At 40.5% G+C, this 144179-nt stretch overlaps 2 protein-coding genes and 2 long non-coding RNA genes across 9 annotated transcripts in view; 3 read left to right on the forward strand and 1 right to left on the reverse strand.

The window, feature by feature from the left end:
• The first annotated feature begins 15598 nt into the window (after positions 1 to 15598).
• Positions 15599 to 100282, forward strand: LOC122888522 (CXADR-like membrane protein). Of its 5 annotated transcripts, XM_044223087.1 has the most exons (8): positions 15599 to 15991; positions 18316 to 18384; positions 86460 to 86617; positions 87405 to 87603; positions 93419 to 93586; positions 96429 to 96551; positions 97845 to 97986; positions 98442 to 100282. In XM_044223087.1, exons 1-8 carry the CDS (start codon positions 15958 to 15960, stop codon positions 98815 to 98817), a joined length of 1269 nt encoding a protein of 422 aa, XP_044079022.1. In that variant the 5' UTR covers positions 15599 to 15957; the 3' UTR covers positions 98818 to 100282. The 5 variants fall into 5 exon arrangements, with proteins under 5 accessions (XP_044079022.1, XP_044079023.1, XP_044079025.1 ...); XM_044223088.1 differs by lacking the exon at positions 18316 to 18384 and having other exon boundaries at positions 15600 to 15991; XM_044223090.1 differs by lacking the exons at positions 15599 to 15991; positions 18316 to 18384 and adding an exon at positions 30503 to 31666.
• A 19931-nt stretch (positions 100283 to 120213) lies between these two features.
• LOC122888523 lies at positions 120214 to 122174 on the forward strand. 2 transcript variants are annotated; one of them, XR_006380716.1, is made up of 3 exons: positions 120214 to 120309; positions 120408 to 120516; positions 121197 to 122174. It is a non-coding gene; the product is annotated as an uncharacterized LOC122888523 (long non-coding RNA). The 2 variants fall into 2 exon arrangements; XR_006380715.1 differs by having other exon boundaries at positions 120214 to 120516.
• Positions 122175 to 123504: 1330 nt separating this feature from the next.
• On the reverse strand, positions 123505 to 124178 carry LOC122888707. Its single transcript, XR_006380763.1, has 2 exons — positions 123895 to 124178; positions 123505 to 123665 (listed from the first exon to the last, which is right to left on the reverse strand). It is a non-coding gene; the product is annotated as an uncharacterized LOC122888707 (long non-coding RNA).
• Positions 124179 to 138101: 13923 nt separating this feature from the next.
• The window catches only part of LOC122888562 (dapper homolog 3-like), a 21404-nt gene continuing 15326 nt past the window's right edge, over positions 138102 to 144179 (forward strand). The window contains exon 1 of the mRNA XM_044223169.1: positions 138102 to 139148. Coding sequence (XP_044079104.1) covers positions 138864 to 139148 — 285 coding nt within the window. The 5' untranslated portion in view covers positions 138102 to 138863. The remainder of the gene's footprint in view (positions 139149 to 144179) is intronic.

The following is a 144179-nucleotide window of genomic DNA, read 5'->3' on the forward strand; positions in this document are numbered from 1 at the left end:
GGTGTCACACAGGGAAACAGGGAACACAAGGGAATAGGACCCAAACACAGACTTAGAGGCAGAGCAGATGCAGTTCAGTCATTTATTACAAGGGAAAGGCTTACACGGATAGTCAGGTAGGCAGAGGTCCAAATTGGGAAAGCAGTCCAAGACAGGCAAACAAATCAGAAAAGGAGCAGGCAAGGTACAAAATCCAAAATCCCTGCAAGATCAAAAAGGAACAGAAGAAAAGTCCAAGCTGAACATATGGGAATCCACGTGTACTACAAATACCAATGCAAATGAAGAAACTGACACTGAACAAAGGAAAAACTCGGACTAAATACACTTAGGTAGGGGAGACAATGAGACACAGTTGCAATTAATTAGGCAAACAATCAAAAACTGGAGGGAAAAGAAAACAAAGACAGGAAGTAAAAGAACAAGACACACGAGGAGAGGAGAACACTTCAAAATAAAACAGGAAACAGGACAAAACCCCAAACTATGACAGGACTACTTTGATCATGATACTCCATCTAATCCAACTGTTCACAATATTATAGTGGTTATTTACACAAAATTCTTCAGCAAAGATCTAAAAAAACATGTGTATATTATAATTACAATGTACTGTACAGACAGTCTCACTCATGCACTGACATACTTCCCTTGCATTATATTTGATATAATCTGGAAGAAAAGAAGCAAGAGGTTTTTAATTTAAATTACGCAGATGCACAAGCATATGTTCTGGATTGTCTTGGGATTGTATTGCCTTCTACGTATTCTACGTATGACATTCGAGACGTTGCTGCAAATGCTGAACAGAATTGTTTGAGAAACCCGTTTTTCATTGCAACATTAAAACAGGTAATTGCAGTGGATAATAGGCTGAATACTGTAATTAAGGATTCTCTTAACATTTGGAGAGGAAAAAATACTAAAGAATAATGGGAAACATATCTTGTCTGCAAAACTATGTCAAAAATAAATATGTCATGTATAAGATGAGAACTTTGCTGTGTGATGCTGTTAATAATGCAATATCCAACACTGATAGATTACTATGTTATTCTAGATTTGAAAAGCAGACTGAATATGTTAGACAAGTGACAGAAGATTGGCATGCTATGGTACAAATGACTGCAGATATATACACAGATGTGAAATCTACTATAGTCAGTGTTGTTAATTGTTTTCCTTTGAATGATAATGAATGCCACATGGGTCATGTGTTTTGTTTTTGTACTTTTAGTATTGATCTGTATGTGTTGATGTTAAACAGAAAGCAGCATGTGGATGTTGATAATGTTATGCAAAGCATAGTAGAATTTTTGCTCAGTAAAAATATAAATGCCTGTATTGATTTTTTGAAAAGTGTGTACCTGTAAACATCATTGTCTGGCAAGACTGTTGATGATGCCTTGGAAATAAAACTCAGAAATGCAGACAGCGAGGTCATTTTATGGCAACAGCAATGGATGAGGTTATGAAAAAGATATACTATGTGCCAGAAAATGCAGGGGGATATGGGGGGTAAACAAAAATTAAAAAATGTTCTATATGAATACAGGTATTCACTGGGCAGGCTCTGGTATAGAAAACTGGCTCTTAAAACAAGATGCTCATACTCTTCACAGAACGGCTGCTGTACATTTTAAGGGAAATAAAGTGTTAGTGAATACAATAGATTGGCAGTTCCAGTTAGATCTAGTGGTCATGTCAGCTTATTCTTCAGAAAACGATGGGGTACGTTATTTATTAACATGTATAGATGTGTTTTCAAAATACGCATGGGCTTGGTGCTTGAAAAATTAATGTGGTAGATGTGTCTCAGCAGCCTTTAAAGATGTTTTAGATGAAGGTAGAATACCCCATAAAATACAAACAGACAAAGGAAAGGAATTCTTAAACCAAGAGTTTGAAACATTTATCAAAACATTTTTAATAAGACTCGTAGTATTAAAATGAAACCATCTGAGGTAACAAAAGACAACGAGTATGTTGTTTTTAATAACCTATATAAAACAAAAGACAAAAGGAGTAATTCATTTTAAATACAAAGTCGGTGATACAGTGAGAATTTCAAAATTAAGAGAATCTTTTAAAAAAGGTTACGAGCAAAATTATACTGATGAACATTCTGATTAGTTTTTTCAGTTTCAAGTTAATGATAAACGGTGTTGATATTAAGATCAAATTCATGAGCTACAAACGAATTTTGTTTGTAGATGACTTTTGAGTCAATATTCTATCAGCAAGCCTGTTTGTAAAGAAGGTCACAGTATCTCCTGCTGTTAAACTAGCTCAGGCTTGCTAAGGTTCTAATGCACAGTAATATGAAATACCCTATCGACAGAGTATGTCTCAAACATTTTTGCATTGCTACTCGTACTCGGGTTTGTAATCTAGAAAACATATTCTTGGGACAGATACCTAAATTTATTGCCGCAGGATTTGTAGGTCATAAAGTGTTTACAGGTAGTTATGTACATAATCCATTTACATTTAATCATTATGATATAGTTTTGGTAATGTCAGATTAGAGTCTTGTTTTAGAAATCCTCTTCAGCAAACATTAAATGCGATTATTTATGCTACATTTCATTCTATAATTGAGATATTGTCAAGACCTCAAGTTCTCATTGACTTTTTCTAATTTTAAATAACTGTAATATGAATACAATAGAATTGTCAGAAATTCTTGATAAACTGGTGAAACAAAGCATATTTTTTAGGGGTATTTGTCTGTGATCATCTTCCTAAATCACTTATTAAAAAGAGACCTGTCATGCTAGTGATAAATACAGATCCCTTTTAATTGAGAGGCCAGCATTGGGTCGCTAGTTTCATTAATAAGCAGGGTACGGGATTATTCTTTGACAGTTTTGGGAACCCACCTACATATTCACATTTTCCAGAATAATTTTCTGGCTTCCTTAATAGATATTGTGACTCTATGTGACATTCTGTAAAACCGATACGAGATGTGTGTCCTGCTGTTATCTTATCTGGGTTATCTTATCTGATGATCTTATGATTAAATATAGTAATCATTTGTCCAAAAATTATTTTCTGGTTTGTAAATTTGTGAAAAAAATACGTCCCTCGGTTGCATGTATTAAATATTTTTTTAGATGTGTCCAATGTGTCCAATCGGGGGATTCATTTAAACGTGTGTAACATTACATGTATTGTATCATAGTGTATACCACCTCTTATCAAAAAAACATATGTTGAATAAAATGTAAACATATACATCGTTCTTGTGCCGAAGACGTCGCGTCCCAGTGGCTCCAAGGACAACAGACCAGTGGCACTGACCTCCCACATAATGAAGACCCTGGAGAGACTGGTGTGGGAAAAGCTACGGCCCATGGTCAGACCCCTCCCGGACACCCTTCAGTTCGCCTATCAGCCCTGGCTGGGAGTTGAGGATGCCATCATTTTCCTGCTGAACCACATCCACACCCACCTGGACAAGCCGGCAAGCACGGTGAGGATCATGTTCTTTGACTTCTCCAGTGCTTTCAGCACCATCTGGCCAGCCCTGCTGGGTGAGAAGCTGGCAGCAATGCAGGTGGATGCCCCCCTCGTGTCCTGGATTGTTGACTACCTGACTGGCAGACCCATCACAGCCCTGTAGCATGTGCGCCTGCAGCACTGTGTGTCGGACAGCGTGGTCAGCAACACTGGGTCCCCTCAGCGGACTGTCCTCTCTCCCTTCCTCTGCACCATCTACACCACGTACTTCAGCTACCACACATAGTCCTGCCACCTCCAGAAGTTTTCTGATGACTCTGCTGTGGTGGAATGTATCAGCGGTGGTGATGAGACTGAGTACAGGGCTGTGGTGGGGAACTTTGTCTCATGGTGTGAGCAGAACCATCTGCAGCTCAATGCGACAAAGTCTAAGGAACTGGTTGTAGATCTACGAAGGGCCAAGGCACCAGTGACCCCGGTTTCCATTCAGGAGGTCAGTGTGGACATTGTAGAGGATTACAAATACCTGGGAGTACACATGGACAATAAACTGGACTGGGCTAAGAACACTCTTTACAGGAAGGGCCAGAGCCACCTCTATTTTCTGAGGAGGCTGAGGTCCTTCAACATCTGCCGGACAATGCTGAAGATGTTTTATGAGTCTGTGGTGGCCAGTGCTATCCTGTATGCTGTTGCATGCTGGGGCAGCAGGTTGAGGGTAGTGGATGCTAACAGACCCAACAAACTGATCTGTAAGGCCAGTGACATTGTGGGGGTGGAGCTGGACTCCCTGGCGGTGGTGTCAGAGAGGAGGATGCTGGCCAAACTACATGCCATCTTGGACAGTGTCTCCCACCCACTCCATGACGTGCTGGTCAAACAAAGGAGTACCTTCAGCGGAAGACTCATCCCCCCAAAAAGCACCACAGAGCGCCACAGGAACATTCCTGCCTGTGGCCATCAAACTCTTTAACTTCTCCCTCTAAGTGTTAGTCCAAATGACCCTCATCATCAAGTCATTAAACTGGACATTGATTATTAACATCTCTGCAATACTTGACATAATTGTGCAATATTCTGTGTTAATACTGCTGTGCAATATACTCTTTTCAGTTTAAAATTCCCCATTTATTGATATTTATTCATACCTCTATTACTGCTGTGCAATATCCACCGTCTCATTTTAATCTTAATAAGCTACACTTAACTTGACAGTTCATGCACTATTACTTTATACCGTATTATTATCATCAACCAGTAAACCCACTTTGTACTTCACACTTATTTTAATTTTATACTTATACCCACTTGGTACTTAATTTATTTTCTGACCTGTATTATAGTGTATTATATTTTTTGCTTAGTACTTCTATGCCTGTGTGCACTGATGTGATTGTTAGCTACTGTAACAAAGTTTCCCCTTGGGGATCAATAAAGTATTTCTGATTCTGATTCTGATACATGTACAACACGTTTTGTTATTGCCTTGTTGATCTAAATAAACAACTCTGCAATGATAACTGTCTGTTTCTTTGTCTTTATTTAAAAACAATCAATATACATTTACCAATGTATTCAGTCAGTTACATGTGTTTTAGGAGATAGCAAAGGACTTGTTTCAATTTCTGGTAGCTGTTTCCTTCATTCCTTGGATTCCTTCAGATGTCTTTCTCTTAAACTATTCAATTTTTCTCTTGACTTGATGATTTGGTACAAGTGATGAAGGGACGTTCAGCATAGCCAATGAATGCAGGTATTCTTCCCAGCCTGTAGGCCGTTGACTGTCGGGCACATTGTGAGCCGCAGTCACATTTCTTATCAAATCATACACATGCAACCCTTTCATAATATTTTCATTAAATACAAAAATTCTCCTTTTTTAGACAATGAAGTAATGCTTTGAGGTGGACATTTTGTCCAAAATATGTCGTGCCTTGTTCTTGCTGTTTTTTGGAATGTTTTTTAAATTTCCTCAATTACAGTCTTTTTTTTCTTGACCATCCATGTTAGCCTGTTCTGAACCATGAACATCCGCATCGATTGGAATAGAAAAAGTTAACTTATTCTGATCCCGTTCCCCCTATTTTACCATAGTGAGAAATCTGTGCAAGGCGATGGAATATGTTTTAGCCTTTTCATGAATATCTTCAGTCTTCTGCTCCAAAATGCCTTTTTAAAATATTAAGTTGTTGTTGAGGTACTAGATAAATTTTTTTAGCATACTCCATGGTCTTCTGTTTTTGTCTTGTAGCAATAAGACTCGATATAAGGGCACAGCACTACTTAGAAGAGACAAAAGAAATCCTCCAGACTGGTTAATCAACTTCTTCTTTTTCTTTGACACACAAACCTTTTTATTAGCAATTAGTCTAATCCCAGACTTTTTCTTTTTTAATTGTTGATGCTGTGATTTTTTTAAAGGTACCTTTCCTTTTCTCCATTAATTTCATCAGTTAGGTCCCCTAAAAAGGGACCTATCTCTGGGACCCAGTTTCCATCCTTTGCCACAAAACAACACTATCTGTGTCAGAATAGATGCATCTCTCCCCTAGCTTATCCATCAAATCATAAAGCAAAAGTCTTGCATGAGCTGTCGTAAAGGCTCTGACAAATATGTTTATGTTTTTAGTGTATCTCCACTGAACAAGAGCAACATCATCAGATACAAATATAAACTGTCTGACATCATACTGATCGCTAAACATGTAACGGGCAAATTGCTCAGGGTCTGTCACTAATTTTCATGTAGCCTGATTTTTACGCATTAAAAAACGACCCCACAAAGAGTTGAGCAACAGTTTGTTGATACTTCGCACAGCTTTGTTGACAGCTATTTTTTCTGGATTTAGCTGAATCCCCTCTCTATCATAATAGTCCTGTATGTATTTTTCAAAACAAGGGTAACCTGAAGCCTCCTCTTTTTGCTGTAGGAATGTTTTCACATACTCTTTAAACAGACCATCACTCTTCTCTGCAAAATGCCATACCTCATCAATCTTGGTGACAACATAATCTTTCTCAACAGCTTTTTACAATTCAAAACTGACCCAAGTCCCTGTGAGGGCTCTCTCAGGATCATAGTGGTCACAGTCACTGGTCTGGTTTTGAATCTCTGCTGTTCAACACAAAGGAAACATAAGCTTACTGTTACAGCGGTATGGAAGTGTAAGGTGATACAATCCCCTGGGAGGTAGCACAGTACATTTTATCAGCCCAAAGTAATTTTCAATTGACTCAAAGTTGTGGAAGATTACTTTAGAATGTCCAGTTGGGTAACTTTTACATACCTGCACAGTTGGATACAACAATGTGAAGTCTGTGAAGTTTTTGGACACCTTATGGTTTTCAAATCCTGTTGCTTATGACACTCTTCAGACAGACATACATTGCAAACATATTTGCATATATTATTAATAATAATATTTATTATTATTAATTATAATATTTATTATATTTTGTAGAAAGCCTGGCTTTTGTAACCCTGGTAGCTGGATTCACACGCATAGTCACTTCCAAAAACTCCTGTTTTGTTTTGTATAATAGTAATGATCCTCGTACAGAGAAAGCCATAGTGTTTTTTGCCTGGGGTTGCTCTCATGTCTGATACAGATCCATTTTTTTAGTACCATGATTGTGATGAAAAACAAGAATCTTAACACGCATATGCTGTTAAAATTTTTACACATCTGCTAGTGAGTGGATTGAATGAAATCCTGCACCTGTATGGATTTTTTGCGCCTGTTCTTGAATTTCATTATCAGACATGTGGGGGTTCATATACCAAGCTACAGAGAAGGGGGGAAAAAAGAAGAGAATCACAAGTTATTGTCTCTGTCATGGAGACATGCTTGTTTCTTTTGAATTATCTGATCATAAGGCAGGGTCCCTAATTTGTGTCTCACACCTCTGCGTTTATTTAAGGCTGTTTCCATCATCTGTTTCCATTCTGGTATTATTTTGCATTACATTGTCTATTTTGTTCAGAAATGTTTCAGCATTGTGGTTATCACCTGCATTTAATACCATACACACGTCGCTGGACATTGATGGACCTCTCAAAACTATATGTAAAACGTTGTCTGGCACAGCCAGTTTTGATGAAAAATTAACAATTTCTGTTAATTTCCGTTTTAGTTTATCCAAAGCTGTTTTCATATCATTTATTTTGATAGTAGAAAAGGTTTTAGTCGTAGTCATCTGAACACTGTTTTCAGAATCAAGACGTTTCGGCTCCCATCCGGAAATCATTCTCAATTGTGAAAATGGTCTGAGAACTCAGAAATTTAAGTTACCCTGTGTTACTTAAGCCCTGCCCTCAGGGAGGAGTCTTCCTGAGCGTCTGCTGTTTACCCTGCCTAGTTTCACCTGAAACTGACCTTCTTTTGTTTCCATGATGGCCCAGTAATCAGGCCTATTGTTTTCTGGCTGCACCGCCCTCATCACTGTTGTACCTGATTAGCATATGATTTGATATCATATGCTAATATTAATATGTAATCACCTGTTTTTGACCACTTCAAGAAAGAAAAAAAAACTTGGTAGGTATTTTCTCTGTGTCAATTTCATAACACAGAGAAAATAATCTAAGCTTAGGAGGAAAGAAGGTCCCTGTGCAAGTTCAACGAATATGGCTGTCTTCAGTAATAAAACATTGATGGGATTTCTTCTGAAGACAAACTCACTGACTGTAACAAATGTGTTTGTTTCTTTGCCTGTCATTCCAAACTGGAGAAGAAATGACTGAAGAATATCATCTTGTGTCAGTCAGCTGTAAGAAAAACAGCCTATAATGGTTTATGGTTTTTGGTTGTGTGCTTTCATGATGCACTGTATATGGAGATTTGGAAGCAATATGGAGTTATTAAGAGACATACACATAGAGGGACTTCACAGTAAAGAATACTTGTATGTTTCTTGGCTCTAATGAAGAAGCTGTTTTTCATTCTCCTTTCACTTGCAACATAACCACGGTCCTTGCAGCCTAAATTCCATTATGTTTCTCTTTTAAAAAGGACCTAAATCAATAAAAATTCCAATTAATTTCCTTCTATTTCCTACAAGTTGTCGGGGTTCAGGTAGTGCAGGTTTAGTTATTAGCAAAATATCAAAGATATAGATCCAAAATGGCGGGCCCGCCTATGACACTCAAACAAAAGGGGAAGAGCCAAAACTGAAGACACAATCTATTTGTCCTCAAGATGGCGTGGAGCGTAGCTAGTTATGCTACCACGGTATCTGGGTCATTTGAGATGTGTGTGTAGGTGTGTATATGTACATGTAAAGGTGTGTGGGTTAATGGAGAGGAAAGAGAAAGAAAAGCACACAGAGTAAGGTAAAAGAAATCTCAAATATCGTGGTAAGACACAATAGCTATCCCTTTATCACACAGAAACCCAGCAGTGAACTTACATTCAACAGCCGTGTTACTGGACTTTGGTCTGATAAAGCAGTTATTTGCTTCCACAGTGGCTAAAACTAACAAAAATAACTGTCCAACAACGGACCATGACACAAAAATGGAACATGCTAAGCACGAAAAACTATTCTCCACAATAATGTAAAGCACAATTTACAACAATGAAGCTTAGATGAAATAACACGTAGTTATAAACTCTTATCTCTGCCCAGACACAAGCCTCTTACTTGATATCGCTTCTTGATAGCGATTTGATGAGTTCAGTCCATTCAATTTATCCGGCGGATTCTCATCGGGCTCGGATACAGACATTGGCCGGGACAGCGTTCGTTAACAGCTTCAACAGCAAAGCTAAGCTTCCTCTAAGGCAGTGGGGGAGCAGTCAACTTTGGTGGGAAGGAAGTGGCTCAGCAGTTCCTTCTCTTCCGTGAAGAAAATGGTAAATCCGAATCTTCCTTCTGCAGGTAAAGGATTGTTATGAGGAATATAACAATCTCTTTCAGGATCCAAAATGTGTTCAGCAAACATAACAGTCTGTTGCTCGTCCAGCGAGTTAAGACTTCACTTACGGAGTTTAAAGTTCACGTGAAGTGTCCCCTGTAGCAATGGAGTTGCAGTGGCAAGAACATGGGGCGACCGGTGCATTCTGCATTTATAGGCGTGATGACGTCATGACCGGAGCACTGGAATTACCTGCGCTCCTGTAGTTGCTCGTCCTGTAGGAATCCAGGGTTTGGATTCAACTAGAATTTGCACACAGGTGTGAATTAATGAACCTGAGGGATTATGATTGTGAATTAATCATTAAAAAAAATTTGACGGTTCCAAAATTAATGTTTTGTTTATCTCTATGTGAGATGTCTGAGGTTTGGTTCCTGCTTCTAACAAGGCACGTGAGCCAATAGTATAACGACGTTGGTATCACATGGTATAGTTGCCAGTCTGAACAATAATAACCCATAAAATTTCAATTTTGCATGTTTTGACAAAATCAACAACTACCAACAACCTTAACTAATGTGTTGTCACCGGTTAGAATTATGTTAGAATTAGTGACGGTTGCGTCAATTACATAACGTTATAGTTCCCTCAATATAACATATAACAAAGATGCGTATCAGAGGGGATTTAGAAGTGGGCCAGGGTCCAACATAACTGATGGCCTGGGGCAAGTACAAGTCTATGCAGGGCAAGTTGATTGACCAGTCACGGGTCCGTCCGGGCCAGTGGCGGACTGGTCCACTAATGAAAAGATGATCGCTCTTCTTTAAGAAAGGAGCGGACATGGGATCCCAATATATTACCAATGCGTCATGTCGAAGCTAAATTAAAGTTCAGAACTACTGTAAATCTGCTCATTATAGTGTTTAGACCCAAAACATGGATGTTATTGAAGGTGACATCTCATATAGCAGTCTAATGTTAGCTTAGCCCTATTATGAGACACTTTGCTGAGGTACTTGTGGCTAGCTTGCTATGTAGCCAGCTGCATTGAGCTCAACAGCTATGATACTCACGTTAATATAAAAATCTGAAAATACTGACATATTATACCGTCCTTTCTCCCTGTAGCCACTGATGCTGTGTGGGGCTGAGCTGTTTTTTATAACCCGCTACAACATTGGTTTTCAGCAAGAAAACACTCCGACTTTTACTGTGCTATGGGTTTTAATAACGTCCATACAATGTACTGTACTGTACTCTTTGATTGGATTCAAATGTAAATATTTACCTAATGTCTTATAGTGTAAGGGTGATTGAAATGTCCTTTTACGTTAAGTGTTGCTATATAGGGCCCCTATAATTATCAAATGATGAGGAAAAAAAGGGTTATTTTCATTTTTTGACTGCCGGGCCAGTGAAACTCTGATCTACTTTTTGTGCTTATTTTGTATTGTATGCTGATTCTATTTATGTGTGGTACAATGTGATGCATTTGGTTTTCTGACTGACAGGGTTTGCTATGTTTCTGGTATCATAGCAAATTTAAAGGGTGGTGCAATTATGCTGCACACCCAGAGAACAATGAGATGGAGGGCCAAAATCACACACACATAATCACTGTAAGTCTCTATAAAAAGTATAACTTGAATTTGAAGTACCAACCTAATGCTATGTTCCTGGCAAACCAATCTCCTCATTGAAGGGGGGAGGGTTGTGACACTCAGGTGACCCCACTCACTTATTAAGTGGGAAAGTAGTCAAACATAAGGACTAGCTTTCTCTTAAATCCATTACTGATGGACAGAGATTTGCATCTTACTGTAGCATGAAGCAGCTTCACAACTGATTGAACTGACTGGCTCCACACAGGGGGACATAATCACCATCAGATGAGTCATCTTGTAGTTCAGTGGAGAGCTGCGGTTATCCTGCAAGTTGGCTCTATGTAATGAGTGGCTTGCAGCGCTTCAAAGAGGGAGGGGGAAGTGTGGAGTGCTTTGTGTGGTCGGTCTACATGAAAGCAAGAGAAAAGAGGTGAAGTGTTCAGCACAGCAAAATAGTCTGAATTAATTTAACTCAGAGGGTGTAAAAATAACATTACACCAGTTTTCACACCCATCAGAGTAAATGTAACACTTGTAGTTTTGAACAGATGCCCCAGAGCCATATCAACCTTCAGAGTGGACAACCAATCTCAAATCAACACTTGTCAACATAAACTAATCATCACTGACAAATCAATGCTTATTAATACTGAAGAATTTGAGGTGTAGAGTGGGAAAGTCAGAGTCAATATACAGATATCACTCAAAAACATCTCATCAGTCAAGGCCTGTAGCTTAACTGGGAACTATTTCCCCCTCAGGAAGTCAGTGTGCCTCTGTTCTACATGCCTGCAAAGGAAACTAGAACAAGTTCTGTGTACAACTCTTTTATTATACTGAATATGTTGTATCATTTCCTTATGTGCAGTGGGCGAAAGGTCCATTGGAGGAGTCTTCCTGATAAATTAGTCATGGTGGAGGAGAATAACCACCAGGCCAAGCAATTTTTCACAACCTGGCAACTCAAGTTGTCCCTATTAATGCTTATTACAATTTATAAAGCATTAGTCAATGTTTTATAAACCATCAATAAAGCTGTTAGTTACTTAGTTAATTGGTAACTTATGATCCCATTAGACTGAATGATTACATACATACATACATAGATACACATACAATACTTTCTTATATGAAAGTGGTAACAAAGTATTGAATTGAAGTCTTTCATGAGTTTTTCCAGAAAAGTCTCCATTTTGTAATGGATGCAAAAATATCAAAGATTATCTTCATGAAAGATCCCTGCATGTGTTTTTAGATTACTTATTTCACAGTGCCATGTTCATTTCCACTTAAAACATAATAACATTCATATTTATGTAATGCATATCCAATCCAGGTGTCAGCTGCACATTTTCTTGCTTATGATTTTTCAGGTTCTTAATAGTTTACTGAAACGTCTTTTCAGTTTAGTTTTTCTGGCCAAACTAAGACCCTAGGCAGATATGCTTGACCATTGCACATCAGGGGCAGGATGCATCATAGGCAGTGTTGTGCAAGTTACTGAAATATAGTAATTAGTTACAGTTACTAGTTAGTTCTTTCAAAAGTAAATGATTTACTACTTAGTACCTATGAATATAATTAGTTACTAGGGAAAGTAACTTTTGCTCTACTTTTATAAGTCTGCTTCAATTCTCTTATTAATGCACATATAGCTATATTATTTTGTGACAACTGTCAAATGCTATCTATCATTGGACCCATTATGACTTATATATGAGTTATTAATATTCCCAGGAATAAGGTGGAAAATGTTAACAGAGGAGCTGTCTTGAACCACATGGCCTATATAGACCAAGATATAGATCAAGAGTCAAGGTCTTAGGGTGCTTTTGGGAGGATTTCTAGAGCTCGTCTAAAGTACAACATGCACATGCCGCATCGCTGACCTACGCCCATTTGACATGTGTCAACTGATGCCCACAGCACACAGAGCACCAAACAGACAGAGGAAGTTGTCACAGTAGCTGTGATAAAATCGCTATTTTTCCTATCCTGGTGCTTTAACTAACGTCAACCCGCATTCTTAAAGCAGTTAGAAACAATAGTGGAAATTAATTGGAGAGTAAAAGGCATTGTTGGATGTGATGATAATGTCCTTAGCCTCTGTTGAGCCACAAAGAATCCCTGAGCAAGTAGAAACACAGGGGCTGCTATACCCTTGATAAATTTTTAATGAGCCTGTCTTTGCGTCTCTCCCTGCTATTTCAGGAGGATTTTCACAGTCAACACACATTTGATCATGTAGATGCCTTTTGTCTTTGTTATTTGCTGCAAGAAAAGACTCACTTCAAGTATGATATTACATCAGGTACATACAGATCAGTCTGTAGTAGTAGAAAAGTGACACATTTTATGTTGTTTTGGCTCTGTACATATTCAATTCAATTTTATTTATATATTGCTAATTCATAATTCATGAGCAAGCACTTGGCGACAGTGGCAAGGAAAAACTTCCTTTAAGAGGCTGAAACCTCGGGCAGAAACAGACTCAAAGGTGTGCGGCCATCCACCACTGCCATGTTGGGTTGAAAGGGGGAGGCGGGGAGTCACAGGAATAATAGTGACAATAATAGTAACAAGGCCAATAACAACAACTGTAGTAGCAGTTGTCGAGCGGGAACTAGGGTTACAGGTGGCCCACAACCACAGATCCAGTCTCTGCAGCTCCGGAGGTAGAAATACCTGCTGAAAGCGAGAGAAGGAGAGAGGAGAGAGACGAGAAAGCACAAAACTGTGGGAGGGAGAAGATGTTGAGTTAGTAACATACAGTAATGGGATCAAAATACATACAAATGGAGAGGGAGAGGAGGAGAGAGGAAGGAGGTGCATCATGGGAAGTCTCCTGGCAGTCTAGGCCTATAGCAGCATAACTAAGGGATGGTTCAGGACTGACCCAAGCCAGCCCTAACTATAAGCTTTATCAAAGAGGAAATTCATAAGCCTACTCTTAAATGTGGAAATGGTGTCTGCCTCCCGAACCCAAACTGGGACCTGATTCCACAGGAGAGGAGCTTGATAACTGAATGCTCTGGCTCCCATTCTATTTTTGGAGACTCTAGGAACCACAAGTAGCCCTGCATTCTGGGAGCGCAGTGTTCTAATGGGGTAATAAGGTATTATGAGCTCTTTACGATACGATGGTGCCTGACCATTAAGAGCTTTGTAGGTGATGAAAAGGATTTTAAATTGAATTCTGGCTTTTACAGGGAGCCAGTGCAGAGAAGCTAATATTGGAGAAATATGATCTCTTTTCTTAGTTCTTTTCAGTACATGTGCTGCAGCATTCTGGATCAACTGGAGAATCTTAAGGGACTTATTGGGGCAGCCTGATAATAAGGAATTGCAATAGTACAGCCTAGAAGTAACAAATGCACGGAATTGGAATTGGTACATGGTACATATGAATTGGAATAAAACATGACCACAAGGTTAAAGCACTGACTCTCTATTTTAATGAGGCTGCTTACATGTACATCAGATGGACAGTGTAAGAACTATAGGCCCTTCTATGCACAGATGTAGCCCATGCTAGAGAAGCAGTAAAATCTGGTTAGAAATTAGGTTACACAATTCAGAAAAAGCATGTAAAGCTGAAAGTTCTCACAAATGTATTAACATTATAATGTATTAATTATAATTAACTCTGCAGAACTGCACACAGTCCTTTTACTTGCAATAAACTTTATGAGAGATACAGCGTTTCGGTCCTTAGACTTTCATTAGGTAAAACTGAGGAACAAAGAACATTCCAGACAGATATAGAGGTCAACAGTGACCGTGCAATTTTTTAGGGGCTCCGGTTCTAGAAGTCAGTTTCCCATTCATTCACTCCACTGACGTTTCAGAAAATCCTTATATAAAGAGTTTTAAGCCTGGAACCAAGCCAACCAACTACAAGATGAATCGTGACCATAAAACATTTGATTCGGTGAAAAACAAAGATTGGAAGAAAAAAAGGAAACAAAATATGAAATTAAATGAAAGTGAAATAGTATACAGTAATTTACTGTGCACAGTACACAGTAAATTAGCAGGTGTTTTGCATGCTATTTTCATCATTTGACAATGTAACAATCCAGTTATAGAACTCACTAATTTAAAAAAGAGCTTATTTTCCTCATAAATTAGTTTCCTTTTTAGAAAATTGTTTTGGTGGAAAAGCTCACAGTCAGTTCAGTACCTTTTAAAAGGAAAGAAAAGGGGTTATTGGTCATAATCAAAGCCATGTCATCACCCTTTGTGTTTGCAGCAAGTAGTGCTGACTGGGCTCTGCCTCATGCTCCACTCATTCATGAAAACAGACAAGAGACACAATTTCAGTGTTGTGTTTCTCTGGTGGACCTAATGTCAGAGAAAATGTAAAACAAAGGCAGTTTCCACGAGTCTACAACCAGGGAAATGCATACTAAAATATACTTAAACTGGATAAATTGCAGTGCCATTTTTTGTTAAATGACTGTAATCTACTTGTAAGTGGGCTTTTTTATTCTCTATGGCATTAATATAGTATTTTCTAAAATATCCTATTTTAGATAAGGAGGACAATGTCATGTTTGTCCTGTAGCAAGATGCCTGTGTTGGGACGCAGTACTTTATCCTGTATATTTATACGTCCATATCAACTGTAGAGGTCCCCCTTTTAGCGGCTGCTGCACGCATACCTTTGTTGCACTTCCTCATTTGATTTCCATGCAGTGGACCACAGGGCAGTGCGGACGGAGAGAGGCTGCGTGTGGACTCGTGTAGCCTACATCAGGGAAACACTACACATAACACACTAGCTGAGGATGAGAACATGGATAAATTGCGTTGCTGGTGATCAGTATAAAAAAGCAGGAAGATGCTGCGCTTGAATTAATGAGGATGCTGACTCTGTAGGCTGCGCAGCGTGTTGGAGACATGCGGTACTCTTCACTCCTCCGCTAGCTCACACTGTAGTTGCTGTAAAGTCGATCCAGTCAGTCACAGAGACATTCTTGATACTCTCTCCTCTCCTGCTGGGATTTGTTCTTGCTGGATGCCGGAATGCCTGCTTCTCCTCTTATCACACTGTTCCTGGGTAAGTTTAATGCACGTTCCCAGCTCCAGTTGTGATCACTGATTTTATGCTGAAGAAGGGGGGGGGCACAGTTTATGGTAAGCGGTTTCAAAGAGTAATGTGCAAATACCAAAGAAACAGCAAGATACAGGAAAACATATTGCAGTACTGGCATATTCTTGAATCCATACCATTTATTGTTATTGATACTGCTAAATAGAATAAGTTCAGTATGGCAATGTTGAAGAAATATGAAAATAAGATAAAATGTCATGAGCTATTACAAAAGGTCATTATAAGCTGAGCATTGATATATTGCTATAGGAAGATTTTACTGATGTTATCATGACTTTAAAGTTGCAGAAAAAGTACGAGTGGTATTCAAAGGTCACCACTGAGTATGATAGCCACTAAACAAATCACTACAGATATATTATGAATGGTATAATGAAAAGTGTGTCATTATTGAAATGGATATATATTACCAAAAATGCTCACTATTGTCCAGGCACTTTAAGGTCATGAAACCAAATACCAAGCTGGTTGTTGAATATAATGATTGTAGTATTTATTTTCATTGTGACTGTGCTGTACTCATTGTTACAACTGGAGTTACTGCTGACATTCAGCTTTGTGCCTTGTGAACAAATGAATGAAGCATTATGTTCAAGGACATTATTTTCGTCTTCAAGTCAAAGGCTAAAAAAGAAACCTACAGTAGACTTATCTGACAGTATTATTGATCAGATCAGTCCAGTAACAATTTGTTTTAAGGAATCCTATCTCAAACTTGACACCCCCTAGAGCCAGTGTTCCTCATGTAATTAATGTACACTGGTAACTGTCCACTAGCTGGAAACCACAGAACAAAGACTCATGTCTGTCGTGTTACACTGATGCCCAATCTGGAGCTGCACCGCTAGCAAATCATCCCATCCTGGTTGCATGTGTGTCTGAACTTCTGCAACCAACTGAGCCACAATATTGTAGGGCTGTTACCTCGAAACCAGAAAATGCATTTTTTTTCCAAGAAAATCATTCTGGCTGTCAAAGTCACCTTTCTGTATTTAACAATTCATTCTTCCTCGACCTTTACATTTGATGTCACTGTTCTAGGGAAAATCTCCCCGCGTTCTTCTGCCTTTTCTGTCTTAGTCAAGCTGTATGTAAGTCAGTATACATATACATATTTTAGTTTGGTGCAAATGAAATAGAAATCTATTAATATGCAAGGTTATACATTTTTATTCATCAGCTCTACAAATGTTACCACACTTGTTTACTTTGTTGACAAAGTACATCATGAGGAGATCAAATGTGAAATGCACATCTATATATAATTAACAGGCCCCTCCTTGGTTTCCACTGCCTGTTTGTGTGTTAGTAAGCATGCATCAGACACATGTGAGCATATCTCAGTCTCACACTCAGCCGTCGCGACAGCACAGGGCCATGACATCACAATTAGTTCACTCGTCCATGGGGTGATGGGAGCTTTCATTAGTTGCATTATGGGAGCAAGTTCGACAGGCCATGGCAAAAACAGCATGTTCTACCTCATGGCACTGCTTCCTTATCTCTGCAGTTGAAGTCCTTGCTTCTGCCACAAATTTAATGAAGCTGAATAAATCTGATGGAGCCACAATTAGATTTTAGTTTTTAATGAAAACAGTTGCATTTTCTCTGAGAGAGTATAGCCACTAAGCTCTACATATTAATTAACTGACAACATATTTGAGGGTGGTCTGCATTCTGTGCAGTGCTGACTTTGTGTTAATTGACCTCAGGATTGAAGTACAGCTCACACCCTAGGTATGAAGATTTCCAAGGCATGCTATGCTGAAAGCTATTATCATCCAACAACTGCCTGCTCTTGTGACCTTGAAAATGAAGGCAATACAATGCCCAAGGCCTGTATCATACATTTTTTAAAAGAGAATTTTTTATCCATCATTCATGCTGAAAACAGCAAAACTAGCCTGAGGAAAATGAATTGATTTCCTAATTGTCAGAGACTTAATTAATTACTATTGCAGGATTTATGTGCAAAGGGGATGATGAGGAAATTAGGCTCTTGTTTCCTTTGGGCTATACACTCTCCAGCTCTTTCCTTGGATTTATCACCTTCTCCCAGTCACACTATTTTTAGTACACTTTCAATGTGACCTTTATGATACAATTTTTTTGTGTCTCCTGTGCATTACCAAGAAATATCACAGATATCCTCAAAGATCAGCAGGAGCCAGTACGTCCCGTGTCACCTGACATGCACTGTATGTCAGGTGCCTTCACCAAGTTGATCACACTAACAATGAGTTCAGCCATATCTGTCCCCTTGTCTCTAGAGGAGATCACCAGCGGCAGGCCAAAGGATCTGTCAAGTGTGGCGATGACAGAAGTCTCCTGTGCCAGAGGTTAGGATATGACATCTTGCAGCACTCTTGCCTGAAATCTCTGGCAGCTGCCCTCCCTCGTCTCCCCTTCATCCCTCTCTCTTTCCTTCTTGTCACCCCTTTCCGCCTCTGCAGTGTGTCTCATAGGTGACTTTGACAGTCAAGAGACTCAGATAGCTTTAGATTTGTTGTTGTTCTTTGGGATGAGGGACTAGAGTGTCCATGGACTTCACTCCCCCCCCTTCTCTCTCACTGATGCACATGCCATCTCTTCTTTGTATCAGTCCAGGTTCACCTTTGGGCCTTACTGCATGCTTGCAAGCACCTCGCTCTGGTGCCCATCTTGCCAGACACTGTCTTTAACATATTCAAAATCTGAATATGTTAAAGACAGCTTACCACACGTAAGGTTTCAATATAAAGTCTGTAAAGTGTTTCAGTAATTCAGCTTCTGTTTTTTGCAGTCTGTGTTTCTTTTAATACCCAGAAAGTATCAAGTGATCAAATTCATCTTTAACCCAAATTAGCTGTTATTGATAGCAGAAGGTTGTTGAGCTCCTGAATTTGTATGACTTTTTATTTTGGTACTATAAAAGTTCTCAGTTTATATACAATCATGAGTACAGTATTATTATTGTATTGTCTCAGGAGCTGTAACAAAATTACCAGTAGAGAATTCTCTGACAGCACATGCATGATGTGATTCTGTAAAACTCTGAATGCTGTGTGTGCGCGCAGGCATGTGTAAAGGGTGAGTTTTAATTAGCTGAGTGCAGCAGCAGGGGGGAACTTCCCCATGCTGAGCACCTCTTCAGCCAGCTGACAAAAATCACTGTGACAACATCTCTCTCCCCTCTCACCCCCTTCACATCTCCGACCCCCCCTCTCTTACTGCCCACACTCCGTCCATCCAAACAACCAAAACCATCTCTCGTTGTCTCTCAAAGCATAACTGGAGACTTTGGGGAGCAGCTATGCAATCCATACAAGCCAGTAGCTATTTATAAAATCAGCTGTGTTGCAGCCAAAGAGCTTCAGGCGTTGTATTTATTGCGCAGAGGTTAAATGCTTCTACCGTATGCTTACTTACATGACAGGTCCTTGAGGAGTTTGCACTAATTGCTCCTCTTAATGAAGATATTTTGTTTTTGTGTTTATCCATTTCAAACAGATCTCAGAGGACACCTGATGAAAACAACAGGCAGAGAATATGATATGATGTCTGATTTAGATTTATTTTTCTCAAATATTCAATCAGGTGTAGCCATTGTTTTTCCAACCACATTATTCAAATCTGGCATGTATGGCTGCCAGAACAGAATAGTGCTTATTTAGGGTAACACTCTGTGCGCACTGTGCTGTTTTTCTTGCACTGAGGGCTTTAAAACAATGAGAAAGTCTTGTTGGCTGAAATTCATGAGCTAGTTTCCAGGATCCAGAGAATCTTATTAGTCTACCAAATGATTTTGTTGGCAGCAGTCTCAAAACGGTTTTAATATTTCAAAATATTTTTTCTTCCAAATGTCTGAACTCATCCTGTTTTGCACTGTTTAAAGCTGAGTTTACACCTTGAATTGCTTTTGAGAATTTAAATGTCCGACAGGAAGTGTCTCCATCCACCTGTTGAGAGAGGCTTTTGTATGACTCCAATTTCCTATAATGGAGACCATATGTTCTCCATGTTTTCAGTGTAAGAAATTAGGCTGATATTCATTTCCAAAATATTTGTCTTGCAGTATTAATTCCCCCTACCCCGCAGATTTATAGGCTGTACAGTCATGCATGTGGGTGAGTTGCCGCAGTGATTTAGCTCTGTGCTCATGGAGTTTGTGTCATAGTTCTGGGGTTTTGTCCTGTTTCCTGTTTCATTTTGTAGTGTTCCTACAGAGTGCTCCTCTCCTTGTGTGCCTTGTTGTTTTACTTCCTGTCTTTGTTTGCTTTCCCTCCAGTTTAGATTGTTGGCCCCACCTTGATTAATTGCAACTGTGTCTTGTTGTCTCCCCTGTCTAAATGGATTTAGTCCGAGTTTTTTCCTTTGTTCAGTGTCAGTTTGTTGTTTGCATTTGCAATTGGTTTCCCTTCTGTTCAGTTTGGACATTTCTTCTGTTCCTTGTTGACCTTGCATGGATTTTTGGATTTTGAACCTTGCCTGCCCGTTGTCGGATTTGTTTGACTGTCTTGGATTGCCTTCCCGAATTGGACCTCTGCCTGCCTGACTAGCTGTGTAAGCCTTCCCTTGTAATAAATTTGCGGAACTGCCTCTGCTCTGCCTTGAAGTCTGCATTTGGGTCCTATTCCCTTGTGTTCCCTGTTTCCCTGCGTGACGCTCATACGACATTTTGGTTGTCAATGAAACAATGAGAGTTATTTGTGAGAAGTAAACATTCATGAAAGACAGTGATAATGCTGGTGGCTCCCAGTGATTCACTGTCCTGCTCATTAACGCTCATCTGGATCATTGTGGAGCTGTCAGGAACAACTGAGGAATGTAGATGGTGTGTTTGTCCATGTTCAATTTTGACAGTTATGTTTCTCTAGATGAGCTGTTGCATTCATGTCAATCTAGCCTTTTGTAAATGACAGGGAGAAATACTGGGGTAAATGGAATTTATTCCTGTTTCTTTGTGGAGGCTTGACTGAGGTTGTGTGTGTGTTTTTAAATCTGACACTGGAAATCAACAATATCTGATCAATCTGACAACTCTGCTGCAGGGTATGTCTGCTGTCTGAAAAGTTCTCTTCAAAGTAGTGTTCATACAAGCACTGAAGAAACAGCATGAAAGCATAGCTCTAACAAGCTGTATCATGGAATATATTGTGCACACCTACTATATGCTTCTGCAAAGGTTAATGTTGTCTGATGTTACTTTTTAACTGATAACATGAATCTATGTTGTATTAAATCCACTTTAGCTGGCTGATAAAACTGTTAAAACAAGGACTGAGATTGTGAGAGAGAATTGGTCTTTGTGTGTTTTCTGTTAATATGAAAATTGTCAAAGACTGTCACGGTGATCACAGCAACAAAACTCTTCACTTCACCCTTCAAGGAACTGTGAGAGACACTATAAGAAACAATTTGAGTATAAAAGTCTAACACCGTTTTTATATAACCAAATAAATTCTGTATTATGAGGTGTTGATGTAAATTGGTTGGTGTTGTAGATATAATTAATAGGTTTAGTCATGTCTGCATGAACTGCAGTTGCACTGAATGATTTGTGAGTGCTATGAAGGCAGGAGTGTGCCATTAACAACCACTGGCTGTAAAGTATCAGGAATGAAGCACAGATTTTCTCTGGAAATGAAAAGCAAATCTAGTGAATTGATTCCTGTTTGCTAAGGATACAAGTCACCCATTGAGCTAAGGTTAGGGAACTGCTATATTTATAAAGCAATTCTGCAAAATTAAGCTTTTTTTTTCTCTTCCCCCACACTTCCTGACTTTCTTGATCTTGCATTTCCTCTGTTTTCTCCTTTCTTCTCATTTTACTCATAGATGGCACCCAATGTCTTCTGTGAATCATAATACTGAAATAAAGCCTTCCTGCAGTCAGACCTATAGGATACATATCTTTGAGTTTTATCTGAAACACATCTCAAGATCTCATCTAAATAGGTTAAGATTTTAAAGCTATGTCCCAGATCAGGGCCTGCCTCCTTTGCATTTCAAGACTGAATATGTCAGAATGGGTCGATGAAGCCTGTCCCGTTCCAAAGGCTCAGAGAAATGCAGCATTCTTTTGTCTGAATTGAAGAACACAACCTATGTATCCTTTAAAGCCCTCATTATCGCATAATCCATTATGTGCCGGCATGTGATCAGGCATTCTGTGTCAACTTGTAAAGCTGGGACATATTTACATTGAATCAAGCGGCAATTCCGGGGTTCAAGCCAACACAGACCGTTAGAAGTTTGGACCTGGTCAAATGTGGGCCTAGATGTGAAAAAAGCAGTGAAATCTCCCTTTTTTTTGCATTTTCACTTTCACTTTTGCTTTTCAATAGAATGAAGAAAACAAACTATTTCTGATTCATAGTCTGATTCGTTTTATGCCATGCACAGGTACTTATGTGGACATATCCTGTAAGTTTTGTGATGATTGGCCCAACTGGTTGTTGACTTTGGTCTATTTATGTGCTGAGCCACCCCCTTTTTGAAGTTCATTGGTCAATATCTTGAAAACTAACTAAAAAGATATCAACAAGCTTAATACAACTTTTTGATAAGGTCCAATGATGATCCAGGAGGAGATGTCAAAAATTTATTTTTCAAAAAATTATAAATGGCGGAAAATGTAGTTAGGTGGCCTTAGGTGGCCAATAGGCTTTTCTTTGTAGAGCACATTGAGCTGGACTTATGAGAGAAATTTCAAGTCATTCAGACTTACGGTGTGAGGGATGTGGCCTGTAATAAGCCCATCCAATAATTTTAGCTTTACATATCATTTAACTGCTTTACAATATCATCCCACGTAAAAATCTCTTGTTAGTCGTGTGAGGTATTACAGTTTTCTACAACTGGTAACACACATATATTCTGTATACTGAGTTAATTTTTTCTAAACTGTTAAGACAGTTCCCTTTACTTACATACAGCTCAGCAAAACAGTTAATTTAACATCCAAAAAGCACTAATGCAACCAAAACACTTAATGCACATCTCAGGATCAACTTGTGTACCCCAATACTGACATTTTTTTCTGCCAATAGTAACGCTTTGTCACTCATTATATATTAACCATAAAAATCACTAACAACAGGCAGCATTACAATTAGTGTCACTGTTGTCTGTAATCTTATTTATTTATGTAGCATAAACCATGACTCCATTACAACAAAAATAAGGTCACTTCTTTATTGCATGGATTGTGCTACCTTACAGTATGTCACTATGTCACAGAAATTAATCAGAAATGTTGCAATATGCTTCAATAGGCTTTTTTTAAAACCGTTTTTGCGTTTTTGAGTAATTCCAATTGCACAAAGTGAAACTAAAGTAATTTCAGTAATGCAATACAAAACTACACATATTCACTATACATACTTGTATAGGCTATCTACATATATAGAAATATAACAGTGCTAATCAACCTTGCCTTCTGCATTTGGCCACAAGTTCTCATCCCTGACTGTCTTCCCCAGAAAATCATCCATATAGGTTGTTTGTGCAAGCAGCTTATTACAACCCATTTTTATGTTTATTGTAGGATGCGACCTCTAGTGGTTATGGTAATTATGACGGGAGCAAATCAGGAAGTTAGGTCTAGAAATTTCATGTAGGGATGTGGTAGAGTGGATGGATGGCACAATCAAACAAAGGACTTTCACCCAGGAGACCGGGGTTCATGTCCTGCGTTAAACCAAACGTTTAAGGTACGTATGTGACTTGCATAACTTACGTAATGTACTTATTTTAACCCAAACCAAAATCTTTTCCTAAGCCTAACCAAGTAGTTTTTTTTGCCTAATCCTAACCAAACTGCAACCTGCTACCAAACTGTAACTGGGCTAACTAACTGGAAGACAGGAGAGACAGATTAATTGGTAAATTGGTATGCAGCCCAACTTTTTTACCATTTTGCCGGTTTCACAAGCCGCCCAAAACCATTTTTACCCACCAAATTAAATAAAACGTTACCCAATCTGACAACCCTGTACAAGTTACTGAATGACAAATATATAGTAATATAGATAGAATACAAAGAATATAGTAAAAGTGGCAAGGTAAAAAAAATAAAAAATAAAAAGTGATACAAAGCTGCAGAGCTGTTCATTTGGGTTATAGAAAAATGAAATAATATGCATAGTGCACTATTGGTGATTCACAACAACCCTGTCTTCTAGAAATTTTGTTTATAAATAAGCAATATGCAACAGTATACATTTTTCAGGAAATGTAATGTAATATCTTTTTATATCAACATTATGAAAAAACATTAACATATCTGGCAAGTTGCAAAATGTTGATACTGAACGTAACAGTTAAATGTTCACTGACAACAAATTTAATTTATTTTCCTACAATATATGCTTGTAGAAACAGCACTTTTAAAGTTTTTTTTATGGTTCTGTTTAGGCACAGAAAGATGGTGGGCTAAAACACAAAAAGTCCTTAGTGACATGAAGGATTGGGCTGGACGTTTATTAACATTTAACCAAAACCACGATCTTTCCTAACCTTAACCAAAGTGCTTTTGTTGCGTAAGCCCAACTGCAAGCGGGATTCAGGATGTGAACCCCAGTGTCTGGTGTCAAAGTCCTGCACTGATTACCATTAGCCTATTAATGTTTGTTAAAAAGTGTTAGTATGAGGCAGTTATTATAGTTTTGAAATTTTCATTAGTTTTTATTTTTATTTAGTCTTTCATTTTGATTTTTGGTTAAATGGTATTTTTTTTTGCTGTTTTAGTTGTGCTTTTTGTTGATATACGATTGGGAGTCTGCACAGGGTGTTTTATATTGAAAAAACAAAATAAAACACTTTTTAATTAGGTATGACTTGAATAAACATATATAAAAGGATAACTAATGTGTTTGAGCAAAGCAAAGCACATTATGAACTGTACCAGAGAAGGCCTTTTTGCAGTGTGTGTGTGTGTGTGAGATACATTAAACTGATACTAAAAATACATGTAATGGAGATTTTTGTCAGCCCTGCTAATGAAAAAGAGCCTGTGTCTAAATCCAGGGGCTGCATTCTCTAAAGGAAATAGTCTACAAAGGCAGGTCCTCCAGAGGACCTGAAGGCCAGGCTGAACCTAAGCCTCCTCTCCCAATGAGATGGTCAAGCCTTCACATACCCAAACTAATGTTACATTCAAGTGCTCCTCATTAACTTGTTAAGTAAAAAAGGTTTATTACAGGCAGTTCCCCTCAAATGGCCAAGAAAGTGTTGTTTGTGAACCCTCACGTGTTACCCAAAGTTTTTTGTCACTTCACAATACATAGCGGTAATGGAATTATTGTATATGAAATATTTTGAATGAATTTATTCGGCCTCTCTAGGCTCATAAAAGTTGTCTTGTCAACCTCATCTATTCTGTTAAAAAATTAAACCATCATTATTAACTTTTGTTTATGTTCTGTTTACATTCTGCTGTTTTTGTTGCAGACATCTGACCCTGCACCTTAAATCAAAAAGCTTGAATACCCCTGACCTAGCACATCTACAGTATGTGCTGTGCTTTTGACACAGGGGGCAGTGTGGGCTTTCTGTGGGCAAGCCCACAGTAGGTTCCCCACAGAAGACCCTCATGGGGGCCCCAAAGGGCAAAACTGCTGTGGACCTTGTATGGCATAACCCACAGGGGGGCCCGTGTGGGCTTTCAGTTGGCAAGCCCACAGTGGGTTGCCCACATAAAACTCTCAAGGGGGCCCCAAAGCGCAAAACTGCTGTGGGCCCTGCAGGTGCTAACCCACAGGGGGCCCACATGGGATTAGTGTAGGTTTGCCACTGCCCACAGTAAACCCACAACTACCCACAGTGGGCCCGCATGGGAATGTTTGCTGGGCTGCTCACTCAACTCCCTGAACTTTTCGTGTGCTACTCTGAGAGCTTCTCAGGTGAACTTTCAAATTACTCGGATTTTTTTCCTTTTAGCTGTATCCCACAAACATCACCGTCGCTCTTAATCAAGACCCATTTACTTTTGTCTCCTATGGGGTTGTAGTCAAAGTATTTCTATATAGGACTGTCCCACTTTCTGCCTGCAACTTAAGCCATTTTCAGAAAATCTTGTTTGTATATATCAAGCATCTTATTCTTCTTCTTTGGGGTTTTACCGCAACGGACCGCTATGTTGCATTGCTGCCACCTCCTGGAACTAGTCCATTAGGTCATTGTCTGTCAAGAAGTCACAGAACTTGACAAAGTGGTATAGCAACCACAGTGCAAATGAAGGGAGGAAACAAAGCTGACATGTTTCTCGTTTTTGTAAGATTTTGTGTAAAATGATGGGAGATAACAAGGTACTTTGTCACTGCAGCAGTAACAAGCAGAAACATCTCAAAATGTTTTGAGATACTGTATGCCATTTGTGCCTTCTCTACATGCACTCCTGACACTGCATTATACACAAACATGGCTACTGTCTTTGTCTTTCTCATCAACTGTTTGCCAATTACGCCACAGTTCTGCTTAGGCTGTGTGTTCTTGTACACTGGAACTAGGGCTGCTGAGGGCAAATATATTTGATATTTTCAAATATTAATTAATGTGCGATATAGCAGATGACCATATCATCATATCGCTAAGGGGTAGTTACGTTACTTTAGTCAGTCAAAGTGTGTAGATAAGATCAGGTTGCAGTATAATAGTTACTGAAAGGCTGTGTGTTGTTTTTGCTAGCATAGAAAATAAATAAAAAGTCCCTATTTATGTAACATTACTATGGTGTCTTCTGCTCTTCGCAGCAGTTGCTTCAGACTATGAACAGCTAGCTAGTTAACACCTAACTTTACTTTTTGCTGTGGTGGGGAAAAAAAATCACAAGAGAAAACACGATCAACCATCTGAGCCATCGTTTTAGGCTATTTTAAATGACTATAGCAACAAGGAGACGCCTTAGCACCGTTACATAAACAGGGACTTTTTATATATTTTCTGTGGCAGCAAACACCACACAAAGCCATTCAGTAACTATTATACTGCAACCTGAGCTCATCTACACATTATGTGCTCATTATGGCTGAGTAAAGTAACATAAGGGAAAGGTTTGCTTTCACAACAACACCGCTTGTGACCCATAAGGCCACCTTCCTTAAAGGGGAAGGCTCGGCCGGTAACGCAGGTGCAGTTACGCTGTGGGTGTGCTAACCAGAGGTGGAAGAAGTATTCAGGTCCATTACTTAAGCAAAAGTACTAACACCAACCCCACTGGGAAAATACATTACTACAAGTAAAAGTTCTGCAAGTACTCACTGTGCAGTAAAATGATCCCTGTCATTGTTTTACTATTATATATGATGTTTCTGGATTAATATTACTGCTGCATTAATGTGTATGTTGCATTTAACTGCAATAGATCTTTAAGGTTGAGCTAATTTTAACTGCTTTATATGCTGTTGGGTAGTTTCATATACAGTAATGCACCATATTCTACAAGATCATCATATGTTTGCACTATTCGGTTATAGGAAGTGACCGGAGGAGAAGTGCAACTGTAAACGTAATGGATTACAATTCAAAATCAAGGTTCAGTTTAAGTCACACATGAACAAATTAATCTAACCATATTTATCTTTTAAAGAATGAATCCATCTAATCCAAGAATGATATTTTGAAATAGGCTACTCTACAGTTAAGTCATAGGCCTACTGTAGTTGAGAAAACCCCAAAATGCTGAAAAAAGGTCTGGGTCTTTCTTCTTTGATTGAACTATTATTTACAAAAGAAACAAGATGTGTCATATGATAAACTTAACTCATGAACTGTAACTTTAGCATGCTGCACAAACCTTTTAATGTAATTCTAATGTAAAAATGAGTCAGACACATGGAGAAAAACATGTACGAGGAATTAATGTAACGAGTACAGGAAGTGACACAGTGACATACTACAGTCCTACTGTAACTGCCTTAAGACATACATTTAGACTGTAGATTAAAAATGCAAATACGCTCCAAACACATAGTCAATATCTATAAACATAATACAGTGCAGCACTGCAGCAGTGTGAGGCAGTTGCAGGGAGTGTTCAGTTAGTGCAGTAGTTTGGATTCTTGCAGTGAAGAGAAGCAAGATCAAAGACAACAAATTATTACTGACATGCTTTGAAACAGCAATGCTTTTGGAATAAGCTTTGATTCTCTGATAGTTCCATCTGTTGACATATTTGTTTCTCATTGGCGTCGGAGTAAACATCTCTTTAGCATGTTCAACCCGTTCCAAAGGACTTTAGAAAGATTCCTGTTACCTTTTTTCTCCTTAGAAGTAATAGCATTCAAGGAGAAAATAACTGACAGCCATCGCACAACCTTGACCATTTGTGCTTCCTTTGTGCTGATAGCCTTAGTCATGGAGAGGAATGTGTGGATTCAGCGTACAAAGGGCAACAAATATATTGAGAATGGATTACTGTCCCCCAAAACACATGTGGGCTTATCTGGCAGTGGTGCTGGATAAGCGTGTGTCCCAGAAGCACTCTCGAACATGTCAACAGTAATGCTGGTTGCAATGATAGAGGGAGAGAGGGAAAATGGTATTCCCAGGAGTGTCTCTTTGCCAGTCGCTGTTGTTTGTGTGTTACTAGTAGCGTATATTTGCTGCTCTAGCTCATCATAGTTAATTTAGTTCGATTCTTTATTATAGTGACTAACTATCTGCTATACATTGAAACGTACACTAGTACTGCTCAAGCACTCATAGCGCTCTTCTTTTAACAACTTTCTCGCTAAATCCCCTAGTTTACATGCTATTCAGTTTTGCTAGCTACCGTTCTTTAGCTTAGCAGCTAGCAATGGTTTCTCTCTTTCCCTCTCACTCTCCTGCTCTGTCCTGCTCGGTGTATCAAATGTTTTGCTATTCCTTGGCCTCCTTTAGTGATAATGGTACATGTAATAAGTGTAGTTTATTTGTAGCATTGGAGGCAAGGCTTAATGAATTGGAAACGTGGTTCTGAACTCAATCATTAGCTGCTGTAGTTAGCCAGCCTCCAGTAGCTGGTGTGGACTGACAAGAGGTAGCTCCTGTTAGCCGTCTCCGGACAGCTCCCGAGCAGCCAGAAAACCAGGGAGGCTGGGTGAAGCAGGTGTAGCCAGAAAACAATAGGCCATCATGGAAACAAAAGAAGGTCAGTTTCAGGTGAAACTAGGCAGGGTAAACAGCAGACACTCTGGAAGACTCTTCCCTGAGGGCAGGGTTTAAGCAACACAGAGTAGCTTAAATTTCGGAGTTCTCAGACCATTTTCACAATTGAGAATGACTTCCGGATGGGAGCCGAAACGTCTTGATTCTGAAAACAGTGTCCAGATGACCACGACTGAAACCTTTTCTATGAACACTCCTGGACGAATGGGGGACTACACCATCCTAGTCTGATGAAACAAAGATTGAACTCTTTGGCCTGAATGGCAAGCATCATGTCTGGAGGAAACCAGGCACCACTCATCACCTGGCCAATACCATCCCTACAGTGAAGCATGGTGGTGATAGCATCATGCTATAGGGATGTTTTTCAGCGGCAGGAACTCTGAGACTAGTCAGGATCGAGGGAAAGATGAATACAGCAATGTACAGAGACATCCTTGATGAAAACCTGCTCCAGAGCGCTCTGGACCTCAGACTGGGGCGAGGGTTCATCTTCCAACAGGACAATGACCCTAAGCACACAGCCAAGATAACAAAGGAGTGGCTACGGGTCAACTCTGTGAATGTCCTTGAGTGGCCCAGCCAGAGCCCAGACTTGAACCCGATTGAACATCTCTGGAGAGATCTGAAAATGGCTGTGCACCGACGCTCCCCATCCAACCTGATGGAGCTTAAGAAGTCTGCCTGCAAAGTGGTTGGGTTGGAGAGCTGATTTATTGCCCAGCTCCAATTGGAGGAGTTAGTTTATTATCCACGCAGGAGCCTGGCACCGGGGGCACTGGTTTATCATCCAGGTGAGTCTGGCACCAGGTGTGCTGGACTCGCTATTGGAGCCAGGAGTGACTCTTTTGATAATTATTTTGTGAGTGTTTATTTTGTGTTTCTCTAATCATGGCATATTGATCTTGTTTTGTAACGTGGGAGTTTATGACACTTATATCCCAGTTACCTATGCGATCTACATACTCAGGATGTGGTCCTGGTGGTGGAGAGATTAATGTGGGCGTTTAATGGGGGGCAAGAGGGGATAAATACACAGCTGATCTCCCTGCAGACTTTCCTCATCCCAATTAACACAGTCTGAAACCCTAATTTCCTCTAAAGGGGTTACATCCGTATTTATACTCTGACCATCATCACATTCGCCAAGGCTATGTCTTCTTCTACCCGACATTACATGCAGCGCCTGAAATACACGACTTGCCATCGCTTTGGAGTTTAGGGTAACGACTATTTAATCAGTTCTCAGAGCTCTTTAATCACTAGAATATATTTTAATTTAAAAAAAAATAATCATAGAATTTTGGTAACACGTAACGTTTAATGACTTTTTACCTTCCGGTTGAATGACTTTAGTTATGTCATCAAGTGATGACATGCAATCGGGTTTTGCCCTTCGGGTTGGCCTATTTAGTTCTTATTCTGCCTCGTACTACAGTCTTTTTTTCGATTGGGGCCCACACCAGGTTGCTCTTTTAACCATTAGTGGGGTCCATGTTGACTGGCTCTGATGGACTCAAAAATCTAACCTAAGTGTCAATCCGGGCACTGCTTAGGAGCCTAGGCCACGGTCCAATGAAGTCCTGTTCCTATTGGTTTGGTGCTATTTACCGGTTTATAAGTACTGCTGTGAGAACCAGAGGACAGGAGAGGGCATGTTCCCCACACTAACCTTCTCCCCTGCCTTGAGTTTCTGCCCTATACCTTTACCGCTAGTCCCTCTCATGAGAAACATAGATTAGCATTCCTAAAATTTTAGAGAATTGTTAGAAAACAAGAGGCCTTACCAACCCATTGTGAAGGAAGCCTCGGAAGGATGGATCAAAGAATCAGGTCCAGAGAATCATCAATCTTTGATACAAATGTTTTATGGTCATAAAACAAGCAACAAGGGTGTTCATTGATACAGAGTAAACACGCCTAATCTACACAAGCAAAACATAAGTTCCTTTTTCTCAACATCATCACAATAAAATTTGTTTTTAAATGAACAATTTCTCAATCACACAGGCATTATGCTAAGCAGTTATAACTGTTTTCAGACTGAACATCCTGTTCATTTTAAGAAATAGGAAAGGGCCCGTGTCTGCTTCACCTACACATGCAGCCATCTTCCCTTTTTTTGCGGATGCTCAGGTATTTAGCAAGCTCAACTCTTTTGTCTCAGTCCTTAAGTCAAGTCCTTTTTTTCTCTTTTAATGAGCTTTTATATGGTCAGTGTGGGCTGTTAATGATCGGATGTTCAAGGAGATTATTTCGATAATTGAAGTTTGCTGTGGTTTGTTGATGTCACTGTATTCTAATCTAGCCAGTTCACCATCTGTATCTGGCCATGGCTTAATTTGTTTTTTAGGAAGAGTCTCTAGTATGAAGAGTTGTGACAAGCATTGTACTCACGAGAGCATTACATATATCATTGCAGGCTGAAGTCAACAGTCTAAGTCAAGGATCAGGACCAGGATCTGGCTTTTTAACTGCGTGACCTTGAATTTTGTGAGCAGTTGTAGCCCATGCAAGTGTTAGGGGAATATTTATTGCTATGGCAGTTGAGGCACTTCCTTTTCTCAATTCAAATTCAAATTTCAGTGGCATTCATTCCAGGATACTCTATTTCAAACTTTTAAAGTTTATTAAATTTCACCATAACATATTTTACTTTGTTGAGTGAAGTTAGGATGTCTACCACGTCTATATTATATGTTAGCATGACTTTAGCTACAATTCTGAGTTGTAAGCAAAATTTTAATGGCGTGTTATTTACCATTCCTGCAACATCTTGTTTGGGAATATACCTTGCTCTTGTTCTGCTAGTTACTGTAGCATGTGATTCTATCAATTCACCTGGAAGTTGGTTTAATTTTAGTAAATTAGCATATTCTCCATCACCCTGTCTGTGGTTTGTTTTTAAAGATATAACTTCAATCAATTGCATGTACCATAATTCATTTCTCATTTTTGGGTGGATTGAATATCAAAACACCAAGAGGATGTTTTATTTGAAGGGTATCTCCAAATACAATGCATGCATTGCCTCCAAATGGTAAATTGTTTTGAAAAATGTCTTTGGAAAGTCTAAAATGGAGCTGGTATAGCATGTCTGATTTTATCAGGCTGATTTCGTTGATAATGATTAGTCGTAAATTTTGAAGTTGTTTTCTTCTTTTATCTCTAATTTTGTCATACGTTGTTATAAAGGTCATTGTTGAAAGGCAATTGGAAAGCTGCATGAATGGTCTGGCCTTATATAGAGATATAGGGCTGATTTGGATAATCTCCACTGTTTCTGAATATTTTTTCAAACATTTGTGTGAGGACATCAATGACATAGCTTTTACCTGCTCCAAGGCCTCCACGAACAATCAACAGAGCAGGAGTAGGCCAAGGGTTTCCATGTTTTCTTGCTCTTCGAAGGCCTTTGTCAAGAACAGTTCTTTGGTCTATGTCCAAAGTTTGGAGTTTGGAGTAAAGTTCATTGTCATGTTGAAGGTCAATTCTTCTAAATGTTGAATCCAGATGTTGAATCAATGGTCATCATTGAACAGGCCAGAAGGATCTTTTACAGCCTTTGCCTGTATATAGCCTAAACTTCAGAATGTTTTGATTTTTGTTTTGCCCTGGCTTGCTTTTGTAAAGAATCCATGTTGTAATGGATTTGGTTTTAGATTTCTGCAAGTGTATTAGCAAATTTCTAAACCGCTTTTGACAGGTTTTGAACACACTCTGCACATCTTCAGTACAATGATGCAATAGACTATCTGTTGTGTGGTCCTCCTTTCATTTCTTGAGTACACTTAAATTGTGTAATGAAAATTCTTTCCTTTTTACTCCTGCTATAGGCGTAGGTGATTTGGTTTTGAAATTGTTGTCATTTAAGTTGTAGGTGTCCTTCAAATATATAGGAATGTTAGATTGCTTTTGTTCCATTGCTGTACTGAATAGTTAGCAGGGTAGTGTGGAGTTGATTTTACTTTTTCTTCTACCACAGTATTCTACACCATTCTGTAACGTGCTGGTGATTCAGTAACGTTTTCATTGAAGCAATTTTTTGAATTTATGTTATCAATTATAGATTCATATAGGCAGTTACCATCAGCTTTATTGGGATTGCCACTTTTAAGCTGGATATTATGTTTTGCACTTACGAAAATAGCAATATAAATTGTCCTCCCCAGCACCTCCTGTTAATACCTTGGCTCCTGTTATTATACTTGCTACTACTTTGTTATGTTTGTTTATTATTGATGTTGGTAGTACCTCTGTGTGTGTTAGCAGTCTAAAAAAGCATCAAAAACCAAAACAGTAGTCACCTGGAGCTGGAAAAGCAGATGTGGAAGGGTGGCAGATTGGAAGTGGAGGACTATGGTGCATGGTTTTGTGGTGTTGTGTTGGACATTTGTGTGCTTGAACAGGTTGCACTGTGACTGGAACAGGTTTGACTAGGTCTTCTGGGTCAGGTAATGTTGTTAGTGTATCATCACTTTTGGGCAGAAATGCAGGCTCCTCAACTGGCATGACAGATAATGGGTGAACATAGGAATAACTTCATCCTGTGAACAGAATTGAGCAATGGTAGAGTATTAATTGTTGCAAAACAAAGGTACAGAATTTGTGCAAACAAAAAAAAAATCAGAATTAGTGTTTTTGCAAGAAATTTACCTGGCAAATATCAATGAACATCTTTTTAGCCATATGTACTGGTAACCATCGCCGTCGATCCTGACATCTCTATATTTAATCTAGAAACATTAAGAATTGTTAAGAAAATGGAAACACCAAGTTCTTGCTATTTGTATAATAGCAGAGATCAAAGTAAATATGACTGGGTACATGGTAATAACAAATAACCTTAAACAATCACAACAGTGATCACCCAGGAGGAAAAAGACCATACAGTAGCACAATACAAATTCCACATAAAATTTTAAAATAATAATAATAATGTAATGGTAGTGGTAATATTAATAAAATAATAATAGTAACAATAATGATAGGAATAAAAATCATAATAATAAGACTAAAAATAATAATTGTAGCAGCGGGTGTTGAGGAGGAACATGGGGGCAGTTGGTGGCCCACAATCATAGTTGAACACCATCCTGACACCACAGTTGCCTGTAGTAAAAACAAAAGTTGTGTGTAAGCATATGTAAGAAATGTTAATTTCAGTACAGACATACATAGACAACATGACACAGTAATTATATGATATAGCATTCACATTCAGTGTGATGTGTTTTTCAAGCTAACACACTGGACATATAAGTGATCAGAGTATCTTTACAAAAGATAACAGAGAACCTTACCTCTGTTTTTTTGGATCACATTTTGTCTGGGTAAACAGTCTTGTGCACATAACTACTGATCTCAGACAAAGGCCACTGCAAGACCTCAGGGTGCAACCCATACACTGCCTTGGCTGTAAAACAAAAGGAACATTACACACTAGGGCTGCACTTAATGATTATTTTTTTATCGATTATTCTAAAGATTATTTTTTTATTACTCGATTAATTTAACTATTCCTTTTCCAAAATAAATATCAAAAACTTGTCTAATATTTCAATATTTGATTCAAAAATGTTCTCTTAAAAACAAACAAATGTAACAAGAAACAGAGTATGCACTGCAGGGCATTATTCTGCAACAAAAAATATTTGTCTATTGAAAATATTATATTTGAAAGAATATATTAATATATTACTGTATTTCTAGTAGGTTATTGCTCATGTCACCATTTTAATTCTACTTAATGCTCTCTTATTTTAGTGTACTCACAAACTACTTGCTACCTGCTATCTTCTCACCTTGCTTTTTCCTTCAGTTCTCTTTTCCCCACACACAGACACACACCTACACATCTGGTCTCTGCACACACACACACACACACACACACACACACACACACACACACACACACACACACACACCAGCTTGCCTCTTTCTGTTTCTCTCTCCCTGTATGTGTCTGCACTGTTGACTTTCTTCATCAGCAGTTCATCATCATTTTTCGTTCGTTGCTCAAAAAACACAACTCCTGTTTTGGATGGAGGGATAAAGCAAGGGGAAATTGTAGGCAAGGTTTTTGTGCTGCAGCTTGTTCACCGGGGGAATCCAAGGTTTGACCGGGTGCAGCCATACTTAATTGCAATGTGCGGACCCAGGATATGCAAATCGGCGTATTTCCGTAACCGATTCCAATTTCAGGGTTACCGCTGGCATTTTTTTGGGCTTCTGGTGGTTTCAGCTGCAATTCCTGTTAACTACTGGTTATACAGAGAATCTAAACAATAAATCAGCTACGGTATTTTCTCTGCAACATGAATTTTTGGAACAAAATGTGGTCACATTATTGAAGCACAGTTTGTTTTGCGCAGAATCATCAGTGTCTTATTTCCACTTACAACTCATAACTTTTCTTGGTGTCTACTGGCAATTTGCAATATTCTTTGTATCTACAACAAGGATAAGGAAACATTGTGTTTAGGGTTAAAATTACTACTAATTTGTTGAATTTTAAATGTTTATCCAGGTCAATCTTTGCAGCAAAGGATGCATCTCCCTCATTATCATCAAATATGCCAGCAATGATCAAAGGAGACTCACGAGGCCTTTCATAGGGCAAGGTTTTAATTTTTGAACCTCTTCCATGGAATGTATCTCTTGTTTTTAGTGTAATCATTTAAATAATGTACATGTACAGAGGTTCTGCTAGATTTAATGAAGTAGTGCTGAGTCTGAGCCTTAACAAATGCAGCTGAGTGTTTCTGAGTTGGTGGAAATACTGTTTTCTTTGTCTCTCCAGTGACTCGCCGGGCAGTCCTTTGAAGTGTTCTGTTTTCCCTTAACATGCTGTTGTTTGTCTTGAAATAGCAATGTTAATTTACTGCTCTGCTACTAATAGCTATATGAAGTTTTTTTGGAGAGGCAATTTTTACATAACTTCTAAAAACTGCTTCTTTGCCATATTTAAATCTAGTGTTTTGAAATGATTTGTGGATAGGGTTGAATCCATCTTATTTCTTGCAGGATTCAGTTTAGGATGAGCCTTTTTACATGTATATTCAGGACCACTACCCAGCCTACTTCTGGCAAATGTCTCAGGCTAACTCAGCAACGGGTCATTGATACATACATCATACATCATTGATGCTTGGTGCTCAAACGTGGTCAAACAGTGACCATCAGTGTGACCATCAGTGTTACCCAGATGGTGAGTTTTGAATGTTAAGATGTCAATCTGTCCAGAGAGTTCACCAGTGTTTTTGTTGCTGCTGTTTACATTCCCCCAGATGCATTTTCAAAAGATGCACTACAGGAACTGTATGAGGTCATCAGCAGTCTGATGGTATTTTTATTGTAGCTGGTGATTTTAATCAAACAGACCTCAGAACTGTTTTACCTAAATTTCAGGGGAAGCAATACCTTAGACCATGTTTACACAAACAGACTAGATTTCCCTGTTTGTTCTGCTCACTTACTCCCAGCTAATTACAAGGGTCAAACCATAAAAACAAAAACTGTTAAAGTGTGGACAGATGAAACTACAGCAGCTCTACAGTACTGTTTTGAGTGCACAGACTGGCACATGTTCAGAGATGCCACCATCCAGGAGAACCACATTAACCTTGAGGAATATACATCAAAAGTGATGTAGCAGGTTAAAGGTTTAAATGCATTAAACTGATTATATTGAATGACCTTAATTTTGGTAAGAGGGAGGAGCAGGTTTACACTCACTTCCGGCTATTGGAATCAAATCATATTAAACCATATTAAATTCATATTAAATAACATTGTTCAACTCAATAAATAAATTTTAAAACGGGCACCAATCCTTTACAAGGAGAAAATCTTGAAAGTCATTTATAATAATTAATAAATTGAAGTTGCTACAGAGTTCTTGGCTCGGGACAGTGACGGGAATATTTCATACACACAAATACACAATAACCAATATTTTATAAATGTTTATTTAACTACTTACTACACACACAGGACTATAGCTACTAGACTACACAAACAACTATACTACTAGACACAAATGAACGGATAAATGCAACCAATGAATGATAGGTCAGAGTGAGCAAGGACAAGAAGTTTCCTCTTGTCTTAAAGTCTTCTGTATGACGGTTGTTTGTGTTCAAGGCATGAAATGTCACTCCACTCCCACCATATGTTATCATAATTCTTTCTGATGGATTAATAAAGTTTTAAATTGAATTCTCCCATGTTAAAGCTTTGTGTTATCACTTGTTGGAAAGCACCACACACTTTTATGAATAAAACAAGATATTGTTCACTTATAACCTAAGTAGTTAACAGACAGTGTTAATTAAATGTCATACATGGTAGGCTTATGTTATGACATCTGCTATTATGATAACACATATATATAGGTTATACACACATATATGTGTCATGGAAAATGAAATAATAAAATAACATCACACAAGTTAGAAGTCTACAAATTTCAACAATCTTTGTATCTCATGAATGTCTTTTGTCTGTCTGCCTGTCTCTCCTCTCAAGGTGTTGAGAGGAGGTGGGTGGTCAGCAGACACACACTCTTGCTCTGATTAATTTCTTTACATCAAACAGTCCTTGTTGACAGGTTCTATTTCTCTTTGTGGCCTGCATGATAACATCAAGTTCCACACTCTTCTTATATTCTTACTTAATGTAACACATTGATTAATACATTTGATTCTGCATGGCAAAGTCATTTTCTTTATTCCTTTAATCTTAAAGTTTGACAAGTCCTGGTTTTCACTTGATGAAGACCAGAGATCAGAAGTTGTTCCTTAAAGGTTCATGCTTCATGAGTTTGTGCAGGCTGTGGGACAAAGGAGGTTGCTGGGGAAGGCTTATCAGTTCTCTGGACAGGCCTGGTTTATGACTTAGAAGCCAGCATTCAGAAAAGTCAAATTCTTTTCATTAAAAAAGATCAAAATGTTGGGGTTGATCATGCTACAATGACATCATACATCAGCAAATGTGTTGATGATGTGGTGATCACAAAGACAATAAAATAATTTCCCAACCAAAAAGCCTGGATGAATGGAGAGGTGAGGGCCCTATCCAGAACCAAAAAAGCTGCCTTTCAGTCAGGTGATAAGGAAGCATACAACACCACTAGAGCAAGACTGAAACCTGGCATCAGACTACTGCCCTGTTTCACTCACCTCCATTCTTATGAAGTGCTTTGAAAAAACGGTTCTCCAGCACATCAAAAACAATACCCAGCTAGTCTGGACCCTCACCAGTTTACATGCAGAACCAACAGATCCACAGAGGATGCCATCTCCACTGCTCACACCTCCTCCACGCTAGTGCTCAACACCGGAGCCCCCCAGGACTGTGTGCTGAAACCCCTCCTGTTCATGCTGTACACCCATGACTGCAATCCCAACATGGAGAGAACTCTATTGTGAAGTTTGCGAACGACGCTACAATCATCAGCCGGATTACAAACAACAATAAAAATTCATATCAGGAGGAAATCAACAATCGTGCAGAGTGGTGCACAGAGAACAGCCTACTGCTCAATGTCAGCAAAACCAAGGAGCTGATCGTTGATTTTAAGTTCTTGTTAACTTTTACAGAGGAGCAATAGAAAGCATCCTGACTAGAAACATTACAAAAATGGCATGGGGTGTGTGTAGCCCAGGACCAGAGGGCTCTGCAGTGGGTGATTAAAACTGCCCAGAAAATCATTGGTGCCCAACTATAGAGCATCAGTGATATTGGAGAGGTGAGGTGCCTGCACAGAACCCAAAGGATACTAAAAGACAATATCCACAGCCTGTTCGCCCTGTTGCCATCTGGCAAACGATACAGAAGTATCTGCTGCCGTACCACCAGACTACAGAGCAGCTTCTTTCTTCAGGCTGTCAGACTCCTCAACTCGCTCTGCATTAACTTGCTTCGTGCAATAGCCATTGGTGCTAAACTTCGGTTCTGCTCCGTGTTTCTGCTCCGAGCAGATTATACAGCAAAGCCAGGAGGAGAGAGTTCAGGTGGGTGTCTGCTGGTGAGCAGACCACACTGAGAGGGGGCTGACCACAGCCGTCCGCTGCAATGAAGGATTCCAGGAGAAAAAGAGAGCGAACAAAGCATCGCTGACCTTTATATTGACATGGTGACATCCGAGTCACAGGTCAGTCTGGCTAGGATAGAATGCAGTTAACAATCATCCAAATTAATGAATTCATCATTCAACACAAAAATCTCTTTCCCTTTTCTTGAGCTCTTGGATTCTCTAGCGGTCCCTGACCTGCCATAGTAACTTGTCAGTTATACATCCTGTGTTTTTTCTTGTTTAATCCCAGTTTAAACTCAACAATACGTATTGTTTTTCTTACAGGAAAGGAAATCTATTGAGTTCTTTCTGCCAATTGTTCAGGATAGCAGTGGTTTCACGGCCCCATCCTCAGGCTTCTGGTTCCTGCTTCTCCACTCTTTTTATCAGAGGAGGTTGCATTACAGGGACTCTAACCCCGACTATGCACAGTTTCTCCATCAGCACTGAGTCTGGTGTTGTTCTACTTAAGCTATCCTGTTCATGATGCCAAGTTTGTGGTGGAATTTCTGCAATGAACATGAACAACAACAACATTGTCTTTCCTGTATTTTATTCAAGCATTTGCAAATGGACTCAAAGCATAAAGAGATCAAGGTCTCCACAACAAAGAGCAAAAACTGCTCTCTATGTCTGTTCTTTATACATCAAGAGTGAGTAAATAAAGGAGGGGCTGTTTCCACCAACACTTCCTTATCCTACTTTGCAGACAATTATTTACCCCAGTGAGAGGAGTGAGAGAGTTTGGCAGTTTTCAGTTCCCCATTGAGTCATAAACCATAACACCTTCTATGACATCTTGACATTTTCATGATCCCCTTTACACAATCTAACCATTTCCAGATACACAAGCACAACATTACATCCTTAATTATATTTTTCAGTACAGGTTAGGTGGCAGACTAACTTGCGAGGTAGTTAGAAGTAGCTTTCATCTCATAGTTCAAAAGACTGAAGTCCCTCTTGGGTATTGTTGCTATAATATACATATATTTTTTAATTAATTAATTTTTTAAAATAGTAATAATGTAATGGTAGTGGTGATATTAATATTAATAAATTAATAATAATAGGAATGACAGTCATAGGAATAATAATGACAGGAATAGTAACAGAGCCAATAACTGTAGTAGCAGTTGTCAAGCAGTCTCTGCAGCTCTGGAGGTAGAAATACCTGCTTAAAGCGACAGAAGGAGAGAGGAGGGAAACGAGAAAGCACAACTATGGTGGAGAGAAGATGTCAAGTTAGTAACATGCAGTAATGGGATAAAAATGCATACAGACAGATGGAGAGGGAGAGGAGGAAGTCTCCCAGCAGTCTAGGCCTATAGCAGCATAACTAAGGAATGGTTCAGGACTCACCCAAGCCAGCCCTAACTATAAACATTATCAAAGAGGAAAGTCTTAAACCTACTCTTAAATGTGGGGATGTTGTCTGCCTCCTGAACTCAAACTGGGATCTGATTCCACAGGAGAGGAGCCTGATAAGAGCTTGATAAGTGAAGGCTCTGGCTTCCATTCTACTTTTGGAGAACCACAAGTAACTCTGCATTCTGGGAGTGCAGTGTTCTAGTCGGGTAATATGGTATTACAGGCTCTTTAAGTTACGATGGTGCCTGACCATTAAGAGCTTTGTAAGTGAGGAGAAGGATTTTAAATTCTATTCTGGATTTTACTGGGAGCCAGTGCAGAGAAGCTAATGTTGGAGAAATATAACTTATTCAGGCAGCCTGATAATAAGCAATTTCAATAATCCAGCCTAGAAGTAACAAATGCATGGACTAGTTTTTCAGAATCATTTTGAGACAGGATGTGCCTGATTTTTGCAATGTTGCATAGGTGAAAGAAGGCAGTCCTTGAAGTTTGTTTCATATATGAGTTAAAGGATAAATCCTGATCAAAGATAACTCTGAGGTTCCTTATGGTGGTGCTAGAGGCCAGGACAATGCCATCTAGAGCAACTATATCTTCAGATAATGTGTCTTGGAGGTGTTTTGGACCAAGTACAATAACTTCAGTTTTGTCTAAGATTAACATCAGAAAATTGCAGGTCATTCAGGTTTTTATGTCCTTAAGGCATGCTTGAAGTTTAGCTAACTGCTTAGTTTCATGTGGCTTGATCGATAGATATAATTGGGTATCATCCGCATAACAATGAAAGTTTATGGAGTGTTTCCTAATAATATTGCCTAAAGGAAGCATATATAAGATGAATAGAATTGGTCCAAGCACAGAACCTTGTTGAACTCTGTAACTAACTTTGGTGTGCATGGAGGACTCACCGTTAACATGCCGTTTAGAGGGGCGATAGAATCGAGTGTCGTTCACAGTGAGTCTGCAGCACTATCAACAAGCTGGTCAATTTGGGAGGGGCTGAAATTAGCATAGGAGTCCTCTGTTATATTGAGACATAGCATTGAATTAAATGCAGATGGGATCACTTCCTTAAATTTAGCTACAGCACTCTGATATTAAATCGTTCACTAGTACAGCTTTAGATGACAGAGCTGATGTTTAAGAGTCCACATTTAATTCTCCTATTTTGTTGTGCTAGTTCAGCGTGTTTGTTTAGGTTTTTATGTATTTTTATGTATGAGTTTTGGGTGGGTAAGCATGTAGGACTGCAACTCTGCTTCCTGGTCTCAACTCTGAGTTGTCATGGTTTAGGTCCACTAATAAACTTGGTCAGATTTCTAGATATGAGAGCTGCTCCATCCAAAGTGGGATGAATGCTGTCTCTCCTAATAAGACCAGGTCTTCCCCAAAAAATCATCCAATTATCTACAAAGCCCACATCGTTTGCTGGACACCACCTCGACAGCCAGCGGCAGAATGAAGACATGCGGCTAAACATGTCATCACTGGTCAGGTTTGGCAGGGGCCCAGAGAAAACTACGGAGTCCTATATTGTCTTTGCATATGTACACACCGACTCAACATTAACTTCAGTGACCTCCGATTGGCGTAATCGGGAGTCGTTACCGCCAACGTGAATAACTTCTCAAAATGGAGATGACAATAATCAGAGTTGGTTTCTCAGCAGGTGTATCGCTGAGTGGGGAGAACTTGTTAGAAACGTGAAAAGGTTGGTGGTGAACTGTGGCTTCTGCTTAGGGCTATGCTTCCTTCGGGCAGTCACCCAGCGTCCCTGGTTAAATCACCACAGTATACATAAAAACAAGACACAAATGGTACAAATATATCCAAAATTACGGAAAATCTGGGGTGGAGGAGTATCCTGAGACGGCTAACAGGAGCTACCTCTGGTTGGTCCGCACCGGCTACTGGGGGCTGGCAAACTACAGCAGCTAATGACTGAGTTCCCAGGTGTGGAACCGCGTTTCCAATTCACTAAGCCTTGCCTCCAATGCTACAAATAAACTACATTTATTACATGTACATGTCTTCATTCCATTATCACTAAAGGAGGCAGATGAATAGCTCAACATTTGACACACTGAGCAGGAGAGAGCAGGAGAGTGAGAGGGAGAGAGAGAAGCCATTGCTAGCTGCTAAGCTAAAGAACAGTAGCTAGCAAAACTGAATAGCGTGTAAACTGTGGAATTAGTGAGAAAGTCGTTTAAAGAAGGAGAGCGCTATGAGTGCTTGAGCAGTACTAGTGTATGTTTAAATGTATAGCAGATAGTCACTATAATAAAGAATCAAACAAAATTAACTGTGATGAGCTAGAGCAGCAAATATATGCTACTAGTAACACACAAACACAGGTGACCGGAAATGAGACAATATGCTTTCCGCAGCACATCAGCGCATCAGATGCTCCGTGTAGTTCACTGCTCTCCACAATCACAATCTTTTTGTGCTAGCAGCCTCAGGATTTGTTTCTCTGAGGCATCCAGCAATCCAGTGCAGTAATGCAGTAGGTCATGAGCATGAACAATATATTCGTCCTGTGATTTACAACTGTCTTTATCAATATTTGGTAATGTGACACTAGTCCACAGCCACAGACTGGAAACTGATCCTGGGGACGTGGAACATTTCTGCTTCTCTCACTCAGAGAGAAGCAGAAATGCGCCATTCATCAGAGTCAATTCTGTGACATTAAATTGTGAAAAAATAATAATTTGAGAATTCACACACACACACACACACACACACACACACACACGTACAAACTTAAGGAAAACCTGTCTACCATCCACTTTTACTTCAGTCTCATTTTCACATCTTTTTTTTTTCGCCTCTTCTCTCCATGTCCCTACCTCCCAGACTGCATTGCAGCATCAAGTGTGACTGCTGGTTCAGTTTCAACTTTGGGCTTGTCAGGAAATATGCAAGAGGGAGAATTAATGTGTCTGTGTGTGTATGAGCAAGAGAGGGACAAAGACGGGAACAGAGAGAAACATATTTAATAGATTAATGAATCATTTTTTTTTTTTTATTAACATTGATACACCTTTTTCTCCAAAGAATTCCCCTTTATTGAATTATTGAAAGACTTTAGATTGATCTTTGCTAGAGTTGAGAAATTAATCATACAGTGATTGGGATGTGGTTGATCAAATTTACTGACGGGGGTTCACAGTAATAAAGAAGGGTCAGCGGGCCAAGCGACAACGCTGAGACTTGGAAATGGAGCGATTCATGGGCCTATAACTCACCACAGTGCCAGAGTGAAGGAGGGGGGAGGGGAAGAAGGATGGCAACAGGGACGGGTGGATGAGGGGTGGAAGGGGTGGAGGGATGATGGGGTCGAGCTGAAGTGAGGAGGAAGAGGTAGAAGGAGGAGGAGAAAAGAGAGGGAAGGTTACATTTTGCAGTAGCTGGTGAAAAAAACGAAGCCTTCAGCTAGCATAAGGCTTCCTGCTAAGTCCAAACAATAAATGAGAAAAGGTCAGACATTGGCTGTGGTTACTGGCAGAATATTCCATACCACTACACACAGTAGGAACACTGGTCTGAAAAAGTGTGTTCCAACCACAAAAAACATAGGCAATTTCAGCATTTTAATGGCTATTAATTGCCATTATTCTTATTGCCTTTAAAGCTTTGGACCAGCCATTTCATAACAAAGTGAATTTAATTTGAATGGGCCATGGCAAAAGTATTTTAGAGACTTACATATGAATGAAAAATTACAATTAAAAGATAAGTTTGGCCATATTCCATATTTTTCTCTGCAAGTCCAACAATAAATTGATCTCGCTAACAAGAATTGTGTGTGTATCCAAAGGCTGATATATCTAATTCCTCTGTGCCATAGAGCTCCATTGATGTCCAAAAACTATTAAAAACACAGTGAGCCACACTGATGCAATGGGTGACATGTTCCTTCATTATCATTACCATGGACACACACACTTGTTATTTTGACTCAACCCCACATACACTGCCCTGCTGAAGTACACACGAGAGCTGTGGTCTTCATTATTTTTTCCATGGGAGCCACACTGACAGGACACAGTCAATAAGAGAGCCACCATGAAATTTTGGGGATGTGATTAGGAACTGGCGCCCCAACTTACTTTGCTTGAAACTGAAGCAGGTGTGGTTGCATTTTAAACACAAAGGGTTGGAGCCATGGAGGACAAATAACATTTTTCTTGAAATTTCCTATGCTCATCTTGTATGGCTTGTACCTTTCTTTTTTTTTTACTCTGACCACCTGCAGCATCTGCCTGCTAGTCCCCTCTGCAGCGTCTTGCGTCTGTGTTTTGATTTTTGGTTGCGACATGCTCTGACTAAATTTTTCTCACTTGCCACACTGCCGTGTTTCTGTCCAGCTGGTTTGATCTGGTTGATCAATTGTTATTGTTTTTACACTCCATGTTAGCTAGCATGTCAGACCCTACTGCTACTAGAACAGTGAGTAGTTTTGCCAGATTGGTGACGGTTTCCTCCCCTTTAATTCAGTAGCAATATTTTGGAATTTAGTAAAAGAATATACATGAAAAGGCCATTAAAACTGGCAACACCGCAGTGAGTTATGGTAGGATCCTTGTTGACCCTATACTGCCATCTTTAGGAAATTACTGACCCTTTTTAAAAATGAAACAATATATGTGTAAGCCATTTTGATAGATTGAGGTCTTCAGTAGGAACCAATGGGCTTGGGGATGACAGCTACAGACAGGGGTAGGGAAGTTGGAAAGTACTGAGAGACAGACTAACACATTGTTGGTTTTGGTCTTTTCTTTTGAACTGAATTTTTGGAGACAAACAGGACTGTAACTGTGACTCTAAAAAAGCTAAAAGCCTATAATAAAATCCCTTCGGGGGCAAGAGTGTGACTTTTTTCTGCCACTCTCAGAAAGTGACTTCCCAAAAGTCAGAACAAAATGCTCGCCCAATGTGGTCACCTTTGAAACACAATGATATTTTCCCAAAAAAGAAGCCAAAGCTCATCAGCTCTATTCTACAGTAAAAATGCTTCAATCACTATTGTTCTACTCAGCACACTAACTTAGACATAGAATTGGGATTTCTCCCTCCCTCCTGCTTTTGTCTGTGTCCTCTCACTCAATTATATCCAAATGAAAGGGAGCGGCGTCTGTCCAAATCATCTTTGTCTGGATAGGGAATCCTTCTGAATCCTTTTTTCTTTTAATCTGGAAATAGTTAGCATATCAGTGCTTCAAAAATATCACTATTACAGCAATTTATTCAGTTGCTTACTGCCAAACAAGGTACTTATTATCTCCACCAGGCATAAGCCTGGAGGGGATCATGTGTTTGGTCATGTGTAGCTAGTCTCGCATACTACTGGACGCATCAGGCTAATATTGTTTGTGTACATTTTTGATTTATGATGCTTAAGGACCTCTCGTGGTTGCAGTGATTCACAATTTTTGAAAAACCTATTTTATTGACTGCTCCGTTTTATACCGCTGCTTACTCCCCGCTTCTCTTAACCGGCTGAAAGGTTAGTTATGTCAGTTAAGTTACGTTACGTGGCGCCAAACTGAGCATTGTTAAATGAGACAGTCTGGTCTACCCTTGTGTCACGAAACGCTGTTCCTGTCAACCTTGACAGCTGCCGTTGACAATCAGCACACAGCAGAAATGGAGCCAGAATGTTAATGTTAATTATAATCTTTTTTTTTTGTTTTAGCATTTATTAGAGGAAATGGACATGATTCACAGCAGCTTTTTACTCCATTACAGTTATTACATAACTTTAGTTACTAGTGACTTTGCAGACTTAGATTATTAATACAAAATATAAATTAACTAATAAATTATTATTATTATATAGATTAAGCTACCCAGTATTAACGTAGAAAAGGTTTCAGTCGTAGTCATCTGGACACTGTTTTCAGAATCAAGACGTTTTGGCTCCCATCCGGAAGTCATTCTCAATTAAGAAAACCCCTCTTTGAACAGAAATGGTGGTCTGAGATTCAATCTGCCCAAAGTCTATCACAGTGTATTAGCACCTTGGTCACGCCAATCATATGCTAATCAGGCACTTAACAGTGATGAGGGAGATGCAGCCAGAAAACAATAGGCCTTGTTACTGGGCCATCATGGAAACAATTAGGTCAGTTTCAGGTGAAACTAGCTAATCAACAGATACTCAGGTAGACTCCTTCCTGAGGGCAGGGTTTATGTAACACAGAGTATCTTAAATTTCTGAGTTCACGTCCCATTTTTTCACATTCGAGAATGACTTCCGGATGGGAGCCGAAACGTCTTGATTCTGAAAACAGTGTCCAGATGGCTACGACTGAAACCTTTTCTACGATAGAACACTCCTGGACGAATGAGGGACTACACCGTCTTACCCAGTATTAAGCTAATATTTTGTACTTTCACTTGAATAAGATTTTGAATACAGGACTCTTACTTTTACTAAGAGTATTTTTGTACAGTTATTGTTACTTTTACTCAAGTAAAAGATCTGAGTACTTCCAACATTAACATTGGTTAAGATGTGTACTTTAACCCTGACCTTACTTTAATTTTAAATATCTGTTGGATATTTAATATTTTGTCATAAATCAGCTAAAACAAGTTGAGTAGATAGATAAGCCTTATCTATTTGCTCTCCACACTTAATATCTAGCTATTGTTTATTTAACAGTTTTTCTTTTTCTTCTTTCCCTGAACCAGCCCAGACCCCTGTACTGCAGAATAAAGTGTTCCTGTGCTGGACAGGTTTTTTAACTATTAACACACAGCCTGCTTTTCGGCTGAGCAGAAAGGCCCTGGTAGTGTTTCTGGACCTTCTCAACCAGGAATGGAGACAGGATTGGGTTGCCACAATTGAGACCTTGGTGTTTCTCTTCTGGCTGGCAAGTTGGACATCATACTGGGTGGTCTCCAGAGTGTTGCCTTGTTCCACTGCCTTGTTCCACTGTACAGCATCGTCCACAGAGTCGCTGAGGAGGTGGTGGCCATTTGCCACAAGACACCCCAGACACACTCTGGAGACCACCCTAGATGATGTCCCACTGACAGAAGACAACAGAGTCTTTATTGTGGCAGCCCATCCAGGTGTAGCAGCATCACCAGGGACTCCCTGGTCAGCTGAACAAAAATATACATAAACACATATTTTAAGGCCCAATATCTATGAAATTGAATTTAAGACTTTTTAAGGACCTGCAGGCACCCTGTATATTCCACTTCTTACGTATGTACTTTGTTGTAAATAGTTGTAAAGACAGATGTAAATGAAATAAGCATGGCATTTAACAATTGCTTTATTTATTCATTCATTCAATATTTATACATTATTATTTTTAAACCAATCTCTCAATTAGAGAGAAGAGCTTCTCCATTCTCTCTGCTCTCCTGTGCTCTCCTCTGCTCTGCATCTCTCTGCAATGTCATGTCTTCCTTTAAGAGCCGAAGAAGCTCATCCTCTCTTTCTCTCAACTGGTTTTGGCTGGCTTTCTTCTCCTCCTCCAGGTCACCCACAGCTGTACTTGGCCCTGGTGTGCCCTCATGGAGAGAGGCAATTTAGGACAGGGGGTTGGTGGAATGCCTCTGTCCCAACACCTCATCCATGAGGACAAACCACGGCCAAGTTGCAGCAGTGGGTTTCCCACTCACACCCTCTCCCTGGACACTTCCTAAGGCAGAGGTACAACAACAACGGGTAAGATATAAGTCTACCTCTGGACTTCTTTAGTTTGAAAGTGAAGGCTTTAAAGGCTTCAAAGGCTGTAACTTAGATTGGATGAGGGCAGCCGAGCTGCAGTAAGTGCAGCGGTTAGCTAGCTAGCAAAGTCAGTTAGCAATACTAATGTCATGTAGCCCATTATTTTAATGTAAATTTGAGGTTTTAAGGTTTTTTATCATTTGAATCGTTAAGTCAGTAGAGACTAAATTGTGTGAAATGACATGCAAAAAGCATAAAAGGAGTGGGGATAACACGCAAAATGACTTAAGACATTGGTGCATTATTCATATACCATTTGTTGATACCAGGACTGGCAGAAAACTGAACTGGACTGAGTGCACTCTTCTAGTTTGATATTAGAAATTGCAATTCTGTGGAAAACCTTTAATCTGATACAGGTTACTTTCAGCTGAAAGAGAAACAGTGAAGAAGAGTAGAAGAGTGGAAACATATGCTCCTTAGGAGCCATTTTGTATTCATTAAATCATTAAATAATTTTTGCTCAGAAGATGTAATATGTGTTATAGCTGATTATGGTAAATGTGGCGGAGGGAAGACTTGCTGCCATCCTGATGGCATAGGAGGCAGAGGGAAGGCCAGGGCCACCTCGCAGCCACATCATTAAGGTGCTTTGAAAATGAGAGTCTCTTCACACTTGTTTCCCTTCACGTCAAACTGCTCATCAACACACCACCCACTGCGCCAATGTCAGATGACTCCCTGAGCACCAGCAAGTTCACCCCACATTAACATTATTCATGCTGACAGAGAATTATTACTCCTGCTAGAGAAAACTTCCTCCTCATCTCCAGGTGGACTAAAATTCAGATTGAACCCTCGTTTTCGCTCAAGGCTGGGCTGCAAACTGCCAGTTGAACAAACTACATGGCTTTTTAAGATATTTACAACTGCAGTTTGCTCTCAGACGTTGTTTTGCAGAAGTTAGGTAGGGTTTGTGCCTGTATAGGTCTGCTGTAATTTTACAGGTAATGTAGATGATCTTGTTGTATGTGTAGGCTAAACTCTTTAATATGTTACAGTTGGGCCCATTGGTTTCAATGTGTTTGACCTTTGTTAAGTCCAGTTTGATGAGAGCCCAGTAATAGCTAATGAGAATTGAGTATAAGAGAAGGAAATGTACAATAGAAAACAAATGCTCAAGCACCATGTTTATTTTGATTCCATGTTTTAGTTGTTTGAGAGTTTCTGATAAGACATGTGACATATCCCCAGCCATGCTAGTCATGCCTTGTTGTGCTCTCAGCTTGAAACTGATTTATTCTCTTTGACATATTTCAAAGGAATTACGTTCATATTGGATGATTGTGCAACACACACTAGGTCTAATGCCAACATTACATTATCAGTGGAGGAAACAGTGTAGTGAGAACAGAGGTTGAGGGGCGGGGTGGTGGTGATTGTCTCCCCACATTCACGAACACACAGCAACATTGTTTACAACCCGGTGGAATTCCATGGGGGAGGTTTAAATAAACTCTGCTCAGACCTCTGGATCTGCAAACTGACTTCTTCCCCTCTCACACAGTAAAGGTGTCAATTTGGATACATGCCTGACAAGACCAGAACTTTCCATCCCGGAGGAAAGGCATGTCTAGTCATGCTAATGGAGCAACAGCAAAATTTAACAACAAAACATTTACTCTCTGGATTAGTTTAACTAAAGGAGGAGAGACTAAAAACAACATCTTCTCCTCCCTTATCTGTCTTACACACACACTTCACAAATACACACATGCAAACCAACACACTCTTTCTTCTCTCACCCCCTGATGTGGTCTGAGATAAGGTGCCAGACACCTATCATAAAAGCTGCAAGTACATTCCAAAGTGCAAGTCTGAATTAATGTGAATTAGCTATATAACCTATCAGTCATCCAGCTAACATTAATCAGCACACTTTTATTTTGGTAGGACATGAAAAGTTATTAATTCAGGGAGTAGCCTCTTGTTTACCAGGTGACAGCATTGCCACCTACCATTGACTGTATATAAAGATGGACGACATGAAAACTCCCCAAAAGTGAAGCCAAAACATCTCAATCGCCCCCTGGTGGCTGGCAGCAGTATAGGTCATAAACCCTGCCCCCTCCATGTTAGCGGATGGGACATGAGCCAAACAAAAAAACATGTCAAATACATTTTTTCCCAAAGATGGTTTCTGTTATTTTAGGTAGTTCCTATCACGCTGATATATGTCCAAGTATTCAGGGTTTAGGGTTTATCAAGTTATTTGATACTATAAAAATGGGGTTTCACGTCATGATTGACAGCTGAGGTGTATGGACAGGACTTCAATACCGCAGCTCATATTTTGATCACTACTGCGCAGACTCTGGCTCCAAATGATGTCACCAGCGCAAGATGGCTGCTCCTGTATCAGGGATATTTTGTCTTCATTTTTGTACAGTGGGAGGAAGTGGAGACACCTCGTCCATCTTTATATACAGTCTGTGTCACCTACTGACCAACAGACAGAATTCTCAGCAACCATCGCCATTATGAATCTGTATAATATTGTAGCTATTCAACAACTGTAGTAGCAGTTGTCGAGCAGCAGGTGGCCTACAACCACAGATCCAGTCTCTGCAGCTAGAAATACCTGCTGAAAGCGACAGAAGGAGAGAGGAGAGAATTGTCATTTATTATCACAGTATATTATAACTGTATTAAGCAAACTGTATTGTTTAACCTTATGCCACTTATTAGTAGTGTTAAAAATGTGTGTTGAAGTTAATGAAAAGTCTGAATGATCTGCAAAAATAGTTGTTGGTTGAATATTTTTTCTCTGAATGTTTTATAACCACTATGCTATTTTTATGACTCAAATCATGATTGTATGGCCATAGTGATGTTTTAGTATGTGATATTTTGCACGTAAAACTCACAAGAGTCAGAAAATAATGGAGAGCCATGGTAAAAGTTTCAAACAAAGGAATGAAGATTTCGATCTCCACACTGAAGGAACTTTGAATCCTGCATCTCCCAGAGAACTGTGCCAGCAGCGACCCGGACCTTCGCCATTGGCCCTGAAATGAGACCACTAGACTGGCCAAGAGACCTCATCAGCTTGGTGACCAAACTACTTTCACAGAGTCACCTGAGAGAAGCCTGCTGAGCTCCTAAATCATGGAATCTGAGCCACAGGCAGACACACCGTCAGCTTCCTCTGCACAGATCCTGATCCTAATCCTTCATTTATTCAGTTATTAGGCATTTAACTATAAATAAATGTCCTCATTTAATCAGTAAGAACTTGTCTGTGTGTTTTCTTTGAAGCAGAAGACTGTTGTAGTTTATGTCAAGCCAAACGCAGACGATCAGGCAGAGTAGGTGCAATATAAATCATTGAATGAACGGAAAAGCGCTTACACAGATTCTGGCAGGCAGCAGGCATTCACAACAACTCGGTTTACTGGGTGGTGCCCCTTAACGAGTATTAAAGTGTAATTATTTGATTAAAGTAGTTGATTCTCCTATAACAGTGTGCCCTTTATTTATTAAGTAAGAGTGGTGGATGGGTATGTAAGTTGACCAACTTTCATTCCTGGGTTAATACTTTTCATACAATTTGCTTTTTTGTGTGGCCACTTAGGGGCAGCAGAAATAAGTTGTGAACTCAACATTGACATATAATTCTTTTAAGTTGGAATAGTGAAATTGTTAGCAAATAGTTGTGTATTTCCACATCTAGCAGTTACAGGGCAACATTATTATTCATTTGGAGTTGTGTTAGTGTCCACCAGATGAATGTATGTCAAATATTCATTCTCATTTAGCTCTGTACCAAGTCCTGAGGGAAATATCTGGCTCTTTAGCTCCTAAATGCTTCACTAGCTGTGTCTATCAGCTGTTTTGTACTGAGCAGGTAGTGTATTGTGAGTTACAGCTGCCTGCTGTGGCCGAAAACGACACTATGAGAGTGAACCAAAACAATAAAGTTGTGGCCCGGACAGCTAAACAAAGAGCTGAAAATCACTATAAAGCTATGTAAAGCCGAGGGGAGCTGCAAATTCTGGTGATAATTCTGTATAGGTTCATCACTACGAGCAGACTTTTTCACATTGTTTTCATATTGTCAGTTGATAAAGTCTGTTATGAAGCCGCTTTAACCTTGACCATACAATGTGCAAATATCATAGAAAAATTATTATTATTATTATTATTATTGTTATACAGGCTTATTTGGTATCAAATTCTGTCTTTTACTATTGTTTTTTTATTAAAAAATACCAAGTGGCAGCTCTGAGAACAGCATATTCATTCTAATCTATCCATCAAAGTCAGTTTCTGAAAACATTTTACTTCTCCAAATCCCACTTTTAATACTTGTTAGCCAGGTTTGTGAATTTTACATGTAATAACCTGATTATTTAGTATATAAGGGTATTTTGTTTTATTATTTACGAGAATGTATACCATTTAATTATTATAATTGCATTGAGGCATTGTAATTTCATTTGTGATGAATAATTTCATTGTTTATTATACAGTTAAAATATGCATTTGTATAGTGTTAAAAGTGTATAAATAGAATAAGAATTCATAGTTTATTCAATAGGAAAGAAACCCAGTAATGTTTGTTTTGTTATTATTTGATTTACTGGAGTGTACGTAATGACGCAACAATAGAGCGTTGCGAAAGAGAAAAGAGAGAAAAAAACACCACCAGAGAAGCGGGAAGGATGGAGCAGCAGTGACCGTGGCCGCACATTACAGGAGCTCACACAACCTAGGAAAAAGTGTTTAAAAAGCCGCGCTTCAGCACACTTGGAAAACTTCCTCTTGTTTCGGAGGACTGCGGAGGACTCGCCAACGACTCGTGCAGCCTGGAGCGAGTTTAAATAGTTTTCTAAAGAATGAGCTGGAAGAGCTAAGCTAAAGTTGCTAGCACCGTGACTTTGCTAATTCACCTCGGAACCAGTCGGGAGAGAGAGAGACGGCGTGATCACCGGACGATCCCGCACTCGCCTGCGTTGAGGACGACAGCCAGGAGAGCGGATTCCGTGTGCCCATCTCATCGATGTACTTCCTTCGTTTTTTTGGCCGTAATGGTGAACTGCAGACTGGTAGGATTATTCAACACTATTACAAAGGGATTTGAGCTCCAACGCGCGCGCCAACAAAACGCAAGCTTGCTGACTCAAAATCGAGTGCACTCGTGGTGGGAATGACTGGTAAATAATTTATGTCGGGGGAATTTCTTATAGTGACTATATTTGATTTAAAACTGAACCTTTTCAATATAAAAGCATAAAACGTATCCACTGTGTGAGTCTCGCATTTGTACACTGTAAAATCAACACTGTAAAAGGAAAATAACCACAAGGTAATTACATTTAGAGCTACCTGTTTTTAACTAATTATAAATTATTATACCTGAGAATCCTCTCATTTAATTTGAAGCTAGAATCATACTTTTACCCTAGACAAAAGGTTTTATACATCGGGATGTCTCTTTTGCCAGTGTTAAATTTGGAAGTTAAAGGAGTCTATATACTGTAGTTATTCCTTGTTAATAACGAGCTGGTTGGCAAAAGGGTTACATTTTTGGGGGCTCGTCCGGGATCCCTCTATTTTTGCTAAGATGTTTTTTTAATTTGCCCAGTATTGTGATTACACAGTGTACCCAGTGTTGAGTTGCTTTTGATATTGTTCATTTTTCATTGAGATTTGCTGTGATTTTCTGCTTTAATCAGACAAAATGGATGCAGTTGAGATTAGTGCATGGTGTAAAACACATCAGCTAGACCCTGCTCATGCAATAGTCTTAAGTGGTGTTCATGACGTAACTGACGATGTCCTACTTGAAGTCCTTAGCTCAGTTAAAGTTTTTGGAAGGACGAGAATAGTTGAAAAACGACCAGATTTGACCTCCAAGACTGACTTTGTGTTAGTTCAGACTTTAGTTGATGTGACAACCCAGACTTTACCTGACCAAGTCGGCGTTCCTGGTCAAGTTGGTCCCTGGCCAATGCACCTACTGCCAGCAGCACCCGAAGAGTCTGAAGACTTCCACGTAAAGCTACTGACGTTTCTCCAGCATGAAGGCAAGAGCATTGCTGATGTTAAAGGACTGTTAAACCCTCCACCTTTTGATGTTAACGCTGCTCTCATTAATGCTATTAGCTCTCTCGTGGACAAATGCAACTCTGCACCTGCTGAGACTCAAAGCTACCGGAAACTGCGGATGTTCTCTGGAATGCGCCCTACCCCTAGTGGAGAGGAAGAGTATGATGCCTGGGCAGAGCAAACCACACATATGTTGGAGGAGTGGCAATGCGGTGATGGCATAAAGAAACAAAGAATTGTGGAGAGTCTCAAGGGTCCCGCTGCTGATATAATAAGATTCCTGAAAGCACAAAATCCAAATGCAACTGCCAATGACTACATGCAAGCACTCGAAACAGCTTTTGGAACCACTGAAAGTTCATCCGATCTCCTTGTCAAGTTCAGACACACGTTTCAAAGTGAAGGAGAAAAGTTGTCATCCTACCTGCTCAGACTTGACAAACTGTTGCATTCAATCTTCAGAAAAGGAGGTTTGCAGTTAGCTGACATGAACAGGCTTCGCATTGAACAAGTTGTACGAGGTACTCTGCAGCATGACATGATTGCAATGCGCATACGCATGACCCATAAGCTAAGACCTCCACTAACCTTCAATGAACTTTTAAGAGAAGTCAGAGAAGAAGAAGACATGCTACAAGGCAGAAGTGATGTTAAAAGCACAGTAATGTCAAAGCCTGTTGCCTCAGTCACTAAGCCTGTGCCTGAAGTCAAAGCTGATCCCGAAGTGGAGAGACTCAAGAATGAACTGAGTGCGATGAAAGTTGAAATTAATAACCTCAAAGTTGCAACTGTCACAGCAGCAGCAGCTCAGACTGAGAACCAGAGTCAAAGACCGGATCCTACAACCAAAAATAAGTTCAAAAGAAATGCACCTCCACCAAGACAAAAGACATATTCAGAGCAACCTGGCATCTTTTGTTACCGGTGTGGAGAGGACGGACACTACATGAGAGAATGTGATGGAGTTGAAAACTTACAAAGAGTCAACAAGCGGCTGATCAAACTCACCAAGAAATCGGGAAACTACCACGGGTCCCAGTAGTGGAACGGCCTGGCGTCCCGGAGGTAAAGACACGTTCCAAGAGCATCAAAACAGAGAGAGAAGTGGAAGACACTATTCCTGAAGGCTTAGTTGGCCCAAGTTTTACTGTACCTGTACAGATTGAAGGCATTTATACTAAAGCCATACTCGACACCGGCTCTCAAGTCACTCTGCTCTACAGATCCTTCTATGACAAGTACTTGACACATCTGCCATTGTTACCTATCAGTGCTTTGCAGATATGGGGTCTCAGTCCTTCGGATTACCCGTACGATGGTTATTTGTCCCTCAAGCTTGAGTTCAGAGAAGCAGATGTTGGCGTGACAGAGACCATTGATGCACTTGTGTTAGTTTGTCCTGATCCAGTCGTGAAAGACAATGCAGCTATACTTGTTGGCACAAACACACCCACTGTGAGAAGACTTCTCAAAAGTTACAAAGAGAAAGAAGAAAACTTCACAACAGTCAAACACATTCATCCTGCATTCAGAAAGGTTCTGGAGGAAATGTGTAAGTCTCCACCTGAAACTGAAAGCCACAAGAGAGGATCTGTCTGGTTCGCCCAACCAAAGCCAATTACAATACGTCCAGGTGGTGTTGTAAGGATCAAAGGCGTGCCAAAGTTTCATGGAACACCAAGTACCCAAGCCATTTTGGTGGACTCACCCGATGATCTTGCTGAAGAACCAAGGTTTCCAGATCAACTCTTAGTGAGACCCGAATTGCAGGCAGCTACTGTTGTCAGTTCCAGAAGAATCACTGTTCTGGTCAATAACAATTCAACGAAAGAAATCACACTGACAAGAGGTATGCCAATAGCCCACCTTTTCCCGTTGATGTGCTACCAACTCCTACTGTCAATAAAGAGACTGATCTCAAGTCATCAAAGAGAGTGACCCAGTCATCTTTTGACTTTGGCACTTCCCTGTCCCCAAGAAATGGAAAGACAGACTGGTGAAGAAAATGTTGGAGCGCAGTGATGTATTTTCAACACACGAGTTCGATGTTGGATGTAGTAAAAGTACCCAACATGCAATCAAAACTACTGAAGACAAGCCATTCAGGAAAGATCCCGTCGCCTGCCGCCTGCTGATCTTGAAGCGCTCAGACAGCACCTGTCAGACCTGAAAGAAACTGGCATAATCACTGAGTCACGTAGTCCATATGCGTCACCTATAGTGGTCGATGAAAGAAAAATGGAAAGATCCGTATGTGTGTGGACTATCGTGACATTAAACAGGCGCACTATCCCTGACCAGTACACAGTGCCCAAGATTGAAGACGCATTGGCATGTCTCAATGGAAGCAAGTGGTTTAGCGTCCTAGATCTCAGAAGTGGATACTACCAAGTGCCAATGAGTGAAACCGATAAGGAAAAGACCGCTTTTATTTGTCCTCTTGGTTTTTACCAATTGAAAGAATGCCACAAGGAGTGTCAGGTGCTCCTGCAACTTTTCAGCGAATCATGGAAAGAACTGTTGGTGACATGAACCTGCTGGAGGTTTTGGTCTACTTGGATGACCTTATCGTTTTTGGTGCAACACTTGAAGAGCATGAACAGAGACTACTAAAAGTGCTCGACCGCCTAAAAGAAGAGGGTCTCAAGCTGTCGTTAGGCAAATGCCAGTTTTGTCAACAGTCTGTGTCCTATGTTGGCCACATTGTATCGCAAGAAGGAGTGTCGACAGACCCAAAGAAAACTGAAGCGGTCACCACATGGCCAAGACCAACTACTGTAACTGCTTTAAGGTCCTTCCTCGGGTTCTGTGGATATTATAAACGCTTTGTGAAAGACTACTCGAAAGTTGCTTTCCCACTGAATCAACTCTTGTCTGGATACCCACCTAATGCCAAAAGATCCAAGAAAAAGCAGGATGAAGCCTACCTCAACCCGTCACAGCCATTTGGTAGTCGCTGGGATGACAAATGCGAGGCTGCTTTCAAAGAGTTGAAGCAAAGACTCACAAATGCTCCAGTTCTAGCCTTTGCTGACCCACAGTTACCCTATGTGCTACATGTTGACGCCAGTCGAGAAGGACTCGGGAGTTATGTATCAAGACCAAGGTGAACTGCTAAGACCCGTTGCTTTCATCAGTCGCAGTTTAACTCCATCGGAACGTCATTATCCTGCTCATAAATTGGAGTACCTTGCGTTAAAGTGGGCTGTTGTTGATAAACTGCATGATTATCTTTATGGCTTAAGTTTGAAGTCAGAACCGACAATAACCCTTTGACATATGTGACATCTGCCAAGTTAGACGCAACAGGGCATCGTTGGCTCGCGGCTCTGTCAACATATGACTTCAGTGTAAAGTACAGATCAGGAGTTCAGAATATTAATGCTGACGCCCTGTCAAGGCGCCCACACCTCAGCCAAGATCAAAGATCCACACAATGGACGGACATCTCAGCAGATGGTGTCAGAGCCATGTGTCAAACCTCAACCATGAACAAGAAAAACACCTGTCCAGAAAGAGCAGTTGATCATTTAGGCTTTTCCATGAACGCCATACCTAAAGCCTACTGTAACCTATCGACTCTCAGTCTTAAGGGAATGCCCATCTTAAGTCCCTTTGAAATCTCAACATCTCAACAAGAAGATCCTAGTCTCTCTGAGATATGGAAAGCTCTAAAAGAAAGAAACACAACCCATGTCAAGTCAAAAACCCCGATCACCTCACTACTACTAAGAGAGTGGGACAGACTAAAGTTGCAACAAGATGTCATGTATAGAGTCACTGTTCCACCTGGCCGAAACCGTCGCTCACAACTCGTCTTGCCTGAAAAGTTCAGAAAAACAGTCATGAAAGCACTTCATGATGATTCTGGTCATCTTGGCATTGACAAGACCTATGGACTCATCAAAGAGAGATTCTATTGGCCAAAGATGAAATCAGACGTTGAAGTACATTGTAAGAACTGTGCAAGGTGCATAAAGAGAAAAACACTTCCAAAGAGAGTCGCCCCTCTGTGTCACATGCAAAGTGATGGCCCACTGGATTTAGTATGTATGGATTTCTTGTCCATCGAACCGGACTCAAGTAACACAGAGAATGTCCTGGTCATAACTGATCACTACACTCGCTATGCCCAAGCCTTCTCTACTAAAGATCAAAAAGCTGTGACTGTGGCCAAAGTTCTACTTGAGAAATACTTTGTCCATTACGGTTTGCCAAGACGCATGCATAGTGATCAGGGACGAGATTTTGAGAGTCGTCTCATTCACGAGTTGTTGAGTTCCCTTGGTGTAGACAAATCAAGAACGACTCCATATCATCCTCAAGGGGATCCCCAACCTGAAAGATTTAACAGAACCTTGCTAGACATGCTTGGAACCCTTGAGCCAGACAAGAAGAGAAAATGGAGCCAACACATTGCACATTTGGTCCACGCTTATAATTGCACGCCAAATGAAGCCACTGGTTTCTCGCCCTATTATTTAATGTTTGGACGCCAAGCAAGAATGCCTGTGGATTTGTGTTTTGGAACATCCAGTGACAATACAACTAAAGAAACCTACCTCAAGTATGTCACAGAAATGAGGAAAGAACTAAAAGCCGCCTATGAACTCGCAGAGTGTGCCGCTGTCAAACAGAACAAAGGGAACAAACAAAGATATGACAAAAAGATCAAGTTTACACAACTTCTACCAGGAGACAGAGTTCTCATACGCAACCTGGGTTTGCAGGGAAAACATAAGCTGGCAGACCGTTGGGTTTCAACACCTTATGTGGTGGAAAGCCAGATGTCAAACTTACCTGTGTTTCGGCTGAAACCAGAAGATGGAAATGGCCCAATCAAAATCCTTCATCAAAACCACATTTTGCCCCTGGGACAGAAAGTATGTTTAAATCAAGTACAAAACCCAGATCCTGTTCCAAAGAGAAAACCGAGAAGAAGACGTAACAAACAAAAAGACAAAAGTTCAGTTGAGAATCCTGAAATGTCGGAACAAGAAAACAAAGATGAATACACTGATTCAGAAGATGAAGAACTTGGAGTTTGGTATGATTTGCCATTCAGTGTACAAAATGCCCAATCAGACAACGAACCGCCAGAACCGTTCAGTCTAGATCTCGATATTCAACCGGAAGTTCAGGCTGAAGATTTGCAAAACATTCCTGGAAAACAAGAAGTTGATACAGAAGAGACTAAACCTGACATAGTTGAACATTCAGACTTACAAGAAACAGTTCATACTGAGACAGAGACTCAAGACATTCAGACTGTAGGTTCAGAACAGATTGACTTGCAGACTGATGGTGAGACAAGAAAATCTCAGAGACTCAGGAAAGTTCCGTCCAGACTTACCTATGATACACCAGGTAGTCCTAATCTTACTGTGAAATATGTTTCATGCCTTTACAAGTGGATTAGTTCCCCTTTCATTACTTAGTTTGAGTTTATCTCGCCATGCTATGCCAAGTCATGTGGACATGCCTTTTTTTGGTGAGGGGAGAGTGTAATAACCTGATTATTTAGTATATAAGGGTATTTTGTTTTATTATTTACGAGAATGTATACCATTTAATTATTATAATTGCATTGAGGCATTGTAATTTCATTTGTGATGAATAATTTCATTGTTTATTATACAGTTAAAATATGCATTTGTATAGTGTTAAAAGTGTATAAATAGAATAAGAATTCATAGTTTATTCAATAGGAAAGAAACCCAGTAATGTTTGTTTTGTTATTATTTGATTTACTGGAGTGTACGTAATGACGCAACAATAGAGCGTTATAAAGAGAAAAGAGAGAAAAAACACCACCAGAGAAGCGGGAAGGATGGAGCAGCAGTGACCGTGGCCGCACATTACAGGAGCTCACACAACCTAGGAAAAAGTGTTTAAAAAGCCGCGCTTCAGCACACTTGGAAAACTTCCTCTTGTTTCGGAGGACTGCGGAGGACTCGCCAACGACTCGTGCAGCCTGGAGCGAGTTTAAATAGTTTTCTAAAGAATGAGCTGGAAGAGCTAAGCTAAAGTTGCTAGCACCGTGACTTTGCTAATTCACCTCGGAACCAGTCGGGAGAGAGAGAGGCGGCGTGATCACGGACGATCCCCGCACTCGCCTGCGTTGAGGACGACAGCCAGGAGAGCGGATTCCGTGTGCCCATCTCATCGATGTACTTCCTTCCGTTTTTGGCCGTAATGGTGAACTGCAGACTGGTAGGATTATTCAACACTATTACAAAGGGATTTGAGCTCCAACGCGCGCCAACAAAACGCAAGCTTGCTGACTCAAAATCGAGTGCACTCGTGGTGGGAATGACTGGTAAATAATTTATGTCGGGGAATTTCTTATAGTGACTATATTTGATTTAAAACTGAACCTTTTCAATATAAAAGCATAAAACGTATCCACTGTGTGAGTCTCGCATTTGTACACTGTAAAATCAACACTGTAAAAGGAAAATAACCACAAGGTAATTACATTTAGAGCTACCTGTTTTTAACTAATTATAAATTATTATACCTGAGAATCCTCTCATTTAATTTGAAGCTAGAATCATACTTTTACCCTAGACAAAAGGTTTTATACATCGGGATGTCTCTTTTGCCAGTGTTAAATTTGGAAGTTAAAGGAGTCTATATACTGTAGTTATTCCTTGTTAATAACGAGCTGGTTGGCAAAAGGGTTACATACATGTGTTTAGTCACATCATCATCCAAAGAACACTGATATGTACTACACTGGACTCAACAGATTTTTGAGTGGATGTTTTCCAGTTTAAAGTCTTGTAGTGAAAACTGAATTCATGACATAGTCAGGTTTTACAAAGCTGTAATTGTCCTTCCATACTGGCATGCCTGAGAAGAGGATATGCATGGGTGTGTGGTATTTTCACTGTAAAACACCTAGAACTGACATAACTCGATGACTTTCACAACAGATACACCCATACATGCTGCAGGCACTACTGTTTTATATTTCTGTAAATATCTAGGGGCCATGATACTTGGCAGACATGACTGCTTGTGCCTCCAGAGACAGAGAAGCCAGTAAACTGCTTACTCAGAGAAAAACTCAGTCTGACTTTAGTCTGCTTTGTAAACTACTATGTTCTGCCTAAACCTAAGCCAGACAGGTGGAGGACATTTAAAAAAAAGAGCATGAAGACAACATAATTCCTTATGGACCTGTGGACATCTTTACCCAGTGATTAGGAATCGTTTAGAAAGAATCACTCATTCAAAAGGATAATTCTATTCAATTCAATTCAATTTTATTTATATAGTGCCAATTCATAACAGAAGTAATCTCATTGCGCTTTTCCTATTGAGCAGGTCTAGACCGTACTCTTTATAATATTAATAATTATAATCTCCCTCCATTATTATCAGCAAACCTAATTGCAGGCTCATCATGTCAGCCTACCATGTCATTGGAAACATCTCTCCCCTGCTGTCTTTGTGACCTCTGACCAAGGACAAATTCTTGTTGGGTTGCGTGACAAGACAGTGACAAGGCTGTGACTAAGTCTGTTGCACCGATGGGGAAACAGCAGCAGTGATTACAGGGATGATGGTGATGTCAGTGTGGTGCTGCAATGTCAAGGCTGTCCTCATTGAAAGCATCTGAATTCTAAACAGACCTTACAGCTGGCTCTACTGCCAGGTCCCATAATTACTGAAGGGACAGATCAATTAAATTCAATCAGAAGTCACAGAAACACAGTGAAGTCCTAGAGAGAGGTGATTTGGAGATTCTCCAAATCCATGATTAGATTTGACTTTTGATTTTAAGGTCACGGTTTGATTCAATTTTCGATTTAAATGTTGTTGTTTTTTCAGCACTAATGGCTATGCCATTGTTGGACTACTGAGTCTTGATTTGTAAAGATCAACAGATCATTTATGCCCTGATCATGTTAATATAACACACTAAATTTAAATAATTTATTTAAAATGTAATAACAAGAGTCACTAGATGGCAGAAGAGTACTTTACCACAACAGCTTGAGTTTCCTCACCTGCAAAAAGCCACCAGGATTAGAGTTTCTGTTTGTCCTGTTGTCTGAGGTGGCGCATGGTACCCACGCGTAGCATAGCCTACAAACTGTAGTTTTTCTGTCAATGACACGTTCGTTGGCAGACAAATGTTGCCACACTGGTGACTTAGAGGAAGCAGGAGGATTTACCAGAACTGTTGTTTCTCCGTCATCTCCGTGACCATAGTGTAGAATTGAAATCGTAACACTCCTAGTTTGTTGGGCTGTTTTTCCAGCAAAGGCAAATGAAGGTCTGATTTTGTTGAATAGTTTGATTTATATTTTAAGTTGAATATTTTCCATTTGTGTGAGTAGCTTATGTATGTACAGTATGTGAGCAAGACAAAGGAGTGAATGGTTTATGCTGTATAGCTCAATCATGATCAAAGGCCATTTCAAGGCTGTCAGCTTTCTGTAATCTCTCCTCTCTTCTCACCTTCCTTAACCTCCTCTGTGCCCACCACTATTTCCTGTCACATTTTAATAAGAGTTTTAAGAACAAATAGAGGACTTTTCTGGTGACATCAGAACATTGTTCCCAGTGAAGCAAGTTTTATCATGTACAACAAAACATTTATTTCCTGCCAGTTTACAAATGTGGATATAGCTATTTTATGTAGGCGCTTAAACGTTGACATTTACTGGACAGTAAGTGTGTCCAGATCTATTTAGCATCAGGTTCATGAAGAGACTGCTGTCACAAATTAGAACAGTTGAAATGAAGATGACTCAAATGGAAGATTGCTTAATGGAGATAATGCACACCTACTTCGAGTTAGGGCAATGCCTTAATAGTGGAAATGTGGAATGATCAAGAAATAAACCTTTCAAGACTTTGTCATTTATTGCAGGTTTTATTAGAACTTCGGGGAGGTTGCATGTGTGTTCCTAAGAACTGCTTAGTCATATTGAAATTCAAATAAATGGATCTTAAAATGCAAACTGAAGTTCAGTTGAACATTAGAAAATTTGGCAAAAGTATATTTCTGGTCTGAAAACTGAAACAGAAACACCAACAGGTCAAAGGCCTTGTGTGCTTAATGTAAGTTCTTAATGTGACACCCCAATCTATGTTTTATTCATGAAACACTCATCTCCTGTAGACTTGATGGGTAGCTGTAAAAGGTTTGTAGTTTAGTTAGTTCTTGGAGCATAGTGACCAGAGTTCAGGGAGGACAAAATAATAAACATCCATATAGAGAAAACCCACTGTCAATCCTTGTGCTCAGTGTGTTAAAGATTTACCAAAATATTACTAAATATACTGTTTCCAACTCAATCCAACAATGAATGGCTATATGGACAACAAAGAAGAAGATGATGGTGCCGCAGTGGAGGTAGAAGTTGCAATGAATGTTTAAATGTTTTTCCCTTGTGAAAACTGGTCACTATGCAATCCATCACCTCAGTCTGTGTGAAGGAGTGATACAAACGTAAAGTAGTGGACCAAAACCAACTCAGAGTTCCGACCAGGAGGCAGCGTTGCAGTCCTACACGCTTCTCTGCGCTTCCAGAGCAGTTACCCACCTACAACTCCTTAGTGACGGTGTCTGCCCCACGACCACTTAAATTAATACAATCTAAAGTTAACAGAAGAGGAGTTATACATAACAACCTAAACAAAAATGCTGAAATAGCACAACAAAATAGGATAATTAAATGTGGACTAAACTAAATTATAACTCATTCGAAAGCCTTGTTCTTAGTCTTTCACACCCAACCTGGAAATCACAACAGCCAATTCTATTTGTTATAGCTCCTAGTCCTTATTCTGAGTTTTTATCTGAATTCTCAGAGTTTTTATTAAGTTTAGTCCTTAAAACAGACAAAGTGGTAGGAGTTTTCAATATTCATGTGGACGTTGAAAATGATAGCCTTAGTACTGCATTTATTTCATTATTAGTGATTCAATTGGCTTTTGTCAGTGTACATGAAGCCACTCACTGTTTTAACCACACCCTCGACCTTGTTCTGGTATATGTCATTGAAATTAAACATTTAACAGTCTTTCGAAAGAATCCTTCTTTATCGGACCATTATTTAATAACTGCTATTACTGGACTACACACCATTAGGCAAAAATTCTTACTCTAGATGTCTATCTGATATTGCTGTGGCTAGATTCAAGGAAGCGATCCCATCTGTATTTAATTCAATGTTATGTCGCAATATAACAGAGGACTCCTATATTAATTTCAGCCCCTCCCAAATTAACCATCTAGTAGCGCTGCAAGCTCACTGTGAACGACACTCAATTCTGTCGCTCCTCTAAAAAAGAAGATAATAAAACAAAGAAGGTTAGCTCCATAGTATAACCCCCAAACCTGCAAATTAAAGGAAATGTCGCGAAAATTTGAAAGGAAATAGCGTTCCAACAACCTGGAAGAATCCCGTTTAGTCTGGCAAGATAGTCTTAAAACATAGGAAGGCCCTCCGTAATGCCAGAGCAGCTTACTACTCATCATTAATAGAGGAAAATAAAAACAACCCCAGGTTTCTTTTCAGCACTGTAGCCAGGCTGACAGATAATGAACCATGTATTCCTATAGCTCTCAGTAGCAACGACTTCATGAGCTTCTTTAATGTTAAAATTTTAACTATTAGAGAAAAAATTCATCAAGTCCTAACCTTCCCTTTCTTTCTAAGATCCTTGAGAAAGCAGTCGCCAATCAGTTGTGTGACTTTCTAAATAACAATAGTTTATTTGAGGATTTTCATTCAGGGTTTAGAGTGCATCATAGCACAGAGACAGCACTGGTGAAAATTACAAATGACCTTTTATTTGCATCAGACAATGGACTTGTTTCTGTACTTGTCTTGTTAGATCTTAGTGCTGCGTTTGACACCATTGACCATCACATCCTATTACAGAGACTGAAACATGTAATTGGCATTAAAAGAACCACACAAAGCTGGTTTAAATCCTATCTATCAGATCGATCATAGTTTGTACATGTTAATGGTGAGTCCTCCGTGCACGCCAAAGTTAGTCACGGAGTTCCACATGGTTCTGTGCTCGGACCGATTCTATTCACCATATATATGCTTCCTCCAGGCAGTATTATTATTACTCCATAAACTTTCATTGCTATGCAGATGATACCCAATTATATCTATCGATCAAGCCAGATGAAACTAACCAGTAGGCTAAAATTCAAGCATGCCTTAAGGACATAAAGACCTGGATGACCTGCAACTTTCTGATGTTAAACTCTGACAAAACTGAAGTTATTGTACTTGTACAATATACCCAAACACCTCCGAGACAAATTATCTGAAGATATAGTTACTCTAGATGGCATTGCCCTGGCCTCCAGCAGCACCGTAAGGAATCTCTGAGTTATCTTTGATCAGGATTTAGCCTTTAACTCCCTCATGAAACAAACTTCAGGGACTGCCTTTTTTCACCTACGTTAATATTGCAAAAATCAGGCACATCCTGTCTCAAAATGATGCCGAAAAATTAGTGCATGCATTTGTTACTTCTAGGTTGGACTATTGCAATTCCTTATTATCGGGCTGCCCGAATAAGTCCCTTAAGACTCTCCAGTTGATCCAGAATGCTGCGGCACGTGTACTGACAAAAACTAGGAAAAGAGATCATATCTCTCCAATATTAGCTTCTCTGCACTGGCTGACTGTAAAATTTAGAATTGAATTTAAAATCCTTCTCCTCACCTACAAAGCTCGTAATGGTCTGGCACCATCGTATCTTAAAGATCTCATAATACCATATTATCCGACTAGAACACTGCGCTCCCAGGATGCAGGGTTACTTGTGGTTCCTAGAGTCTCCAAAAGTAGAATGGGAGCCAGAGCCTTCAGTTATCAAGCTCCTCTCCTGTGGACTCAGGTCCCAGTTTGGGTTCAGGAGACAGACACCATCTCCACATTTAAGAGTAGGCTAAAGACTTTCCTCTTTGATAAAGCTTATAGTTAGGGCTGGCTTGGGTGAGTCTCTCCCGTAGTTTTATGCTTTCTCATTTCTCTCCTCTCTCCTTGTCGCTTTCAGCAGGTATTTCTGCCTCTGGAGCTGCAGTGACTGGATCTGTGGTTGTGGGCCACCTGCTACCCCCGTGTTCCTGCTCAACATCTGCTACTACAGTTGTTGTTATTGGCTCTGTTACTGATGCTGACATTATTCTTCTTATAGCTGTCATTCCTATTATTACTAATTTATTGATATTAACACTACAATTAATATTCTACTATATATAAAAAAAAGATCTACATGGTCTTTGCATTATGCCTCCCTCTCCCCCCCAAAATATCAATGAACAACTTGAACGTTTTGCACAAGCGCTTGGCATGTGAAATATTTCACATGCAAAATGTCCAACCACCACATGTGCCTATATGTGAATTTGCAGTACCACAAATTGCCAGAAATTTTTGTCCCTTACAAAAGAAGCACATGTGAAATCGATGTTTTCACCTGTGTGAAATATAATGTGAAATGCTGTTTGACATGTGGTAAACATGTGAAATGTCGTTCACATGTAATACATTAAGGGAAACAGTGTTTTCACAGCAGTTGTGTGGCTGATTGTGTGCCCACGCCTCCTTTCTCTTCTCTCTCCCCATCAGTCTGATGGATTGCCACTGATGGGATTCTGTTTCAGGGGCTGCTCTGGTTTGTTTTGTACTCCCCTCCCTCTTTACCCACCCACTGATCTCCTTATTTCAAGTCCTTACTCGTCCCCACCCTCTAATTCATTTAAGGTTCACAGTCTACCTACATTGTTCATAAGTAGAGCAGTTTGAACATTGCTATCGAGTAGTCTAGTCTTGTTTTCTTCTCTTTTGCATTTGCTAATATTCTGCATCTTTAGTTTGTTTCATTTGGTTTCATCCAAGATTTTATTTATTAAAGTTGACACGGCACAGTTAAAATCAAACAAGTTTTTCTGAACCAAAGAGACATGGATTTACGTGAAGCTGAGTTATGATTACCTGTCATCACACAAGATTGAAATTTCAAATATGAATTCCATTGTGTTTGACTTTATCTCATCCCATGTGCTGATCTCACCTCAAATGGCCTCTTCATTTTCATCCATGTGTTTTGGCGCTGTACTCGTTCCTCTCCTCTTAAGTGCTATGGAAAGATACTTGCCATAACTAAATTGGATATTAGAACTTTCACCTTTTTTTGCACATGTATAGGTTTTAACACATTGGTGCTCATGCACGTACACACAAACTGTCAGCCCATGTCTTTCATCTTTCTGTCTCTCACACACATAGTCTATTTGATGATAAGGTTTTGGCATGGCATCACCCACATTGTTTTAATCTGCTGTAGGGCTTGCGAGGTGTGATGTGAAAAGAGGTGTGGGGAAGTAAGGTAAGTGAGGAGAGAAGGAGATGATTGTGTTGTGTTGGGAAGCTTTAGGCTACATCCACACTACTATGTTTTTGTTTTAAAAGTTTTACTAAGTTTACATGTCCACACTACTGCAGCATTTTTGTGCCCCTAAAACGGAGAAATTTAGAAACGCTGCTGGCCCCATTTTCGTTTTAAAACTTCTGGGTTTGGAAATGATGATGTGGCCACCCGCATTCGCGTGATTAGGTCTTATCGGTCACAACGGTGATTCCCTGATTCATCATGCCCCTATCACGTAACCCTTTTCCAGACGAAAACACAAAGCATGGCTAATTAAACATGGATAATGAATTACAGGCATTGCTGACCCTGTTGTCTATACTAGCAGCTATTGTGCAGTTAAATGCTGAATTTTATAATGCTACTACTGCCTACATGCACAGGAGGCAAGCTATTATTTGAGCGATTTGTGACAATTCCCAAATCCAGCTGGGTTATCAGCCCTACATGACCGGTTTTGGGTAGAACCAGTGCCAGGTGGGACCATTATATTAATGACATTGTGGTTCCTGGGGAATGGCAAGAAAACCTTTGAATGTCCAGATGTGGTAGGAGCATCAAAACATCAAAACAGAGTACAGAGCCTGAAGTGAAGGATCTTCTCGTCAACTTCTACCAAACACACAGTAAAGATATGCCACAATGCTAATCCACAGACTACATCAACAGAAACGGTAAACATTCTTTAGTACTTAAGTATTGTTTCATGGAAGTTATTGTCAGTAATGGATTCGTTTTGATGCATCAGTTATGTAGGGTATAAGCATGATTGGCAAATGAACTCAGAGTATGTGCTATGATATTGTGGAGTATTTGAGTTTATACATTGACAGAATGGATGTTATATTTTCTTTATTTAGAAAGACACAAAAGGACTGAAAATACAATGATGGAAAAGAATGACAAAAACAAAATGCTACTGATAATGTTTTAATAAAAACATTATGTGGGAGGATTTTGAGAAGGGTAATCACATTTTTCTGCCTCATTATTTTAGTCCTTGTAGCGGAATCGTGCTACTGTGAGTTTCCTTGGCCCTGAGACACACACTGAGACCACGTTTCCAGTTTATATTCTTTATTTATTTATTTTTCTCCACACACAGTCTTTCCGTCAGCATCTGCCATTCCTCCGACTCCCTCCTTGTGTCCAGCATGCTACTGTATTTAGGGAGAGCATAATTAGTTAACCGGGTTCAGCTGTGACAATTACCTCTCCCTGATGCTGCTCACCTGAGCCACTCCACCACCTCTCCCTCTGCAGCTGACAGCTACCCATACCCACCTCCACAGTCCTGCTTCCTGTTTACACTGGCACGTGCATGCCCAGTGTACATGAATGGTCATGTGATATGTGTTTTCAGGTGTGTTAGTATGGACAGAGATAATTTCTGAAATGGTGCTGAAATGGTCGTCTGGATGGAGAACACCATTTTTAAATGAAAATATAGTAGTGTGGATGTAGCCTTAGTCTGACAATGTATCTGGTTCCAATCACTCCACCTCTCATGCCTCCTGCTGTCAGACCTGTGTGAATGTAGGACAGGAACAGTGATCAGCCATTCTGTATGTTAATGTGTGCGTGTGTGTTCAAGTGGGTTGTGGAATAGGAAGGAGGTCATTTGCCAGGGGATGTGTATTTTGGTGTATGTTCACATGGTGGGAAGTCTTCCTGTGTGCCAACTTACAGTATGTGTTATGTGTGCAAGCATAGGGTTTTCAAATGTTAGTGTTGCCTGTATGCCAGTAATATCTACAGAGCAGGCGTCAGGGTGTGACAATGAAAAAAAAGGGAATCTACCAGGTTTAGGATGATTGTTTCCTTATTAACTGGGCTCTGTCATTTTAAGCAAGACTACAATTCTGTAGCCTTGCTGGTGGCCTCGTAAGGCTGCACATTACACACTACAAAATAGAAGTTTTAGATTGATGAAAAATAGAGAAACAAATTTGCTATTCATAAATATTTACCAATAGTGGGGCAACAGTTTTAAATGATGCTGATTCCACCATTGACTATCAGCAGGAATGCTTATCACACCACCAATAGCACAGTTAGGGATACATCCAAAATGTTGCTCCATAGTGCTACTAGTGGTCAAAAGCTCCACAGGTTCTATTTAAATAGGGTGCAGTTACCTGGAATCAGAGACTTTAGCTGAGGAGTATGTTTGTTTGCTTTTCAGAGACCAGCATACTATTTAGCACCAATATTGGAGCTCTAAGAAAAATATAAGATTCCCAGCAGCATTAGGATGATGATGTGAATGGTATTTAGAAATAAACTACAGCAACTTCTATATGACATGGACACGACATTTGGCTGCTAACACTGGCATGTTAACATTTTATGTAACATGTATCATGATAAAATGCATACAGTATGTGTTTGGTAAGTAACTCTACCCCCTCAGATACCTTGATCTTTAAAGCTGATTCATTGTCACACTTTTTAATATAATGCTATACTCACCCATTATCACTCAGCACAGTTTATGGTAAAGTCATAGCATGTAGCACTGGAGCAATTGATCTACCAGGGACCCAGGATGATTACTGTGTCACGAGGACAAGGTCCAGACCACTGGGGCTTTAATCCATCTGCTAAGATAAAGAGGCCAGAAGGAACGTGTTGGTGTGTGTGTGAGTGTGTGTGAATGTGTGTGTGGACTGAAAACTGAATTCTTGAATTTACTAAACACATAAACCGATATGTTTTCAGTTTAATGTAACTACATGACACTGATTCTTAAATTCAAAAGGAAGTCTTCTGTGTGTGGTTGGATCAGGAAACAGAAAGTATGGGTGTAGTTAGGAGTTAGAGCCTTTCAACAAGCCAGAATTGTTTCTTTTTCTGAGTAAGAAATAACACAACAAAGTTTTCCTCTGAATTCCTTCAGTTCCATGTTGCTCTAATTAAGTTGGCCTCCAGTCTGTTTTACAGCCATGTATGGTCTAGTTCATGATTGGTTGGGGTGCCATCCAGCCAACTTCTGCTCGCAATTACTCATATTTTTACACCATGCTGTCTGCAGTGTTTTGGTCTGTTTTACAGCCTCTCTGCAAGTCGTTAAAGAATGTCTCTGTGTCAAGCTGTTGCACCAGACCTAAATGAATGTAGCATTTTAGATCAGCTAAGGAGATGATTGAAAGGAGGTTTAACTGGGTTCTGCATTACAATTCAATTCAATTCAATTTTATTTATATAGCGCAAATTCATAACAGAAGTTATCTCATTGCGCTTTTCCTATAGAGCAGGTCTAGACTGTACTCTTTATAATATTAATGCAAATTAATTATGCAAAGACCACGTAGATTTTTTTTTATATAGTAGAATAGTAATTGTAGTGTTAATATTAGTAAATTAGTAATAATAGGAATGACAGCTATAGGAAGAATAATGTCAGCATCACTAACAGAGCCAATAACAACAACTGTAGTAGCAGTTGCCGAGGAGGAACACGGGGGCAGCAGGGGGCCCACAATCACAGATCCAGACTCTGCAGCTCCGAAAGCAGAAATACCTGCTGAAAGCAACAGAAGGAGAGAGGAGAGAAACAAGAAAGCACAGAACTACGGGAGAACATTACAACACACAGAAGTAAGAGAAGTGCTTTGACAAAAACATGATTTTAAATAATATATCTGGGTCTGCAAATTAAATAATAATTGCATAAAATTCAAGTATTTCACAGTTTAAAGACAGAAGCAAATGTGCACCACTCACCACCAGCACATGGACTTAGTTAGGAACTGACATTTTGTCATGTATGTCTGTATGTGACAAGTTTAGTTTTATTTAAAGGCCAAGAGGGAGTCTTGTCTGACTGTGAGTCATTATAACATCAAATATGTTAGTGAAGGTATCAATAATTGTGTCTCCTTAAAGTTATATTCATATATATATATATATATATATATATATATATATATATATAATTTGCATCAGCAAATACATTTTGTAGGAAACACAATACCACCCAGATGATCTTTTATATTAATACAACAAGGAAACATTTATATTGAGCACATCTGCAAACTGTTCATTGCTAACGTAAAGTACTTAATTTGTTTTCCCAACAAACACCTCCTGGCAACTAAAGCATGATTCACGTTTTAATGATTATATTTAGGTAACTCAAAAGGTAAGGTCAGGGTAAGATCGTGGTTTTGGTTGAATATTGAAATAGTCAACGTTGATTTTTAGAATGAAACCCATTGACCATTTAAAATATTTTTCCAAAACTGCAATCTTTCCCTTTGCCTCACAAAGTATTTTAGAGGCCTAACTAAACAACATGTGAGCACTGGTCTCAGCTGTATTTGAACCCATGTTGTCATGAATACAGAGCCCAAGACACCTCATATTACCTCAGTTGTTGTGATGGACTTTAACACTCACAATTTTCTGTTATATGTGGCTGATGAGGATGTCTGCCTGTGATTCCAAGAGTTCCTGCTGTAAATGTCAGATATGAAGTCTGACCAGACTCAGGGACAATATCAGTTACTAGAGCCTCAAATATGACAGGTTTAGTTAACTTCTCTCTGACACAGCATCAATTAAAACCAAATATTATACGTTTCAAAACGGGAGTGTTGTTTGGTGTTGGTTGTTTTGGATTACATTAAATTGTACAGGTGAATCAAATAAAATTGTAAATCAGTGTATGTTAACAAACAAAGGTAGTGAAACTTGAAATCATATAAATATAAAAGGTTAAGAAACAAAGTTTAGGCAAGTTCGCCCTCAACTACATCCCTATTCTCAGCATGCAGTGCATTCTAGATCTTAAACTGAATCAAAGTGCATGCCATAAAGGATATCCTTATTTTGCAACACCTGAAATCTAACTCTGACAGTAAAGCAGAGGATGTCCCTGCCTGTAGCAGCATTGTACTACATGGAGTGTGACACATAAAAAGTCAGCAAGCTCCAGGGAGCAAGTCTCCCCTGAAGCCGCTGTCCACTATAGGGTTGTATAGGGTACAGTGTGTGTCGGGGCAGCACACACACTTTCACATACACACAGTCAGCACCATTTCCCACCTAATGGGCATAAAAGTTGCAAATTGCAGCAAAAAGGACTTGGCAGTTCAAAAATATATTACACATATTGATTGGAGAGGGTCAATTCTATGGAACCAGCAGTGCTGCATCCTTAAAGCAGCTGGTCACAAAGTTAAAATGATTACCCAAACTGTCTGTTGTAAACATCCATCCCAGTTTACAGACTTAATTCCTGGTTCTACTATTCTTACAGTAGTTGTGCACATACATAGCTTTCTTGTGTAATGAGGGATTATTACTAATAGGCGTGTGGTCATTTTTAGTTTGACCTGAAAATCAAGTAATTTATCTCATATCGATGCGGCCATGAAATTACTTTGGAGAGTACAGTGTTATCATAATTGATAGAGATGATGACCAAAACTACAAAAACAAGACTTAAGTGGTAATAAACAAGAATTATTCTTAGGAAGGCTGCCAAAAATAGCCTGTACTTCAACTTACTACATAGCATAAAGAAAGCAACTGACCTTCATTTGTTGCACATCACTCAACCCAAAGTCCAGCTACACCTTTGAGATAGTGACAGCTGGTCAGTAGAAGCCTACCAGCCTCATGCTAATTCAGAGTTAGCAAGCATAATAAATTCTCAAATATGTGAAATGAGAAAATTAGTAAGTTTTAACTTTTTATGCATTTTAATATTACTTTAAACAAAGCTATAGAGTATGAAATTAGCTAGGCTTTTTTGTATTCTCTTTCCTCATGGGAGCCGTCCCAGCCATGCAATACACACACGGAACACTAGCTTCCTCCTGATCCCACCTGCATCTAATACAAGTAAATGGATGTAAAAAGGGTGCAGAAGACAGTGAAACACATCACAGGTGAAACTAATCAGGGAGGGGTGGACAATCAAAACTGGTGGGAAACACACTGTCCTCGGGGATGAGGACAGCTATTGTGCTTTGCCACGGCATTTGAGGTTTCTTGTGCTTTACTCTTTGTCCTTTACTTTCTCTTTCCTCTCAACTAACCCACACACCTCTACACATACATTTACACACACATCTCAAATGAATCCGATAGCATGAGAGCATAGCTAGCTAAGCTGCCCGCTATCTTGAGGACAATTAGAGCTTGTCCTCCCTTTCGGCTCTGTCCCTTTGTTTCAGTTTCGCGGGTCTGCCCACCATTTTGGCTCTGTGTGTGACAAAGACCCATGTGGTCACGCCCGCCATCTTCCGCGCACCCCCCCACTCTCTTGTCCCACACACAAACACACACACAAACACACATCTTATATGCTTACTGATTGTTGTATGCTTATTGTGTTTAGACTAAACGGTAGTTGACTGAAGTTATTGCTTGTGAATCAGGGCTAAGGTTAAATAAACGCTATTGTGGTTATTGTGTGTACGTCTTGTGATAACAACTGGTTGTGACAGTCAGTGCTCGGATCTCACCCTTCACTGTCCTGCTTTTAATGTAAGATAATACCTTAAATATCACTTTTGAGACTGTTTTTCACGTTTGGTTATTGGTCCCTGATTCCAGGGTGGTGCCCGTAATTATTAATCCATATTAATATTTTTTATAATATTAATCATTGTATTAATATTCATAAATATCTTTGATATTTTTACTAATAATCAAACCTGCCCTACCTGAATCCCAACATTACTGACATCTTTATGACAAGCTCAAATGGTTCCACCTTACTTGAGGTGGAGCGAATTATTCATGACACTGTTAAAAACAATTTGACAGTGTAATAAAACTTACTGACATCTTTATGACAAGTACAAATGGTTCCACTTTACTTGAGGTCAAGGGAATTTTTTCAGGTTATGTTTTATTTCATTAATGTCAAGTTTTCACAACAGAGACATTTTTGTCTTGCTTAATGTCAAGTTGTCACAACAAAGACATTTTTTTATTCCACACATTTTTCTTCCTTGTCAAAACCTGGAGCCTACATTACCCACAATGAACCCACAATTCAAACTTGTAGTCTTCAGCCCCAACCATCGCTGACTCAAGTGACATTGCTTGAGGAATTTTTATTAGATATACACAGCTCCCTCTGATCAAATCACCTTAGCTGTTCTGATGGACTAATCACTCAAGATTTGAATGAGCGTGCATGTGTGTGTATTTTCCCAGGAGCTCCTGCTACAAATGTATGAATACAATCTGAGCAGACTGTGTTACTTAAATCAAAATAATCAGATGTTTTTATAGACTGTAAAAAATAAAAAACATTTGGCTTCTGTTTTGAATTAAGCTGTTCGCTGTCCAGCTGTACACTCCACCCTCCACAGCACCCTCCATCAGATTAGGAAATCAGGCACCATCATATCTTAAAGAGCTCATAGTACTCTTTTACCCTACTAGAACACTGCGCTTCCAGAATGCAGGATTACTTGTAGTTCCTAAATCAATTAGATTTGGCTATCAAGATTATCAAGGATAATCATAAATAAAACCTCTAATGAATAAAGCCCTCTGAGGCACAGCTTTTCTTAAAGAAGATAAATTATAGCCAGTTAATTGACTGAGTCTCATATAATACACTAAACCAGGGCCATTCAATTACAAATTTAATTGGGCCAGATGTTAAAACTAAGCAATTTAGCCACACATTTTCAGTGGCCAGTGAAGCAGCAGTAATGACAAATTTTAATCCAACACAAATGAATGTAATGAAAAAAACATTTTGTATTGATTGTTTCTCTTTTAAATTTGGTCACATCTGACACAGGCACATCAAAAACTGCATAAAAACAAAATAGCTGTAATTTAACAGAACTTGAGGTTCAGCATTATAATTTTTTTCACTTGAAATAAAAAACATTTTGGTCACATCTGACAAGGCACATTTCAAAGTGCATAAAAACAGAACCAGTAGCAGTAAGATTTGCCGCACTTTTCAATTAAAAAAAATAGCAATAAAGAATATTGAAATAAAAAATAAATGTTTTGGTCACATCTGAACCATGCACATCACAAAGTGCATGTAACAGAATAAAAAATAACTATCAAAGCTATCAGACTTAACAGTGAACAAACTCGCATAACAAGTGCTAACAGCAATTAACACACATGCATGAATACTTCCATTTTAAGGTATAATTTGGTATAATTTTATTACACATCTCACATTTTGTTGATATGTAAGCTACACTGCTGACTTTCTTAGTGACATTTTTTTGTTCTGAACGAGAGCAGTGATTTTTGGCTCATAAAATGTCAGTGCATTGGTGAAGAGTACTGTGAATCAGGGTGCAACTAGAGCTGCTTTTTAGTGAGTGAGTGTAGTGAGTGTGAAAAGCTTGACTCACACGTGTATGTTGATCAAAACATACTGAGCACTATGACTGCTACTTGCTGGTGTAAAACTTTCCAAAACTTTGCAGGCCCGTTATTGCGGCGCTCCTGTGCCATGGTTATGAATGACTGCATGTCGACAAGTTCGAATATGAATTTCCCCTCGTCGATGGAAGGGACCACTTCCTATGCTCTGGCGGATAAGACCCCCTCTGTTGCAACAGTGAACGGCAAAGGCCATCACCTCTGTGGGCAGAGCAAGTCCATCGACTCGACCAGCAAAGTTCTCTTTTAACCTCGCAATGAAATCTGTCATCACAACCTTGATTTGTGCCGGGGATGAGATGTGTCTGTCTATTGTCGTTTTAAGCTCCCCGCTTAGTTTTGCCCACAACACCGTCTGATGTCAAATGCAGTCCAAGGACATCATCCGAGGGTGTATGATCTGTTTTGGGTAACGGTGCCAAGTTAAAAGGAGTTAGTTAGCATGCAAATACTCTGTCTGTGTGGAACATAACATAAACTAACATCAATTTAGCGGTGCCTGAGAACTACAGTTAATAACCTCACATTAACCACGGAGAAGATCACAACAATAAAACCTCAATGAAAACACATCAGTAACTCACATGTACACAAATTAAACAGTCCTTTGCTTAGCTATATACACTGTTACTCTATGCTATGCCCACAGACCAGGCGGGCAAGAATTGCGTCCACTGTCGACTTTTGCTGTGTCTGTTTATGCAGGAATCAGTTTCAAGATATTCCATTACCCTCTAATTGTTTAAGTGATGTCTGCAAAGGAAATGCCCTCTTCTTCATGCTTCTTCATGGTAGCTTACGAATCTAACTCTGGACAGATCATTCACTCACTACACTCAGACAGAGAGAAGAATCTCTCCCTAGTGTCCATATCATAATTAAACATTTAATTTTAAATTTGAGATAAAGTCTTGTCTAATGCAGCTTTAAAAGGCCCAGGAACATATGTTGTTGAGCTGCATAAACATTCAACAGCTGTGCTACATGAAGAGATATTTTACTTAGATTGTATAATTTGCCTTTGTTCTTAGTTTAAGTCATTATACTATATATAGTGTAGTAGTAGGCTTAGTGCAGCTGGCTAAATCAGCAATCTTTTATCCTTGTATAAACTAGGAAGCTGCCTGAGATCCTCAGGCAAGAGTCTCAGCGATGCAGAGTCCAGATTAAACTCAAAGCACAATAATATTTGTGCAGCTACAGCACAAATGGGAGGCATGAGAAAATGCGTGTAACCCTAACCCTTAAGCATGAAACACCTTTCCTGTTTTGTTTTGTGTGCCTATGTGTAATTATTATGTGGATTTGGCCAGATTAGATCAGTAATTATTAACCACCGAGCTGCGATGCGTTACTGAACTGTGCAGTGTTAGCTACCGAAAGCAGGCCCAAATTTCTCACTAAGTGGTGAGATTTTTTTTTCTCTTTTTATTAATCGTTAGGCTATTATTAAGATGCGTATTAGCCCAGTTATCCGCCTCTCTCTCTCTCCCTCTCTCTCTCCCACTCCCCATGCTGTCCATGATCCTAACACGCTCATCATCACGGGTGTATCAGGTGTATCTCCCCAAACAATGGCACAGCCAGCACAAAGCGGTTTCACCACTGACCATGTGTGGTGGCTTTAACATGGGGGCTGAAAGGCAGCGCTTTAGGGCACTTCGCTGGTATCCCCCCACTGTGACTATTCATCGCGGAGCAGAGCAGAGAGGACGCGCTGCAGCGCATCTGGCATCTGGGACGCGCTGCAGCGCATCTGGTGGAATCACAAGCATTGTCTAGAATTGATGAAGTTTGGTCAGTTTGCCATGCTTTCAAATGGACAATTATCCCCCGACAGAAGAGTATGCATATAGTAAACTCAGTATTTCTTGTCGTTGTTGTGTTGAGTGAGGTGATTTAGCTGAAATGGCTTTGTTTTGGACCTTGGAACTCTTGGTAGAGCTGTGGGAATCAAAAAAAGAGCTGTATGATGTGTCATCTCAGCGATTTTCCAACTGAAACAGCCGGATGAAAGCAATCGAAGAAATTGTTGAAAAACACGGACTACTGGTAAGTGGGCTAGTTTAACGTTGTGTTACTTGTAACTGTGAGGTATACAAGATTGTTGCAACCTAAATAAGCTAATGACAAAAACGCTACAAATAATGGTTAACAGTTAATGTTACATAACGTTCGAGTGAAAGATTGGCAATAAATATTAACATAATAAGTTAACGGTGTAGTCCCTCATTCGTCCAGGAGTGTTCTATCGTAGAAAAGGTTTCAGTCGTAGTCATCTGGACACTGTTTTCAGAATCAAGACGTTTCGGCTCCCATCCGGAAGTCATTCTCAATTGTGAAAAAATTGGTCCTGCTCTTTGACTCACACCATCCACTACAGCACAAGCTGGGTGTAATCCGGACATTACAACACAGAGCCAAAGAAGTGCCCACAGGCTCAGAGGGGAAGAAGAAAGAGGAAAGGCATGTCCAGAATGCACTCTCAGCCTGTGTAACTGAACCGAGAAGGAACGGTGTCTCCATTCCTAATGTATCTGGACTGTCTGAAAAACTACAAAGGATCTTTAGACAGCACGATGTTCCTGTCTTCTTTAAACCAGGCAACACTTTAAGACAGAAACTCGTTCACCCTAAGGACAAGTTACCCACACAAAAACAGAGCAATGTTGTCTACTCCATTCAGTGCAGTGAGGAAAACTGCAAAGAACGGTACATAGGCAAAACCAAACAGCCACTTCACAAAAGACTTTATCAGCACAGACGACACGCTAACTCAGGATTACAGAGCGCCGTGCATTTGCATTTAAAAGCTACAAACCACACATTTGAAGACAGCGAGGTGAAGATTCTTAGTAGAGAGAAGAGTTGGTTTGAACGGGCGTCAAGGAAGCCATTTTTGTGAAGAAAGAGAACCCTCTTTGAACAGAAATGGTGGTCTGAGATTTAATCTGCCCAAAGTCTATCAGAGTGTATTATCACCTTGGTCACGCCTATCACATGCTAATCACGCACTTAACAGTGATGAAGTAGATGCAGCCAGAGAACAATAGGCCTGATTACTGATCACTGGGCCATCTTGAAACTATTAGGTCAGTTTCAGGTGAAACTAGCTATTAACAGATACTCAGGCAGATTCCCTCCTGAGGGCAGGGCTTATGTAACTCAGATTAGCTTAAATTTCCAGTTCCCGTCCAATTTTTTCACAATTGAGAATGACTTCCGGATGGGAGCCGAAACGTCTTGATTCTGAAAACAGTGTCCAGATGACTACGACTGAAACCTTTTCTACGATAATAAGTTAACGTTACGAGTGAAACATTGTCAGTTTCATTATGTCACAGGGAGGGGGAGGAAGGAAGGAATGTGTTATGTAATTTGATTGAATCATATCCTGTGTAGAGAAAAGTTGTCAGTTATGTCAGTTACTTTGTGTCAGTTATGTACGAGTTAATGTTACTTACATAATATGAATGTCGACAGTTAATGTCACAGAGAGGGGGAGGAAGGAAGGAATGTGTGATCAACTCAACAACTCAACTTTTTTTTCCCTAGCAAACCATGTGAAGAAAAAAAATGTAACATTTCAGACATAGCTCACAGTTCCCATTGCCAGGAGAGAGCACCAGCTTCAGAACTGAAGTAGTGGTTAAGCTTCTCCCTGCACGGCTTTGCATAGTCAGTAGGGTTTGTGGATGATGGCAGTGGTGCTGAGGAGAGTGAATGGTCTTGTCTCCAAGTGGCTGGAATTATTTGGTTCTTCCCTGTCAATGATTCCGGCAGAGTAAAACCCTCCATATTCGTCTCTCAAGTAGTTGCGTAAACAACAAGCCAATACTACCTTATAGTATATAGACTAATAGTACTTAGGAAAACACGCCAGCGGTTAGCCAAGATCCCAAATGCATTTTCAACCACCCTGTGTGCACTTGAAAGCCTATAGTTAAAAATTTAGAAAAGGGTTTCAGCAGGTATGGTTTCAGAGGGAATGCCTCATCAGCCACTATACAAAATGGCAGTGGCTCGCAATGTACATTAATAGGAGCTGTTTGGGGTACATTTGCTGTTATCTTTTCCAGGGACTGCTGTAAAGAACACCTCCTGAAAACACACAGGATCCAGTCTCTGCAGCTCCAGAGGTAGAAAGACCTACTGAAAGCGACAGAAGGAGAGAAAACGATAAAGCACAAAACTACGGTGGAGAGATGTTAGTAATATGCAGTAATGGGATAAAAGGAGAGAGGAAAGATGTGCATCATGGGAAGTCTTCCGGCAGTCTAGGCCTATAGCAGCATAACTAAGGGATGGTTCAGGACTGACCCAAGCCAGCCCTAACTATAAGCTTTATTAAAGAGGAAAGTCTTAAGCCTAAGTCTTAAGCCTACTCTAATGTAGGAGATGGTGTCTGCCTCCCAAACTGGGACCTGATTCCACAGGAGAGGAGCTTGATAACTGAATGCTCTGGCTCCCATTCTACTTTTGGAGACTCTAGGAACCACAAGTAACCCTGAATTCTGGGAGCGCAGTGTTCTAGTTGGGTAATAAGGTATTATGAGCTCTTTAAGATACGATGGTGCCTGACCATTAAGAACTTTGTAGGTGAGAGGAGGATTTTAAACTATATTCTGGATTTTACAGGGAGGCAGTGCAGAGAAGCTAATATTAGCGAAATATGATCTCTTTTCCTAGTTTTTGTCAGTACACGTGCCGCAGCATTCTGGATCAACTGGAGAGTCTTAAGGGACTTATTCTTGTAGCCTGATAATAAAGAATTGCAATAATCCAACCTAGAAGTAACAAATGCATGGACTAGTTTTTCGGCATCATTTTGAGACAGGATGTGCCTGAATTTTGCACGTAGGTGAAAGAAGGCAGTCCTTGAAGTTTGTTTCATGAGGGAGTTAAAGGATAAATCCTGATCAAAGATAACTCAGAGGTTCATTATGATGGTGCTGGAGACCAGGGCAATGCCATCTAGAGTAGTCTCGGAGGTGTTTGGGTACAATAACTTTAGTTTTGTCAGAGTTTAACATAAGAAGATTGCAGGTCATCTAGGTGTTTATGTCCTTAAGGCGTGCTTGAAGTTTAGCTAATTGGTTTGTTTCATCTGGCTTGATCGATAGATATAATTGGGTATCATCTGCATAACAATGAAAGTTTATGGAGTGTTTCCTAATAATATTGCCTAAAGGAAGGATATATAAGGTGAATAGAATCAGTCCAAGCACAGAACCTTGTGGAACTCCGTGACTAACTTTGGTGTGCATGGAGGACTCACCATTATGTACAAACTGAGATCGATCTGATTGATAGGATTTTAACCAGCTTAGTGCAGTTCCTTTAATGCCAATTGAATGTTCCAGTCTCTGTAACAGAATGTGATGGTCAATGGTGTCGAATGCAGCACTAGGATCTAACAAGACAAGTACAGAGACAAGCCCATTGTCTGATGCAATTAAAAGGTCATTTGTCATTTTCACTAGTGCTGTCTCTGTTCTGTGCAGCACTCTAAACCCTGAATGAAAATCCTCAAATAAACTATTATTTAGAAAGTCACACAACTGATATACCATGGAGCTAACCTTCTTTGTTTTATTATCTTCTTTTTTAGAGGGGCAATAGAATCAGTCATACCAGAACAAGGTCAAGGGTGTGGTTAAAACAGTGAGTGGGTTTATGTACACTCTGACAAAAGCCATTTGAATCTAATAATGAGATAAACGCAGTACTATCATTTTCAATGTCCACATGAATATTGAAATCACCTACAATAATTACTTTGTCTGTTTTAAGGACTAAACTTGATAAAAACTCTGAGAATTCAGAAAAAAAATCAGAATATGGACCAGGAGCGTGGTACACTATAACAAATAGAATTGGCTGTCATGTTTTCCAGGTTGGGTGTGAAAGACTAAGAACAAGGCTTTCGAATGAGTTCTAATTTAGTTTAGGTTTAGGTTTGATTAATAGCCTTGAGTCGAAGATGGCTGCAACTCCACCTCCTCAGCCAGTGCCTCGAAGAATGTGAGTATTAATATGACTGGGTGGAGTAGATTCATGTAGCCACAACATATTCTTCATTACCCAGCCAGGTTTCAATAAGACAAAATAAGTCAATATGATACTCTGATTTTAAATCGTTCACTAGTACATCAGAGATCTGATGTTTAAGAGTCCACATTTAATTCTCCTATTTTGTTGTGCTATTTCAGCATTTTTGTTTAGATTTTTATATATAACGCCTCTTCTGTCAACATTTGGTTTTATTAATTTAAGTTGTCGGGGGGCAGACATCGTCTCACTAAGGAGTTTTGGGTAGGTAACTGCTCTGGAAGCGTAGAGAGCGCGTGTGTAGGACTGCAACTCTGCTTCCTGGTCTCAACTCTGAGTTGTCATGGTTTAGGTCCAGGTTTGGCAGGGGTCCAGAGAAAACTACGGAGTCCGATATTGTCTTTGCATATGTACACACAGACTCTATCAGGAGTCGTTACCACCGACGTGAATAACAATTTTACTGTATTTATGTTTATCCTTAGCCAGCAGTTTTAAATAGGATTCAACGTTGCTTGCTCTCGCCCCAGGAATACATTTGACTATGGTCGCTGGTGTCGCTAACTTCACGTTTCTCAAAATGGAGCTGCCAATAATCAGCATCTCCCCACTCAGCGACACACCCGCGGAGAACTTGTTAGAAACGTGGGCTTCTGCTTAGGGCTATGCTTCCTTCAAACAGTCACCCAGCCTCCCTGGTTTCCCGGCTGCTCGTTAGCTGCTACAAATAAACTACATTTATTACATTTACCATTATCACTAAAGGAGGCAGAGGAATAGCTAAACATTTGACACACTGAGCAGGAGACAGCAGGAGAGTGAGAGGGAGAGAGAGAAGTCATTGGTAGCTGCTAAGCTAAAGAACGGTAGCTAGTAAAATTGAATAGTGTGTAAACTGTGGGATTTAGCGAGAAAATCGTTAAAAGGAGAGAGCTATGACTGCTTGAGCAGAACTAGTGTATGTTTAAATGTATAGCAGATAGTTAGTCACTATAATAAGGAATCAAACAAAATTAACTTTGATGAGCTAGAGCAGCAAATATACGCTACTAGTAACACACAAACACCGGTGACTAGAAATGAGGCAATACACTTAACGCAGCACATCAGCATGCGTGAGCGTATTGTAGTTGTAAAACATTGATCCACTGTTTGGTGGGGGACATATAGCAATATGTTTGCCATCCAAAGTGCCTATGCAATTAGGAAATGGTATCTTTTTTGGAATAGAGTTTGAACCTCATTCAAGCCCAAGACAAGGAACAAGACATAGAGGAAATCTCTCCACACAAGAGATAGCTGAGACAACTGAGTCACCTTCATCCCTCCTTCTCTCCCTTCACCAGTGAAAAAAAAAGGGAAGAGAGACACTATTGATGATGATAAAGAAATCCTTCAGTGCATCACCAATACATTGCAGATTTTAGAAAAGAGACACCAGAATACATCTCCAGCTGACACATCACATCCTGTCAGTATCTGGAGAGGGAATTAAGGGCCATAACTGATCCGCAGCGGTTTTGTTCACTATCAGTCCAGCCAGATTTTTTACAGTTCAATGTTCCAACCACCACACAAAGATGAATTCACTAATGGCTATATGTAAACATGTCTTCTCAACCATTCTACATTCTAACTATCACCATAAGGAGGTAAGGTTTTGAGTAACTGTATATAGATAAATATATTATTAACTTTAATATATAGCTTGTAGAACCATAAATATAGTTATGAATTTTAAAAAGTATAAATAGTACACCTTAAATCCTTTACATTTATTATATACAGTATACATATATATTTGTATGTATTTGCAATATATAATTTTTTTCATTTAAATTAATTCAATTACAACCTACTCACATGTAATACATAATACATGTAATATTTATATATCAATTTATCAACATACTTATTTGTTGTAAATATTATTTATTTAACATATTTATCAATGACAACAATCGCAATAAAAACACGCAGAAAAATGCCCTGGTGGTTTGACTGTTTAAAGGTTTACAGGTTACATTGTTTCACTGCTAAGCAGCATCCCTTTGGTACAATAAGCCTGAGGTGTAGCCCTAGTCCACTCAGATTCTCAGACACTCAGGGTGACCTACCTTCAGGTACTGGTCACACAAGAATTTGTAGATAGCGGCACAAGTTTCTGGAACAATGCTTCTTATTGTCGCAACACCCATCTGAAATGGAAATGACTATGGAAGGTCTCCCCTGGAATTTTACATGAAGATTAATAAAGAGTTGCTACACATCTTTAGATCAGTTAGATTCTCCACAATTCAATTGTTCAGTTCATTTTACGGAAACCATGAGCACCAAATAATTAATAATTCAATCAGATTTACCGGCATAGTAAACAAGAGAGATGAAGATCAAGCAGCTTTCACAAAAAAGTCACATGCCCCCTGGTGGAATAGTAAAACACAATAACTTTCTTGATATAAATTCTAGGTTAGGCATGTTGGTGTGTAGGCGTTTGCTGCAGCGCACCAAATGTAACATGCAAACACCACATCAACACACACATACAGTTGAAAAAGATATCTGGGCGCGTACCTATATGCACCCCTAGATATCCTACCCATCGGGTAGTGTGCATTCAGGTTAAAGTCCCCATAAGAACATGAAACACACGCACCCACACACACCCTATATGCTTGCTGATTGTTGTTTGCCTCTTGTGTTTGGAATAGATGATAGTGGTTGTTGGCTGAAGTTATTGATTGTTAATCAGTGCTAAGGTTAAATAAACGCTATTGTACCTATTTAAGGAGCAGTTGCCTGTCGTTATTTTGTGTATATGTTGTAATAACAGCTGGTTGTGAAGGTCAGTGCTTGGATTCACCCTCCACTGTACACCATTATTTATGTAAGGTAGTACTTTAAATATCAGCATTTTTAAGTGGACAGCCACCTCTGAGACTGTTTTTCACATTTGGTTGTTGGTTCTCGATCCCAGGGTGGTGCCCTGTAATTATAATCCATATTAATAATTTTGATAATATTAATAATTTATTAATTTACTAATATTCATAAATATATTTGATATTTTGCTAATAACCAAATCTGCCCTACCTAAATCTCAACACACACACTTTAGCTGTAGCAGGTGCGCGGTGAAGGTACTGTGCGTTAGTTGGCTAAATCATTTGACACCTCATAGCCGATAGCCACAACATGCACACACACTGCGGCTTTCCACACACACACAGACACATTTTCCTGTTCTATTTTTGCTCTCCCACACCAGGCACAAATGTGTCCAGCCAGCAGGACATCACAGTCCATACAGTTGATCAGTGTCCAAGGAAGGATAAATAAATAAAAGGGGAAACAACTGGAAGCTCAGGCTTTCATCCTTAGCTTCTTGGTAATTCCACCCCAGTCAGCTGTGCCAGTGATATACCCTCTGGATCTTACCCATTGTACCATGTATCGTCTTTGTTTTGGGCTTATTATTAGTGTAACCTGCGTTAGCTTGTGTGTGTGTGTGTGTGTGTGTGTTTGTGGGTGTGTCTTCACTGGTTTGATAATTTGATTCAAGTTCTTGCTGTTGATCAAATAATAAAATGCCTCATTTTCACCTTCAATCTACGGCAATTGGAGACAACTTAAAGACAATCCATTACAGCAGATAATCTTTCCTATATCTGCTGTCTGGCATGGCACGGCTCATATATTCTGTTTAATGCAAATAACAATTGTATTGTAACTTTATGGATTAGGGGGCTGTTTTTCTTGATATGTTTCAATTGCATGGAAATATTTGAATATCTATAGAACTGCATGGCACAAATTGTCATTGTCGATTAAATGTCATGTTTGTGAAATGAGTGTGTGTTTGTATGAAAAGCAAAATGGCTGCTTTGAATGAAATCTTCAGCTGAAATGTTACCTTCAAGTGCTCCTCATGAGCTCTGATTTTCGACATTTTAAAAGCTGACTTGACCTGCATCTGGTGCATTTGGTCAGAAATATTCAGTTGGTCATAGAGCAACTACTTGGTGACTTTCATCTTAGAAACCAAGTTACACTGAACTGTTTTGTGCTGTTTGTTGTCTGATTTATACTTGAAACTGTATTCTATTAATATCTATTATCTATTATCTGGTGTAGTGAACAGTAATCTTGGAATGGTCTCTCTACAGTTCTGCTGGGTGTGCTGACAACATGCGCCCAGATAGAGATGAAGAGGGTTGTTGGAGACAATGCCACGCTGCCCTGCCACCATCAGTTCTGGGTGGGTGATGACCCCACTCTGGACATTGAGTGGCTGCTTCTCAAGCCAACCAACAAGCAGAGAGTGGTAAGTGTCTCTCCAAGAGGTTAAATGTTTATTGAGCATGGAACACATTAGATGACAACTGTAATTGTTATTATATGTGATATTCATTAGAGCTTTATGTGCATAGCTAGGATCAGTAAGTCAACACTACATTAATGTAGACATTGGTATAATTAAAATAACCCAATTGCCTAATAGGCTGTCAGACTCAAGTCTACATTACATTATAAATGCTGAGCCACGAGATCAGACACGGAGGGAAGTGTAAAAATAAGTCACAGTCAAGTATATTTAGGGTATGAGAATCAACACTGCCCTGCAAAGCAAACATTATTACATATTTGTTAAAAATTGAAAGACTGGAATCTGACATTTTGATATCTATTTCATATAAAAATTATTATGCCATAGAAATGTATAATTTTCTTGAAGACGGCAAGATAGCTAAATAAAGTGAAAGTTAGCTCATAACATAGCCACAGCTAAACTTAGGCAAAACTAAATGTACTTTTTGATTCTTTGCAAATACATTTAAATTCTATAAATATTAACACATTTTGTTCGTAGATAGTGCCATGTTTTCTCATCATTAAGATTATGCTGTGATTACAAAATTTGTCATGATTATGAAAAAAGAAAATTAAAATGTACATAAAAATACATAAATTATCTTAACCATGTCCTCTCTGGCCTTCTGTACAAATCTAATTGCTAGTTGTCATATAGAAGTTCAACATTGTTGCACTTATGTGTCTTACCTTGTTTACCCCATCACAAACCCACCCACCTATTTCACTTCCCCCACCAGGTGATTACCTACTTCGCTGGACGGGTTTTTGACCCCAATGAAGCAGAGCGTGGCCGTGTAGCCTTCGCTGGAGAGTACTTAAAAGGCGATGCCTCTCTGCTGATCAGTGACTTGTCTCTGACAGACTCAGGAGAGTACAGCTGCAAAGTCAAGACTGGTGCACAATACCACTGGAGCACCATCAGCCTCATAGTGCTGGGTAAGTGGCAGACAGCACTTAGGTTCAATAAGAAAAAACACAGAGAGAGAGGACTCATGAGAACACTGTACAACTGGAAGTGTCATGAAACCGAAAAGCTCTTAGCATTAGAGCAGTCATTAAATGTAGTGCAGCATACTGTGGCACTCTGAAAGACCAAAGTGTGTATTTGAAAGTTCAGACTAATGATTTCACCTGTGGAGCTACTGTATACTAGTAGAATATGAAAGAGTAAATTGGAAGGAATTGTGGCTCTCATCCTCTGTGATTTTCTGTCTTATTGTGCTAAGTAGATGAAATAGGATAAACATGCACAAATAAAGAACACATCATTTAGTATTTCTACACATCCTTGGTCCTCTTTAGGCATTTGACATGCTAATTATGCAGTTCTTTAGAAAGGTCATAGCGCAGAGTTGGTGCAGCACCACGTTTGAAATTCAGTTGAAAGACCCCGTCCTCGATCAGCTGACTCTCATTGCTTGCACAACCTGTTGGTATTAAAACATCTATAATGCAGACAGTTCCATAAGAAGCAGATTGTAGTACCCCTTTTTAAATTATTTATTGCTTTCAGTCTGCTGAAGTCACTCCATTTCCCAGAAGCAGCTGGACGTTCACACATTAAGCATCAAGTCTGTCCTTATAGCAGTGCAATTCCAATCTCTGGTCCACCACACTGATCCTCAGGACTTACATAATGGTTGTGTACCAGTTTTCTCAAGATTTCCAACTTTATACCAGATGTCAAGCATACATGTGGCATACTAAGCGTAACTTTCCTCATTCTCCTTTCTCACTAAACCAACCCTGTGAACCAAAGATAACACTAGTTAGTTACAAGTTACAATAGTATGAAAGGCAACTCTAATTAAGTTAAGCAGCCTCTGCAGTGCTTTACATAAAATCTGCCTCCTGTTTATTATATGTGATTCAGACATTAATAGCAGCAGTAAATGCTGTGCCAGTCAGATTACCATCAGGCTAGTCTGAGCTGTGACACAGGTGACAGCCAATCAAATCACCATGCTGATTGAATGTTGGAAATGTCAGAGTGGATTTTCATGTCTATGAGCAAATGCAGTCTAGTGCATTGAAAGCATGACAGGGTGTCAAAGAAAGCTACATTTGTTTGTTTACAAAACTGTTCTTTAAGGGGGGGAGGGTGATGGTCTCACACGTCACCTCACCCTAAAAATGTCACAACAGCTAAAGATTCAGATCATACGAGGTCATAATGTTCCCAGAATGAAAACGCCCTACCTGAATTTACTAGGGATTCAGTGAAGTTCCCATTTAGCTTGTGGTTTCTGCATTTCATCCATAACTGACCATCAGCTTGCCAGGCTAATGAAATGCATAGCCTTCGCTCTGTCTTTTGTTCCCACTGGTCAGTGTGTGTCTTTCTTGCAACACATGACAGACATGGACACCAACCACTGGCAAGAGAGAGAGAAGGAGAGAAATTTCTAAATAAATGACTTGAAAATAGCTAAACTCCAAATCTGTGCCAAGACACTGTAGCAAGAAATTTGCCCGAATGGAAGCACCTCTCATACTTTTTTTGTTCTAAGACTATGAGATAAAATTGAAGATACTTTCTTGGTCATCAGGACTGGGAATGGGTTTAATCCTGGTTAATTTCTATCCTGGTTAATTTGTGAGACTGCAAGTGTGCTTCAATACTACAGCAAACTGTTGCAGCAGCTGGTGTATCTGTTTACAGCGCACAACTCAGGTTGTTTTAATAAAGAAGCCAGTCAATAATAATAATTACAAATATGATCTGATTTCATGCTGAGCACAGTGCAAGTAGTTTTCCACTCAACAGCAGGACACAGTAAAAGCAGTTGGTACATGCATGTGTTATGCCCCTGAAAGAAATGAAGCTGACACAATGTTGCTTGCTTCAAGTCCAAAGTGTAATGAAGGAGCGGCGAGCAACACACTCCCCCTACAGGAAAAACACGGAAGTCCAGTGCAAACCCAGAAGGCCAGAGCAATCGATTACAGATATCAACTGTTCATTAAACTAAAGAAATAAGGAAACATAATAAACTGTTATTTCAAAGCAAAGAAAGTAAATTAGAGTGCCTTCTTGACACAATGCATTTTTTACATTCAGTGCACATTTTCATATCCATTACACACTCCCCTTCAAAACAGAGACTTCATTACTAGCAGTTTATACTCTTTACCAGGTTACTACTGTTTAAAAACAGTTCAAGTTCATATAACACTTTTTGCTCAGTCAATCATTCAGACATGTTGTTTGTATACATATGAGCATTCAGCTTGCTTAAGAGTCCATGCATATATAGAGTGAGTGTGTATGTTAGCACTAAAGTGTCAGTATATATGTGCAGTAGTCTTTTAGGTTCTCTTCATTCGGTACTCATGTACAACAACAGGCTGGTAGTTAAAGGGCTGTATGCGAATCATCCATGAACTTGTGGCTTGTGTTGCTCCATGGGGCACCGGTGGGTACAAACTGGATTGCCTAGCTGGTTATATTTGAAAACTCTCTCAGTGGTTGCTGGTATCCTTGTTCTGTTTCATTGATGTTTTCACTTTGAACTGGTGACTGGCATCCTCTCTTCCAGGGCAATTTCCTCTTGAACTATCACCCCCTTTGGTCCAATGTCTTCTCTTTCTTCAGCTATTCCTCCGTTCGGATCCTCTTGCAGCTGACATGTGTCTTGTTGCTGATGCTCTGCATCCTGTGAGGGTCCTGTGATCCCTATCAGCATCCTGCATCACAGGCAGAGGCTGGACATATAATAATATAATAGTACCATAGTCATCATCATCACTTGCATCATCATCATCTCCTCGGTTTGGTTTTTCCCTGTCTCCCCTGGCCTGAGCTGTGATTTGTCTCTTTAGTTTAGCAGGTTCTAACAGGATTTCTAGGTCACATGGCAACAGTAGATTACGGTGCAGAATTCTACTTCCTCTCACTTTACCTTTCTCCAGCAGTACTTCGTATATTGCCATATCTTTTCCCACCTGATGGATGACTTTGTGGATGCAATCATCCCAGTAGTTCCACAGCTTCCCTGTTCCCCCTCTGGGTGTCATATTCCTGACAAGGACCCGGTAACCTTCGTGCAACACAGAACTCCTTACTTTGTATTTTCAGTTATGACCTTGTATGCCTCTTGTATCTGTTGTTTCCATCTTTTCATGTATTCTTGGTGATCAGTATTCCCTGTCTCAGGGGTCAAGCTGAACAGCAAGTCAATATGTAGTCTTGGTGAGAGAGTACAGTAGAGGAAATTTTACCCAAGTTTTGTTGAACTGGCGGTTTTTTGTTCTTTCCAATAGGAGCGTCACTGGGCTAAGTGTGACAGGCCATTGTTGTCCTAACAATTTTCTCTTATTTTGCCTCTCTGCTTCATAGGCACATGCTGTGTTCATTCACTCCAGTAACAATTTATCAGATGTCAGTTTGCTCAAGATACGGCTGGATATCACGTTTGATGTTGTCACTCTACAGGCCAGGCCAGTAAACAACAGTGTGAAGAAACATGATCAAGATGACAACATGACCTAAGATCTTTTGTCTTAGGTCAAGAGCACGAATAAGGAAGTTCTGTGGGGTTTCTTTGATGCCCTGAACCTCAGAGGTCAGCTGCTTATAGATATCGGTGGCACTCCTCCTGGTAGTGAGAAGATAGTGTCCCTTTTAATGTTGGTACAGTCAAGTTAGCTTTCCCCTCCAAATAGCTATGAAGTTGCATGCCAGGGGAGATTGCTCTTATTACTGCGTCTACAATCTCAAGTTTTGGAAACCCTTTAACAACTTGAAAAGGTGAGTTAGCCAGATACTTACAAGTCCTTATGCCATGGGTAAGGTGCGTGACTATGGGCTATACTACGTGCTGATGTCCTGCTGGACATGTTGTTGGTTTCTCTACTCTCTTGCTTATTGCTTGCTTTCTCAATCTTTTTCTGTGTGGTTGCCAACTGAAGATGCAAGGCTTTGATTTGCTTTAATATCTTTTACTCGTCTTGGTCCTGTTTTTTCTGTACTAAGTATTGTTGCAGAAATCTTATGCAGGCCCTCGTGTTGCTGCTGTAAAGAGAGTTTGGTTGTGCTGTGTGTCTGCTCCAAGCAGACCACATTGGTGGACAGCTGCTGCTGAGCAGTAGTGCTATAGATGAAGCCAGGAGGAAAAAAGAGAGAACAATGGCCGCTGATCCTTTTATTGACTTGGTGACATCACAGGTCACAGGTCACAGGTCAGACTGACCAATGGTAGCTGGAAGCTCAGTCCATGGGGTGAGTTTACCTAGATGTGAATACTTTGTGGGAGACTTGAATTCAATGGCTCTCCTTTGTTTACAAGAATAAAAGAGCGTGCGGTCTCCTAATTAAAGTTCAGTTACAGGTGGGGTATGTGATTCTATTCCAATACACATCTTTTTGTCAAATTCAGCTAATATCTCTTAACAGTCCACTAGCTTTCTGTTCAGTGTATGCACTGAAAAAAACTATAGTGTTTGTACACAGCCCTGACTCTGTTAATGGGAAATAAACAATACTATTCCAGCCATGATTTGTGTGTCAGGTAACATTAAATTACTTGCCCACAGACGTTTGCCAAGATATGCTGTTGTTGTGATGTTAGCTATAGTTGCAGGGGACTTGAGTATCACTGTCTGGAGCTGGTTTGCTGGCTCTGGTAAATGTCTCCTCCTCTCTGGCTGTTAGCTTCGCAACAGCAACTGTAGGGACAGTTTGCTAACCCACAACCTAGCTAAGATAACCTACAACCTAGCTAACATTAGTAACATTACTTGCTGTGTCGTTGTTTGCTCTAGATCAAGGTATTTGTCATGCTATTGGATTTCTCCAGAATTGCATACCCCACCTTTAAAGTCCCACAAATGAATGAATTCATCTGTGGAGTGCCAGTGGTCCCAACAACTGTGAATCCCTCTTGCTTAGATAGGCAATCTGAGTCTAGTACTGAAAAAACTATTATATTGACAGATAATTACAGAACGTAAATACATTGAATGGCTACTGCAGAAAAATTGCTGACCATAAATTGTATCAAATGGGTTTTGATTTGATGAAAATCTTAAGGATCATAACTTTTGTTGACAGTTTATGAAATTACCTTATCATATTCAGTATATCTGTCTGAAAAACATTTTCTAGAAACAAATATAAGGTCTTAGTTGTTACAAAGGGAAAGTGGACATGCAAAGTTCAAATAGTTTAACAGGGGAGACCTTATCAAAGTTACAAGGAATACTCACATTATCCCAAGGGACACTACCAAATGCATTGTCCTGTACAGTTAATTCAACCACCGACACACATAGGTTATCTGTTAACTTTGCAGGTCTTCTAGTACCATCTGACTTAGTTCAGATGCATGGGCAGTAGAAGATTAGAAGAAGCTAACGACTGTGAACTGACCCATTAAACATCTCATTTCTATCCGTCACCAAGCAGCTCCTCTGATGCCACTCACAAGTCTACATCCAGGTGGCCAAGGGGCGGCTGTGGCTTAGTGGCAGAGCGGGTCGTCCACCAATTGAAAGGTCAGCGATTCGATCCTGGCTTCCCCCAGCCCATATGTCAAAGTGTCCTTAGGCAAGACTCTGAACCCCAAATTGCTCCTGAGGGAAGGATGTACTGCAACAAAAATCAAACACTAATCCACATTTCTACAGTAGGGAGATCCTCTCTTGTTATGCTTCAGCCCCTAATGTTAGCCTGTGGAGAGCATAAATCTTTAGTGGGAAAAGTGGGTGAGGAAACAACATGTAGTGTTCATATCTGATTGTCTATCTGCAGTGAAGCCATCCAAGCCGCAGTGCTTAATGGAGGGCAAACTTTCAGAGGGTGGTGATGTAAAGATGAGCTGCAAGTCTGCTGATGGCTCTGATCCCATCCACTACAAATGGGAGAGGGTACTGGACAAGGGCAAGTATGTTGGCAAGCTGCCTCCACTGGCCCTGACCGGTAAGTACACTCACACTCGCACACTGGAGTATGTGTCTGCCTGTCGATTATACCAAGATTTTTGCCTTTCAATTCGATTCAATTTTATTTATATAGTGTCAATTCATAACAGAAGTTATCTCATTGCACTTTTCCTGTGGAGCAGGTCTAGACTGTACTCTTTATAATATTATTTACAGAGACCCAGCAAATCCCACCATGAGCAAGCACTTGTTGAAATAGAACCAGAAACCAGACTCAGGGTGGGCGGCCATCCACCGCTACCGGTTGGGTTGAGCGAGAGAGAGAGAGACAGAGAGAGATTATTCTGTTTATGTATGTTTTTATTTTACACATGCTTTGGCAATGTTAACATCTGTTTCCCATGCCAGTAAAGCCCAATTGAATTGAATTGAAGTGAATTGAGGGCGGAAGGGGAGGGAAGGGGGAGGCAGATCACATTCCACATAGAATTTTAAAATAATAATAATGTAATGGTAGTGGTAATTAATAATATTAATACATTAATGATAATAGGAATGATAGTGATAGGAATAATAACAATAATAATAGTAATAAGATTAATAATAACAACTGTAGTAGCAGGAACATGGGGGCAGCAGATCACAATCACAGATCTGGACTCTGCAAGCTGTGGAGGCAGAAATACCTGCTGAAAGCAACAGAAGGAGAGACGATAGAGAGGAAAAACCACAAAACTATGGGGGAGAGAAGATGTCAAGTTAGTAACATGCAGTAATGGGATGGAAATGCATACAGATGGAGGGAGAGGAGGAGACAGGAGCTCCGTGCATCGTGGGAAGTCTCCTGGCAGTCTAGGCCTATAGTAGCATAACTAAGGGATGGTTCAGGACTCATCCAAGCCAGCCCTAACTATAAGCTTTATCAAAAAGCAAAGTCTTAAGCCTACTCTTAAATGTTGAGATGGTGTCTGCCTCCCAAACTGGGGTCTGATTCCACAGGAGAGGAGCTTGATAACTGAAGGCTCTGGCTCCCATTCTACTTTTGGAGACTCTAGGAACCACAAGTAACCCTGCATTCTGGGAGCGCAGTGTTCTAATGAGGTAATGAGGTATTATGAGCTCTTTAAGATATGATGGTGCCTGACAATTAGGAGCTTTGTAGGTGAGAGGAGAAGGATTTTAAATTGTATTCTGGATTTTACAGGGAGCCAGTGCAGAGAAGCTAATATTGGAGAAATATGATCTCTTTTCCTAGTTCTTGTCAGTAAATGTGCCGCAGCATTCTGGATCAACTGGAGAGTCTTATTGGACTATTATTTGTGCAGCCCGATAATAAATAATTACAGCTACTTTAAAAGACTGTGGTACATAGACTGTTAATAAAGACAGATTGAGCATATCCAGGGAAGAAGTGCTAACTAAAGGTAAAAGTTCTTTAAGCAGCCTAGTTGGAATGGGGTCTAAGAGACAGGTTGATGGCTATAGAAAGAGTTAGTTGAAGAAGGTCAATAGGAGAAAAGCAGTCTAAATATATATATCAGGTTTTACAGCTGTTTCTAAGGTTCCTGTGTTTGAAGATAAATCGGTACCAGTTGAGGGCAGGGCATGATGAATGTTTTTTCTAATAGTTAAAATTTTATAATTAAAGAAGCTCATGAAGTCGTTACTACTAAGGGCTATACATGACTCAATAGAGCTGTGACTCTGTCAGTCTGGTTACAGTGCTGAAAAGAAACCTGGGGTTATTTTTATTTTCCTGATGAGTAGTAGGCTGCTCTGGCTGTCCTATACATTTTAAGAGTATCTTGCCAGGCTAAACAACATTCTTCCAGATTGTTGGAACGCCCTTTCCTTTCAAGTTTTCGCGATGTTTGCTTTAATTTGCGGATTTGGGGGTTATACCATGGAGCTAAACTTCTTTGTTTTATTATCTTAATTTTTAGAGGGGCGATAGAATTGAGAGTGTCGCACTATCAACAAGATGGTCAATTTGGGAGTGGCTGAAATTAGCATTGGAGTCCTCTGTTATATTGAGACATAGCATTGAATTAAATGCAGATGGAATTGCTTCCTTAAATTTAGCTACAGCACTGTCAGATAGACATCTAGAGTAGAAGATTTTGCCTAATGGCATGTACTCTAGTAATAGGAGCTCAAAAGTTATTAAATAATGGTCTGATAATGAAGGATTCTGTGGAAAGACTATTAAATGTTCAATTTTGAATGCCGTATACCAGAACAAGGTTCGAGGGTGTGGTTAAAACAGTGAGTGGGTTTATGTACACTCCAATCGAATCTAATAATGAGATACCTTGATACGAATACAACGTTTAAAATCTAAAAATTCAATACAAACAAAATGCTACTGCAGAAAACAAAACAGAAAATAAAGGACACTATGTAATGTGTCACCACACTTGACAGATTTGTAGATTTCTAGCAGTGATGCAGTTGTGATTTATCAGCTAAATGTTTCCTGTTATCAGCTATGTAAGCATCAAGGATTCAGTTCAAGAAATGCTGGACTATGTGGTTATATTTCAGCTCTTTGACTTTATTGATTTTTGCACTGACTCCAGCAGTTTGCTGCCATGAGCTAGACAGAGTTTCCAATCCTACTTCTTCTATTTCTGCTTCTTCTGACTACTCTTATATGCATACTGTACATAGCCTCAGAAGGTGACAATAAAATCTGTTTCGACTTGCGTAAAGCATTTGGCAAAAGTATTGCATCAAAAAAGTATTTTACACTGCTTTCTAATTTCTGTTAATTCAACAGCACAAACATTTTATTCAACACAAATCTAGTTTATTTTAAACCACAATATAAGACAAAAATAAACTCTTATGTCCTATTTTCTCTTTGTTGGTACTATCAGATTTGAAAAATCCAGAGATTGTGACGTTAAGAAACTTGACCAAGGACAGCACTGGAGTGTACAAATGCACAGCCAGCAACGATGTGGGAGAAGAGAGCTGCACAGTGGAGGTCAAGATGCACTGTGAGTGGAAAAACCTTGCTGAGCAATGAATGCTGAATGGACACAATATCTGCAACTTTTGATTCAGAAGAGGAAGCTGTTTGCTCACATGTTTTCTCCTGTTTTCTTACAGCATTGGAAACCTCACCTACAAATGATTTTCACACACACTGCCTATTGTCCTACAATGAAACTGTCATTAACCTTGATTAACCAAAATAATGATGATAATCAGTTAACTGAAATACATTGGTTTCCCACCATCTTTAGTCATACTTACAGGTAAATTTAAAGGCTGCCAATACTCTATATTTTCTTCTTGTAAAAAGAAAGACAGCCCAAGAAAAGACCCAAACCAAAAATGTGTTAATCCGTGTTTCAGTACTTGCTTTCTGACTTCCCTACCCTGTCTATGGCTCTCAGCCCTAAGCCCATAGATTCCTTCGGATGATGTAAATCTTTAAAAACACCTCACAAATATATGGTTTAATTTTTAAAAAAAAGGCTCAGTAATTTCCTTAAATAGCTGGTCACTGTAGTTTTTATCAAACGTTACAGAAACAGGAAGAAATAGTGCATTTGTTGGAGACTATTTTCTGTGGTGGATTAATACACATTTGGTGCTCTAGTATGGCAGCAGGACAGTGAATGTGACATTTAGCCAAAATACACTACAGTGTGTGTGTTCATGGTAAAGAAGGAACATGTCACAGTGCAACGGTGTGGCTCACTGATGAGTTTTTAATAGAGCTGTATGGCACAGAGGAATAAGATATATCAGGCTTTGGCTACACATACACTGAATGTAAAATCCAAGATGTTTCTGGATGGATCACGTAGGATTTCATCAGCACACTTACATACACTCTGAATAAACTCTTTCATCTTAACAGAAAATGGTTTAATTTAGCTCTTAACTATTTTAGGACTCACATGGCAGTCTTGACTTGTACTGTATACCACTGGCTACCACTTATCTTAAAGAACAGCTGTATTGCAAACTGCTGCTGCAACCAGCATGACTTACTGACCTTACTATTGATCAGATCCATCAATCACAAGTTTACCACAAGTGATGAAACACTAAGCCTGTAAAGGCAGGATGTTAGAAAATAAAGCACCTGCAAATAAAAGTAATTTATGTAGGATTTATTGGGATATGAGGTACAACTTGTGACAATTTGAAGGATTCAGTTCTAAATTAGGGAAAGCATTATTTGTAATTATTTTACTCTCTAGTATAAGTTCTTACACAACTGTTTATGTGTGTTTGTGTGTGTGCTGTGCGATTTTTGTGTGTTCACATGTGTGTAGATATCAGGGGGATGGGTGTGGTAGCAGGGGCAGTGGTTGGTGTGTCCTTCGGCGTCCTTGTCATCATCCTCATCATCTGGATGGTGTTCCGCAAAAAGGAGATGAAAAAATATGAAGAAGAAGAGACCCCAAATGAAATCAGGTATACAATGGAGAGACTCTTTCTCTGCCAGTCATAACCATACATGCGGTCATAACCCCAACCTGAACTCTTACAGTCTCATGATAAACAAAGGAAACCAGCAATCTTTGTTGTTATATACAGCACCATCTCCAGAAGTTAATCCTTGTCTCAGACTGCCAACTCACTTAACACTAATATCATCAAAGTACATTTGAAGCAATGAACTGTAGGACTCCCCCCTCCGAGCAAGAAAGAGAGTTGAAAGCAAACATATTTTTGTTGTCTTTTGTTGAATGTGTTTACTGGATATAATTTAAGACTAACATCCACTTTACTCAAACTGAATTTGACTTTATCTATGCAGTGTTAGTAACAATTTATCCAGGCCAATTTCAATTTTACTCTACTAGTAAATGTTAATTTGATTTGTTGAGGGCACTCGTTGAAATCATGCAACCATATGATCATTTCAGGGAGGATGCAGAGGCTCCCAAAGCCAAACTGGTAAAGCCCAACTCCCTCTCCTCGTCCCGCTCTGGTAGTTCTCGCTCAGGCACCTCCTCCACCCAGTCCATGGTGCACAACATGCTGCCTCGAGGCCAACGAGCCAGTGTTCCTGCTGTGGCGGTCCTGAAGGAAAACTGTCAAGCCTCCACCTTCCCTCAATCTCCACCTGGCTACAATCAGACAGTTCCCAAGACTCCTGAACCCCGTACTACACCCACCTCCACGTCTACCTCCAACTCCAAGCCCATCCCTCCCCCTAAACTGAGTCCTGGGAACCTAACCCGCATGGGGGCCACTCCTGTTATGATCCCTGCCCAAACCAAGGCCTTCCAGACTGTGTAGAAGAGATGTAATCACACAGAGGACAAGACCAAGGCAGCCTCAGGACATGGCAACCAGAGAACCCAAGAGTTAGACTATGAAAAAGATCCAGTTATATAATCTAGATCAATTCTCACCATTCACAATCCAATGGATAGTTTCAGCAATTTAACTCTTGGAGAATCTCTGCTTTACACTAACAATATAGGAACAAGCTTCTTCTGGTGTTGTTTATTGACACACTGTCACCTGAGCAACATCTGTGATGAAGGTAGTGTTTTATGGACTGATTCTGAAAGACAAGGAGGTGTTGAAACTAAAGCAGCAGTTGGTTGCTTATGGAAGAAGAGGATTGCATGAACCAGGGAGTGAATGGGATGAGGTGAAGTTGAAAGTGTGAGCCAAATAAAATTGATAAAATGAGGAAATTACATGGTAAATGGACTGTACTTGTATAGCGCCTTTCTAGTCTTCTGACCACTCAAAGCGCTTTACACTACATGTCGCATTCACCCCATTCGACACACTGATGGCAGAGGCATGCAAGGTGCCATCTGTTCATCAGAAAGAAACTAAGCATTCACATACACATCGATGGCACAGCCTTTGGGAGCAATTTGGAGTTCAGTATCTTGCCCAAAGACACTTCAACATGCAGGCTGGGGAAGACGAGGATCGAACCGCTCTACCTCTAAGCCACAGCCAACTTCTTCTCAGTCAACAGACTGCTCACAGATACAGCTGAAGAGGTTAGAGTAGTTCATAAGGGAATAGGAAAAAAGGAACATTCACATCTTCAACAGTATGTTTTTAACAATCTAACAATCTTGAACACCTTCCTATATGCAGTCCGCCACTTTACACCTGTGCACAAATTAACATACTCTGCACTTATGACTGAACTGATCAAAGTAGTTTAACTATACAGTAGGTTGTTACAGTATATAAACATGATGAATGGCTCTGACTGTATAAACAGACTTCATGTGGACACTTTATATATCTATCAATACCTGTGTCACACACTGTAACATGGACATTATATTGAATCCCTTTGTCTCTGCTTCCTCTGTGCCACCTGAAAAATTTTCAGTAGTTTAAAAGTGGATTCATAGAGAACACTTCATGTTCATACTGTTCATACCTGACATATTAAGGTTCAAAGAGAGTTCAGAGAAGCATGTGAGATTTCATTTACAGGATCATGGAGCACTGATATTTTTGAAGATTGTTACAGGGTTTTGCAGAGGCCCTATTGAGAAAGTGCCACATTGTGATGGTTTACATTTTGTTTCTTTTATCCTGTTTTCGGTGTAGTATACCTTCTTTTTTAATCCAAGAATGAAAAACTGTATGAATGTTAATGCTAAATGAAATGTGTTATGTACAGTGTTTTTTTCCTCAGCAATAAGTCAGTCTCCCGTGTTAAAATGTTTGTTTAGAATTTAAATGAATTTTATGCCTCATTGAATCACTTGTAAAGAGACAAAATCCTGTCGCCTTCTTCACTCCTAATACTTTTGAACTTAAATAATGATCCCCAAAGAGTGCCTTTGGTCATATACATGCCCTGTGTAATGATCAAACATATACAGTACTATTGACAGTACAACACAGTGCAAATTAGTTGTCTTTCACAAGGACCATGACATGAATCAGAGTTTATGTTTTCTTTGGGGGGAGAGCTCAATTTCTATCTGATCTACTGCATACCAGCTATAGCCAAGGAAAGACTCACAGGACAGAATGAATCCTGCCCTTGTGCCTCATCTCCAGTTCAGCAGTACAGACCTGACAGACCTTCTCCATTCCTCATTCTTCAATCTCACCACCATGTTACTCTTCTCCCATAACACTGTTGATTTCAGTTATTTGCATGGTGGGGGGGAGTTATACACATCCCTGATCCAAGAACGGAGCTTTCTAATTGTAGCGTTCAAAGTTAAAGTTACTGTATAATGACTTAGAGATATGTACTATTCAGATGTCCATATTATCAGTTAAAGCTGCAGTAGGCAACAATTGAACATACACAATGGAAAATCTTCTGTGTCGCTCTCAGCTACTTGTATCATGTGGCGCATGTGCCAACGTGCATGCTGCCTGTTGCCGTAGCTCCGTCTCGTCGTCTTACTTTTTCCAACTTTTAGCTTTCCTTTTTCTTCCAAACTGGAACTTCTTCTCCTGCTACTCGGTCAGGGCACCACTGCAGATCAGCTGTTTGGCCGCATTGTTTACACCAGGGAACAGCTGATCGCGCTGAAGCTGAGCGGCATGGCGCCCAGGACAACCGATATCCCCACTGAGATCTGGAGGAGGACACACCAAGGATGCAGAGGTGGAACGAAGCGGCGAGGGAAGAGAGAGGGGTGCAGACAAAAGAGACTTAAGAACAAGAGATTGAAGCCATGTCTGCCTTCTCTCGTAATGGGCAATGTGAGATCGCTGGTGAATAAAATGGACGAGCTAACGCCGTTAGCCCGGAGTCAGACGGAGTTCTGTGAGTGTAGTTTGATGTGCTTCTCAGAGACATGGCTAGACCAGGATATCCTGGTTCATAACGTTTCCATCGACGTCTTTCAGACTGTTCGGGCCGACAGGGATCACACCGGGAGCGGTAAGCGGAAAGGCGTGGGCTTGCTGTTCTGGTTAACAACAGATGGTGTAACCTTGGTCACGTTACTATGAAGCACAGTTTCTGTAGCCTGGACATTGAACTGTTAGCTGTGGGACTCCGGCCATATTATCTGCCATGTGAATTCTCACATGCCATTGTTGTGGCTGTTTACATCCCCCCCTCTGCTAACCCGGCATCGGTGTGCAACGCCATTCACACCGCCACAGCGCAACTACAGACTCAACATCCGAGTGCACTGATATTAATCTTGGGTGACTTCAACCTTGTCAGTGTTTCCACAACACTCATTAATTTCACCCAGTATGTGAGTTGTCCTACTAGAGAGGAGAGGACACTGGACCTGCTGTATGCTAACGTTAAGGACACATACAGCTCTTCCCCCCTGACAATGCTGTGGTGGGATGTATCAGCGGTGGAGTCTGATTACAGGGCTGTGATGGGGAACTTTGTCTCATGGTGTGAGCAGAACCATCTGCAGCTCAATGCGTCTAAGGAGCTGGTTGTGGATCGAAGGGCCAAGGCACCAGTGACCCCAGTTTCCATCCAGGGGGTCAGTGTGGACATTGTAGAGGATTACAAGTACCTGGGAGTACACATGGACAATAAACTGGACTGGGCTAAGAACACTCAAGCTGTTTACAGGAAGGGCCAGAGCCGCCTCTATTTTCTGAGGAGGCTGAGGTCCTTCACCATCTGCCAGACAATGCTGAAGATGTTTTATGAGTCTGTGGTGGCCAGTGCTATCCTGTATGCTGTTGCATGCTGGGGCAGCAGGTTGAGGGTAGCGGACGCTAACAGACTCAACAAACTGATCCGTAAGGCCAGTGACATTGTGGGGGTGGAGCTAGACTCTCTAGCGGTGGTGTCAGAGAGGAGGATGCTGGCCAAACTACATGCCATCTTGGACAGTGTCTCCCACCCACTCCATGACGTGCTGGTCAAACAAAGGAGTACCTTCAGCGGAAGACTCATCCCCAAAAAGCACCACAGAGCGCCACAGGAAGTCATTTCTGCCTATGGCCATCAAACTCTTTAACTCCTCCCTCTAAGTGTCAGTCTGTATGACCCTAAGTCATTAAACTGGACATTGATCATGACATCTATGCAATACTTCACGTAATTGTGCAATATCCTGTGTTAATACTCTTGGGCAATATACTTAAATTCCCTATTTATTGATATTTATTCATACCTCTAATACTGCTGTGCAATTTCCTCTGTCTCATTATAAATAAGCTACACTTAACTTGGCAGTTCATGCACTAGTACTTTATACCATATTATTATCATCAACCGGTAAACCCACTTTGTACTTCACACTTATTTTATTTTATACTTTTTCTGACCTGTATTATAGTGTATTATATTTTTTTTGCCTAGTACTTCTATTCCTGTGTGCACTGACGTGATAGTGAGCTGCTGTAGCAAAAGAGTTTCCCCTCGGGGATCAATAAAGTATTTCTGATTCTGATTCTGATTCCACTAAGCCCTCCCACCAAACCCACAACTTTGTATGGCAGCAGAAGGAGCCAGTTGCCATGCTAAACCTCATCCCTCATAGGGCTCGCTCTCCACGGCGAGAGTTTTGCCTATCCTGCCTAGATATTCAAAGACACTCCTCCAGCGCTTTGCAGCCCCAGGGCAGAGCACCTCAGGCTTCAAAGGCAGCTGCAACACCATCTAACAGCGGGATGAGAGGCTAGTGCATCACACATAAAAGTTATTCCCCACTGTTTGTCATCATGCCTCTTTGCCACTTGTTGATACGAACGCCATGACATTGAACACAATGAGCAAGCTCTGTGTGCACACACAGTGTTTTGTACTATATGCTGTTGTTGGAAAAGGAGGCATGGGCAGTTTTTTCATTGCTGGTGGTTGTTTCTAAGCCATTGTGTTTGCAAAACTCCTGAAGCCAGACGCTGAAGATATTGAGCTTGACTGAGTGAGAGCATGCGTGGGCGAGGGGGACTGCACAGCGTGTGCAAGAGCAGTGATTGACACTGCGTTAGAGACTCCTCTTGGCTCTGATTGGTTGTTTTCGTTTGGGCACGATGGATTCTAGCAAATTACATTAGGAGCACTAGGAGGAGCCAGAAGAACCTGTTTTTTTCACACATTATCTGTCTCATGTACTACTTGTCAGGATATAGTGACAGTTTCAGCAAATATGCCAAAAAATTATTTTTATAAAAGTTACCTACTGAACCTTTAAGCATGGCGTAACTTAAAGCACCAGTGAACACACTTCTCTGTCTCACACTGGAATGTGATTGTCACCTCCAAACTAGCACCTAGCCCACCTGTAGACTGATGAGCAGAGCAATACCTAGGTCACTCAATACTGGAATCCTTATTTGCTTTTAGTGACATCTCCTGCTTTTACAAACTACAGTGCGTGTGATCACTGATGTGTCAGGAAGTATTTGCCACCAATGTTTCAACACTCCACTACATACACTGAAGTTTAGATTTTACATACCCTCTTCTTGTGATTTAGGGCATCCCAATTCTTTCCCAAAGCCAATAAACCCTGGAGCTGTTCCATAGACTGTAAATTGGTAAGGTGATTGCATGGGCTCAACAAACAGGTCAGTAGCAGACAAGGTGCCCTTATCCCCAGATAGCCTAAATACATTATTGAAATAGTATTATTGTTGTAACATAAGTATTTTTGTTCTGACTGATTGTTATGTCTTGTAAATGTTACTACTGCATATTTCCCTCTTTCCCCATCACCACACATTTAGTGAAGATAAACTGGGTGCTCCGAATTGGATCAAACCGAGAAAGGATTAGATGTGTCATCACAGCTGGACAAAATCCAACTCATCAATCCAAAAACTTATAGAGAAATAGGTTTACACAGCAGATTTTTGGATTATAACACTAGACTAGACACAACTAGACAAAAAACCAATTAGTGTCTCTGGATCTCTTGAGTGTTTTTAGCTTGCCTACAACTGGTCCTAACAGCTCTGTTAAGGGGCCAGTGTACTCAAGCCCAGAACCTACGCTCACCATCTCCATCCTCTGAGCCTAGCCGGTTCTTCACCGACTGTGTCTACTATGTCATCACTGGCTACAGCGGACTAGACTGGCCTCGCCCACTCTAATAAAGACTGTTGCTACTACTATCCAAGTTACCACTTCCTTGTGTTCTGCATTTGGGTCCCTAGATCGTGCATTACGACAGAATGATCTGGCCAACCTGGACCCAGTGGACACCAACCCGGAAGTAGCCCCATTCCATCAAGCTCTAACCAGCCAGGGGATTCTTCTGGGACAACATGAGCAAATCCTCCGGGCTGTCTCCAACAGAAACCAAGCCATGGTAACCCAGATCACACAACTAACTCACCAAGTCTTAAGACTAACTACCCAGCTCTCGTCTCCAGTCCCGATGGCACAATCTCCGCCAACTACTCCAGCTAATCCGCCACCCACATCACCATCACTCCGGGATTCCTACGCCATCAACCCGGATCCCTTCGCCACAGATGCCACTAGATGCCAGGGTTTTCTGCTGCAATGCTCTCAGGTCCTCTGCCAGCGCCCCATAACGTCCATTCATCTTGCAGGTCTGGAAAGCATTCTGCCTAGCCCTGGGAGCAACCATCAGTCTCTCCTCCAGGTTTCATCCCCAGACCAATGGCCAGACGGAGAGGGCCAATCAGGACCTCGAGGCAGCCCTTCGGTGTGTGGCAGCCACCAACCCTTCCTCCTGGAGCTCTCACCTTCCCTGGGTCGAGTATGCACACAACTCACTAACCAGTGCTGCCTCTGGTCTGTCTCCTTTCGAGTCAACTTTAGGGTACCAGCCTCCTCTGTTCCCATCTCAAGAGAGTGAGCTTGCGGTCCCTTCCGTTCAACACCACTTCCAACATTGCCGTAAAATCTGGAAGGAGACCCGGACAGCACTTCTCCGGTCTGCGGAGAAGAACCGCCACATCGCAGATTGGCACCAGACTCCAGCGCCACCATATAAACCAGGTCAGAGAATTTTGGTTTTCTTCCAAAACATCCCCATTACATTGGTACATTCATCATCGAACGCATCATTAATCCCTCTGCAGTCAGGCTCAAACTACCCCGCTCCATGAGAGTCCACCCCACTTTCCACGTATCCCAACTGAAACCAGTCTCCTCCAGCACTCTGTGATTGCTTGCAGTTTTATAATAAAGACTGTTGCTACTACTATCCAAGTTACCACTTCCTTGTGTTCTGCATTTGGGTCCTTAGATCGTGCATTACGACACCTCCCCCCACACCTTTCAGATGTCAAATTATGGGGGCTGTATCTGGCAATTTCTGTAACAATCTGACATTCACACCCACTTCATACCGTGATTGGCCAGCTGTGCAGAGGCGCGAAAGTAGGATGGGTTTGAACTTCTCTCTCAGCTCTATTTTTTCATTCTTGATACAACTATTTCTTGGACCTGGGAGCAGAAAGATAAGATGACAACACCTGAGGGAGAGCCTCTGACTAGCCAAAACAACCTCATTCAGTGGGTTATGATGCAGGACATGATTGATATTTTTGTTTTATCCTCAGGTCTCAGTTAAATTCACAAGTAAACCAGCCAAATTCGCTGCCCAGTTTGTTCATCTATAGCAGATTATTTTAAGATATGGTAAATGGACTGTACTTGTGTAGCGCCCTTCTAGTCTTCCGACCACTCAAAGCGCTTCACACACTACATATCACATTCACCCCATTCACACACTGATGGCAGGTGCTAACTGCTCATCAATATATAATGCCTTGTGAGTTCCTACCATGTACACATTGTAAAGTTAAAGAAATCTATGGGGTACAATTCCCCATAGATTGAGGAATGATGGTTGTATGCATGCTACAGATACTAAACTACAGGAAGAATTTTGGTCTTTTTTGCCTCAAAGCGTATATAAGAAAGAAATATTACTCCTATAGAAAAAAATATATTAGTCATATAAATAAAACTGTAAATTCATAAAAACTTTTTTTTTGGTTTCCATTTGATTCTGGATTTGTTTGTATCCATTTAATATGAAGTACTATGCCTCTCTTGAAACTTCTTTATGTAAATAGAGTCCCATTTACAGTAGCTCACTGTACAGTATGGCAACAACCCAGTGCCAAAAGGGACTATTCGCTTGTTCTCTCTCATGATATCAAATGTCAGGCTTTTATTTTGATGTGGGCATAACCAAAAAGGCCATGTATATGGTCCTCTGCTTGAGTGAAAATGTATATTTGTAAAGAAAGTCAGTACTGTTTTATTTCTTTTGCTCTTTTTTTTAAATAAAACTTTGAATGGAGCTACTGTCTTTATTCCTGTTACAGTAAGACAGATTTTTTTCTATTTTACAGTCTGCCCAGTTTATGTGTTTTAACAGTCACTTAAGTGAACCTGCTTTGTACAAATAAATTACATTTTAACTGCTATTAGGCATTCTGGTAATAATATATCTGGACTAGTATGATGCAGCTGGGTTTCTCAGCATGGTAATATATTGTAGCAATAAGCAATTCCCCAATGATTTGTTTTTTTTAATTACCATTTCTACTGAACTATAAGTGACAGTCCTGTGCAGTGAAAGTCTCTGTCATGGTTTTATTAACCTGCAAATAGCAATGTACCTCTGCACTTTGGTAAGGGTTGCTTGTATGACTGCATATTACTGTAGAATGAAAGACGGCTAGGAAGTACCAGAATTGTCCTGTTGAACTCAAATTGCTGCACATGTAAATCTTGAATCTTAAAGCTTACAGGTTAATAATGCATGCTAATATGACAGTAAAAGTTCAATCTTGACCTTCGAAATCATTTGACAATAAATCTTCGGGTCCACTTACTTAGCTTTATCCAGAGTTTTCAACTGCATCTCACAGTCTTCATCAGCTGATGGAGTTTGCTCACTCTATTTGCTCATCGCATCTCATCAAACCTGGACCTGGATTTAAGATTTAGATTAAGATTGACCAAACTAATTCATATGTTTGTTTTGTTTTCTTCATTTTTTAAGAAGAACTTTCCTGTTAAGTGACAAGAACAAAGACATACAAGCAACTGGCCAGTATGAGTATGTTGAATGACAAAGTGGACTGGATTTTTGTGATACACAGTTGTCAGTGGTCTGTGACTTGTTTACGTTTATCACTTCCTACAGATAAAGTAGTTATTAGCATTTTTTAAATTTAATTGTAATTTTTTTTACACATAAACTGCTTGACTTTCTACTGTGTATTCTCACGATTTAAAGGGGAACTCCACCCATTTTACACATGTCTGTTTACATGCCTTGGTGAGTACTACAGCAGTATATGTGAAAAATGGCTCCAGAGGGAGCTGTGTTAAGTGTAATAAAATCCCTTGGTTGGTGTTTGAAAATGAAAAAAAATCTGCTGGTGTGAAGTTAGAAAGAAGTGAGCTTACCAGACCTCTGTAGCCTGCTCCTCATCTCTGTTTGAGGCAAGAGTCTTGAGGCTATATTAGTCCCTACTAGCATAACACACCCGAATCTCTGACCAGACAGAGTTTGGTTGACTGCATTGAGTTGCATTGTGAGTAATGTATGTGGCAGGTTTTGACAAGGAAGAATGCATGGAATAAAAAAGATGATATCTCTGGTTCTGCTGCATCAATTCTGATGTCCATCGTGAGTCTGACAATGTTACAGGAGTGCAATGCTGAATCAGTGGAGTACTCTTAAAAAGTACAGTAACACCGACTTACAGGCTCATATATCCAAACTTTATTTCTTTGATTTAATATTTCCTTTATTTTATTTAGTTTTCACAGATATAGGTTATACATAATAGTAAGATTGTTGTTTTTATGCTCTGTGGTTGTTGTAATGCTTGTGGTTTTCTTAGCATTTTTTTCCAATTTTTTTCATGACATTTGTGGGAAAATGCTATTTATTGTAAAACTACCTAAAAGTCAGTATTATTGAATTTTTTGCACATCAAAAATAAACTCTAAACATGTGCACAATTGTGCCTGCGGATGCATCCAAAGAAAGTGTCAGTTGACATATAAAACAACTGAAGCAGTGACAGACCTGTTCAAATCTTTCACAAATATAGTTTGCTGTAAATCACTGCAGATGAAAAATCTAATTAGAAATGAAATTATTCCCATGAGGTAAAACAACAGCAAGACTTCAGATGTTGAACTCAGGTGAAGTCTAGGGTCAAAAATGGCCATTTTTCAACAGCTGGAAGCGTATCCAAGGTAACTGCTTGATAGATTGACAGTTGGCCCTAACATTGATTAGAGGTATAGGGGGCAGGACATTCAGGGGCAAATTCACAAAGAATGAATTGCAGCCGCTGATAGCACCATGAATTGCATATCATTTGCAAGCGCTATCTTCTTCTCAAGGTCTGATTCACAAAAGATATCTTGCTAATGATATTACAGCGCAAACACACCCATAAAGTTTTGTAGTTGAATGCAATTTGCCATTGTTTTAAGTCTGTTAAATGTTCATTTGCAATTCTGTAGTGGTCCCAGTAATATTTGTTATTAAGATGTACTGAAATAACATATCACATGACATGGTTAAGCAGCATTTGAGTCAAAAAATGTTACAAATGCAGTTGCAAGAACAATACTTTCAAGTCATGTGGAAAGTTATGTTTGATTTTAAAGAGAACATATTCTAATTATAATTATTCTAATTATCTAATAACTCCCCCTCTTTCATTCGTTTCTATCTGGGGGATGTCTCTTATTTTGTGATTGTTATTTGGGGTGCTTTAACTTTACGCTCTCCCTCATGCCTCTGGGCGCATTGAGAGCTGTTTTTGCTCCTACTCTGCTCTCTGCTGGACTGTTACAGTGCGCAACCACTGTCTCCATTTCTCACAGCAGTAGGTTTTATGTTGTTTTAGTTTAATTCCCTCATGGTGAATATCAGGTATTGCACTGTCTCTGTGCCACCTGTGCGCACATGGTGTACTGTGATGCGCTATTGCTTTACCTGCCTACAATCACTGCTGCCATGATCACTGGTGTGACACTTTTTATAAATGCGCTTCAGTTACCACCAACTCTCTGAAGACGCTAATAATTTCACTCTAACTGCGTGTGGCTATTAGCGCTGGTGTTTGTGAATTTGGCCTTGTTTTTCAACGAGGCTCATTTGCATAGAAAGGGTTTTGCGCCAAATGTATGCATATTACCTAATTTACATACCTGAAAATAGCACCGAAGCAGCGAGACACTATTTGCTTGGCAGCGTAGTTAGGGGTGCAATTCAGTTGCTTTGAGAATTACATGGTTTCTTTTAGTTGTATTTGCGGGGGTTTAGTTGCTGCAAAAGCCGCACAATCCTTTTGTGAATTCGCTCTCAGTGTATAATGTCAGCACTGACTGTGCTGAAGCCAAAAGAAACAATTCACAGAGCTTCTATAAACACTGTCGAACCTGTTGATATTTCAGCCATCTGCTTGTCTCTTGGCCATGGCTTGTTGAAATGAATCATATTCTTTGGTCAGTGAACAAGTTTTAAAATCCATTGTGCAGCCAGTGTTGTTCTCTGGTGTTGTGGGTCTGCTATTGCATTATGCAATAGAGAAGGATGAGAGGTTAAAAAAAAATAAAAAAGTGTCTTCAAACTAGAAAGCAGCACTTCGAGAATCAAGTTAGTACACACAGGTAAAAAGTGACGACAAATTGAATGCAGTCAAATATAATGTTAAGAAATAAAGCCATAGACAGGCAGGTTGCAGGCTAACAAATCTGAGCCTAACCGACTGCACTGCAGGCTGAGGTGAAAGCTGGAGGCTAGCAGGCTGGAAAGTCCCGAGAAAGTATAGAGAAAGTCTGAACTATTCAGGAATGACTTCCCTCAGCCTGGCAATGCTGACAATTTTTGCTTGGGCCCAAGAAATGATTGCCTCTCTCTTCCCATATGTCCTTGAGACACATCAAATCACCTCCTACGCTTCCTCTGAAAAGTCTGCTGGGTCCATAATGTTGGTCAGTTCGTACTGTTGTGAGGTGTCAAGCAGGGTAACAGAGGGAAACAAGGGCTTGGACCCATATGCAGGCAACGGAGGCAGGCTGGTAAAGTGAAATGATACTTAATAATAAAGAATAAAGGCTTACATGGGTTTCAGGCAGGCAGTGGCCAAAAATAGGGGAATCAATCCAACAAGGCAAACAAATCCGAAAGGGAGCCTGCAAAGTTCAAAAGTCCATAATCCAGGCAAGGTCCAAGGGAACAAAGAATCAGTTTAACAGAACTCACAGATAAGAAATGCTGGGATGCTTGACACAGGGACAAAGACAAACACAGCACACAGATTTAAATACACTCAGGTGGGGAGACAACGAGACACAGGTGAAAACGATCAGGGCAGCACAAACAATCAAAACTGGTGAGAAAGGCAAACAAAAACAGGAAGCAAAAGGAAGCTGCATTCATTCGACCCTGCCATGTCCAACCAGTTCACAGTTAATAAATGCCCATATAAAATTCTGCCTCCGTATGTCTCGCATGCACGAGTGCACGTGGTCAGCAACAAAGAAGCGTGTGAGCGGGAGCTTTAAAGTTTCTCTTCACCATGTGTGTGGTTGTGTTTAAGTCAAATTAAAGGTGTATGTGTGGGATCAGTTTAGGATAAAGTTAAAATGAGTTACTTAGCATACAATGACTATCTGTGTGGAGCATAACATAACTAACTGTGGAGGTGGGCATGGATAGCGTCAGCTACAGAGGGAGAGGTGGGAGAGTGGCTCAGGTGAGCAGCGTCAGGGAGAGGTAATTGTCACAGCTGAAACTGATGACTAATTATCCTCTCCCCAAATACTCATTAGCATGCTGGACCTGAGGATAAAACTCACACACTGACCAGCGCCACATGAGCCAACAGAGCGGCTGGTCTCCCTTTGCAGAGAAGCAAGGACAAGGAAGCCGCTGAAACAGCGCCGGAGCTGGGCAGTGAAAGAGGTGCAATCGGGAGAAGTGGCTCAGATTAAGTGGATACATGTGTTAAGCAATCAATAAAGAATGTTACCTGTACCATGTTACCGTGCATCCAAGTGTATTTCCAGAGCCAAGGGACTCACGGTAGCTCCAACTCGCTAAAATTGTGGTGCTTCTCCCAACTGCGCCTCTTTCCCTGACGCTGCTCACCTGAGCCACTCTCCCACCTCTCTGCAGCTGATGTTATCCATGCCAACATCAACTTAGCATGTGGCTACCAAATTAACCCTTACGAGCCAGGTGGGGGAGAATGGTGGTTCCGTTGAAGAAGAGTCTTTTGCTGTGCAGTGTCCATTTGTAGAGATCAGAGGAAGCTGGTCGCTCATCTTTGTTGTCCCCACAGAGTTAACAGCTTGGCATAACTTGCTTTGTGCTTCTTAAAATTAGCTGGCAGGCTTTGTGCAACAGCCGTTGGTGCTAAACTTTATTGTAGAGATCTAACAGGCCTTCACAGCGCTGCTGTTGGGTCTGTTGTGTGCTTCTGGTGAGCAGATAACACGGGGAGGATGGCAAGCAGTTGACCGTGGAATGTGAATGTGTTGAAAACGTGACATCAAGGCTCTCTGAGTTTTTCTCAGTTGTTTACCCACTAACAATAGTACTTGAGACAAAATGACCACAACTTGTAATTCATGTACCAACCCCCTGAACCAATTCTGCTAAAATACACAATATTATGTTCCTGCAGTAGCAGAGGCTGCAGTTTTAGGGTCGCACTTCTGGGACCACAGTTCTAGGACCCTAGTTTTTCGCAACAGTGACATCCTAGTGAAGTGGATGACTGCAAAACTGCAACCAAGGCAGTATTCTGCCCAAATACTACTTTCTGTCCAAGTACTTATAGTTTTAAAGGTTTATTCCACCCAAATACTACTTTCTTTTCAAGCACTTACAGTTTCAGAAGTTTATGCCACCCAAATACTACGTTCAGTCTAGCAATTCAATAAGTATAATTAGCTCATTATTTGATAAAATAAAGATGGAATCATATGCTATGGCCTTAGCAGTCACTAGATCTCAACCAGATATTTGAAAGGCTGGAGAGAGCACCCCCGTCCCCCCACCCTCCACAAAGAAAAAAAGGCAGACTGGGTATGTTGCATTTTTACTGCTGTAGTTGTTTTAAGGTTGAGCTAATTTTATCTACTTTATATACTGTTGGGTATTTTAATGAGAACCATGTATCTCTAAAAAGCAAACTTTTCATGAGCTCAGAAATACAGCCCTGTTTTCAGCTTTGTGACGATGCATTTTCCAGCTAATCCAATCAACAAGTCCTCCAACCTCCGACCACATAGGTCGTTTGTTCTTACCCTCTAATACGACCCACGGGAGCATTTCCTAAATTAGCGCTCCTACCTGTGGCAGTTGAGGACGGACTGCAAGCTGACTTCCTGGTTTGCCCCTGTCACAATTACCACGACCACTAGAGGTTACATCCTACTATAAATGCGTAAATATGGGTCGTAGTAAGCTGCTTGCACAAATAACAAATATGGATGTTTTTCTGGTGAGGACAGACTGAATCCAAGGGTTTTTTTAAAATAGTTTATTTAGCTTAAGATAAATCACCACAGATACATGGTTGGAGATACATGGTTTTCACTGGACAGGAAGGAGATGAAAAATTGTAATCTGAAAAGTAAAGCTGTCAGACAAATGTAGTAGTCTACAAAATACAATATTTGCTTCTGAGATGTGGTGGAGTAGAAGTGTAAAGTTAGCATAAAATGGAAATACTAATTTTCGCTGGTGATGCTGTTAACGGACATTACCCGACCCTTTCAGTATCCAAGCCTGAGAGGACACCGCCGAATAATCCAAACAGACTGACGTATTAAATTACTATCAAGAGCAATCCCAAGTAACAGGCTTGTGTCTGGGCAGAGATAGATTTTATAGCTGTGTGTTATTTCATCCAAGCTTCATTGTTATGAATTGTGCTGTGCATTATTGTGGAGGTACAGTATTGATTGTTGACATGAACATAAGCAGATGAAAAGATTAGACTCTGTTTTAGGGTGAGGGGCTGGCAGTGTGGTGTGACAGAAGCGCTTTGAGTAGTCAGAAAGGCGATATATAAGTACAGTCCATTTACCACTTACAGTGAGGGTTAAACCACTTCAGCAGCTTTCATTCATGAAGTTCATGAATTAGTGAACAGTGGGAGTCGCCCTCTGCATACGATGCTGAAGCTCAAAGCAGAGCGCTGGAGAGCGCCCAATAATGTAATAATTTCCTGAAAATGTATTAAAATTTGCACTTGATCAAAAATGTAATAAAACCCAATAATGTAATAACATGACCAATAATGCAATAAAATGTCCTGACTGATATTGTAATAACATTTTTACTTATAATGTAGGTAATTTTTTTTCAAAACTTATGATAACAATTGTGGCATAGGCTGTAGCACCAGTTCTGCACCAGAAGGTAGCATAATTCACTGTTGACTCAGATGAAAAAGAACATTTCATTTAATCGCCTGTTTTGCCTTCATCGCTTACTTGTAATCTTCTGATGGTGTCTAATCTAAGATCTACTCTAGTCTAATGGACGATCCTTGCACAACGACCAATCAGCATGGGTATGGGCGGGTACATTTTCAGGAAATTATTACATTATTGGGTGCTACAAGGGGCTTTGCAGCAGCAGCAGCAGAAGCCTGTGAATCATCCTGCAGGAACAAAAAGAGAAAAATAAAGGGAGTCAGGAAAAATGCATGAAGCACTGGCCTCTTCAACCTATTGAACTGCATTTTTTGGAGGGGGCAGTGTAGCTGTCTGTTTATGACCAACCCCCATGCATGGATTCTTTGGCAAGGAGATTCTTTGGCAAGCAGAGGCAGCTCCCACTCCTCCTTCTCCTTGTCCCCCTCCTGCTCCTCCTCTCTTCTGTCTGCTTCCTTGTCTTGTCCTCTTCTGCTGTTGTTGCTGTCTGAATGAGTGGATGAATGAAGCAGATAGTCTGACGCTATGGGCTGAGGTCTTCCATGGCTGCCAGGTTGGTTAGTGTCTCTCTTAATAATGCCTTTTCCCCCATCTCTGTGTCGCTGTCGCTCTGCACTTGCAGTGGTGTGTTACTGAGGGAGGATGTGTCACTTTGCACCATTTTACATCCCACCATAGCTGCTGCATCAGATGGTTTAGCTTGGGTTAGTGAGACAATGATCACTGTGTTTGCATCTGTAGACAGACGACTGTCTGACGCCTCACTGGCCTGTTCTTTGTGACAGCTGCACTGAGCGATATATGTATTTTACTGAATTATTAAAATATCCATCCATCCATTTTCTACCGCTTGGTCCCGTTAGGGGTCGCGGGTGACTGGAGCCTATCCCAGTGACTTTGGGCCTTAGGCAGGGTACACCCTGGACAGTGGCCAACTCGTCGCAGGGCTAACACAGACAAGGACAGACAACCATTCACTCTCACATTCATTCAATACGGGCAATTTAGAGTTATCAATTAACCTACACATGCATGTCTTTGGACGGTGGGAGGAAGCCGGAGAACCCGGAGAGAACCCACGGTAACACGGGGAGGACATGCAGACTCCACCCAGAGAGATTGTGTGATGTTGGTCTGGTCCGGGAATCGATCCCACGAACCCACGATCTCCTTATTGGGAGGCAGGAGCTTTAGCCGCTCTGCCACCGTGCACCCATTATTAAAATATATATTTTTTAATTTTATATTAAATAATATTGTTGTCACATGTTTTACTTTCCCATTAAAAATGGTCAATGAATCTGATTGGAGGCTTTTGTAATCTACAAGTATATAATGTAGAGTAATTAGGCATTACACGTCTGCCCGAACTTCTCAGTTCCGCATAAGTCCAGCCCCCGGGTCGTCCGCCTGAGGTCCTCAGCTCCACCCAGGTCCAGCCCCCGGGTCGTCCGCCCGAGGTCCTCAGCTCCACCCAGGTCCAGCCCCCGGGTCGCTTGCCCGAGGTCCTCAGCTCCACCCAGGTCCAGCCCCCGGGATGACCGTCCAAGGCTCCCAGCTCCACACCTGTCCAGGCCCCGGGTCGTCCATCCGAGGTTCCCAGCTCCACACATGCCCAGCCCCTGGGCTGTCTGCCCGGATCAACCTGCTCACCGTGGAAGAGGACGACCACCACATTGGTGGGGTTCTCGCCCATCGGGAGCTGGCCATGGAGGGGGGGGTAATGTCATGAATACGCCAGGCTCCACCGTCTGTTAATCAGACACACCTGCTCCCTATCACACTCCTGCTCCCCATCAGCACCTAATCACAGCCAGCATAAAAGCCCAACACTCACCTCAGCCAGTTGTCCGACCTCCATAAAATCTGGAGAATTAATCGAAATATCTTACCGATACAGAATGTCAAAATCATAGAGATATTTACAAATATACAAGTACATATATTGAAAATTCAATATCTACAGATAGAACTCCAATAGATATTATATGGAATGTGTTTAAGGCGTATATGAGGGATAATGATATCATATTTAGTTAAAAAAAAGTAAGAATAAGTTCATTGATTTTTCTACTCTGGCAATCTCAAAATATTAATTAGCCAAAGATAGCTTAGAAAGATTACAAAAAGTTAAATTAGAATATGATAATCTTCTACTTAAAAATGTTCAAGATATTAAGCATAATTCTTAATAATAATCTTAAAAATCAGCACATAAAACAGGTAGACAATTGAACTCTTTAGTCAAAAGAGTAGGAAAAAGGCATACCATAGCACTGAAGGACACAGTTTCCAACATGCCAATAACAGACAATAAAATAATTAATCAAAAGCAGCAGCTCAAGTCTGACATAACAACAAAGAATTTTGATCCAATGCCCTTTCTAAAATCAGTCAAGTTTAAATGTCTATCTGCTGAACAAAAAGAGGAACTAAGAAAGGAAATAACAATATCAGAAGTTAAAAGCGCAATTGATAGCTTTCTTCCAAAAAAGGAGCCAGGCAGGGATGGATTAACACACAAATTTTATTCTATATTCTGGATATAGATTTGTTCACTACTTTTAAATGTTATTAATTATGCATGTAGGCACCATGTTCTGACAAGACAATGTATCAAGCAATTATCAATGTGATACCAAAGCCAGGACAGAGGGTAATACTCTATCTGAGTATCAACCAATAAATTTAAATTAATAGTGACAATACAATTATTACTAAAGTTCTAAATAATCAAAGATACTACCAGATATAATTCATTACAATCAAAGTAGCTTTATAAAAAATAGAAGTCTTAAAACCAATGTTAGAACCAGTTGTTACAGACTTGTCAGGTTCCCCCATCAATCAACCTCCACGAGATCCCTCGCCGGAATACTAAATACACGCACCTGCTCCCCATCAGCATCAAATCAGTACTGGATAAAAGATCATCACTCACCCCAGTCAGTTGTCCGGTCTTGTTTATGATGGAAAGGACTCATCTCGACTTACTACTGCTACCTCGTGTTTCATCCTCTTTGTGCTTCTCCCCCAGCGTGTTCTGCATCCCTGTCCGTGTCAGTGAGACAGGGAGTCTCCAGAGTGTGTTTTCCTGCCAGCTCTGCATTATCCTCTTCACATCAGTAAGACTAAGGACAGTATCTGGCTTCATACTTCAACGTCTGTACTGCCATAGCCTGCCATCTGTATTTGCTCTGCTGTTCTCCCGACTTTTTGTCCGTAACAGAAGACTGGACCACCGGTACTGGACAACAGCATGAGCTCTCCGAATCCATTTCAGGAGCTTGTGGACAGCCTTCGCCGGCTACTCTCCTCCAATCCGCCTATCTCCACACCAGTGAGCTCCTCCGCCATCACGCCGTCACCACCAGCATATGCCAGTCCCATGGCCAAACCAGCGCCCTTCTCTGGTTCGACAGAGGACTGCAATGGATTTCTCCTGCAGTGTTCACTGGTCCCGGAGATGTATGTAATCACAACATGCCCTATCCGTCCACCTCGACCAGCAGCGAGTACCATCATCCCCTCCATTAACAAAATGAAACCACTGACTACCATTGTGAAACTTACTGCACCCAATCTCTCCCTTCCAGTTCATGCTCTCCTCGACTCCGGGTCAGCCGGCAACTTCATCTCAGGTGCCCTCTGCTGCAGGCTCAACCTCCCGACTCACACCCCATCCATCTACCAAATTCACTCCATGACTGGGCGACCCCTTAGCAGGCACTATGTTCAGTGGAGTGCTGGCCCAGTCACACTTCAAGTCGGACTACTTCACAGGGATTACATTCATAAAGCACTCCAGGAAGGCTAGATTCGTCCATCCACTTCCCCTGCTGCTTCCAGTTTTTTCTTTGTGGACAAAAAGGACGGTGGCTTGCGGCCCTGTGTTGACTACCGGGGCCTCAACAAGATCACGGTCCAGTTCCGGTATCCACTTCCCCTCATCCCAGCGGCGCTGAAACATCTCCGCGGAGCCACTCTATTCACAAAGTTGGACTTCCGCAGCGACTACAACCTCATCCGGATACGTGAGTGGAAAACAGCCTTCATCACTCCCACAGGACATTACGAATACCTAGTCATGCCTTACGGTCTGGTCAGTGCCCCCTCCGTATTCCAAGACTTCATCCATGAGGTGCTCCGGGAGTTCCTCCACAGGTTCATCCTGGTCTATATAGATGACATCTTTATTTGCTCCTGGAGCATGGCAGAACATCGCTACCACGTTGCGGCGGTCCTGAAATGCCTGAGGAAGTTCCAGCTCTTTCTAAAAGCGGAGAAATGCTCTTTCCACCAAACCTCAGTGCAGTTTCTTGGCTATACCATCAGCCACAGTGGCATCCAGATGGACGAGGGGAAGGTCAACGCAATCAGAACCTGGCCCACTCCATCAACCATAAAGGAGCTTCAGAGATTCCTCGGCTTCGCAAACTTTTACCGAAGATTCATCCAGGGCTACAGTTCCATTGTCACTGTCCTGATCTGCAGCTGCTAATGAGGGCTTCAACACTTTAAAGGACGCCTTCACAAACGCACCACTCCTGGTCCACCCCGACTAGGAAAAACCCTTCGTCGTAGAAGTGGACGCCTCCACTACTGGAGTAGGAGCGGTACTTTCACAGCAGCAGGGGAATCCTGCCGGACTCCACCCATGTGCCTTCTTCTCTAGGAAACTCAGCCCGGTGGAAAAGAATTATGATACCGGCAACCGAGAACTGCTAGCCATCAAACTTGCCCTAGAGGAATGGAGGCATTGGCTAGAGTGTGCCAAGCACCCATTCCTGGTACTTACGGATCACAAAAATCTAGAATACCTACGGGACGCCAAGAGGTTGAACCCACGTCAGACCTAATGGGCACTGTTCTTCAAGCGCTTCTGTTTCAAGATTTGCTATTGTCCCGGTGACAGTAAGCCTATCAGCTGGATACCATCCGCATTCGAAAGGGCAGATCCAAGAGATCGGCTGGTTCCTGCGTACCTTCTGCCATGGCCGCCAGAACTCTTGGAACCACTTTCTGGTTTGGGCCGAGTACGCCCAAAACTCCCTCCTACAGCCCACCACCACCAGGCACCTTCCAGTGCCTACTTGGTTAACAACCCCCTTGCTTTCCATAGTCAGGAGAACCGTCAGAGGTACCTGCTGTGGATTACTGGTTCAGAGAGAGCGAGAGGGTCTGGGGTACTACTCATTACCAGTTACAGCGAGCACTTCGCAGGCGCAGAATGACAGCTGACATACGACGATCTACGGCCCCAGCCTATCAGCCTGGCCAGAAGGTCTGGCTGTCAACCAGGGACATCAGGATGCGTCTGCCCTGCCGGAAGCTCAATCCCAGATTAATTGGTCCCTTCACCATAGTCAAACAAATCAACCCAGTCACATACCAACTGCAACTACCACCTCAGTACAAAATTCATCCAACCTTCCACGTATCTCTTCTAAAGCCTCACCACCCTTCTGTCTCTGTCTCCACAGAACCTGGCACAGCTGCTGAACCCCCCCTTCCTCTCATCCTGGAGGACGGAGCCGCATATAGAGTCAACAAGATATTGGAATCCCAGCGCAGTGGAGGGCAATTGGAATACCTTGTGGACTGGGATGACTACAGTCCGGAGGAGTGCTCTTGGGTACCCAGGCATGACATCCTCCCATCCGGACCCCCGGGGAAGAGGAAGACCACCAAGGCGTTGGGGTCCTGGCCGTGGTGGGGGGGTACTGTTCCCCCATCAATCAACCTTGTATTCCGGCGAGGAATCTAAACAATGCTCACTGCAAAAATTGTATGAAAAATGGAATAAAGATCTCCATTTTAAAGAAGCCAACAAAGTGGAAGAAATGCTAATACCTCACTAACAGCATTACCACAAATGAAAATCTAAAGTCTACAATGCAAATTGATGACAAGAATATACTAGATATAACATTCATAAGTTTTATCCAGATAAGAAGTGTGGCTCTCATGACTCCCTTGTACATTCCTACTGGGTTTGTACAAAAGTGAACAAAGTGTGGAATGAAATCCAAGAATGGATATCTACTACTTTTTAAAACAAAAAAATCAATTCTCAGCTGAGTTGTGTATTTTTCAGAATGCCGAAAAAATAAGATATCCTATGGGACGGCAAATTATGCCTCCTTCACACACTGCAAACTCAGTTACATGTACTACCAACCTTCCTTCTGCCATCAACTCCACTGAGCCTCTACCAGCTACATCACCAGGAGAGAGTCAACCCATCCATAATAATGATATAATTCAGTAATGTGACATTAAGTATAATAATGCTTTTTCTCTTTTTTAAATAACTGAAATGTTCTGAATTTCCAGTTCTCGAAGATATATGGAATAGGGTAAAAGGTGAGATTCTGTGGTCCAAATTGGGGCCATGTTCGCTGTAACAGCAGACCTCCAGAAAATTGGAGAGGGAGGTAAATGTTGTTTTGTAAACTGCCTCAGATTTGTAAAGTGCTTCAGATTTTTCCTCTTTGATATGCTAGTTAATTTGTTTTGGTTTTTTTGTGTGTAGATTGTTAATGCTTACCTCACGTGGGTGGCAAAAATGGTCCATGTCAAAGTGATTGACACCTTTTGAGACGACGGCAATTTGGAATGGCACATCAAAGGGGATTAGAAAGGTAAGGTTAACAGTTGCTTTAAAAGGTTATTATTAGCTTATACTTAATCCACTGTGAAATTGGAATATATATTAATAGACAACCTAACAGTACTGTGCTGCATTTGTGGGCAAGTGTGAGACACTGGGGAAGAGTTTAGCTTCCTGGCCACCCAGAACCTCTAGTGGGAGCAGAACATCAGCTCCCTCACAAACAAAGCCCAGCAAGGGCTTCCTTCCTGTGGCAGCTGAAGAAGTTTGTTGGGCCTCGCTTAGCCTCACCATGTGTGAGGGACAAAAGACAGGCCTAGGAAAAAGCCAAAGCCATCACTAAGAGGCTTGACTTAGAAACAAAGAACAGACAATAGGAAGCAGACACAACTGTTAATTCACACCTGAATGTGAAAGTGAGACGAGATCTTGTTTGAACCCAATGCGAGATCTCAGTTGAATCCAAACAACTATTGGATGAGACGCGCAAGACAGCGCATGATGACATCAACTCTATAAAGCCTGGCGCTCCACACTGCCCTTTGCCATTTTCACATCACGTCTTGGTAACTGTCATTACTACAAGAAAACACTTCACATGAGCCTTTCCCTAGGAAGAGTTTTGCTGGACGAGAAACAGGCTGTTTTGTGTTTGCTGAACACTTTTTGGATCTTGATCGTTTACTCCCCGTAATGATCCTGATCCTGCAGAAGGAAGAGACACAGACTGACCGCTCCCTTCACGGAGAGCAAGATCGCCGCTGAGCCCCGACGTCGGCCGCTGTTTTCCTTTGCTGCCCCGACAGGAACAGTTTCGCCAGTGCACATGGCTTCGTCAGCGTCCGAGCATGAGAGAAACTCCGCTGGACAAACCCAAACAAACTGACACATCCATCAATCGCTAGCCAAGAGCGATTTCAAGTAAGAGGCTTGCGTCTGGGCAGAGATAGATTTTATAACAGTGTGTTTTATAACTTACTCTGTGTGCTTTCCTCTCTCTTCTCTCGCTCCACTAACCTACACACCTTAACACGTACATTTACATGCTTATACGCATCTCAAACGGCCCAGATAACATGTAGCTTAGCCAGTTAAGCTGCATGTTATTTTGAGGACAAATAGAGTTTTATCTCTATCCCTTTATTTAAGATTTGCGGGTCTGCCCGCCATTTGGTTTTGTGCGTGACGACCACCCATGTGGCCGCCACCTTCCTTGCACCCCCTCTCTCTATTGTCCCACACACACGTTATATGCTTGCTCACTGATGTATGCTTATTGTGTTTAGACTGTGGTTGTTGATCAAAGTTATTGATTGTTAATCACTGCCAAATGTGCCAAAGACAATGATGGTGCACTTCTACACTGCCATCATAGAGTCCATCCTCACCTCCTCCCATCACCATCTAATATGCTGCTGCAACTGCCAGGGACAAGCGCGGATTGCAGCGGATCATCTGCTGTGCTGAGATGGTGATCGGCTGCAACCTGCCGTCATATTGCCGTTCTGATTCATATTCTAGGAGAAGTTCTTTGCATGGATCATATGTTAGCTGCAACTACTTGCTCACCCTCTTCTCCCTTTCATGGTATGCTTTTTTTCCTCCAGGAATGTCATGTTGTACAGATTGTAACACTATCTGAGACCAATTTGATTTTGGCCTGTCCTAAATAAAATGAACTTGACAGTTTGATGTCTCTGTGTTCTTGGCTGGGTTGTAAGCCGTGGAGGGACCTCAATTCTATGCATTTTTAGTCTAAAAAACACAATAATTTTTATTGTGCAGCTGATGTGGGATCTTCAGACTTCACTATTTTCATATGATTACATCAACATAAACATTTCCTTCATTGATTTGTACAGTTACGTTTTGAATGAACTGGTTTTAAACGGCGGCTTATTTGTGTTGGAAACCAGTAAAATACCAAAATGGTCTGTGGACTGTGTGGTCTGTGGACTGGCTGCCCCCTGTTTTTAAGAGATGGCTAAGTGCATAGCTCGAAGCCCTGCAAGATGGATTCTCGTGATTTTATGATCTTGCAAGTCCTGCTGCCTAGAAAGGTTAAGCAAACATGGCGGCTTGCTCTAATTGGGGCTCCTGGCACCGGGATGTCAGCACCCCCAGCCGTGCACTTCCAGCAACTACAGCAGCTGGCTTCAGTATGAGCTTTTGGCACTGGGATAACAGTGTCTTCTTTCTCCCAGCTTCACCAGTCCCAGCAGCTTAAAGTGGTGTGAAAAAGTGTTTGCCCCCTTCCTGATTTCTTATTTTTTTGCATATTTGCCACACTTAAATGTTTCAGATCATCAAACAAATTTAAATATTAGTCAAAGATAACACAATTAAACAAAAAATGCAGTTTTTAAATGAAGGTTGTTATTATTAAGGAAAAACAAAATCCAAACCTAAATGTCGCTGTGTGAAAAAGTGATTGCCCTACATGTTAAAACACAACTTAACTGTGGTTTATCACACCTGAGTTTAATTTCTCTAGACACACCCAGGCCTGATTACTGCCACACCTGTTTTCAATCAAGAAATCACATAAATAGGACCTGCCTGACAAAGTGAAGTAGACCAAAATATCTTCAAAAGCTAGACATCATGCCGAGATCCAAAGAAATTCAGGAACAAATGAGAAAGAAAGTAATTGAGATCTATCAGTTTGGAAAAGATTATAAAGCCATTTCTAAATATTCAAAAAGACCCCAAAACAACATCCAAAGAACTGCAGGCCTCACTTGGCTCAGTTAAGGTCAGTGTTCATGACTCCACCATAAGAAAGAGACTGGGCAAAAACGGCCTGCATGGCAAAGTTCCAAGACGAAAACCACTGCTGAGCAAAAAGAACATTAAGGCTCGTCTCATTTTTGCCAGAAAACTTCTTGATGATCCCCAAGACTTTTGGAAAAATACTCTGTGGACTGACGAGACGTTAGTTGAACTTTTTGGAAGGTGTGTGTCCCATTACATCTGGCGTAAAAGTAACACCGCATTTGAGAAAAAGAACATCATACCAACTATACTGTTCTCTTCATATGTTTTGCTTTCCAAGCGTGAAATATAAATAAACAGCAAGCCAAACTCTGTTCAAGAGCCAGGGTATGAGCGCCTTGCTCCTTTAATATTCCATTGTGTGGTTTACACAGGCAATCTCAACAGCCACTGAACCGAGTAAAACTGTAAATTAAATAAAAGAAACAAGGAGAAATTATTACAATCAAAATGAAATGACGCTTATTAACAGTGCAAAAAGTGATATGTATATAGATACATTGCTAACTTGGGTTAGAAGCATTATCAATACATCACGTTAGCACCGATCGCCAAAAACATAAACATCTTTGATTATGTCACGTTAAACTCTTGCAACATATATTAAACAGATGGCTGATCCAAATAAACTTACAGCCATCGCTTTCGACAGGGTTTAGAAGGATGATCAAATCAGATGCAACAAAAACATGTTAAGCGTTTGCTACACCATAAGCTCGCTATTTCCTGTTACCCAATGTGCGGTGCTCGTGGAAGCACGTCAAAATAAAAGTCCTCACATAGGAACTTGCATAATAGCGGCAGATAAAATAAAACTTATAAAGAATATTAAGCAATCATAAAAATATAATGTTTATACATGCGAATGTCCATCACAAATTATGCACAACCTCTGACAGAGGCAACAAAGACAGAACACTCCCGCCTGGCATTATTACTGCCATTATAATAGTCTGTTTTTAGTTTTACTTAGTCGTCTTTAGCTAGCAGTAAGATCAAATCAGAAATTGGTCGTAGGAATGTTTTCACATTACCACTTAAGATTGTCTTAACCTCTACCTTGCGGACCCTTCCGTCACTGCTTGGGAAGACGGATGTGATTAAGCCCAAAGGCCAATCGTTCCTTGAGGACTGGGCTTGCTTCAACAGCACAACATCTCCAACATGCAGGTTTCGTTGATTCTCATGCCACTTGCGTCGGGGTTGGAGTGTACTGATGTATTCTTTTCGCCACCGGCTCCAGAACTCGTTGGCCAATGCCTGCACTCGCCTCCACTGACATCTCAGGAGGTCTTTTTCAGCATAGGTCTCACTTTGGGTGGGTACTCCTGGCTTTTGGGTTAAAAGCATTGCAGGAGTGAGTATGCATGGAGAATATGGATCCGATGAGACAGGAACCAGAGGCCTAGCATTTATGATTGCTGACACCTCTGCCATCAAGGTGCAAAGTACCTCATGAGTCAAGTGAGCATGTTTCTTCTGCAACAGCATACCGTCTAGAATCTTGCGGGTTACGCCGATCATGCGTTCCCATGCTCCTCCCATGTGGGAGGCGTGTGGAGGATTGAATTCCACGTACAGCCATTCTCATGGAGGTATTTCAGAAGACTAGTCTGGTTTTCCTTTGTTGGCTGCATGCCTAGTTCTTGGCTAGCTCCGACAAAGTTGGTCCCTCTGTCCGATCTGAGCTGCTTTGCTGGTCCCCTCACAGCAAAAACCTTCGCAGAGCGTTAATGCAGCTGACAGTGTTCATAGACTCAATGACTTCTATGTGTACTGCTCTTGTACTCATACACGTGAAGAGTATAGCCCACCTCTTGTTTTCAGCCACACCACCTCTGGTGCGCCGAGTGACAACTGTCCATGGACCAAAAACATCTAACCCCACGTATGTAAATGGAGGAGATGTACTGAGGCGTTCAGGCGGAAGATCTGCCATCTTTTGAACTTCCAGTTTTCCTCTAAGTCTGCGGCACGTCACACAATCCTGAAGGATGGAGTTTATCAGTCTTTTCCTCCTACAATCCACAAGCCAGCCAGTCGGATTGCTCCTTCTGTGAATAGTCTGCCTTGATGGTGCACTTTGGAGTGGTAGTGATTCACCAACAGCTTGGCGACATGACTTTGCTTTGGGAGGATGATGGGATTTTTCACCTCTGACTCAAGAGAAGAGTGTTTCAGACGTCCTCCAACCCTCAAGAGACCGTCATCGATGTAGGGTCGAGATTCCACAGCGTGCTTGAACGGGAAACTTGTTGATCCTTCTGCAGAGCAGAATACTCCTCTGGATATAGGTCTCTTTGGACATGTAGAAGTATTAGTCTCTTTGCTGCTGTCTGTTCTTCGGGTGTATGCGCTTCAGCTGCTGCACTGATGCCATCCTCTGCACGTATGGCATGTGCTGACTGAACTTGACATGTGAGAACGTGCTTGATGAATCAGAGAGGAAACAGCTCTTACCAAAGATTCCCAGATAGAAAAGCGCTGAAAACGTTCTGAGAAGAGGCTTTCTCTCACGCGAGTAGTGAAGCTAGCTACACAAGGTCTGACTTCTGCATCCATCTCAGGATTCATCAGTTCGAAGAACTCACACTGTTGCACTTGGGGCGGTTCGTAGAGGAAGCTGGGTCCTGTGAACCATATAGTGTCATTTAGCCCTGATGCACTCACAGATCTTGTCGCCAGGTCAGCTGGATTCTGAACTGTAGGCACATAACTCCACTGTTCTGGAGAAGTTGACTGACGTATCCGCTGAACACGGTTGTGCACATAAACGAAAAAACGTCTGGACTGATTGTAGATATATCCCAGGACCACTTTGCTGTCGCAGTAGAATTTCACTGCATTAGGCTTATGGTCTAGCTCGTCGAGAATGTGTTCAGCCATCTCTACAGCCAGCACTGCTCCACACAGCTCCAGGCGAGGGATAGAAGGCTCGGGACGTGGTGAGAGCTTTGCCTTGCCCAACACAAATCCCACTTTGACCTCGCCTTTATCAGTCTGAGCTCGGAGGTAAGCCACTGCCCCTATGGCCCAGCTTGAGGCGTCTGAAAAGACACACAACTCAGTGTATGATGTGTTGGAGAGCGAATGGTGTGCGTAATGTGCGTGTGATATGAAGGTCACTTAGCTTTTGAAGTGAGGTTTTCCATTCTTCCCACTGGCTTCTCTTCTCTTCAAGAAGGACCTCGTCCCAGTTATGTACTCCTTTGGTCAGCTCACGTACCAGTGCTCTGCCCTGGATTGTCACTGGTGCCACAAAGCCCAAAGGGTCAAAGAGGCTATTCACGACAGAGAGTACTCCACGATGAGTGTAGGGCTGGTCATTAGCTGCGACTTTGAAAGTGAAAGTATCAGTTTTTATATCCCAGTATAAACCCAGGCTTCTTTGTGTGGGCCAACTCTCATTTCCAAAATTCAGATCTTGAAGGTCGGAAGCGAGATCTTCTGGTGGGAACGCTTGCATCACCTCGAAACTGTTTGAGGCTATTTTGTGGAGCTTGAGGTTCGACTTGGAAAGTGATTCTTGGAGTGCGTTTGAGCAAGTCAATTGCTTTGACTTCTGTGGGAAAGGACATCAGCCCGTCGTCCACGTAGAAATGTCTGTTGACAAAGTGCAAAGTATCAGCACCATACTCTTGCTCACCTTGCTGTGCAGCTAACCGCAGACCGTATATCGCTACTGCTGGCGAAGGGCTGTTCCCGAACACATGTACCCTCATACGGTATTCTACCACTTCCTTGTTCAAGTCGTTGTTGCTGTACCAGAGAAATCGCAAATAGTTTCTGTGGTGTTCTTTCACCAGGAAACCATAGAACATCTGTTGGATGTCTGCCATAATTGCAACAAGATCTTTCCTGAACCGTAGCAGCACACCCAATAGGGAGTTGTTCAGGTCAGGGCCTGAGAGGAGCACATTGTTCAGAGAAATACCGTGGTGTTGTGCGCTGGAATCAAACACCACTCGAATCTGTCCTGGTTTTTGCGGATGATACACTCCGAAGATGGGTAAGTACCAACATTCTTCATCCTCGTGAATAGGTGTTCCTCTTTCCGCATGATGGTTCTGGAAGAGCTTCTCCATGAAGGCAGAAAACTGTTCCTTCATCTCAGGGTTTCTACTCAGCGTGCGTCGCAAAGAATTAAGACGAGACAAAGCATGTTCACGATTATTTGGCAGTAATGGTCTGGGTGACTTGAACGGCAAAGGAGCGACCCAGTTTTTCTGTTCATCTTGGTGGAACTCTGCTTGCATGATCTTCAAGAAGTTCTCATCCTCGAAGGACATGGCAGGTTTGTTATCATTTTTGGTTCTCTCAAATACTTTGAGCCCAAGTTCATCTTCGACTAGCATGCAATGAGTGGCGTGATTGAACGAATGGGGAAAAACAACAGACTTATGCTCCCGCCATGGCACAATTTCTCTTTCACTTTGATGTGGCTTTGGCATGGAGTGAGAAGAGATGGGCGACCATTCTCTAGGATGTTAGTTTTATAGACACTCACCATCGGCTTATGAGCTTTGTCAATGCAGACATCACCTACAATCACCCAGCCTAAATCTAATCGCTGAGCAAAGGGTGCATTGTGAGGCCCATTGATTTGTTGTCTTGCTTTGTGTACACGGATCATGTCTCTTCCCAACAATATTAAGATCTGAGCATCAGGATCTAACTTCGGGATGAACTGTGCCACACGTTTCAAGTGTGAATGAGCAAGGGCTACCTCTGGTGTAGGTATTTCACATCTATTGCTCATTATCTCGTTACACTCAATCAATGGTGGGAGATCTAGACATGTTTTACCATCCAGTGTCTCTATTTGGAAGCCGACTGCTTTCCTTCCTGACGTTTCTATGGAACCAGCACATGTTCTCAGCAAATATGGAGAGGGGTCACTCTGAATTTCAAACAGCTCAAAGAACTCTCCTTTGGCCAGCGAGCGGTTGCTCTGGTCATCAATTATGGCATACACCTTAATAGCTCGTTCCCGTTGCTCATGAGGAAATACACGCACCAAGCACATTTTCGCACAGGATCGCATTGGAGCATGTTCTCCACAAACTTCTGTACACTTTGAAGTTACCTCTAGGGTAGCATTGTCCTGCTGTTCTGTGTCTGGTTCTTGCATCTGAGGTGTTGAGCGAGGCGGAGCTATGTCTGGATGCATGACTGTGCAATGTCTATCAGAATCACACTCGACACATTTGAGGATCGCGAGACATTCTCTGGCTACATGATTCGGAGAACAACACTTGAAACATCTTTTATGTTCTTTCAGGAGGTTCTTGCGTGCTCAATCAATGATCTTTTCCTAAAGGCTCTGCATTTTGTCAGGGGATGTGATTTGTTGTGAATAGGGCAGTACTTCAACAAGTTTGCTGAATTTGACTCATCATTATCAGACACATCTGTCTTGTGTACTGACACAGGAACTCTGCTAGCACCATATTTATACAGCGGTCTTTCACTTCTGATGACTGTATGGCTACTGCTTGAAAGCTTGAAACTTGGATCATTCCTGGTTTTAGCTTCACTGCAAATAAAATGAGTGAAGAACGAGAATGGAGGAAAACTGACCTTGTTCTCTTCCTTGAAACGCGAGCCAGCGAACAGCCATTTCTCCTGCAGACTTCCTGGTAACTTCTCCACTATAGGATTAATGCCACGAGGGGTATCGAGATAAGCTAGTCCAGCTAAGCACGTGTCTCCTTCGCTCGCTGCAAGTATCTCCATGAGCAGGTCTGCAAGCTCCCTGAGTTTCACATTGTCTTTCGGAGATAGACGTGGAAAATTATCCAGTCGCTTAAATAAGGCACTTTCTATCACTTCTGGAGTGGCATAACATTCTTGAAGTCTCACCCAAGAAAGTTGGAGAGCAGCTTGAGGATTAGTAACATATACAGCTCGAATCCTTCTCACGTGATCTGACGATTCCTTCCCCAGCCACTTGACTAATAAGTCTAACTCTTCGCCAGCTGAGAGCTGCAAGTCTTGTGTGGCATTAACAAATGAAGACTCCCAGGCTCTAAAGTTCTCTGGGTTATCGTCAAACTTGGTAAGTCCTGTGGTGATAAGCTCTCTACGTGCCAAGAATTTAGCAAAGTCTAACATAGGCTCAACTTGGCTTTGAGAGAAATGTTGTGTATCTGAATGGACTGCATACTTTTTGTGAAGCAGGGTCTTGCCGTTGAGATGCTTTAGATGCAGTATTCGGTATCGGACGAGGCAGATTATACAGGTAATCTGGATATCTTGTGCTCTGCAGACCTGTACTATCACATATTCTGCTCTTTTCATGAACTGTATCACTGTCATATGCAGCACTCATGCTCTGAGACGTATTGATCAAACGTGGAGTCGATTCCTTTACACCGGCTGAAGATATATTTAGAGGTAGGGTGGAAAAGTCAGAGCTCACCTGAGTTTGGTGTTTTACATATTCCTCTGTTCTCATTGAAATCACATGTGATGAAAGTGTGCTTCTCTCACTGCAACCATCATCGCGTTCCATTGCTGCTGCTGCTGTCTCTAATGCTTCAGCTTCTGCCAGAGTGGCTGCAGCTTCTTTTTCAATTTCCAACGCTTCTAAACTCGCTTCCACCATAGCTCTTTCCTGTTCCAGCCTGGCTTTCTCCTTTTTCATTTCAAGCTGTCTTTTTGCAAACACCATCTTGGCACGAGCCGCTTCTGCAGAGGCTCTAGCTTTAGCAGCAGCGCTGGCAACTGAACACTTGGAGGAAGATGAAGATCGTTTAGAACTGACCTCTGAAGATGCTTTTTCTTTTCCTCCATTCTCTTCAGTTTGTATGTTTGCATCTGCATATTCCTCTTGCACCCGCTGATCCATGGCTTTTTACTATACTGTTCTCTTCATATGTTTTGCTTTCCAAGCGTGAAATATAAATAAACAGCAAGCCAAACTCTGTTCAAGAGCCAGGGTATGAGCGCCTTGCTCCTTTAATATTCCATTGTGTGGTTTACACAGGCAATCTCAACAGCCACTGAACCGAGTAAAACTGTAAATTAAATAAAAGAAACAAGGAGAAATTATTACAATCAAAATGAAATGACGCTTATTAACAGTGCAAAAAGTGATATGTATATAGATACATTGCTAACTTGGGTTAGAAGCATTATCAATACATCACGTTAGCACCGATCGCCAAAAACATAAACATCTTTGATTATGTCACGTTAAACTCTTGCAACATATATTAAACAGATGGCTGATCCAAATAAACTTACAGCCATCGCCGACAGGGTTTAGAAGGATGATCAAATCAGATGCAACAAAAACATGTTAAGCGCTTGTTACACCATAAGCTCGCTATTTCCTGTTACCCAATGTGCGGTGCTCGTGGAAGCACGTCAAAATAAAAGTCCTCACATAGGAACTTGCATAATAGCGCAGATAAAATAAAACTTATAAAGAATATTAAGCAATCATAAAAATATAATGTTTATACATGCGAATGTCCATCACAAATTATGCACAACCTCTGACAGAGGCAACAAAGACAGAACACCAACAGTAAAATATGGTGGTGGTAGTGTGATGGTTTGGGTCTGTTTTGCTGCTTCAGGACCTGGAAGACTTGCTGTGATAAATGGAACCATGAATTCTGCTGTCTACCAAAAACTCCTGAAGGAGAATGTCTGGCCATCTGTTTGTGACTTCAAGCTGAAGCGAACTTGGGTTCTGCAGAGGGACAGTGATCCAAAACACACCAGCAAGTCCACCTCTGAATGGCTGAAGAAGAACAAAATGAAGACTTTGGAGTGGCCTAGTCAAAGTCCTGACCTGAATCCTATTGAGATGCTGTGGCATGACCTTAAAAAGGCAGTTCATGCTTGAAAACCCTCCATTGTGGTTGAATTACAACAATTCTGCAAAGATGAGTGGGCCAAAATTCCTCCACAGCGCTGTAAAAGACTCATTGCAAGTTATCGCAAACGCTTGATTGCAGTTGATGTTGCTAAGGGTGGCCCAACCAGTTATTAGGTTTAGGGGGCAATCACTTTTTCACACAGGGCCACGTAGGTTTGGATTTTGTTTTCCCTTAATAACAACAACCTTCATTTAAAAACTGCATTTTGTGTTTACTGTTGTCCTTGTCAGTCCCAGGATTTCTGTGGTAAGTTCCTTTTATTACTTACCATGCCAACACTAACCCCTGGAATTTAAGAACCATAGCATAAACTGATATATACAGAGATAGCAAGCTCACAGTACTTTCAAATAGATTCATAGTTTGTTGTTTAAAAATTGTTGGAGCTAACAATCTTCCTTACAGAATGCCTACTATAAGCCATCCTCCCTGGGGCCTGGAGGCCATGAGGCCTGTGTACATGAAGGACATGAAGGTCACTGTCAACACAGGTTTGTCATTTTACATTGGAAAAAAAAAGAATTCATTAAATTTGTGATGGAATTTTGAAAATTCTTTTCTGTGCCTGTTTCCTGATTCCTTGTGTTGATATGGTAGTCTTTACAGTAGTCTTTGCTTATGTTTTTATTTTATTACTTTATTTTTCTTTGGCAGGACAACATCGTCACTGTCAAAAAGCCAGAAACCTGCACTCTAAGGTATGGGCTGTGGCCAGCAACAGCCGACAAGCCCCAGACAGCCTTTTCCTTCCCTTTGCTAGAGATCTTTGTTAGTCTGCAAGTGTGAGGTTGTTTCTCCAGCACAGGCTGTTGCAAAAGCCCTCAACAGAAACCTGACACTCCAGTGACAGAGGCAAGTCAGTTTGCAGAGGTCAGTCTGAAGTCCTGCCTGTGAAGCGAATATTTCAGTTACTTTCGTGGAAGACTGATTTCAGTCCATATGGATGTGAAAATTAACAACTGCATATGATTACACACCTTCTTCCTTGGTTGTGCTACATCATTAATTATCACAACTAAAAGTAAACCTTTATGGAAACATCTAGGATTATACAGTTGCATGCAAAATGATTATTGATACTTGACATGGTTCACTAAGAAGTTGTTAAAAATAACAACTTCTTAGTGAACCATGTCAAGTATGGCCTTTGGCGTTTATGTGCAGAGCTTTCCATATGCGACAGCTGCCGGTCCTACGGAGAGTAGGAAGGATGGGAAAAATAGGAGAAAGAAAGGGGTGGGAGGGATGAGCGCAGAATACGAGAGCAAAAGCGGAGGAGATGGGTTAGGTAGGTATTTATGGGAATACCAGGAGTGGAGTGATTGAGGTGTGGTCCTGCTCCTAAAACTCTGCTAAATAGCTCCGATTCACTAGCAAGGACCACACCATCAACAGATGCATTTAAATTATTTATTAACGAAAATTAAAAATTAGGAGCGAAGCTTGAACTCTTATACTTCTTCAGTCTTGTTGCATGTGGGGAAGCTTGTTGGACAACAGACCCCCCAAAAGCCTCTAGTTATTTGAGACAAGATTGAGCTTGTCTGAGATCTTTGAGATCTGAACGAATGTAACAGTCGTATGCTTGAGAGGACCAACGGTCCATAATTTGTATTAAGTGCTCGGGGATGCCATTGCAGGAGCCGAGGTGACAGCTATGATTCTGAAGGACTGACCAGAGTACTGGACAGGAGAAATGGCCAGACAAGGAGAGTACATGGCAGAAGTGCTGGTGTAACCAAAATCGAGTAGCCACTTTTCCAGACTCATAGATAAATAGAGAATCTGTCATGGTTATTCTGGGATTTCCGGAATTACAAGAAGTTTACAAGTGTCTTGAAAAGGTTCAGTGGTGATTGGACTTTGAAGTAAAAGTCAGCTGTAAGCTGACTGGATTGTTTGGTTTTGGTTCGTTTTAAGTAAACACCATAGTTTTGTTTAAGAATTAGACGAGTTGGAAATGGAGGTGTGTCAGCGTTTGTCTAAGCGAAAGGTAGAGGCGGTGAATCAGGAGCGTCTGAGGAAAACGAAAAAGCAAGCAATGCTTTAACAGTTTGAGCAACATGGAGGATGCTGTATCTGGAGTAGATGGTGTCGATGCAGACTGACGGCAACAAGTCTGCGCTAAGAGGAAGGCGGCAAGGACGTGAGCTCTTGACGAAGAAGTCCTCTGAGAAGTGAAGTTATCTGAGGATGGCTAGAGGCCAGACCCGGGCTGCCGGTAAGGAATTTAGAGAAGCTAAAACCGCTAGGGTAAACTTTTGATGTTATGTGTTTTGATGGCCATCGTGAAATTGGTGAAGGTAACAAAACAGGTCATGGTTACGAAATCGAAGGATTGGTGGTTATATTGACTGGTCGTGAAGGTAGCGGAAACTCTTCCAAGCTGACAAGTAAGACAAGACGGTTGAGGGTGATGTACTGTTGATGATATCCCCCTCAGGGGCAGAGCCTGAAATGAGAAACAGGAAACAGTCAGCGATGGCACTGGAATGACCAGGTACATATGCTGTGCGGAGAACATATAAGTGTGTAATGGAGTGCCATGTTAGGTGCGCATGAACGGTATGATAAATGGGGCGTTGGGGCAAACTTTGTTGATTATGTCTACATCTGCGAAGTTGTCGAAGTATACGAGGATGGACCCATTCGTGGCCCCATGGAATTGCTGTGGCAATTATGGGGTAGATTTCGAAGAGAGTGGAGGAAGCGACCTGGCATTCCCTTGCAAGCTCCAGGGCCATTCTACTGCGAACTGTCTTCCATTGTTGAAACCCCCAAACCTGACAGAAGGAGTAGGGTCAGCGTACAGATGGATGTCGTGTGGGTGAGTCATTTGTATGTCGTAGAAGCAGGTGATCTCGTTCCATTTGGCGAGAAGGTTGAACCAAACACGGATTTTGGCATGGCATCAAGCGTTTGTGATAACTTGCAATGAGTCTTTTACAGCGCTGTGGAGGAATTTTGGCCCACTCATCTTTGCAGAATTGTTGTAATTCAGCCACAATGGAGGGTTTTCAAGCATGAACTGCCTTTTTAAGGTCATGCCACAGCATCTCAATAGGATTCAGGTCAGGACTTTGACTAGGCCACTCCAAAGTCTTCATTTTGTTCTTCTTCAGCCATTCAGAGGTGGACTTGCTGGTGTGTTTTGGATCACTGTCCTCTGCAGAACCCAAGTTCGCTTCAGCTTGAAGTCACGAACAGATGGCCAAACATTCTCCTTCAGGAGTTTTTGGTAGACAGCAGAATTCATGGTTCCATTTATCACAGCAAGTCTTCCAGGTCCTGAAGCAGCAAAACAGACCCAGACCATCACACTACCACCACCATATTTTACTGTTGGTATGATGTTCTTTTTCTCAAATGCGGTGTTACTTTTACGCCAGATGTAATGGGACACACACCTTCCAAAAAGTTCAACTAACGTCTTGTCAGTCCACAGAGTATTTTTCCAAAAGTCTTGGGGATCATCAAGAAGTTTTCTGGCAAAAATGAGACGAGCCTTAATGTTCTTTTTGCTCAGCAGTGGTTTTCGTCTTGGAACTCTGCCATGCAGGCCGTTTTTGCCCAGTCCTCTTGAATAAGTCGTCACTGCGCTCTTGGGGTAATTTCGGTCAGCCGGCCACTCCTGGGAAGGTTCACCACTGTTCCATGTTTTCACCATTTGTGGATAATGGCTCTCACTGTGGTTCGCTGGAGTCCCAAAGCTTTAGAAATGTCTTTATAACCTTTTCCAGACTGATAGATCTCAATTACTTTCTTTCTCATTTGTTCCTGAATTTCTTTGGATCTCGGCATGATGTCTGGCCTTTGAAGATCTTTTGGTCTACTTCACTTTGTCAGGCAGGTCCTATTTATGTGATTTCTTGATTGAAAACAGGTGTGGCAGTAATCAAGCCTGGGTGTGGCTAGAGAAATTGAACTCTGGTGTGATAAACCACAGTTAAGTTATGTTGTAACAGGTGGGGCAATCACTTTTTCACACAGGGCCATGTAGGTTTGGATTTTATTTTCCCTTAATAATAACAACCTTCATTTAAAAACTGCATGCTAAAAAACATAGCCAAATTTTCATATAAGGTATAGGGCCAGGCAGTGTAATATTAACAAAAATTCATGATATAGTCATATCAGATTACGCTGCAGTTACATGTGTTATGACACCTTCAGTAAATAAACTTTCTCATAAAATCTGGAGAATGAATCAAAAATATTTATTCTTAAATACATAAACAATCATATTGAGATATTTACGAGTACAAATATTAAAAATGCAACATCTACCAATAGACCTCCAATAGATATTATTTGGGAAGCATTTAAGGCTTATATAAGGGAGATAATGATGTCATTTTCAATTTAAAAGAAGCAGGAACTAGATAAAGAGATTGCCAGATTAGAAAAATCAATGAATTGTCTTTGAAATATTCAGAAACAAACTAATGCCAAAACTGGCTTAGAAAGATTGCAAAAATTTTAATTAGAATATGATAATCTTCTACTTAAAAAAGTTTAAGATATTAACTATAATTCAACTAAAATATCTTATCAGCAAATAAAACAGGTAAACAACTGAGCACTTCAGTCCAAAGAGTAGTAAAGAGGCACACCGTAGCACTGAAGGACACAGTTTCCAACATGCCAATAACAAACATTGAAATAATCAATCAAAGGTTTGCAGCATACTATGGAAATGTATATAAATCACATATAATAACAAAACAATTTAATTGAAAGGATAAATCTTAAAATGTCTTTTAACCTAAATGTCTTTTTCCAACTATACCTCCAAAACTTTTTTACATGACTTAATGCTTTACTCACCACTGGTCTAATGAAGCACTTTGTTTGAGTAGAACTCTTCTTCAAAATGCAAGACCAAAAGGAGGTCTTAAAGTTCCAAATTTAGAACTGTATATATATACCTCACAGCTGTTTTATATAGATCTTATAATCAATAGCACACCTGAAGAACCCTGGATAAATATTGAAAGCAAACAATTAAAGCCTCACAACCTATTTACAAAACACAATATAAAAGTATCTAACTTTGTTATAAATAGCTTATTAAAATCATGGAACAAAATTGAAAAAATATTAGGAGTGCATTTTAGTATCACTAGGAATACACAGATTCTGAATAATCCATCAATAAAACTCCAAAATGTGGCACTGGGACACTTGGAGTACAAGGGGAATTAAATATTTATTAGATATAATTATGCATAAAAGGGTTCAGTCTTTTACAGAACTTCAGAATAAATTCACATTGACAAATCAAGATTTTTTTTGATAGTTACAACAAAAAAACTGGATTACTGATTGCACTATGATTAGGTGCCAGGACCCTTTGAGGATGTTCTGTTTCAGAAGGAAAAAAGAAACAAATAATTGGCAGAATATAGAACATGCTGCTGAAGGAAGAATCTAAACAATGCTCACTGCAAAAGTTGATAGTATGAGTATGATAAATGGAATCTCAATTTAAAGAAGCCAACACAAATGACACTAGCAGCATTACCACAAATGAAAATCTATGGTTAATAAAATACAAATTGATAACAACAATACACCACACTAGAGATAAAATTCACAAGTTTTATCCAGATTGCTCTGATAGGTGTGTGAAGTGTGGCTCTTATGACTCCCTTGTGCATTCCTTAGGGTTTTGTACAAAAGTGAAAGTGAACAGTGTGGAAAGAAATACAAGAATGGATATATATTATGGATATATATTACTAAAAGAAAAATTTTATTTTCAGCTGAGCTGTGTATTTTTCAAAATGCTAAAAAAAAAAAAATAAGATTACAGATTACAGATTGCATTTACAGATTGTAAAGAATTGATGCAACATTATGTGACCATAGAAAGGACATTCTCTGAAGGTAACCTATATTATGAGGCCCTATAAGATAATAACTTGTGCTATGGCTGGGAACAGAAGGGGGGTCTCCGGTGGAGAACACATGACATAGAATTAATTTGAGGTGTGTGTGTGGATGTGTGTGTGTGTTAAATTTGCAGAGGGTAGGGTACTGGGATGAGAGGTATATGTGTTAAGTGTAAGATGAATGAATGTGATATGAATGTACATGTATCTCGTATCGTCTCGTGTTTTATGTCTTGTTTATGTGAATGTATTAATGGTTCATGCTATCCTGACATCATCCTAGAATAGTATATACTACATAACATAAGCAAAACCTTGTGGTGGAAAGCATGAACTTAAATAAAGATAATTATATATATGTATTGTTGTGTAGACCTATAGCACAGATTAAAAAGTGCTTATAAGGAAAATATTGTTCTAAGAAGCCTGTGAGTCAAGACAGAGGAATGAATAAAAGTGCAAAAAATGTATGAAATATGTGTGAATTTGTGTCATTTGTTAATTAGGTTCTGACTCACTGGGATAAAAGAGGCTTAGTCACTAGTAGCTGGTCAAGTTCAAGAGCATTTTCCTTTTCTTACATTGTTCTGACACTACAAGTTGTCATTCGCTCTCATTTTTCCAGTGACTGTGACACTTAAATCTGCATTAGAGTTGCATTGCCAGATGTTAAGTCAGTAATCAAACATCATACAGAGTGCACCTACAAATGCATGGAAAAAAATGCATTTCACATAGATACCAAAATATAGCAGCATGTAGAGGTAGAATATACACTGTACAATGATAGTGCTCAGTAATATACTATACTATACTGTAGTAGTAGTAAAAGTCAGTAGATATATGTGCTTTACAGTTGTGAAGGATTATTCTTGGATATTAAACTAAATCTAAAGATATGACAGTTACTCCAAACTTCTTGGTAGAATTTTTTATTTAGAAATTATTAAGTGTAAATGTCCTTTCAGCAAGAATTCCAGTAGGAATTGAACGATATTTATTTCTACAAATAACAGTGTTATGTAACTGATCACACTCATAACCACTGGGTGGCGTGCTTAGCTGTAAATCTACACAGCCTGCTGTAGATGCTTTCCCAAAATTTAGGAAAAGTAGTATTTATTGTTTTTGTGTACATCGGTGAACGTTTACCGTTTACGTTTATCATTTTCTAAAGGCACATTTCCTGGTCAGTGAATACACAGGGTAAATGAATCATCTGCCGCAGGTAAATTGACTGTGTATGTATGTAGGTATAGAAAATCTACAGTATGTTCTGTATTACAGTATGCATTCCATCACTAAATCTAAATGTTTCCACGTGAGTCTAGAGGCAATGGCCAAAATACACTGTTGATAACATCTTATCCAAAAACATATTTACTTGGAATTAATCGCAGTGAAGACTGTTAAAATCTCACTAATGACCCTCACAAACACACCACCGTATATGCCCTTACTAGATAATATGTCTTCTGTCACTATTTTATGACATAGGGGGTAAGTTTATGTTTATGTATTATTTTTCTTATTTTATTTAAAGTGGCCTCATTCGATTGTGGGTGTCTGGCAGAGCTAACAAAAGGCTGCATGGCTTCATAGGCTCCACCAACTGCTGTCCAAGGGAGACAGCACAGCGGAGCGCAGAGGAGGGGAATGGGTCCGAGTCCGACAGCGGTGAGTTCAGCAGCTGAAGCCTACAGCCGATGCCGCTCCACTGTAGGTATCCAGAGAATAAGAAGAGCTAATCAAACTGTCAGGGGATTCATTTAGCCTCGCTTTGTTGGGAACAGTGAAGAAGAAAACGGAAGGCTAGGATGTATTCACAAGAATTGCCTGACTCCTTTCGAGTCATGTTCCCAGCGTTCTCTCTGCCCATGAAAGCGGAACGCAGTCGGAATAAGGAGCGGCTGGAGGCCAGTCTGGCCGGCCTGTGCGAGCTGGAGCTGCTCAAACAGAGGCAGGAATGCCGTGTGCTGAGCGCTCTCTGCATCGGGGACTTTCCGGTTCGTCCGCCTTGGGGAGCTCTGCGGTTGGCACGTTGCGCCCTGGACGCACCAAACGGCAACGCATCGGATGACTATAACCACAGGTTCCAAACTGTAAGTTCTGTTTGTCTGATGATAGTTATTTTGTATTGAATGGGGCATAATCGATGTCCTGCTAGTTTGCTGATGTAAAGGACAGTTTGTCGTGCAGTATTATCCATGTAAAGTTGACCAAAGTGTAGTGTGGGGTGCGCCATGGGATCTGTTTCGAAAACTTTGCATATGAAGGGCCCTACTGGGATCCTTGGTTGATAACAGACCCCCTACTTGATCAGGTTTGGTCTTATCAGAAGGGTTTTTGTTGTCAAATGTGACTTGGCCCCATAAGTCTGCTGTAGGCAGAGTGGTGTGCACAATGGGGGGAGTGCTAGCAGTCACGGGTAATTTCTATACAATTACTTTATATGCTGACTTTTAGGGATTAAATGTGTCATGGTTTTGTGTATGTGAAAATGAAAAGAAAAGAAAATCCCCTAAACCTGTCAGGCACACTTTACCATTTATGGGCAAATTTGGGGGGAGCTTCATTACTTTATCCATTTCATGCAGAGGACCATTGATTATCCAGACAACTCTATCCCTTGAGTTTGGATAAATTATCACTTGAATGTGATAAATAATCAGATAAAAGATGAGGTCATTGTTTTTCATGAAGACTGCCTCACTCTTCCAGATTTTGTCTAGATTGCATCCAGCCATTGGGACTCTTTGAAGTAAAAAATTTAACATCAGTGTTTTCAGATGAACTGATTTTCTATGTTCGGTAGGAAAAAAAGCACAACATAACCTATTTTATGTTAGCTACACTACCTATAGGGCCTGCCTTCCATCTCCTTAATGGCCTCAGCAGATGATGCTTTGGAATATATAAGGCAGGCCTCAGGATACAACACTTTGGATTCTCAGGAAAATGCTAAATATGTAGCATTCAGTGACATAAAATTGTTGCCAAAATTGCAACATAACATCAGTATAATTATGATCATTTGCAGTTTAAAACTGAAATTTCAGACCTACAAGCATGTATGCACTCAGGTTTGATTTTCAATTTCAAAAATGAAAATGTAATAAATGTGTGTCTTATTCACTTGTTTTCTGCTGGAGTCGTACAGCTCCAAGTTGTAACAATCACTGTTGTATTTGCTTGAAAACATTATGCAAATTATTGCAACAACTGTAACCAGCAAATGAAACTGTGTTGGACTCTTGGTAAATATATAGGCACAAAGGAAAGGGAAGTATATAAATTGGTTGTGTTTTAAATGGGGAAACATTTTGGAAGACAGGAAATTACAGAGTGTCACAGTGTTGGCATTTATTTCACATTTTAAAGAGCCATGCACATATTTCCTCTTGGGATCTGTCCTTGCAATTTTGACCCTTTCTGATTGGCCAATAGACAACATAGAGTTCCAAAATATAGAAACTATAGAAACAGCAATACAGAAGCTTACTGTAAATAAAAACAATGAGCCTCATCGTTATCAAACAGATCCATCTTATGACATCTGTCTACAGAATTTGGAAAATTTCCCAACTATAAAGTTCATGCCCAGTGCTGTATCACAATGTATAAAGTACTACAGTATGAAAGCCCTGTAAACTAGAGAAGGCATTGTAACATTAAGATTCAAGTGTTGTGATGTTGTTCATGTAAGCCGGTGCTTGTGAGTATTTTACCCGCTTTATTTTTTCCCCACCCTTTTATAAAGACCATTCTTTAATTTGCAAAACCATGACACAAGGTATTTAATTCAGTGGCATTAAGGCCATCTGTATGGCTTCAGGGTTGTTAACTGTGGAGTGATTGATACTTGAAATGGCAGGAATTCCTTCTGTGAAGTCTTGAGGACATGCACCAGTGTTAGAAGCTATAATCTAGTAAAGATTTCAAATGCAGCATATTTCATGGACATACATTCTGAAAAACTTCAAACAAATCTAGAAGGCATAAGCACAAAACAACTTAACCACATGATTGGCATCTTATTCATCATCAACTGAATATTTGTTTAGAGAGAATGCTTTATAACAAAACCCCTTAGATACTTAATTACTTTAAATGTACCTTTTTTAGCCTCTGCAAGCTTTTTACTGTTACAAATATTGATTTCATCTTGCATCTTCATCTTTGTTCAATCAGATAGGGTCAAGAGAGACTTGAGAATGAAGAAAACGTTCACAGTCAGTCCTTAAATACAAGGTAATTAAATAAGGTTAGGTTAAATAGGTTAGTTCATCACTGAAGAGGAGAAACATGAAGTAGTTTAGGAGCTTTATAGATAAATATCATGAGATTTATATATCATCTTGTTAATATTAAAGGACATCCCTTATATTTAAAGGAACATTTTCGATATTTTGTATCTTGTTGTTTGCTCTTTTGCCAAGAGTTAGGGTTGGATTGGTCACTCCTTTTATGTTGGTAGATGAGATAAATGTAGAGCAATCAGCTATTGTAGCCCAAATGGGTGTATGTATGACATTAAAGTCTTGCCTAATACAGGTTTAATCAAGCAAGTGGTGCTCATGAACTTGTTGTTTTAGACAAACAGCTACAGAAAATCTAACAATTTTTTTTAACAATATTTATTTATTTATTTTGATCATCTGTTGAGGATTAGAACTCCAGGCTACAGTGAATTTCTAGATGCTGAACAGTTGTTGCCAAACTAGTTTACATACAGAACCTGGCACCGGGAGGTGATAAGCTTAGCATAAAGACTGGAAGCAGGGGGAAACAGCTGGCCTGGCTCAGTCCAAAGAAAACATACAGCTAGCAACACCTCAAAAGCTCACTGATTAACACACTGTATCTTGTTTAATCTGTACGCAAACAGAAATGTAATGTTCTAGAAATGTTCTAGGGGGAATAATGTGCTGGAACTATTTCTTGGTGACCAGCAGCCAGGCACAATGACTTCCAGGAAGTCACTCCACCCTGATAAACTCATTCAGACTTTTTAAAAACATGAAGCTGCCAAAACTCATCTACTTCTGGTAATAAAAGTTATAAGTAGCCAAAGTCAGACAGTCTGGAACAGGATCTGACTTGTCATCAGGGTGTTATGCTCCTTCTGAGACTTCTTGGTGGTTTCCAAGGTCCTCGAAGGCCAGCTTCAAATTCTCAGTTCAGTTCAGTTCAATTCTGAGGGTATGTGACTTCCATGAAGTCTCCAGCATTGTAGGATTATGCCCAAGAGTAAATAATCAGATTCTTTTGGAGCACATTTTTGGCACGTATGTGGGCACACACTGTGTTTGTATATACAGTATATGAAGTGTACTTATACACTGCTCAATCAGTTTGTCCCCTTGTTCATATTGTTGCATATGGCATGTGCTTCCTACTGCTTGTCTGAGGATTTCATGTGACACATAATACAGCACCTTTCAGACCAGTTTAAATGTGTAACTCCTAAAGGTATTAGATATTCTTTATTCAGTATCAGTTCTTCTGAGCCTGTGTATGTGTGTGTGTGTGTGTGTGTGTGTGTGCCTGTGCATGTGTGTGTGGATGACATGAAAAAAGAGGTGAAGGGACAAAGAGAAAAACCTCCTCACTGTGACACAGCAGAAACAAAGCCAGGCAGAGAATGTTTGTGTGTGTATGAGAGAGAGTATGTGTATTTATTCCTCAGCAGGAGCTGCTGACAGCCACGTGACAGCCAACAGCAGCTGGGGAAGCCGCACAACCTTCACTGTGGCCTCCTGTACATCAAGGGACTAATGAGAGGCACGTTGAAATGTCAACTCAAAACGTGTGATGTGTGCTCTGAATAGTCAAATAACAACAATTCAATTCAATTCAATTTTATTTATATAGCATCAATTCATAACAGAAGTTAATTCATTGCACCTTTCCTATAGAGCAGGTCTAGACCATACTCTTTATAATATTATTTACAGAGACCCAACAATTCCCAGAACAGGACCAGACTCAGGGTGGGCAGCATAACTAAGGGATGGACCTGAGCCAGCCCTAACTATAAGCTTTATCAAAGAGGAAAATCTTAAGTCTACTCTTAACTGTGGAGATGGCGTCTGCCTCCTGAACCCAAACTGGAATCTAATTCAACAGGAGAGGAGTTTGATAGCTGAAGGCTCTGGCTCCCATTCTACTTTTGGAGACTCTAGGAACCACAAGTAACCCTGCATTCTGGGAGTAGTGTTGTAGTGGGGTAATATGGTACTATGAGCTCTTTAAGATACGATGGTGCCTGACCATTAAGAGCTTTGTAGGTGAGGAGAAGGATTTTAAATTCTATTCTGGATTTTACAGGGAGCCAGTGCAGAGAAGCTAATATTGGCGAAATATGATCTCTTTTCCTAGTTCATGCTGCAGCATTCTGGACCAACCAGAGAGTCTTAAGGGACTTATTCGGGCAGCCTGATAATAAGGAATTGCAATAATCCAGCCCAGAAGTAACAAATGCATGAACTAGTTTTTCGACATCATTTTAAGAGGATTTTAAGAGGATTAAGGATGTGCCTGATTTTTGCAATGTTACGTAGGTGAAAATAGGCAGTCCTTGAAGTTTGTTTTATGTGGGAGTTAAAGGATAAATCCTGATCAAAGATAACTCAGAGATTCCTTACAGTGGTGCTGGAGGCCAGGTTATGCATCTGCATAACAATGACAGTTTATGGAGTGTTTCCTAATAATATTGCTTAAAGGAAGCATATATAAGGTGAATAGAATTGGTCCAAGTACAGAACCTTGCTAACTTTGGTGTGCTTGGAGGATTCATCGTTAACATGTACAAACTTAGATCGATCTGATAGATAGGATTTAAACCAGCTTAGTGCAGCTCCTTTAATGCCAATTAAATGTTCCAGTCTCTGTAATAGGATGTGATGGTCAATGGTGTTGAATGCAGTACTAAGATCTAAGACAAGTACAGAGACAAATCCATTGTCCGATGCAATTAGAAGGTAATTTGTCATTTTCACCAGTGCTGTCTCTGTGCTATGATGCACTAAATCCTGACTGAAAATCCTCAAATAAACTATTGTTATATAGAAAGTCATACAACTGATTGGCGACTGCTTTCTCAAGGATCTTAGAGAGAATGGGGAGGTTAG

This window comes from Siniperca chuatsi, linkage group LG14, assembly GCF_020085105.1.
Source record: "Siniperca chuatsi isolate FFG_IHB_CAS linkage group LG14, ASM2008510v1, whole genome shotgun sequence".
Lineage (NCBI taxonomy): Eukaryota > Metazoa > Chordata > Actinopteri > Centrarchiformes > Sinipercidae > Siniperca > Siniperca chuatsi.

Excerpts from the sequence above, each read along its gene's own strand:
- LOC122888522 (XM_044223087.1), top strand. The coding sequence starts at position 15,958 with ATGCCTGCTTCTCCTCTTATCACACTGTTCCTGG. Across the intron at positions 18,385-86,459 it reads AGAAGTCTCCTGTGCCAGAG|TTCTGCTGGGTGTGCTGACA; the intron begins GTTAGGATATGA and ends GTCTCTCTACAG. Across the intron at positions 96,552-97,844 it reads AGTGGAGGTCAAGATGCACT|ATATCAGGGGGATGGGTGTG; the intron begins GTGAGTGGAAAA and ends ACATGTGTGTAG.